Source organism: Theobroma cacao, chromosome 2 (genome assembly GCF_053813885.1).
Source record: "Theobroma cacao isolate CCN51 chromosome 2, ASM5381388v1, whole genome shotgun sequence".
NCBI lineage: Eukaryota > Viridiplantae > Streptophyta > Magnoliopsida > Malvales > Malvaceae > Theobroma > Theobroma cacao.
Window position 1 is genome coordinate 18,545,670 of NC_142640.1, and position 126,342 is coordinate 18,672,011.

At 34.7% G+C, this 126,342-nt stretch overlaps 4 protein-coding genes, 1 long non-coding RNA gene and 1 pseudogene across 5 annotated transcripts; 3 read left to right on the forward strand and 3 right to left on the reverse strand.

Moving 5' to 3' along the window:
* Positions 1-12,457: 12,457 nt before the first annotated feature.
* LOC18609054 (uncharacterized) lies at positions 12,458-14,210 on the reverse strand. Its single transcript, XM_018114574.2, has 3 exons — positions 13,983-14,210; positions 13,707-13,783; positions 12,458-13,167 (listed from the first exon to the last, which is right to left on the reverse strand). The coding sequence occupies exons 1-3, from the start codon at positions 14,127-14,129 to the stop codon at positions 12,561-12,563; spliced, it is 831 nt and encodes a 276-aa protein (XP_017970063.2). The 5' UTR covers positions 14,130-14,210; the 3' UTR covers positions 12,458-12,560.
* A 1,170-nt stretch (positions 14,211-15,380) lies between these two features.
* LOC18609055 (Ubiquitin carboxyl-terminal hydrolase family protein) lies at positions 15,381-17,600 on the reverse strand. The gene has a single exon (XM_007044026.3). The coding sequence runs from the start codon at positions 17,102-17,104 to the stop codon at positions 15,902-15,904; it is 1,203 nt and encodes a 400-aa protein (XP_007044088.3). The 5' UTR covers positions 17,105-17,600; the 3' UTR covers positions 15,381-15,901.
* Positions 17,601-38,863: 21,263 nt separating this feature from the next.
* On the forward strand, positions 38,864-76,310 carry LOC148764130 (DNA-directed RNA polymerase III subunit 2-like; annotated as a pseudogene).
* Positions 71,314-71,961, reverse strand: LOC18609061 (uncharacterized). Its single transcript, XR_016024460.1, has 2 exons — positions 71,773-71,961; positions 71,314-71,699 (listed from the first exon to the last, which is right to left on the reverse strand). It is a non-coding gene; the product is annotated as an uncharacterized LOC18609061 (long non-coding RNA).
* An 8,460-nt stretch (positions 76,311-84,770) lies between the features above and the next one.
* Positions 84,771-89,210, forward strand: FTSH8 (FTSH protease 8). Its single transcript, XM_007044035.3, has 5 exons — positions 84,771-84,913; positions 85,568-86,755; positions 86,832-87,145; positions 88,048-88,288; positions 88,708-89,210. The coding sequence occupies exons 2-5, from the start codon at positions 85,568-85,570 to the stop codon at positions 89,047-89,049; spliced, it is 2,085 nt and encodes a 694-aa protein (XP_007044097.1). The 5' UTR covers positions 84,771-84,913; the 3' UTR covers positions 89,050-89,210.
* Positions 89,211-91,953: 2,743 nt separating this feature from the next.
* LOC18609065 (pentatricopeptide (PPR) repeat protein) lies at positions 91,954-94,160 on the forward strand. Its single transcript, XM_007044037.3, has one exon. It carries the CDS (start codon positions 92,017-92,019, stop codon positions 94,033-94,035), a length of 2,019 nt encoding a protein of 672 aa, XP_007044099.3. The 5' UTR covers positions 91,954-92,016; the 3' UTR covers positions 94,036-94,160.
* Positions 94,161-126,342: the final 32,182 nt, after the last annotated feature.

Sequence of the window (126,342 nt, forward strand, 5' to 3'; positions counted from 1 at the left end):
TAAATTTTTCAAGACTCTCTTAGCATGTAAACATGCTATCCACCACATGTATGTCATCACAAATATTTTTGTAGAGTCGGGCTTGTCATCTTCTCCCCCACTTGGATCAACCATATGATCCTCCTTCTTGATTGACTTCGACATCCGGCTAAATATTAATATTTTAATATTATTTTATTAATAAAATATTATTTTATTCTAAAAATTTTATCTTGTCTCCTTGGTACCAAAAATACCTTATTATGCCTCACTTGACTTCCAAACCGCCTTTTATCTCATAAATTCTCCTCCGATAAAATTATTATTATTTTATTATTATTTTCTCACTTGCGAAACATTTTATCCTAAACTACTCCTTTCGTCTTTTATCACTTCTAAACATTTTAATTGACCTCAATTTGCATTTGATCAACTTTATTTATCACCATATCAAAGTATGGGGTATTTCAGAATTTCTCTAGGCCGAATCTAGCCAATGGTATGTGAGGATGAGGTTGACTTTATTTTAAGAGAATTGGGTGGAAAAATGATGAATTATGAGGTTAGAAATTAGATGAGAATTTTCGGTGTAATAAATTGAAATTTTTACCCACTAGGGGTAAAAGCATAATTTATAGTCCGGACTAATAAATTGGACCAATTCACAGTCATTGAGGTATTGTGGATATAATTGGATAATTGAAATTGAAATGAATGGAATTGGAGTCGAATTAGGGATTTTAAGACTTTACACCGTGTATAGGCGAATTAGGTCGGACATCGCAATTAAACGATTGTCTAAACATTTCAAATCCTATCTAGTGCATACGCATGGATAAGAGCCTGAAATAATTTATGATAAATTGACACAATTTATTGAATTTTGTGTCATAGATTATGGATAGGTGGTGAGTCAATTGTTTCGGGTAAGAGACTGCACCCGAAGGCGGAAGATAGGAGTATTTCTACTCCTAATACTGTGAGTAAACTTATTATCATCTTAATTATCTATAGTAGTTTTATACAATTGTGTGATTTTATAGAAAATGGGTTTAAATGGTAAATTGCTTTGTTTTAAGAGAAATTGTGATTTTATAAATTTTCTGAAAAATCGAATATTGGTTTTGGAAATAGAGTAATTGGAGACTGCCTGCTTGTGTTGTAAATTTATGGCTTTAAATTGAATGGCTTATGACAATATATGAGCATGAATGGCTAAACTGATTTTGGTGTCAGAATTATTTATATTGTGTATTCAGCCTTGAGAGGCTAGATTGCGATAAATTGCCATGCCATGCTAGAATGAATTTTATTGAATTGGTGGAGTATATATTAATTATTTACTGCAGAGGGGGTTTCGTGGACCAGCCTATTAGAGGGGCACGGTAAACTCCATTATATTGTTACCTCGAACGGAAAAGCGCATAGGGTATCTCCTGGGGTAAAGCTTAGGGTTCACTTCACGCCAAACCACCACGTGAAGGGGAACTTAGCCAACACCAAGGAACGGCTGTATTTTTCTCAAACTAAAAATATATTTTAAGTGTATATGAAATTTTAACAGCCTTGGCGGACTCGGTTGGATGCCCTGCGCAAGGTATCACTGAGTATGAGTTTTGGCACGAGCCAAAGTTTTAAGAAATTCATAAGCTAAGTTGATTACTCGATTTATATGGATTGATTTTATTTGGTTGAAATGAACTGAAAGGTAATGAAATTATAGTATGATGACTTATTTTAATTATCTCAATTTACTCGGCTTTAGATAATTTAGATGGTATCTGTTTACTCACTGGGATTATAAAATCTCACCCCTTCTTCCTATACATTTTTCAAGCTCAGGACAGTTTGTAGATAGTCGAGTAGGACGAGAACTAAGCTCGGAACTGCATTATAGAAAGTAAAAGTTCACAGTCTTACATCCTCTTGGTCAATTGGAGCCCACGTGTCATTGCAGATCAAAACTTATATTTTGGTTATCTGTATTTCTATTCATACAATTTTTACTTTACTTTCATGTGCGAAAAATTATTTACGAATATTTCTATAAAAATTTATTTTATGAGAAAATAGAATATTTTATTTATTATTTTTGAATAGTACTAGTTGTCAACAATTTGCTTTCAAATGAACGTTTTAAATACTTAATTTGTTTTTAAATCATTAAATATATATTTTCTGCTTACCTACTACATTTTTAGCAAGTTTTGAGATTTTTGATGAAAAATTACGAAAATACCCCTATGAGCCAAAAAATAATATTTTATTGTTCTTATTTGAAAATGACTTATGATTTTTTTGAAATGTGAGATTTAATAACTGTTGCTCACCGGAGAGATGCGAAAGTTGATGCTAAGCCTTGCGGGGTTTCAATCGGCATTCGGGGTGAAGAATGTCTGTCGAGGCCTCGCGGCGATTGTCATGGACCCGATGGGGAGTTCCGGGTCGTGACAGAATGCCAATAGAAACCTCGTAAGGCTTAATATCAGTTTTCGCACCTCCCCTGTGAGCAATAATTACTAAACATCATATTTTAAAAGATTATAAGCTATTTCCAAATCGAAATAATAAAAAAATAATTTTCATCTCACAGGGGTATTTTGGTCATTTTTCTTCGAAAATTTCGAAACCATCTAAAAATGTAGTATATAAGTGAAAGATACATATTTCATAACCAAAAATAAGTTTAGATGTCTAAAACATTCATTTAAAGTGAAATGATAGCCATTAGAATAAAATAAAAATATTAAATAAAATATTTTATTTTCTTATGAAACATTATTTATAGAGATATCCGTAAATAATTTTTGTAGCGTAAAAGCAAAATAAATTCATACATACAGTAACACAAATAACTAGAGTATGTAATTTAATTTACAATGACGTGTGGACCCCCGAATGATCAAAAGTAACAAAGGCTGTGAACCTACGATTTTTTAAGATGCAAATCCAACTGTAACTCTCGACAAAATCAGCTATCTACTGACTATCTTGAGCCTGAAACGAGTAGAAAGGAGGGTGGTGAGTTTATATAAACTCAGTGAGTAAACAAACATCATCTAAAATATCTAAAGTCGAGTAAATAGAGACAACTTAAAATAGTTCATCATACTATGATTCATAACGTTTCAAACTCATTTCAACTAAATAAAATAAATTTATTTCACTCAAATAATCAACATGGCTTATGAATTTCTTAAAAACTTGGCTCGTGCCAAAACTCATTCTCAGGGATACCTTGATCAGAGGCATCCAACCGAGTTTGCCAAGGCTGTTTAAAAAGTCATATACGCACAAAACACATTTTTACGTTTAAAAGTACAGTCGTTCCTTGGCATTGGCTAAATTCACTTTCACGTGGTGGTTCGGCATGAAGTGAACTCTAAACTTTACCTTAGGAGTTACCCTCCTTGCCTTTTATACCGACGTAAAATAAAATGCAACGGGGTTTACCGTGCCTCTCTAATAGGTTGGCCCATAAAAACCAGCCCACTGCAGTAAGCTAATCGATATCCCACCAAATCAATAAAAGTTTCGACAGCATGACATGGCAATTATATTACTACCTAGCCTGTCAAGGCAAAACAAACAGTTCATACAATTTCAATACAATTTCCAATTTAGCCATTCATACCAATATCACCATAAACCATTCAATTCAAACCATAAATTTACAACACAATCAAACAGTCTCCAATTACTCAATTTCTAAAATCATCATTTAATTTCAAAATGATTTATCAAACTCATTTCATTTAATCACATTTTACTTATAAAACATAAGGATTTACCATTTAAACTCATTTTTTTATAAAATCACAAAAACGAACAAAAACTACTTTAGATAATTAAGACAATAATAAGGTTACTCACAATATTGGGAGTTCGAAATACCCTACTCTTGGTCCTCTGGCACAATGTCTTTACACTTGTTAGAAGACTCACCACCTATACACAATGCACGACAAATAATTCAATATATTGTGTCATGTCATTATAAATCTATTTCAGGCTCTCTATATGAATGCATGAGGTTGTTTGGATAGTCACTTAAAAATGGAATTCACGTTAGTTCAATGGTGATCAGAATGGATCAATTTTCGACCTAATTCGAACTCTTCACCTTTGATTTAACCAAAACATCCAAATTGACTCCAAATAAATTCATTTCACTTCCAATACTCCAAATCATCAAATATGAGCTAGATAACATGAATTATAGCAAAATCATCATCAACATTTTCTCTTGGAAAAATTCGGCCATGGTGGGTGCATAAACACTATGGTTTTTCACACTTGAGTTTTACACCATAAATCATTAATTCTTAACCAAATCACTTGAAATAAAATCAAATCCACCATTCACATACCATAAGGAAGATTTGGCCAATGAGGGTGATGTAAGAATATGAATTTTTCTTGTTTGCTTTTTATGCTACACATCACCAAACAACTAAAAACACTAAATCTAGCTAAATCCAAGATCAAAACTCCTCCCCCCATGTCCGGCCAGAAAAGTTATCCTCATGCAAACTTGATTCTCAACCATGAAAAATGGAAAAGAATGCATAAGAAAGGTAGATCACAAGCTAAAATCAAGAAATTTTACATTTACTTACTTAATTCCTTGAAATCCACCAATTTTCTCTTGAATTTTCTAACTAGGGTTTTGTTCTTTCTTTCTTTCCTCTTTCCCTTGGTGAGGCCGAACATGAAGAATGAATAAGAGAGGTGTGTGCTGGTTTTTAATGTAAATTATAAAGATATGAAAACTTGCCACTTGTCACCATCCCATTGGTCCATTTTTAAACTTGATAATTAAGCATTCTCCCACCACCACATAAAAGATCTCAATTATCCAAAGTATAATAGGTAAAATTCAAGAGCTTGACAAGTGTTGGGTGGTGTAAAATTCCAATTTTACCCTTGGGTGGCAAAATGATCATTTTGCCCCCACGTCATGAAAATTCCAACTTGACTCCAAATCAATCCTCGAACTTCGAATCACCATATTAAGTCATTCTGGGGTTTTAAAATTTTCAATTTCATCTTAAAATCTCTATTTGGACTAGTTCGAGGCTTAAATCAACTTAATTGTACCATTAGGTACAATATCGTCTTTTAACGATTTCTGAGGCATTCAAGTATGCAGACATTCTATCAAGTACCTATACAATATGGTAAATATATTATAGAGCTGGGCTTGACATGAGGAGAAAAAGTATCTATAAACCTGAAGAGAGTCTTGTTTGATTTGAATACTTGGATTGATTGATGTATTTTTGAATTTAAATTTAGATTTCATTTGCATTCAAATTTGAATGTATTAGCTCAAATAACAATATAATTCCAAGTATAGTTTCAAGAAGGGGTGAATTGGAATCTTTGAATTTTTTTGCAAATTTGATAATTGTAAATGTGCAATAAATTAAAAAAGAATGTGCAACTTGAAATTACTCTTGTAAGACCTGATTTTCAATAGATAAAAATTAAGAGTAAGAAGAGAAATTTGCACAAAGAGTTTTATAGAGATTCCGCCTCTTGCTTATGTCCCCTCCTTTAGCAAGTTAAAGAGCTTCAAATCCATTAAAAAATAAATGCCTTTTTAAGTATAACTTACTGGAGTTTATTTAAGTTAAATAGTAAATGCTAAGGTTATCCTGGCAGTAAAGGCTAAGTAGATGGTTCTTTGTTCCAACAATAAAAACTAGATGGGCAATTCGAAATTAATTATCTTTAAGTGTTATCAACTGTAAATTTAATTAAAGTTTAGATGTGTAGAAATTTGAGGTGATATTGTATTGCTCACACAATCCAATCTCTTAGTCAAGAATGTGCCTTATTTTATACCTAAACACTAACCTAAGTCATTTGCATGCATGTATGCTGATGTACATATGCATGGAGTTGCTTTCGTGTTTTATCTTTTGTTTTCCAACCAATTTTTTTCAATTTATTTATTAGGACCATATTCTTATTTGTAAAACATATAATTATTCACTTATAAGACTCGTATATTGATCAAATCTTGCTAATTGGTGAGTGTATCCAAAATTGTTTATTCAAAAAAAATATATGGGCGTGCTTTATAATTAAACATGATGTTTCCTCTTGTTCATGATTTAGCTGCTGCCATTTATCTTGTGCTTAGAGGAACTACAACTCTACAAGAATGAAAACAACTCGACTTTTATGCTGGTTTTATGTTGGTTTTGATGGTAGCTTGCAAGTTTTTTGTCCAAAGCTAGTTGCAGATGATGTCGATGCCTATGGCTCATGACAGGAGTCTCGAGTCCTATAAATTAGGAAAGTATAGGAGTTTTAGTTTAAAATCGTCTAGTGCCAATACCATCAATTTGTAATACCCCGTACCCTCATCTAGAAGCTAATAAGACCTTATCGATAAGATGAAGGGTCAATGAATATAAATTTAAGTGCCAAAGAGCGGTAACATGTAACGACCCCTTTCCGGTCCCAACTGACGTCCGAGACCTTCCGGAAAGACCCGCCAAGTCCCGAACAAGCCTTTCTCGAAATGCCCATTAGTTCACTACATACCATCACCATTCCATATTAATACTTAAAACAATACTTTTATATCGTAACTTGAGCCATAAACATAATAATTGATTCAAGCTTTAAATCATTTAATCACAAGTTTACACATTGAAATCCACAATCTCTAATTATTTACTTATATCAACATCAATATCCGTTTACAACTTAATGAACAAAGAGCTATAACTCAACCTCTAATAGCGGAGCGACTCGAGATAAAATGCTATGAGATGCCTTTACATATCTGCAGTAGATCGAACGTACCGATGATTACACGCTGGCCAATCCCTGTCTGTAAAAGGGGAAATAAGAAGGGTGTGAGTCTCATAGACTCAGTGATCATCATCGACCCCGTGAGTAGGCGAGGAGGGGAAACAAACATAAACATGAAATGTTTATAAATCCAAGAGTAAGTGTAGAAAACACACTCCATTAAACTGAGAGATTTTTTGTTTTTATACCTTGCAATCTTAAAAATAATGAATCACAAGTAACAATATATGAAAATGGTTGTATTTAAGGTACTAGAAAATATTTCAACTTTGATATCCAGTCAACAGTAAATCCAATGGCAAGTGTAGAATGAAAAGACTCAAACATAAAAATGCGAAATCATTGATCACCAATGAATACGTAAATTTCACTTGCCATTCAATAATAAATTTCAAGTGTAAATGCCATGCATTGTGTAATAAAAAAATATGCAAGTGAGCATCATCTTTGGATAGGTTTAATATAGCCCTTAGGCTTACTCTCTCAAACATCATCACCTACTCGTGGGAACTGCCCACGCCACCAAATATAAATCGGGGCTTCAAGTCCCCATTTACTTACTCGTGAGAATTGCCCACGCCACCCAATATGAATCGGGGCTTCAAGTCCTCCTTTATAATCAAATATCGATAATCAATAATCATTATTTTGTGCACAAAGACCACACTTAACCTGGTGTGGTAGAAGGTCCTACCCAAAGTATCTCAATCACGTTAAAATTAAAATCATTGCAATTTAATGCATTTACAAAGCATGACAGATCAAAAGCAATATAATCATAAATTAAATGTTATGCATAATTTATTTCAAAGCATGACATATCCATCAAATCAACATGTTAAGTGAAATCAATAAATTTATTTTATTTTTTTTGTTCAAATCTCATGAATAAAATAATGACCATTGGCCCAAACATCACACAAGCTTGCAAGGTATGATTTTGAAGCGAAAGCCATTGAAAGGTTTGTTTCCCCGTAATTGAAACTTTGTAGATATATACTTATGTATAGTATAAAAAATGAATTTAAAATCCTTTATCGCACTCACAAACAACTTAGGGCTTTCTACCAACTCATGTTTTTCACAATTTCGTCAACCATCAAATGTAACATATATAATATATTTATCAGGATATAGTTTTTGAAATTTAGCACCCACTCACCTCACAATAACGGGACTCTACATCGCTATTTCTACTTGCCGATTGCTCATCACTTCCTTCGACATGCCACTATAGTGCACTATCTTTACTTTAGCGCTTCATATTTGGGCTAGGTTGGCCCAAGCCCAAGTCTTCACCTTTCTTTTCTTTTGGGCTTACCCTTTCTTGTTACCATTGGGCCTTATTTCTTGTTGATATTGGGCCCTTCTCATGGGCTCTTTCCACTTCTCCTTATTGGGTTATGCCCACTATTTGTTTTTTTTTTCATGTCTCTTTTTTTTTCTTTTTTTTTCTTCTCTTTCTTTCTTGGTCGGCAACACCTTCTTCTTTTTTTACTTCTTTTTTCTTTTTTTTTTCTTCTTTCTTCGTCCTCTTTCCCGCCGGCATCGTACCTTTTTTCTCTCCATTTTTCCTTTCTTTTCCTTCCTTCTCTCTCTTTTTCCAACCGATCGACCTTCCCTCTCTCTTTCTTTTCTCCTCCGATCAGCTTTCTCCCTCTCTTTTCCTTCTCCTCCAACCGATATTCATTTTCTCTTTTTCTTTCCTTTCTTCTTTTTCTTTCCCTCATTCTCTATTCTTTCCTTTCTCCTTTCTTCTTTCTTTCTCTTCTCGACTTTTTTTTTGGCTGAATGTTTTTTTTTCTTCGCTCCTTCATAGCCGACTCTTTCTCTTTTTCAGCTCTTCTCTTTTTTTTTTATTCCTTCCTTCTTTTTTATTTCTTCTTTGACCAGCCCCCTACCATTTTTTTTCTTTTCCCTCTTCCCTTTGTTCCATGTGGCCAGCTCCCATTTCATTTTTCCCTTTCTTTTATTTTTGCCTTCAGTCGGGCCCTACCTTTCCTTCCTTCATACGGGGTGTTACATAACGGGTGAAAAAAATATTTTGAAATAAAATAGTATTTTATTAATAAAATAATATTAAAACATTAATATTTTATCTATTGTTGAAATTAGTTATGAAGGAGGACTATATGACTAGTTTAAGTGGGGGAGAACAAGTAAGGAAGAATTTTGAAGAAAAATGGAATGAGTGGGGCTCGCATGTCTTTATTAAATAAAAAAGAAGCGAGTACGTATATATTTAAATATTATAGTGACATCTTAATGAAGTTCAAATTTTATATCTTATTTGTACAAGTGTAAAAGAAAGAAAATAGAAGGAAATTGAAATTAAATAAATGTTGGAAGGACCAAATTGTAAAGGATGAAAAATTTGGAAAGCACATGGTAAATAAGGAAAAGTTCGAGGACTTATGTGTAATTTCAATATTTTGAGTTAAATGGAAATTAACTAACCAAAGAAAGTTAGATTATGCGGCATAATGAGATGTGCATGTGAATTTACTATTACCAGCAAATTATAGCATGCAAAAAGGATAAGTTAGTGGGGAACATGTGGGACCCCCACCATGTGAAGTAAAAATAAGAATAAGACTAAGTTTATTTGCATGTAATGAGATTAGTGCATTAGGTGGCTAAATGAGGAAAGAAAGATGTGGGAAGCATGTGACTTGAATAAATTAATGAATGATCAAATAAAATATAAAGTGAAGCTTGTGCATGAAATGTGATTGGAGGAATAAGGTGGTGCATGAAAGGAAATGCATGTGAAATGAAATGCAAATGAAATAAACCAAAAAGAATACCATGTGAATCAATACATGTGTTAGGTAATTTAATCAAAGGATAAAGGAATGGACAAGAAAAACTTGCATGCACAAGCCACCAATGGAAAGTGGCGTTAATAACAAAGGGAGGAATTGAATGACATGACATGTAAAGAAAAATACCAAAAGTTACCAAGCCTTGAGCAATCCACCCATGAAAGAAAAGGAAAGGAAAAGAAGACTTTCACAAGGCCATTTCAAGTTCGTTCCTTGTTATATCTGTCCACACAAAAGAAATAGCAAACAAGTACTTTTTCTTTAAGAGATCCGCACTTTTGAGAGAAAAGAAAAAGAATCGACCTTGAAAGCAAAAAGAATGAAGGAAAGAGAATGAAGAAAAGAGAAAGAAGGAAGAAGAAAAGGGCTTGGAGGAGGCTCGGTTTTGGGAAAGATTAGAGAAAAATCGAAAAGTTTTCTCTTGCATGTCATTGTTGAAGCTTTAAGAAGGCATGGGAGGTTCTGCCTAGTGATTCCAGGCTAAGGAAAGTAAGAGTTATCATTTTGTTTGAATGCATGCCTTGTGAACCGATTATAATATGGGATTTTGTTTGTGGTAGCAAGAATCTTCAAGGATTCAAGAACCGGATGCATGCATGTAAGTGGATCCTATAATGCATGGTGATTTTGAGCTTGATAAGTAATGGGTAAGTGTTTTAATATCAAAATCACAAGTAGAAAGAAAAAATGAGATGTGTATTAATTACTTATGCTTGTGGCAGCAATGGTGATCGAAGATGTGAGGAAATTGTGAACTGTATGTGGAATTCAAGCTAAAATTAAAAGGTGAGCATGCAATGTGAGTACATTATGTTATGTGGGCTATGGCCGGTTGAAAGTATGTGGATTACATGTTAAATGATTGTGAATAATGTTGATGAAAATTATGAAATTGGGTTAAGGATTCAATGATTGGAGTGTTGCGTACATGTGAATAATTAAGTATATTGAGTTTAAATTGTTGCTAAGAAGTGTGTAAGTGAGGAAGGTTTGTCGTGGTGGTGTACCAAAGGAGATAATGGGTGACCGGCAAGTAGAATTAGCTAGATACTCACCCGAATCGATAACGACGTAGTATCCCGCTATTCTAAGATGAGTAGTGGGTGTCTATTTCAAAATTTTCATAACTACATATCGATATATGATTAATAAACGTGCCAGTTTACTTTAAATGCAATTTGTGGACAGCATGAGTTGGTAGAATGTTAGGCTTGTGAATGCCATGCTTTGAGAAAGGTTTTGTATATATGTATATATTAACTACCTATGTAAAGGGTTTTAGAAATCGAGAAACAAGCTCTTTAACACAGTTTATGTCAATATGTGCTTTATTGTTTGTGTGATGTGCATTCATGAATAAATTACATATTCAACATGCCGATTTGATATTTAAACTACATGCAAAGGTTTTACATTATAAAGTCTTACAAATGAGTTTATCATGTTACCATGATTGGTATTATGGAAATAGTTTTAAAATCAACTTTTGAGAACTCAATTTGCTTTTAAATGGTTTTGTCAAACCAGGAGATTCGAGAGCAGGTCGAATGTCACATCGGGATAGTGTGACCCTTGTGCACAAGTGAACTCTAGTTAGAGAACCTTTAGGTCACTGACGGACTGTTAGACGTGGTTGGAGTCACGGTCTGTGATGTATATATGTGGCTAGGCCACAAGTTATTATACGTGGTTGTGACCACTTGATTTCTTCGATGTCGGCCAACATCATCAAGACTGCCATGGCTATGGGAATCCGGTGGAAGAGGACCTCTCGGATGTTATTACGTGGAAGCAGATCTACGAGTTGATTACTATGATTACCTACTTGATAGTGGTATCTCTTTGGGTTTTCAAACATGTATTCTTTCGCATGGTGAGAATTTTAAGTTTTTCCTCAGCTCCCCTATTTATACTTATACTATGACTTTGTATTTAACTCCTCGAGGATAAGGTGATTTACGAATTTGTGTATAAGCTTTGATAATGCTTGACTTCATGGGAGTATGCATGTTTATGTTGGATTGATTTGAGCAAAGTTGTCAAATAATTTCGAGGGTGGAAATCTTTCACTTACACTGATTTTGACACATTTATTGTTAAAGGATTATGTTGCATTAAAATTCTTGGTTTTCATGTAATGCACAAAACTTCCTTTTGAGTTAAATTATTTATATATGCTCTTATGTTTTAATATTCAAATTTTTTGTCCCTAGCTTGTTTCCCATCTACGCCCTATTCACGGAGTCGATAATCACTGAGTCTGTGAGACTCACCCCCTTATCTTCCTTTTGCAGATAAGTGATCAGCTCAAGTGTATCGCCCCAGCATTTTGATTCACTACGACGTAGGTAATGGCATCTCTTAGACTTCCACTTTGAGTCGCTCCACTGCATAAGGGTCAGATTGTGTAAAATAGTTAGACTTATAAAAATTAGCTATCGAAAATGTATTTGCTAAAACCTTAAGGTTGTGTAATGGATGCTAAGTGTGATGTTGAAACCATCTTAAAGTTAGTCAAACGTGGATTGCTACACCTTAATTATAACTGTTTATTTGGTTTAAATAAACAATGGTATTAATATTGTAAGTCGATTTACTTATGCATTAGAACGTTCGATTTAATTATCTAGAATCTCAACTAAGGCATGTTCGGGATTTGACAGGTTCACTCGCAAGTTTCAGACGTCGATAATGATAGGAGAGAAGGTCGTTACACCATTCTTTTAAATGGGGATACTTTTTTATAATTGTACTATTTATTTGGTGCACAAAACAAGTTTGATGCTATTAAAAGTCTTTTACAAATAATATAGAGACTTCGATTGACATTATGCTAGTGCTAATAAAATCACCTTTCAAAGAAAAAAAAAAACTAAATAGCAGCTATTCCATAGACATTGTCCATCATAGAAAAACATGCATAAATCAATGGGAATTGCCCCATAGGAAAGCCTCCTCCATTGCCCTTATAATCGAGATCAACTCTCCTGCAAATAGGTCAGTTGCAGCTACATTTGAGGCGTTGTTATTGCTTATAGAAGATGCATTCTGTCTAATGCGCTCGCTAAGCACAAATCTGCAGACTGGACATTGGCCATGACTCTTCACCCATGGGACGATGCATTCCTCATGGAACATATGGTCACATGGAGTGAGCATGACTTGCTCTCTAGGCTCAAAATCTTCCAAGCAAATTGCACACCTCTTCCCATCCTCGTCTTTCTCTCTTTCCTTCTCATTATACAAGTTGCTTCTGTTTTGATCCCTGTAGTACATGCTTAACCTCCTTGTCATCTGCTTGGGGATAGGATTGTAAATTTCCTTCTTCAGCTTACTTAAAACATTGCTTTGCTCGTCTCGAGCCGATCTGGAATCTTCTTGTTGGGCAGGGGAAGCTGGGAGCTGTACTTGCTGGACTGTGAACCTTTGAAGGGGTCCTGAGAACCTGGGATTTACCGCCCTTGCTGGGACATTGTCAAGCCATACAATTTGCACTGGAGTACGAGTACGAGTACGTGGAAGATCTGGGAAACTGCAGTATTGTGTTGGCTATGGTAATTACAAATCAACTAAAATTGGAAAAGTTATGCAATAAAAACGATGATTGCATAGAAATTGCATAAATATTTGAGCAAATGCTACTTCTGCCAGTCAAAATTTAGATTAAGTTATCATAATCTTAACACTGGTTCTTTCACAAATCATTTTCACAGACTCTACAACGTATAAAATTTCAGATTGGCAGAAATGAGAGAGGGTTTGCTGAGAATAAGCCGGAAGCTAGCCATACAAGCCTACCATAAGTTCTATTTCCATAAAGGAAATAATTCGTTTAGGTCGTGAAGTACCGTTAAAGTGAGATGACTTGGTAGAAATTATAGCTTTCGACAACGTTTCCAGAATTGCAAAGTTTAGTTCGGTTCCCAATGCATACTTAGAATCTGATTTATCTACTGCTCATCACAATATGAACAGATCCGCCAATTTAACCTTTAGCTATGAGAAACGCATTATGTTTGCCTTTATGTTTCCATTTGTAAGTCGCAAACACGAATGAAAATAAGTGATTACCCTGACAAGCTGAAAGGTCGTGTTGTCACTCTCTCCTCTGGCATCTGCCAAGGGTCCCTTGAACCTCTACTGGCATCCTTAAAAATACACCACAATAAACAACCAGTAACATCAAGAGAAACAAAGAACACTAAAGCAAACCAGTTACATCACAAACATGGAACAAACAATTTTCACATCGAGCCTTAAAATTTCCACAAAATCTTGGTATCGTTCTTTGACTTTTTTTGGTATTTTCAGCCAAACTTTTCTTGGCTGGAGGAGAAAAATACTTACTGCAGTGGCTTGGAAGGGAAGGGAATGACGAAAAATAGGCTCGATGCGGTTCGGATCATTGCTGTTGGTAGGAGCATAGGCACCATAGTCATGTCCAGATCGCCAAGTCGGCCAAAATGGTGTGTTATTATTAGCGCCACTGCTCATGATGTCTTGGCTCCCAGATAATCAGCAAAACTCTGATCTGTTAATTTATTTATTGCGCTGGCTTCAGGACTGTGTGATTTTATAGAATTTATTCATTTCCTGCTCAAAGGACGGACCTTAACCTAATGAATATATCCTTGTTATCGTTTTAGTGGCCGCTTTGCATTTCTTCTTCTTTCTTTGAATCTGATGTAAAGCATGATTCTTCCTCCATTTCGCACAGATGCTTGCCCGCTGGTGATGCTTAAGATTGATGAAAGCTTCAGCAATTATGAAGAGAGGAATCCGATTCCAGCAATCTGACTATATATGTTTGTTTTGACCTCTCTGAACAAGCACCTTTCGAATAAGTGAATACATCTCCATAATATGCCACTAGTGTTTTTTGGCTGCGTTGAACAATATCTTGATGTAACCGGCACTTTAGTCCTTGTTCTTTTAGAAAAGTAAGAAAAATTCTCCTTTTATCTATTTTTATTTTCGAAATGGCTGCATTGCATGGAAAAGATGGCTGTTTTCTCTATCCCACTGAAATCAATGAACATTCCCTCTACCCTTGGTACAAACTACCAAAAAGATTTTATCAACTGTGGTTTAAGCTGTCAGCTTCACCATGGATTTTTTTAAAATTTGTTGAGATGATGTTATTTGCGTACAAAATCAAATGAGTGGAGAGTATATCAGATTTCCACAAGCTAGTAATGTAAGGCAGGATTATTGGGCAGGTTAAGGTTTGATTCTAGTCCTGGGAACCAACCAACTCAAACCGTTGAGAATTCTTAAGAGACAAGTGCGAATCAAATTGTGAGGTTTACACTCTTGGAGCATTGATTGGTATGTTTAATGTCCTGATCATGCATTCTTTTTCATCATACATCCAAGTCGAGCATTACAATTGTTTACTGAGGTTAATCATGGTATATTTTCCTTGATATTGCAAGCAAGCAATTGTGACCATTCCTGGCCCCCTTCTTTGTTATAAGGCTGCCTAAGAGTTGGGAGAACTAGGACGTAGCCTATAAATTTGTAACATTTATCCTACTAGTAATAAAGTAATTTAGCTTGCTTCACTTCAAGCATAAATTTATCCTAGCCTAGAATGCTGTGGGAAGGATAAGAATGAACGTCAATGTTATATTGGCTACCCAAATAAAACAGCTTGATCTAGAATCTTATTCTACAAACTGACACAGACAAGATACAAAAAGTACAATCAGAAACATCAATACTATCAGAATAAGTATCAATAGCTATCAGAAACATTTCTTCATTCACCACTGATAGCCTAAAGCACAATCTCTTAATTCTGCTAGAAATGTCTTACTGCTGCTATACATGAAACCAAATAAACAAAGAGATATAAAACGTTCACTAAATGGGCAGGTGCAACAAAGTAGAGCATCTTAAAAGGGACATAGTGAGACAGAAGTGGTGTTCATCCACATCCAAGCATCATATACAAGTCTCAATAATTTAAAAGTAGCTCAAGAAATTAAAACCTGACAATGAAACTGCAATTCGGAAGAGAAGTATGTGTGCATGTCTAGGAGAGATTCACCACCTTGCTTAAGCAGTTTGAGTTTATTATCAATTTCCACCTCCTTATAGCGGCGGATGCAGGTATGTAAGCAAGGCTCAAAATTAGTCATAAAATCAATGCCTAGTCTGCAAAACAGCTTAGAACCACAATGCAGAGGAAAAAGAGCTACCAGTAATTTACTGCACGCTTGAAGTTGAAAATGAACAAGTCAAAATAATTAGAATTAAAGCCTTTATTCTCTGCTCTCATCTTGCAAGCAAGGCTTCTTGGTCTGCCAAATTTCCACTGATGTTGATACATTATTAAGCATACCTCGGCGTCCCAGCATAACAAGATCTAGAAGCTTTCTCCTCACATTATAAACTGGATTTGGGTCAATTAAATGGCCCCTTTCATATGCTTCTCTTAGAAAAACAGTGTGTCTTTTTCCCTTGGTTGACAAATAAAATATCCCTGGGTGGTCGAGGAACAAATCCCTTATATTCAAATCAATGGCGAAAGATTTCCGGAAATGGCTGATCGTCTCCACCTCCACCATCCTCTCCACTGTCAAACTCAAGAATTCATGAACAATTGCAACTGCCCGTTTCTCTAATCCCATTATTCCTGTCTTAGTCCTCTTCTTTTCTCCGATCTCCTCATAAGGACCCACATATGGCAACCTTTGCCATTCCTTAACCTTAGCCTTAAAAACCTTGCTCAATCTCATGCCCGGTGGATAGCCGTGTTTAAATCCATATTGAATTTCTGTTCTATCAACACTGCAGTCCTCCTTACAACATTCCATAACTCGCCAATTCTCAACAGAGGCCACAAAACTTTTATCATGCATTTCATCAACCAGTTTCAAGATATGAGTATTAGGTTCATCTGCATCAGAGAGCCTAAATATGTGCGAGTTCCTAGCTATCACCGAGTCCTCAAAGTCATCTGGCAGCCCAAGTTCCCTCCAAACTTTAAAAACTGCCCGGAGAGGCAATGATTTAGTTGTCGACATAGACAAAAGCCTAACTAAGTGGTCAACAGCAACAATTAAAGAAGAGCTGATAGCATCTGCCTCTTGGCGGGAAATATCAATAGCAGCATCAGTCAATCTACAGAACGGCTGGGACTTATTGGGATCATAGAAAATGTGGAAAATATGAGGGTACTTACGGAGAAAAGAGACAGCTCCACGGTTTAGATGGAGATTTTGGGAGAGCCTGGATAGAAAATCAAGGGAGACAGAAGGAGGGTTATTAGTGGGATTTGCAAGGATAAGGTCTTGTATTGCAATGACTTTGAGAAGGCTTTTGTACTTGTCCATTAGCTTCTCAAATGTAGGGTCTCTAGCTCTCGATGCCACATACTGGGCAGAGGATGTTTTGGATCGAATACCAATGATTTGGCATGGATTTAGTTGCTTTAATAACGATTTAAAGGTCTGGATTCGCATTTTCAAGCAAGAAATTAGCAACCGTTTATCCTTTTCTTACAGTCTCCTTGTAGTGAAATTGTGACAAACACGTAATAGGCAGAAATAGCCTAGCTGATCAATTACTGATGCTTGTTGCCAATACCGCCAACAATCAAAGAAATTAAGAACGAAACAAAGAATCAGGACTTTTTTTTTTTTTTTCTGGGGACTCAAAGAGATAGATTTCCATCCGTGTTAAGGAAATTATGCAAGCCTACAGACTTGGAATGTGAAAATTGGAAAACGATACTCCTTTGGGTCGGAGGGGTGAACAAGCGATTGCTGCGTACCAAAATTTGCAGTAACATCCAAATTTTCTAAACCAAGCAATATTTGAAAACACACGCCCAAACAAACAAACAAAACAAAATTCTATGACCAGCGCGAGAGATCCAAAAACCTCAACGAGAGGGGAGGCGACCCTACAGAAAGAAAAATTAGGGAAGAAAGATGAATAAGAAGAAGAGGAAATTTCGCTCCCCTTGTAAATTCTGTTTAAAAATGCTTTTTATTATAATTTTAATTATTTTTATTTAACTTTTTTAAATTGATAACAATACCCTTTAAATGATTTTATACAAATTAAATTATCTCACCATTCAGACAAAAATCCAAAAGTAAATCCCAATTTCTCTCTTTTATCAATTTATCTTGCCATATCTCTCTCGCTATTCAAAAAGTGGAGATATTTGGATTCATTGGTTTATATTCATAAAAAAGTATTTTAAAGTTGAAAAATTGAAATTGATTAAAAATATTTGTAAATTAAAATATCGTATGATTTTGGCAGCTTAAATTTAGCTGCGAGCAGACAAATCAATTAGTTATTAAGCATTGTGAGACTGGTTTTTAGACATTACCTCACTAGTTCAACAAAAGTCCAAAAGTAAATTTCCATTTCCCTCTCTTATTGATTTATCTCGCCATTCAGCTCTGTCTCACCATTCCAAAAAGTAGAGATGTTTAGGTTTATTGGTTTATATTCATAGAAAAGAATTCCAAAATTGAAGAGTTGAAATTGATTAGAAATATCTGTAAAGTAAATATCGTATGACTTTGGTAATTTAAACCTGACCACTAGAAAAACAAATCAATTAGTTATTAGGCATTGTAAAACTGGTTTTTAGGTATCGTGTTATTGGTTTTTAGGTATTGTGAGACTAGTTTTAGACATTGTATCTCTAGTTTTTAAGTAATGCGAGACTGATTTTTAGGCATTGCATAACTTAATCATTATGTCTTTAGAACTTAGACATTACATTATTGATTTTAGGTATTTCGTGATTGTTGATAACGTGGCACTACCACGTCAGCATGTTAAGTGACATGGCAATGCCATGTCAACATTAAGGCTCAAGTTGTTGACATAGTAGTGCCATGTCAACATGTGGGAGCCACGTGGCATGTTAAAAAGATGCCATGTGGTATGTTAAAAAGACGCCACGTGGTATGTTAAAAGACTACGACATTTTAGGTATTTCGTGACTATTGATAACATAACAGTGCCACATCAGCATAAAAGCTCAAGTTGTTGACACGGTAATGCCACGTCAACATGTGGGAGCCACATGGCATGTTAAAAGGCTGCCACATGGCATGTTAAGATACTGCTATGAGTGTGCAAACCTCGATTTTTTCAATTTTCGGTTCCATTTTTTCTAAAATCGAACAACAAAATCAAGCATTCTAATTGATCGAACCACCTAGGGGCTGAAGTCGATTTCAATCGATTTTTAAAGGTGGCAGTTCGATCGATTTCGGTTCGGTTTTTATGAGTTTAGTGGACTTCAATTTGGGCTTGGGCTGTGAAGGTTTAATGGGGTTGACTTGGGCTGTGAATGTTGACTTGGGCTATGAAGGATCTATGGAGTTGACTTGGGCTGTGAAGAATCCATGGGCTAATAATGATCTTGCTAATAATGATTAAGGATCCATCATTTATGGGCTAATAATGATTATCAATCCATGAGCAGCAAACAGCCAAACACAATGGCATTAATTTGTTCAAGGACGGAAAGGCCAATAATAGTCTTGCTAAATTGTTTCATGCTCTTATTTTTTCATGAGTGCTAGTAGTAATTCAACTTGAATTATTTAAGGATGGAATATTGTCACTTTATAAAGCAAGGTAAATCAAATTTTGAAACAATGATACTTTTTTTGTATATAGATCAAAAAGATTTCTACTTTTGATATAATTAAATAATTTGGTCCTTTTTTTTTGTTTGACATGAACCTTTTTTATATAATTTCTTACAAAAAGTTATTTTAGGTAATCTTTTTGACCTATTTATTTATTTTTTCAAATGATTAATAATATTAATCTTCATGCAATAAATAAACATTAATCTTTATATGATAAATAAACATTAGTTTCAAAAGTTCTATAATTAAATATGATCATAAAAAAATTAACATTAATCTTCATACAATAAATAAACAAAGAAGAATTCCACAACTTAAAGCTTAATGACATAAATTACTAAATTTCAAAATATAAATCTCCAAGGCTCCAACCTCCAACTTCAATTTTTAATGATTTTGAAAAACATGCTCCTAAAAAGGTTTAAAGTAAATATAAAATTAGTGTAAATTTTTGAGGTAAGATAACCTAAATGAATTATAAATAACATATAAATATTGCATAATACCTAATGATAACATTACCTGAAAATGTTAGTCTGACTCAGGCTCAGACTCAGCTATTGTCTCCAACGCAATAGTAGCCAACTCTAAAAAATAAAATAACAAATATGGTAAATTAATTTTTGACAAATCAAATAAATTAAATTATAAAGAAAATAGTTACCAAAATCAAGTTTATCAAGCTCGTCCAAATCATCTTCAATCAAATCCGAATCACCACGTGCCAATCCACGTAACCAATCTTGAGCACAAATAAGTGCTTGCACGACCTTAGGAGTCAAAAAACTCCTATATGCATCAAGCACACGTCCACCGGTACTAAAAGCAGATTCCAAAGCAACTGTTGATACGGGAACAGCCAAAACATCACGAGCAATAGCGGCAAGTACAGGAAACCTAAACTGATTAAGTTTCCACCACATGAGAACATCAAATTCATCATCATTGAAACCCTCATCATCTACAAGCTTAGATAAATATTTCTCCAATTTCGTTTTCAGTTCTTTTGATCTAGTGTTTAACCGGTGCTTCTTGAACCTATCCAATCTTTTTTTAGTCCGTTCTGTGTCCTTTCCAAACAAAGTCGAAGCAATATTATCACTACAACCACCATTAGTGCCTTGATCCATGGACGTTGGACACTCTTGACCACTTTCACCAACATCACGAGTTGGAGGTTGTAACATATTTCTATAACAACGAAACAACTCATCCATTCTTTGTGTCACCAAAGAAAACATCATTGAAGCTTGAGTTGGAGGATACATGTCTAGCAAAGTGAATTCAACATAAGAAAGTTTTTTCCTCGAATCAAGTATAGCAGCAATAAATAAAACCAATTCATTTTCTCCACATTCTCCCAATATTTATCAAATTTCTCTTTCATCCTAATTGCCATGGACTGTAAATCAGTATCATCACCATTTTGCCATTCAATCAAAGTAGTATACACATCAGAAATGGAATCCAAAAAAGAATTAGCAGTTATGTAAGATGTGCCTGAAACACTCAAAGTCAAATCATAAAATTCTCTCAAAAAACGAGAAATCCTCCTAACATTTGCCCAATCTCTGTCATCGGGCACCCCATCTCCCAACCTTATGAGCTCAAGTATGTAGCTATTATCACATAATTCGAATGATGCAAAAGCCCTCTGAAATTTCAAAGTTGTATCCGACATCAAAAAAAGTAGAATTTCATCTAGTGCTCACATCTAAACACAATAAACATTTGCTCTCAACTCCTGCACTAACAGAACACTCCTTAAACTTGGCTAATCTAGCAGGGGATTGTCTAATATATCTCACTGCCCATCTAACACGAGCAATTGATGTATCATATCCTTCAATCCATCAGAGACCACAAGATTCACAATATGAGCAATGCATCTCACATGAAAAAATCTACCCTTTAAAATACTAATTCTCACAACATTAAATTTTTTTCTTCAAATGCCCTACTGCAACATCATTTGAACTAGCATTATCAACAGTGATAGAAAAAATCTTTTAGATCCCCCAATCTCCCAAACGTTGACTAATTGCCTTACCAATGGTCTCACCTTTGTGACTAGTGATAGGACAAAAATTCAGAATTCTTTTTTGCAACTTCTAATCATTATCAATAAAATGGGCTGTTAGACACATATAATTAATTATTTGAATCGAAGTCCATGTGTCAGTGATGAGACACATTCTACTAGGACATGATCTTAACAATTTTCTCATTCTAGTTTTTTCATCAGTATAAACCTTATAGCAATCCCTAGCAACAATCCATCATGAAGGTATACGAAATCTAGGACATACTTTGTTTATGTGTCTCCTATATCCTTCATTTTTCACAAACTTAGAAGGCAATTCATCTAAAATAATCATCTTAGCTAAACTCCTCATTATTGCCTCTTAATCAAACTTCCAATTACCCAACCCATCCCCTCCTAAAGCAAAAACTAATTCCATCTTCCTTTTCTCCTTACTATCACGCACCAATTTCAACTTAGGACAAACTTTAATATGATTTTTCAAAGAAGATGTTCCATTCTTTTTTGTATCAGCACACAAATCTTTACCACAATAAAAACATTTAGCTTTCTTATTACCTTTCTTATTAACAAATTTGGTGAAGTGATCCCACACAACCGATGTAGATTGAGATGACTCCTTTTACTTCGGCACATTGCTTACAACTTCACACATTTTGTTGGGGTCGGTAGAACTGACAGTAACATGAGGTGTAAATGTTGATGGTGTTGGTGTTGGTGTCTCATTAGTTGTGAAATTTGTTTCCTCATTAGTTGACATCTACAAAAAAAAAAAAAGTAATACCCAAATATTATTTCCAATATTTAATTCTAACATATTGCCAATCATTTTAATTAAAAATCCAAATAATAATTGTAAACATTAATTCTCAAATATAATATTTAATGTTTAATTCCAACATATTACCAATAATTTTAATTAAAAATCTAAACAATAATTCTAAACATTAATTCTCAAATATAATATTTAATATTTAATTCTAACATATTACCAATCATTTTACTTAAAAATCCTAACAATAATTCTAAACATTAATTCTCAAATATAATATTTAATATTTAATTCTAACATATTACCAATCATTTTAATTAAAAATCTAAACAATAATTCTAAACATTAATTCTCAAATATAATTCTTAATGTTTAATTCTAACATATTACCAATTATTTTAATTAAAAATGAACCCAGATTATTTGTTTATTTGTTCATTTATTTTGCCAACCAGCCCAACCTTGTGAAGCACATGCACTTTAACTACCAGTTGCCAGCATCCTTATTTCTTTGATAGTAGTACATAGAAGTAGTAACTTTCTTACTTTTTGGGTTTTATAATAATGTTTAAGCTATTGGATTCGGACCTACCATTAAAGGAACAAGTTGAGAAATTTCAATCAAATGATGTGCCAGATTTTAATTAGTTCAATTACTTGTCAAAGAGAGTTTGTGCAGTGTACAACAAGCAACACTCAAGGAAGCAAGAATCGAAATAGTAAACTTAAAATATAAAAATGGAACAAAATTAATTTTTACAAGCAAAAAACAACATATCATACTCATAATCTCTAACATATTTTCTCTCTAGCATGAATTTTAATAAAAAAATAATATTCATAATCTCTCAAACTTTCTTTCTCTGCTTATTTTCACAAAATAACTAACGAAAAAAAACTATGGTTTACCTTGCAGTGGTAGCAATTTTGACTGAGAAGCACCAATAATTTTGACTGAAAAGCACCAGTAATTTTGGCTGCTGGTTTAGGGTTTAGTATGAGAGGGAGAGCTGGTTTAGGGTCTGCTACTTTTACACCTTTACCTTTATGGGGGGGCGAGGGGGAAGGGGGGGTGTTTAATGAGGGCATTTCTATATTTCCACCCCCATTGAAAACCAAACCACATCACCGGTCGGTTATTCGGTCGGTTCGGGGGGGAATGAGTCCCCCTCGAGGGCTGAGCTAATCAGTCAATGAGGTCGATTGGATCGACTAACGGTTGCGGTCAGTTGCTCAGTTGCAACCAACCGCTGCCCACCCCTAGAGACTGCAACGTTACTCTCTTCCTCCAAAATATGATATGCTCTTGCTAAAGTTGGAATTTATGACCTTTAGTAAGAACACTAAACTCCTTAGTATCATGCTTAAGCCCTTACTTTTAGTAATTGTTACTTTTTTTTTTGTTTCTTATTTTTTTTCTTAAAATTACGTCGTTTTGAAACTTTCTTACACTCTTCAAATCCCTCGCTATAAAAGCATCTTTTTCTTATTTTTTCCTTCCCTTCTGTCTTTCTACCTCTTCTCTCTCTCTCTCTCTCTCTCTCTCTCTCTCTCCTATATTTAGAGTTTTATAATTAGGATTTTTGAGAGTGTAAAAAGATTCTACAAGAACGCAGTTTTAGGAAAGAAAAAGAGAGAAGTTAAAGTATTCTATCTTTTGATTGAGATATAACAAGTGTGAGCATTAAATATTTTGTCACATTTATAACCCTAAACAATTTTAATAAACAAAGAGCTAAAAAACTATAATTTTCAACTTAATAATTCATCAACTAATAAAATAATTTTTCTACAATGTTATTAAATAATTTATTATCATATCTATATGTCATAATTGAATAAAATACCTATTAAAATGTAATAGGTGTGAAACAATAAATCATATAACAATTTATTTATCGAATAAATAAATAATAAAATTAATTTTTAAGAACATATGTTAATAAAAAACCAATTACAGTTGGAAGATGGAACTAATATAACAATTATAAAAGGCTAATATCAATTATATGTATTTTTATCCTTATCTTCATACATTTATGTTAAAATTTAAAAGATATTACTTTACTAATATTAACCTTTTATATTTTTTAGCTAAGAATTATTGCTGGTTAGTTTGATAAGATACGAATTATTTTAAAATCTTTTACAAAAAAATAAATATTAATTTTTTAATGTTATTTTGGTTGATATAACTTTTTATTTATACATGTATGCATTCTCCTAAACACATCTACACTTTCTACAAAGTTATCTTATAAAACTATGGATATGCTTAAGTGTTAAGATGTGTGCATTTAATGTTATTTGATTTGTTATGTTTACCAAAATCAATCATGGTGTTGTAATGTGCAGGTTCAGAAACCTATTCGTTAGACGTGAAAAACTAAGGAGTCGCCATCAATCTTTTTTATTTAGGTGCAATTGGCTATCTGTTAAATTTGTTCTATTCAACGAAATCCTAAATTAATTTTAGGTCTATCTAAAAAACGATGACTTGGTATATAAATTATTAGAGTTGGGTTCAGGAGTACGGTTAGGCACAGAGAAGGATTAGCACCTTGGGACACCTATTCTACGAACAACACCATTTAATCATATGTTATCCTAGTATAACCTAAACCATTGATTTTATTCTTATGTTTTTCTAATTATTGTTTATTTATTTTATTCTTTGTTTTATTAGCAAATTAAAACATTTTATTCGGTTTTATAAGTGTGACGTGAGCATGATACAATTATGGAATGCATGGCATAAAATCCAGATAATGCCAAATGAAAACTTTTTATTAAGAATATTTTCTGAATCCACCCATCATATTGGTGGAATCCAAGGATATTCTCTTACTTAGGAAATTACCTCGGGAAACTCTCATTCGCTAGTTTAACAAATAAATCCCATCATTAGGATAGTCGTTTGTAAGTAAAAACAATATTTTCGTGAATGCAATCCCTAACACGAGCAAAAGCCTTTTATTAAGGATATTCTCCGAGCCTTCCCATCGTACTGATGGAACTCGAAGGTGTCCTTTCATTTAGGAAATATTTTGAAAGAACTTGTCTTCGCAAGCTCTCTCGAAAAGTCCCATCATCAAGACTTCAACTTGTGCATATAATACATTTACATGCAATGACATTTAACGATGCAACAATGATGTGTAATGTGCCTATAATTTTTCATATTCGTTATTACTTAACTTGCTTGCAACTCTTTATTATCTCTTTGAAAATTCTTTATCTTTGTATATATATCATGAAATATTATTTTACATTTATTATTTTCATCTAACTATATTTTATTTTATTATATTTTTTTTATATTTAAGTATTTGTCTATTTTTACGATATATATTTTCCTTTTACCTAAATGCTATTATTTAATCAAATATTTTATTTCAGAATCATTATTACTTATGTATATTTTTTATAACTCAACTTCTTTCCTAAATTTTTATTAACCTATCATATTTTCTTTTTGACTAGCTATTCTATTATTTATATATATTTATTATTATTATTATTTTTATTGAAACTTAAAATTAAAACCCTCTCATCGTACTGGTCAAGCTTTAATCGAAATCCCTTATTTAGAAAAATTCATTCGAGAATGTGATTTCTTGCCTTCTAAATAAATATTCCATCATCGATATAATTTAGTATTCTCTCCATTAGTACTATCATATGTGTACGTATATTAACTACGAACCCTAAATATTACTTCCTTTTCTATTCTATTTCCTACTATTCCTATTTTTTATGACTAAATATTTACCTTTTATATTTTAATTCATTATCATCATTATTTTATAACCAAATATTTATTTACTTTATATAGATATATATTTTTATCTACCTAAATACATTTTTCTTACAACTAAATATTTATAGATTTCTACATTTATTATATTATTCTTCTTTTACCTAAAAGGCATTCTTTAGATATTTCGTTTTCTTCTCTCTCTTTTTTTTTTATATGTCATACACATGCTTAAATCTATTTTTATACAGAAATATATTCTTCTTTATATGTAAACATTTATTCATTCTTGTATATCCTTTTTACCTACCTAAATTTACTCTTTTATAACTAAATATTTATCTATTTTTTTATTTACAGCTTTCTATTTATTATTATTTTTCTTTGATTTTTTCTGCTCTAAAACATTATGTAGTTTTTCATGATATTTTTTATTCTATTTAAGTAGATTTTTAACTAAATAAAATGGGCAAACCCCAATAAATCAGTCCAAATCCACGATCAATGGGATAAGACTTTACTTCACTTGGGTTAGGAACAACCCAAGGAAACCCGCCCATGAAGGAAAAGAAAAGCCTGCTGCACCGGCCTTCCAAGCCTCTTCAAAACGCACCGTTCAGGTTGTTTAGGTGCTCTTCCTTCCACAAGGAGGCCTTAGCAAAGCTGTGCCGTTTTGGCACTTACTCATCCAAAGCCCTAGCGGTAAAAAGAACCTCTTTCCCCATCTTTCTTCATTCTTTCTTTTTCATTTTCTCTCTCTAGCGGCAACTTCTCTCCCCTCTCTCTACCGCCGAAGCTCTCACCTCCACTGTTTCCAAACCTTCTCCCAAAACCTTAGCCACCGCCGACCTTGAAAAAAAAAACCGCTTTCCTCACTAGCCGAAACTTAATGATGCTTCTCTCCCCAAAAGCTTTAAAACTCAAGGCGCTGCTTCCCATTTGTTTTTTAAGTTTTTGGTTTTTTTTTTTTGTGATTGTGGTATTGTGCCGGTTGATAGATCTAGGTTTTTAAATTTTTTCTCCTGTTTTCGTTGAGATCCGGCCTCCCCTTTTGTATTGAAAAATTTCTCTTTTTATTTGTGCAAGGGATTTGTAAATCCCTCTGCCAACCGTTGGCTGATTTCCAGGTCCAGAATGTTCTTTAGATGATTTGGTTTTAATTCTTGATTATTAAATTTGAACCTGATTAATTTGTTTGATCTATTCTGGATCACTCCTTTGTCGGAGTGGAGCACTCCTTTTTGTTCTTTTCTAATAAGCTTGGTTCGTGTTCTGAGCGAGACTCCGCGTGACGTAAACGGTACCTATGAAGTGTGATCTGTCTGTAAGGGGGTTGCGTTCCGAGGGACTAAAAATCTCCACTGGTATTGTCACGCTTGGACATACTCAACACTGATCCAATTAACACTTAATGAAATAAGAATAAATAAGTAAACAAAAGATGAAAGATAAAATAATAATAAAAATAAAATAAAATAAATAAGAAAATGAAAACTCATATAAACCTAAATATTAAGATACCAATAATATTAAAATTTAATAATATCTTAAATTACTAAAATATGAACACAATTACATGGACAAATAAATTAACCACATATCACCAACACTAATTTAGTTTAACTATTGAAAGACCCGATACTGCTGACTACTTGCCAGTGCCTTATATATTAATTATTGAAAAACCCTATATATTAACTATTGAAAAACCCTGCTGACTACTTGGCAGTACCCTATATAACAAACACCACACCTTCATAACTGTTCAACTTATATATATATAACAAAGACCATACCTTCATAACTGTTCAACAAGAAGAAAAACATAGCATGCAGCCTGAACACTAACCCGTACTTACATAACTGATCAGAATACTCCTGGTAGCGGTACTGGGTCATCAACAAGAAGAAAAACATGGCATGCAGCCTGAACACTAACCAGTACTTACATAACTCGTCAGAATACTCTTGGTAGCGGTACTGGGTCATCATCAGGAAAAGCAAGAACCTCCTTAAGATTTGCAGAAATTTTCTCCCAAGTGTCATTCTCATTCAGCGCATTAATAGCTCCATTATTAGCGATCCCTTTCTAAGTCAATGTCCACATTGGCCATGGGTTTTCCATTATAAGATCATGAGATTCAATCTTCTGATTGTTTGGATCCATTTGTACTCATAAGTCGTGTAGAGCATATTCCAAGTCATCCCAAGATTCACAATAATCAAAGTCGATATATCCTGCAGAAATCACATCCCAAAAATCAGCTGAGTCTTGATTATAGAGAACTGGATTTGGAGCACTCCTCGGTCCATTTTCTTCTCTGAGAACCCATATTAGATTACCCACTTCAGGCAGGGGATCAGGTTCTTCTTCTTCTGGGTCCCCATTGTCTTCTTCTTCTTCTTCTTCTTCTTCATCTTGGTTATCATCCACACCTTCTTCTTCTTCCCTTTGCTGGCCAACATTCTGGTCTTCATTGCCGGCCTCTTCGGCAATGTTAATATTGTTAGATCATTTAAAATGTTAGCATCTTCTTCTTCCCAATTAAGAACGGGATTGGCAGCTTCTCTTGCAAAAGCTGTGAGTTAGAAGAGAAATATAATTAAGCTTAGCAGACCCAATAACACGTCAAAAAAGAAAAAGAAAAACAGTAACTAATCCTTCCAATGCAGTTGAAATACTATTATCCATGGCATAATGTTACCCTCATATTCACACTCACGATGATTGTTATCAAAATGGAGAAAGAAAAGATTTGTTTGGCAAAAGGGAAAAGATAAAATAAAAGAATCCTACATGTCCAGTTTTTATTGTTAATTTCTTCAAACATTTCGAATGTAGAAAGAGTATCTCTAGGTTTGTTTGGTTATTTTCAAGAACGTAGAAATATATGGAGAAAGCTTTTCTTTTGTTGCAATGCATTGTTAAGTTTTCGACAGAAATAATCTTTACATAGAAAAGGATCAAATGCATGAGTTTGTTCTGGAAGGGCAAGAAAAGTGTGAAGATTTTATTCTTCGGATAATTTTAGTGAGTACTCTTTACTTTTTGAACAGAATATTTTAGTACTCTTCCATCAAATGTTCAAGCAAATGTTTATGTCTGGTCAAAATAGAAGTGTTATTTGTGAAGAGAGTATAGGAATCAAATCATGGGAGGAACAAATGCAAGAACTGTGATCAGGGTTCCGGTTGGGCTTACCAGTGTCTGGAATGTGGGCACGAGGTGCACCCCAAGTGCTTCAGAGCTGTGGCCCCAGGCTCAATTGAAGGAAGCTGATCATTGTCAGCTGGAGCTACACCTAATGTTTGCTAATTGAAGCTTGCATTCTGCTATAATCAAAGATTTGTCAGACCTCCGTTTGTTAATTTGGCTTTCCCCTGGTGATCCATATACGCTGTGCGGGTTTTCTATTATTGTAGCTAAGCCATGAACATCAACATTTGACAGTAAAAAGAAAAACGTGTTTTCCCAAGCAAGCAAAAAAGAATGGACATGGCCAAAGGGGTTTGTTATCTCTCGTACTTTCTTGCAAGATTGTTGACGGCTCATATGCCATACAATCTCATTGAGAGGAAAATGCGAACTAGCTTGGTTAAGTAGTATTTTGGTAGTTTCACCAAATCAACAAATTACTATCTTTGCTTCTTAGTATACCAAGTAAAGGCTTGCATTGTGATTTATAGATTGGTTGAATCTGTGACTATTCTACATTCAATTCATTCATTCTTTTCCCCTTTCTCTCATCTATGTGAAGCTTCTAGCCATCCCTTTATATCATAAGTAATCGATTTATTTCTTATTCTTCCATCATTGTGATGGACATGTGTGTAAAATGTAAGTCTGGATCTCATTTATGAAAATGTTACTTTAGATTCTTCTTCATATATTAAGGAAAATATTTTACTCCATGGACTTTTTTTTTTTTTTTTGCCTACTTACTATGTTTAAGTGACTTGTTAGTAGTTTCAGGGCACCAATTATTAGTTTAATTTTAATGGCTTAATTGCACCAAGATTTTATTAAAGAAATCTTGAATTTCATCTTTTATTAAGGATCAAGGGTGATTATTGATTTTGATTACTATTGAATCATGCATTCCTCTAAAATAAGCTGAATGTGATTTGTGAATTATGCTAATATAGTTTTATTGATCAAATGATTTTTATTTCCATTATAAGATTATAAGAAAATAAAGGTGAAAGTTTGAATTTGGTTCTCACTATCTCAATATTGCTACTATAATTTCTTGATAATCGATAATGGTGTTAAAGTTTATAATTAAATTCGATTGCATGGGTTATTTATTTATTTATTTGTTCATTTGATGATTAATGCATATTAGTAAAAGAAAACTTATTTCCAATAAAAATACTTAAAATATTTTTTTTAGATTTTTAAAAATAATAATTATTAAATAATTAAAAATAAAACATGATGTGTTTTAAGCTAATATGTGTTATGTAGTAAAAAAATTAATCCATTTTAACGCGCCAAATGTCACATCATTCAAGTTAAAGCATGATTTTAATTACGTTTATCAGTTGTTCTTAAAATCTTTTTTAATAAATAATGTGTTGGAAAATTGCGAAATTGTTTCTAAAGAATTGTTCAAGATCTAACCCAATCAATAGAATAAAGAAAGAAAGAAATCAAGCACACTCACAAGAACACAAGAATTTACGTGGTTCGGTCTTTTGATGACCTACGTCCACGGGCACAACAACAGAGAAAAATCCACTAAGAGAAAATCAGGAGATTACAAGAACAGTCTCAAACTCTTAACCCTTATCCCACGTACACCTAAATCACTCTCTCTAAATCTAGGTAATTATTATTCTTTAACTCATAGGGTCCTTTTATAGTGCTAAATACAATAACCTTATCCTAATATAATTAGGAATCTTATCCTAATAGAATTAGGAATTTTTATTCTAGTCTAACTAGATTTAAAAAGTATTTTATAAGGTATACTAATTTAATTAGAATTAAACAATCCTAATTAAACCACAATTCAAGACTATCCTAACAAATCTCCACCTTAGGCTTGAATTCACCAAGCTTCACCTTACAAACCAATCTTTGTCGACACCGCCACTGCCCCAATGGGCCTCAAGCACTACGAACACTGATCAAGTCCAAGCAATGCTTGAACTTTATCCCAAAAACTGACTTAGTTAGCATATTTACCGAATTTTCATCTGTAGCTATTTTCTTTACTACAATCTCACATCTAGATTCTTGTCCAAAACAAAGATCACTAACCAAGTCTCGAAGCCATAAGGCCTCCTTCACAGTCTCGGTCACAGTCATATATTCAACTTCAGTTGTAAACAAAGCAGCTATTACTTTCCAACTGATTACAGACCTTGAGAGAGTGAGCACATACCCCATTCGAAATCTTTTACTATCTAGATCACTAGCAAAATATGATTTGGAGAAGCCAATCACATTACGACTAATGTTTGCACCTCCTTCACACACTAAGCCAACTTTAATAGTAACTTTAGGTGTTTTCACAAGGTCCCATGTTTGATCCCAATGTAGAGACTCAATCTTCTTAGAAGACTCGGCATATGTAATTTCCTCATGATAAAAGTAAGGCTCATTAATCTCTACTTCCACAAATAAAACATAAGAATCAGAATCACCATCAATACAAGTAATGCTTTGTTGAGACACCAATTCTTGTACCGCTTGCAATTCTTTCTGGATTTCATTATCATCCCGCACTGTCACAAGAACATTGATTTCAAGCTCCACTTGCTTGCCAACTTCTTGGTCTGATGTGTTTGCAATTCTAGACTTTATCTCACAAAGTAATGCAGACTTGTCAAAGGTAACATCCCAACTCACCATAAACTTGGGGAACTTACAATCAGTACACCACAACCGATAACCCTTCACCCCATATGCATAGCCTAGGAATATGCACTTTGTCGCCCTCAACTCAAGTTTACCATCACTCACATGAACATGAACAAGACAACCAAATACTTTCAATATAGAGTAATCAGTGGGCTTACCAGACCAAACTTCCTTGGGAGTCTTAAATTCAATTGCAGTTGATGGAGACCGATTTACCAAGTAGCAAGCCATGTTGATAATTTCTGTCCAGAATACTTTGGTTAGGCCAACATTTGAGAACACGTATTTTGCTCTCTCCAAAAGTGTTTTCTTCATCCATTCTACAATATCGTTTTGATATGGTGTTTTGTCGACAGTGCGATGTCTAACGATTTTCTCATTCTTGTAGAATAGACCAAACTCACCTTTGCAAAATTCCAAACCTTTGTTTGTTCGAAAGCTCTCGATCCTTTTCTTAGTCTACTTCTCGATCAATACCTTCCAATGCAAAAAGCTGGTTAACACTTCACTCATAGCCTTCAGAAGATACGTCCACACCTTTCTTGAAAAATTATCAATAAAGATCCACATGTATAATAATCCACCTTTTGATGCCACTGAAGAAGGACCCCACAAATCTGAATGGATGTAGTTTACTGCACTCTTGGTTCGATGAGTTGTAGTGTTAAATTTCACTATATGTTGCTCACAGAAATCTAGCTTTTCACTCTTTTGACCACATAGCAAACTACGCTTACTCAGTTTTCTAATCTCTCTCTCGCTCATATGACCCAATCTCATATGCCATAAATGTGTTACATCATCTTTAGGATCATTAGATGAGACCATAGAAACAGTTTCAATGACCGTGTTTTTCACTAGACAATAAAGGTCACCGGATAACTTGCCCTTCATGATAGTTAAGGCTCCTTTAGATACATTCAAAACACCATCTTGGCCACTATAGTTGTAGCCCTTCTTATCTAACAAACTCAAGGATATTAAATTCTTTTTCATGTTAGGGACATATTTTACCTCAAGTGTTCTTACCATACCATTAAACATCCTAATTCGAATTGTGCCAATCCCAACAACTGAGAGAGAGAAATCATCTCCTAATTGTACAGTGCCCATATCAACAGATTGACAAGTTGTAAACCAATCACGCCTATGACATATATGAAAGCAACAAGCCGAATCCAAGATTCATGTATCCATCAGGTTACCATTAGTAATTGCAAGAACATTATCAGTTTCCTCACAGGTATCAAGTCATCTCCAACCACGTTTGCAGTATTCTCAAACTTATTGAACCTTTCATCATCCTTAAATTTGGTACAGTCATGACGAAAATGCCCTTTTTGACCACAATTCCAGCAAATTTTTCCTTTTGCTCTAGATTTACCTTTTCTGTCTATACCCTTCTCTCTATCTTTTCCTCTATTCACAACCAAACCTTCTGCTTGATTTTCATTCTGGATACCACCAACTTTCTTCTTCAATTTCTTGGAATTTAAAGATGCTCTTACATCCTCGAAAGTGAGAGTGTCTCGGCCATATAATATAGTATCCACGAAGTTTTCATACGATGGAGGCAAATAACATAAAAGAATTAGGGCTAGGTCTTCATCCTCAATTTTAACATCGATATTTTTTAAATTAAGAATAATTCTATTAAATTCATTAATGTAGGTATTAACAAACGTACCTTCACTCATCTTGAGAGTATACAATCGTTGCTTCATATAAAGCCGATTCGTTAGGGATTTAGTCATATAAATACTTTCGAGTTTAAGCCACACTGCAGCAGCAGATTCTTCATCCGTGACTTTTTTTAGCACCTCATCAGACAAAACTAGGAGAATAGCACTATGTGTTTTCTCCATAAGGTCATCTTTCTCACCATCAGATAAATTCAAAGGAAGATACTATTTTCCCTTCAGTGCCTTCAACAGTCCTTATTGCACTAGCAATGCGCGCATCTTAACACGCCATAGGCTGAAATCGTTTCTTTCATTAAACTTTTCAATCTCATACTTGGTCGACGAAGTTGCCATAGCGAGATTCAGATTGACCCAAGACCTTGAAGCTCTGATACTAGTTTGTTGGAAAATTACGAAATTGTATCTAAAGAATTGCCCAAGATCTAACCCAATCAATAGAATAAAGAAAGAAAGAAATCAAGCACACTCACAAGAACACAAGAATTTACGTGGTTCGGTCTTTTGATGACCTACGTCCACGGGCACAGCAACAGAGAAAAATTCACTAAGAGAAAAATCAGGAGATTACAAGAACAGTCTCAAACTCTTAACCCTTATCCCATGTACACCTAAATCACTCTCTCTAAATCTAGGTGATTATTATTCTTTAACCCATAGGGTCCTTTTATAGTGCCAAATATAATAACCTTATCCTAATATAATTAGGAATCTTATCCTAATAGAATTAGGAATTGTTATTCTAGTCTAACTAGATTTAAATAGTATTTTATAAGGTATACTAATTTAATTAGAATTAAACAATCCTAATTAAATCACAATTCAAGACTATCCTAACATAATGCAAAATTGGAATACAGAGATTAAAACTATAAAATTATGATAGTAAAATGATGAAATTAAAATTTACATTAAAGATAAATATATGTTTGGCCACGAAAGTTTAGTAAGATCTCAAAGATTGTATGCAAAAATCTAAAAGAAAGTAGACATTTAAGATATCCTTTCCTTTTTCTTCTCCTCAAAGAATTAGGGTGGAAGACGTGAGCAACAGGTTGACAAGTAGGCCTAGTAGTTGAAATTGGATGAACCGCTTCGTTAATTGTTTCCTTTTCACTATTGACCAACAAACAAAAGTTTGTAATCTTTCATAACTAGAAACATCACCTACAAACCAATCAAAGTAAAGAAACAACAAAAGGGTTCTCACTTGCATTCAATTGGGCAAAACTTCGATGTGGAGCATCGTAGTTCATAGCCACAGGCTTCACACTTATCACCCTTTCCACCACTATTGTTAATGCGACTCTCATGCCCTTGTCGTCTTTTTCTATTAGTGTGAACTAGCTTAGAAGAATTACAGATATAAGGTTGGATATCTGAATCATCCATCAAATACTTTATTCCACGAATCATAATCCTCGGCTTGCTTGAAGATTTGTACATCTTAAAAACATAACCATCAACTCTCCTATCACACACTGTGTTATGTAATCATCGAAGGATTACTTGAAACAAAAGAAAAACTTATTTGGAGACTTCCATGGCCTTCATGTTTATGAGGGTCATTTTTGCAATCTTCACTGCATGGTGATCCCATGCAATCCCTATAATAAAAATTACACTGCTTTGAGCTCTAACATTCACATGACCTATAAAATTCAGTTTGCAACAATGGTTTTAGCCATGGCAAATCCCTCAGTGACTTTCCTTCCGTATTCTATTGATTTCTCTATGGATGGAATGATCTTTCATTAAAGTTTTTTTACCCGTTGTTTAAGGTTAGACATGTAACGTAGGGTAAGACGCCTCGCACTAATAAATCTAATTTACTTCTTATTTTTACAAATTAAGTATAACCAACCTTGTTAATTGGCCAAAAAAGAGAACAAAAATTATATTTTCCAACTTTTTCCCCCTAAATTATAGTATATTTAGACAACCATCTTGAACCGTCGGATTGAAAGGAAAGACTGTGGCAGTTGGGTCTAATGGGCTATTAAGAAAAAGCCTCCATTCACAAAGCAATTGCTTAAGCGAATAGTTCCCCGGCAGCTTCATTCGCTTTCTTCCTCTCGTGCTTTCTGCTTCTCCTTGCTCCAAGACCCGGCAACCCAGGTAGGTCCTGCCCGATCATCATACGGGTATAAAACCTTTTTGTTCAAGATTTGCGAGTTTTATTTGATAATTTTGATGTTGCTCCCTTTCTTTTTCTTTTGTGCTTCGTTTGATGGTTGATTTTATGTTTGTTATAAAGAAGAATTAAAAATGGTTGCTTTTGTGTTTTTATTTATTGATTTGGCATAAAGGTTTTGCTTTCCATGATTTGGGTTTGCATGGATTTGATTCAGATTGGATTGAATAAACTTTTCATAAGTTATGTTTGCTTTGTGGAATAGAATTGAGTGAGAATGGAATTGATTAGAAATAGATAATTAGGAATAGAATATCTATTTCGTATATATAGTTTAGTTTACGAGAATGAAAGAAGGTAAAAATTACTATTATGAATTATTTTAATATAAAAATTGTTTAAAGGACGAGGAATAAATGATAAAAATATATGTTATTAAAATGTTTAATTTTTAAATTAAAATATTTATTATTTTAATAATTTATTAAATATATTAATAAATATTTAAATTTTAATATGATTATTTATTTTAATTTATAAAATATTAATAATTTATATTTCATTTAAAATATTAATAATTTATAATTAACACATTAATATCATTATCTTATTTTATTTTATTTTTAAAATATTAAAATATTACAAATTTATAATTTAATTTTCAAATTTAAAATATTAAATTTTATTAATTTTGAATTAAAACTTAAAAGTTTTTTATTTTAAATTCATTTTAATTTTTTAATTTTTATTTTCTTGTCTTTTTTCTTGGAGATGTGGCAAAATCGGTGCACGCTTCTTGTAACCGAATCAAGCTGGGGAGTGCCAAATCGGCACTTTCCGCGGTTGGATTTGGTCGTGGAGTGTTAGATCTGGTTGCTGAAATTTGGCAAGGGAGCGCTAGATCCGGCACTTCCTGCGTCTGGATCTGGCCAAGGAGCACTAGATTTGGAGTTTCCGTGGCCGAATCTGACTAGAGTGTGCTAGATCCGATGCTTCTACGGTTAGATGCAACAAAAGGCGCTGGATCTAGTGCTTCCGCGGCCCGATTTGGCTAGGGAGCGTCAGATCGGCAGTTTCGTGGCCAAATCCGATTGCGAAAATACTGGTATTGCCTCTTGCTGCCTCTGCCCTCTGCTGTCCTCCGCGATGGAGGAAATTTAGTGAGAGAAGGAAAGAGGCAGATGCATAGAGAGAAAGAAATTAAGAGAAATGAATAAATTTTATTTTATATAGTATGGTAAGTTTTAAAATTGATGAAGGGCATTTGTCTATTAACACTTTTAGCCTATTCCTTGCAATAACCATATCAGGGGCGGATAATGGCTACTTCCCTTCTTCCTAAATGGCCATTGCTTTCAAGCAAATAAAACTTTTAGAAAGGATTAGGAATGGGGGGAATGGCTATTCCATTCTTCCAACCAAACATGCTTTAATAGTTTTATTGGTCGAATTTGATCCTGGTTGTATTCAAGACTTCATTTTGGAGGATAGTTTTCATTTTTGTGAATTTCTTGTTGTGGTTTCCCTTAGAAAAAAAGGAAGCAGAAATGGAGTGATGTGGGATTGGCTAGGTAATTAGGGTTTAGGGTTTTGTGGGCAGTTTTCAAGGTTTTAATTCATAAGGAAATTGAGGAAATTGATTTTTTTCTCTGAAAAGAAAGGATAGCTGGGATTGATTAGATCGCACAAGAGCAGTAATTCTGGAATTTCATTTGATAATAATTCTGTATCTCTAAAGCGATACACTAAGACTTCTAAAGTTCCTAGTCTGATAAGAACTGAAGCTCCTAGTTCAATGTGGATTTCCATGAATGGTTGGACTTGAACTTGCAACTATGTGAGAACTTGAAATAAGATTCATATTGAGATTTTGCAAATTGCAGCAAATGACAATTAATACCCAGGAAATAGAAACAAAATAAGACCCTACAACTTAAATAAATGTAAAATCATGACTCAAAAAGAACTAATAAAGCTTTTACAAGCATCCCATCATTGGGCATGTGCCTTTTTTTGGTTTGGGTTTAAAACTGAACTCATTTGGAGGCTGCTGCTGGTTTGCTCCGTCATGGTGTAACTCAACTATCTTTCCAAAGATATTGTGATAAAGGAAAAATTGTTGAAGTTAAACAGAATTGGATTGAGAGTTTGTAGTTTACTCTATATCATAGACCCCTTTATGAATTTGAGTTCATGGTTTCGGAAGTTAGGCTTCTAGGGTAGTTGCAATAGCAGTCAGAAATGGTATGCAGAGTCAGTAATGTACAATATTATATTCAGTTTGTTTAAGAGAGACTGAGCATTTGATTCTTGGAGTTGATGTCAATGTTTTTTGGTCAAATAATGTTGTGATATGTTATTTTAGCAGTTCATAGGTAAGGTGGTCCTATTTCTTGGGATGTTCAAAAAAGTTAAAACCTTTTATTGGTCAGTTATGTCAATAAAACTTGGTTAAGCTAGTCAATCTTTAGCTACTACTTGTATTTAAGTCTAAAGGTATTTAAACTAAGAGTTAAGACTGTAATAATGGGAGCCTATAGATGCCTTTTCTTAAACAATCTAGATGGTCCATTATAAGGTTTTTTATTTTTTTGTATTTTTTTATATATATCTGATGGCCTTTTGGGACATAATGGAGAGGATTATCTTTTGCATTGTTTTAGAAGAGAGTAGTTATTGATGAAAAGGAAAAGGCAAAATAAAAAGCCGAGAAGGAGAGTGGGGAGGGGTAGAAAGGTAACTCTAAGACAATCTATACTATTGGAACATAAATAAAGTTCTGAAATCCTGAATAATGCTTTAAATTGTCCATAATTTGATGTATGTTGTTTTTTGAGGTTCTGTTTTGCATATATGATGAGTCTTAAAATATGAATATGATGCATTATTGTTTGTCCTGTAAGAGAATTGAACTTTAACTCTTGAGGCCTTTAGGTGGCATTTGGTATAAGAGAAGCGTCGTGCACCTACCCTTTCCTCAGTTCATCACGACTTTCTTCTTTACCAAGTTTTGAGATAAGGTGCATTACTATTACTTATTTACCAAGTTTTTGTAATATAGGTGTTTATTAAGGATAAAAATTCGTAATTGAACATTAATTTTTCCATTGAAGGTCATCTTTTCCTGTCCTATAATGTTTACACCTCTCATCTCGGGAATTGAGTCTTAAATTTTCAAGTTGTTAAAATGTCAAGTCTTAATCTTTTGGGTTGTTCTCTTTAGACTAACAGTAATTCAATTTTGTTGTATTTTATTTTTATTAAAATGGAATATTCCTTTGATTATTTTGTTGTAGGATAATTATAGGAATTGATCAATGTGTCTAAAGCAAGAAAAATCAAACACCCAAAATTCATTTGAATATGTTGGTGATCAATATCTCAACAAGCAAAAGCTTGCTGCTCCTGTGAAAGTTGCTGTTGATAAGTTCCAACTAATCCCTGAGTTTTTGAAGGTACATTCCTTTAAGATGCTTCTAATGGTAGTTGAACCTCATTTCACATGATTATGATGATTTCTTTTAATTGTTTTCAAATGTGGTGATTTAGATAAGAAGACTGGTGACGCAACAACTGGATTCATTTAATTACTTTGTAAATACTGGTATAAAGAGGATTGTGCAAGCTAATCATCAGATTGTGTCAGGGGTTGATGCAAGTATCTATGTCAGGTAAAAGTCTTTTGTGTCTTTCTTATTTTGGGTGTCTTTTTTTTCCTCCATTGTGTGAATACTTATCTACTTGATTATATTTAGGTTATCATTCAAAAATTTAAAATTAAAAGAGAAAAAAAAACTCTTAACGCTTCAAAATAACTAAATAACATGGTTAGTATTTTTGTATAAAGGATGATCTATCTTGAATAGCTCCATTTAATATAATCACTAACATTTCAAAATAACTAAATAACGTGGTTAGCATTTTTGTATATAGGTTGGTCTATCTTGGATAGCTCCATTTAATATAATCACTTTGAATCTTCAAATACAACATCAACAGCAAATAAAGCTGTTTCCTACTCTTTGTGTCAGCTACATGTATCTTGTAGAGTGCAGTGCTGGATATGATCCATGTATGGTGGGGAATGACTATTTGTTATTCTCTTCTTGCACTTTGAGATTCAAAGTGCTTATAAAAAATGAGCCCATTCAAGAAAAGTCATCTTCTATACATAATGCTTATCATGTAAGTTTAGTTATTTTTGGTTACTTTTTTGTTCATGTTTAAATATGAAGATGGTGTTTGATGATATCTGTCATTCATTGTCTTTGTTTAATGTGGGTATGTTGTCTCTTTTTCTCACACATACACACAATAAAAGTGCATCTTTTAGATATAATTAAATTATGCTTTATTGCAGGTTTAAGGATGTCAGAATAGGTCAACCTTCCATGGTGGTTAATGCAATTATGCAAAAACTTAATCCCCATGCATGCCGGCTATCTAACATGACGTAAGTGTGCATTTATTTTTAGTAAGAGTTTAAAACTTAATTCTATTTTTCATCTCGGCTTAGGTTTTATGTTTAGTGATTTTTCACTTGATATTAGAGCTTTTTTGACTTAGTATGTTGAGGATCAAATTTTGGTGATTGGTTCTTATAATTAAAATTCCTTTGCAACAATTTTTTTCAATATATATTTTCCTTTATTTATTTAAGTGAAGACAATGGTTGAATATGGCGGAAGAAGCAGCCTGTTACTATGCGTAGTGTATGTGCTGAAGTTTTGCATCTTGGTTGTTTAAGGTGTAATTCAGCTTTTGAAAGGAGATGAGTACTTTATTTACTTGGATTTCAGTAGGAAGCCTGTTTTTGTTTTCACTGGAACTTGAGTGCTTGATACAGAGAATGGTGTTGAAGAGATTGTTATATAGTGGATGGCAAAGGGGGTTTCAGGAAAGGTAGTGATAGTGGGTAATCCTTCATTTCCGTCCTATTCCTTTATGAACTTCACACAAAAGGGAGAGGACTTCTTTCTTTTCCTATCCCTCCTTATCCTCCAATTTAAACGTAGCATTAGTTTATGAGAGAAAATATCTATGTTGGTTTATTTGGAGAAAGTTTTCTAGATGTTATTGGAATGAGTTGAGCCTCGTATGTAAATATTGAGCTGAATTTACAATTATATGGACTTTAGTAACATTTTTGAAGTTCCCTTTGTGTTTGGTCCTTTGTGCATTTGTCTTCTATTTCATTCTTTGGAAGTAAGTTTGATGTCCTGTTTTATTGATTTTGTTTGAATCCTTTGTTTGTCATGCAGGAGAAATATTTTTCTTTGATGGTTGCCTCCACTTTCTTAGTTCATTTTTCTCATTTATGCCTTTTCCTCTTTTCTTGTGTTTATGATTATCTAATAGTTATGTTGAGTGAGCTATTTAGATTTGATCTTTTAATATTTAAACAGTTACATGCTATATTTATTGAATTTCGTCAACCTTTGTTGGTTTTATTGTTTTGATGTGTTGTGTAATGTCAATTTTAGATATGCTGCACCAATATTGGTCGATAAGAGTAGATCCATGAAACTGAGCTGGTCAAAAAACTAGAATAGTAAAGGTAATGCAAAGGGTTTTCTATCTTTGTTTTTGGTTATGTTAGTGGAGGTGTATGGTTGGTAGACAACGGACATTTTGGATATAATGTGAACTTTTGGTCTTGCAGAATGATTTTATTATTGGAAGAATGCCTATCATGTTGCGGAGTTGTTGCTGCGAGTTATATGGCTTAAGACTTGGTTTGTTTGCTTAAAGTTGAAATATTTGGCTGCTTATTTTCTTGTCAATTATTGTTGATGAATTCGGAATCTTTTGTAAATATTGATTTTTGTTTTCTCCTTCTTTCTTTTTGTTTTATGTCAGGTGAGTGCCCACTTGATCCTGGAGGATGTTTTATTATCAAAGGAACGGAAAAGGTGATTTTCACTGCTAAAATTTTTGCTCTTTGGCATCAATTAGTGGACATGACATTAATCATTTTGGATTACATATTCATGCGTCTATATATATCTCCTCTTATTGAGTTTGCATATATTCTCTTTTATGCTTGTTAGCTATTTGATGCAACAATACTCAAAATTCAGTTGACAAGGACATATTGCATCCTGCTCATGTATGAATTTTCATCATAAACTTACATTTCCATAGTGGTTTATTAATACCCTTATGCTTTTTTGCATCATGTTACGAGGACATTTGGAAGGAAAATATTTTGACAAGGGAAAACTTTTTAAAGTTTATTTTATTTGACTTAAGAGTTTTAGAGGGAAGGTTGCTGTGAGAAATTTTGTTTGTTCAAATTGTGGGCTGAGTTTTATTAAAAGGTACTTGGTTAAATGTCGTATGGTAAAGGCTTAGACTTTTATCAACCTTTCTAGTTAACTTCTTGACCTTCTTTTTTTTTTTTTTTGGTTTTGTTTTGCTCATATAGTTTGAGAATGATATATTAGAAGACTCTCCACATTTTGTAGCCCTTTTTCTAAGGACAGGACAATGGTTGTCCTTTGTTGATGTGTAAATTTCCTACAGTGTGGTCACAAAATCATGCAAAGCAATCGAGTAAAGAGGATTTTGATTGTTATAATTTATCAAAAATGAAAGAAATTGTTATTTTGCGATAGTGTAATAATTTGTCATGCTCCATATTTAGTTGCATAATTCTAATTCTATCAAGTGGTCATAGATATATGCAAAAGGTGTCCATAAGATTTCAGTGACTTTTCTCTTTTCCCTTTTGATCTTTTTAGATTTCAAGAAAATATCAATAAACACACAATAATAATAATAATAATATCATAGTGGCATGAATATTGTGACGCTTATTATATCATTTTTTAAGCTTTATAAGAATGGATAAATATATGGACTTCCTTTTTCTATTTTTTTTTAAATTTTTAAATTACTTTCTTTGTTAGTTGGCTTTTTTTTTTTTTTGCATTCATTTTTACTTTCTTTTCACCATCATATAATAATGTTCTCATTCTCTTCAGGTGATTTTAATACAAGATCAACTTTCAAAGAATAGAATAATTATTGATACAGACAAAAAGGGGAAGTGAGTTTTTTTTATTTAATTTTAATAGATCTTTTCTTATCTATCTATCTATGATTTTCTCCAGTTATTGGTTTTTCGTTTTGCTTGTCATTTGTCATCTTAGATCTTTTATTTAGTTTGTTGCTAAAGGTTCATTCCATTTGGATATTATCATAGAAGGTTTATGCTAGTATTACAAACTAGAAACATTTACTAAAGATGTGGTTCTGCAAACTATTGAAAAAAGTAGAAATATATCCAAAAATGAAGTTCAAGTATGTACCTAATTTCTTGTTTTATTTATGTGATGATCTAAGAGCATTTCATGAGAAGATTTGCGAATATGCAAGTGTAATCATTGAGCTTTTTCTTAATTAATATTTAGCTCTAACAGAGGTGATGCATCTATTCTTCATAACTAATAATATTCGTTGGAAACAATTTAGGACTTCATAAGCATGTGAATACTTATCTTTTTTATGTTTAGATACATAAATGTTCTCAATTGAAATGACTTGCATCGAAAAGTTAATATTACTAGTTGAAATTTTTATGTATAATTTTTATTTCAATTGAGTTAATAAATGTTTCAGTTGAGTTTATGAAATATGTCTCAAAGTAATACAGATTATGTAGTCAAATATGAACATTGTACAACTTGTGGTGCTTACATTTTTATATCATATATAAAGCTATTCATTTTTGTATTGTTATCACTAAGTTGAGTCATATTTCTCTGTTTGATATGTCTTTGCTTACATGGTAATTATTTTAATTGCTACTCTGTAGGAAGGGAGTGTAGTTGTATTAATTTTATATCACTTTTTAAAATTCTTCGAATTTGTAGTGTTGGTGGTTATGGTCCCTTCATGTATATTTATGAAGCATTTGTTTCTTCATTCTGTCTTCAGTATAAATGCATCTGTAACTGTCGTAACGTGCGGGTCCGGGAACCCGACCGCTAGGTGGGGTGAATGTGAAAACTCACTAAAAAAATTAAACTAGGAGTCGCCACCAATCCTTTTTTTATTAGGTGTGATTGGCCACCTATTGACTCGATTCTAATCGATGCAAACTTAAATTAATTTTAAGCCCACCGAAAAGAATCTTAAATCGGTCTACAATTTTTTAGATCTAGGTTCGGGAGTATGGTTACGCCCGGGGAAGGATTAGCACCCCTCGGACGCCCGTTCCATGAACGGTACCATTTTTAGATTATCCTATTGGGCTTTAATTTTTAATTTCACTAGATTTCCTTAATTATTACTTTTATTATTTATCTCCTATTTAATCTAAAATGGAATGCAAATGGGTGGTGAGATGAAATGCATGGCGTGAGATAAAAATGCCGGACAAATAACCTTTTATCGAGGATATTTTCTGAATCCGCCCATCATACTGGTGGGACTCGGGATATTCTCTCACCTAGGGAATTATCCGAGAAACTCGCCTTCGCAAATTCGACGAATAATTCCCGTCATCGGGGTCATCGTACGTTTTCTTTTTAAAATAATATTTTTTTGTGCATAATGAACCTAATTCGGGCAAAAGCATTTTATTAAAGATGGTTCTCGAGCGCTCCCATCATACTGGTGGGACCCGAGGACATCTTTTCACCTAAGAAACTTTTCGACAAATACCCGCCTTCGTAGGATCCCCGAAAGATCCCATCATCGGGGCTTATACTCGAAAACAAAAATATTTATGTGCAATGATATGTATGATGCAATACATATATGCTATGCAATTATCTATATTTTTTGTTATTATTAATTGTTTTTATTTTATTATATATTTTATTATCATATTTCCTATTATTATTTCTTATTATTATTATTATTATTATTTTTATACTTTACGTTTTTTGTTCTAAGTTCTTTGTTTTTCACTCATAGTTAGACAAATTATTTATAATTCTATGTTATTTTAATGAGTAAAAATTATATATATATATTTTTTTATCGTACGATTTTTATGTATTTTTATATTTTTATTATTATTATATTTTTCATAAGCGATTTTTATTCAAACCTAATGCTTAAGATCTTATTTTATATATATATATATATTTATTATTATTATATTTTTTTATCTTTATTTTTACATTTCTTATAGTTTATGCCACTTAATGCTCAATATTTAATTTTGAATTAGTTATTTTTTTACTATTGTATATTTATTTATTTTTATTTATTTAATGTCATATATATTGTATTTTTACGAATTAATTATTATATATATTTGAATTGTTATCACTTTATCATTATTTTATTACTTATTATTTATTTTTTTATCAAGTAATTTCATCAAGTAATAATTTTTGTTGTATAATCAAGCTCTTTATTTATTAAGGATTTCGGAATCTTAAAAACGAGACCCTCCCATCATACTGGTGGGGCCTTGATTCGGATTCTGAACCTAAGGAACATCGGCCCGGGATTGCGACTTCTCGCATCCCGATCGATTATCCCATCATCGGCTATTATTTTATTAATCATATATATTTTTAAAAGAGTTAACTTTCTAATATTGATTCTCATACCTATTTTATTATTTTAACGCTTAACCTAATAATTTTTAATTTCTTAATTTAATCTTGTAGCCTACCATTTGTTTCATTCATTTATATTATTATTTTATTATTATTGTTTTTGTTATCTACCTATTTTTTATGTCTTCTATTTTAATGATTTTAATTGATTTTGATTTTTGATTTTTTTATTTTATATTTACATAATCATGTTTATTATACTATGTTCCCATTATCTTACTAACAAAAGGCTACATATATAAAAAATAATCATAACCAACACCAACAAAAGCCCAATATTTAAAACTTACCCAATATTCAAGCCTGACTTAGCCCAGTACGCATCAGTCCGGCAGAAAGCCCGTGAGTATGCCCCAAGTATTCAGCCTTCCCGAGCCAAAACGCAGTCGTTTTGAATGTCCTCGAGCTGCCTAAAAATATTCCCCAAAACGACACCGTTTAGCTTTAAGCACTAACTATAAAACCCCCCTATTCTTCCTTTTCTTCCCATTTCTCCCTTTCACTTTCTCTCTCTACCTATAAACTCTCTGACTTCTCTCTACACTTTTCCTCTGTCGGATTTCCCCTCCTCACGCCGACGAACTCCCCCTTGGCTGTCAACCTGCAGGAAATCTCACGCAGGCGAACTCTTACGGTCGGCTTCCCTAACCGGCGACGTCGCAGCTGTTCTGGATCGGCACTTCCTTCCAGCTGCAGATCTGGCGGCGTCGATGGTCTGGTTCCTTCTCCGCCGGCGAGCTCCTCCTTGCGGCGTGGGTCAAGTCCGCTCTCCCCCAACCGGTGGCATCGCAGCTGTCCTGGGTCGGCTCTTCCTTCCAGCGGCAGATCTGGCGGCGTCGATGGTCTGGTTCCTTCTCCGCAAGCAAGCTCCTCCTTGCGGCGTGGGTCAAGTCGGCTATCCCCCAATCGGCGACAGATCTGGTGGCGCGATGGTCTGGTTCCTTCTCCGCCGGCGAGCTCCTCCTTGCGGCGTCGCTAAAGCCGGCTCTCCCTGAACACGTTTTCTCCTTTTTGGTTCTTTTTGGATATCTCACTTCGATTTCTTTTTGGTGTGGCTGCTGGGATCTTTTGTTGCCGGTTCTTGATTGTGGGTTTTTTGTTTTGGCTGTTAGACTAGGGATTTTCTTTTCAGGTGATCCTTCCCCGAAATGCTACAGTGCCCCCTCTCCTTTATACCCGATCTCGGGTTCTGGAGGGGGCACGCCCCCTTGCCTTGTCCCTGGGCACCCGGGGGCAAGTTCCACTATCCTGCCAGACGTGAATTTTTCGCGTCTGGCAGGTGAGAGAGGTGCCTGGCAGGGTGCGTCTGCACCCTGCCAGTCGTACCTCTCTCCTTTCTTTTTCATCATTTTTTGTTTATTATATTTTTATAATTTAGTGTCTACAGCTGCCCCTCTTTAAGCTTTTCGAAAATTCGAAATAGTGCAAAGACGTAGACACTGTATTTGACTAAATTCTTTAATTCTCTTATCAAATTTTATTATATATATATATTTATTATTATCATTATTATATTTATATTCATATATATATTTTTTAATAAATTCCTCAAAACTGAGGTCACAAGACTTTTAAGATGAACTCCTCAAAACTGAGGCAATGAAAATTTTTAAAAGTGAGCTCCTCAAAGCTGAGGCAACGAAACTTTAAAAACGAACTCCTCAAAACTGAGGCGACGAGACTTTAAAAATGAACTCCTCAAAAATGAGGCAACGAAACTTTTAAAATGAACCTCTCCAAACTGAGGCACTGAAACCTTAATATGAACTCCTCAAAACTGAGGCAACGAAACTTTTATATGAACTTCTCAAAACTGAGGCAACGAAACTTTTTCATTTTTCCGAAATGGTGAAAAATAACCAATTCCTCATCTGAAATTCTTATGATTTTAGAGATAAATTTCCCTCTTTTTCAATTGTTTTAAAATTTTGAACATGTCAATTCATCTTCATTAGTTTCCCTTTTTTGGTGTTTTTAGAGCCTTTTCTTTGATCAATGGGGGATGAATCGATCACATTTCTGATCTCTCGTCTTCCTCGATTCATTGCTCATAACTGTTTTCTCCTTCTATCATATGCATGGTCCAATCACTCTTCACATTTTTACTGTGCTCCATTCTATTGCTAATTCCATTCCTTTCTTTCTCTTCTTAGACTCCATCTCATTCCCTGTCAATTACAATCTCTTTTTTTTTTTTTTCAAAATATTGCAAACATTTCTTACTTTATCATGCTCTTTATTAAGTATCATTCTAATTTTATGGCAAATGCAATGCAATGTATTCATATCTCCTATTTTGGCAGAATGGAAATGAGGGCATTGTTGGGAGTGAAAGGCTATTTTTCATTAGAAAAAAAAAGTGAAGTTTCTACAATCAAGTATAATGACAAGGAACAAGGGAAAATTGATTAATACAAACGGGATACAGTCCTTTCTTAATGACTATTTCGATAGATATTAACAGTAGTCTCAAAATTTTATCCCGAAATAGGCACATTTGTCAGCTCCCTTGTCTTTTGCATGAACATCTCGGATCATGATCTTCACCCTTTCTGCGTTAAGCTTTTGTAGTATTTGGACCTTTTTCGTGTCTAGACCGCCCTTTCGGGTTTTCGCCCTAAACACATCTCCCAAATTCAAGCTGCCTTTTCAGGTTTTCAACTTGAAAATTTTCTTCTCTTTTTTTCTTTTTCTTCTTTTTTTTTCTTTTTTTTTCTTTTTTTTTTATGCAAAATATTTCTTGACAGCATCGGCATTCACCGGGTTGGAAAACTCCCTTCCATCCATCTCCGCCAAAATTAGTGCTCCTCCTGAAAAAGCTTTCTTTACCACGAATGGTCCTTCCCAATTCGGTGTCCATTTCCCGCGAGGATCATGCTGGTTCGGGAGAATTCTTTTCAATACTAATTCTCCTTCTCGGAATTGTCGAGAGTGTGCCTTCTTGTCATACGCCCTCATCATTCTCTTTTGATATAACTGCCCATGGCAAAGTGCTGTCAACCTTTTTTCTTCTATGAGATTCAATTGCTCATAACGAGCATTAACCCATTCGGCTTCTTCCAACTGTACTTCTTTAAGGACCCGAAGGGAAGGAATTTTCACTTCAATTGGCAAAACTGCTTCCATCCCATACACCAAAGAGAACGGTGTAGCTCCCGTGGAAGTTCGGACTGTTGTGCGATAAGCATGCAAAGCAAAATGTAACTTCTCATGCCAATCTTTGTATATATCTGTCATCTTTTCAATTATCCTTTTGATGTTCTTGTTGGCTGCTTCCACTGCTCCATTCATCTTTGGGTGATAAGGTGTTGAATTGTGATGCTTGATCTTGAACTTGGCACAAACCTCTTTCATCATCGAACCATTAAGGTTACTAGCGTTATCCGTGATGATCCTTTCCGGGAGACCATAGCGACATATTATTTCCTTTCGGATGAACTTACATACCACTTTCTGGGTCACATTGGCATAAGATGCTGCTTCTACCCACTTAGTGAAGTAGTCAATTGCCACCAGAATAAATCGATGCCCATTCGATGCCTTTGGGGTTATCAACCCAATCACATCCATGCCCCACATTGAGAATGGCCATGGTGATGCCAATACATGCAGTGAATTAGCAGGGGTGTGGATTCTGTCCGCATATATCTGACACTTGTGACACTTTCGAGCGAAGTCTATACAATCTTTTTCCAACATGAGCCAGTAATACCCTGCCCTCATGACCTGTCTCGCCAACTTATGTCCACTTGCATGTGCTCCACAAACTCCTTCGTGAACTTCTTCGACTATTCTCCGAGCTTCGGTTGAATCCACGCATCTCAAAAGTGTTTGATCCCTACTTCTCTTGTATAAGATGTTCCCATCCAAGAAGAAATTCATTGCCAACCTTCTAATGGTTTTCTTATCATTTTCTGAGCTTTGATCCGGGTACTGCTGAAATTTGAGATAGTGCACAATATCATGGTATTACGGTTTCCCGTCTATTTCTTCTTCTACACTAGAGCAGTGCGCGGGACACTCTCGAAGATTAATCATGATGGGTTGGATCTTGACATTGGTACCAACTTTGAACATTGCCGCCAGCGTGGCTAATGCATTGGCCATTTGGTTCTCCTCTCGGGGCAAATGATTGAAGCAAATTTCATCAAAATTTTCAATCAGCTTTGATACATACTTGTGATACCGAACTAACTTTGAGTCACGTGTCTCCCATTCTCCTCGCAACTGATAAATAACCAAAGCAGAGTCCCCATACACTTCCAAAATGTGAATTTTCCTCTCGATTGCTGCTTGAATGCCCATGACACAAGCTTCATATTCAGCCACATTATTGGTGCAATAGAAGTTGAGTTTAGCTATAACGGGATAATGATCTCTTTCTGGTGATACTAACACGACCCCTATGCCATGCCCCAAGGCATTCGAAGCTCCGTCGAAAAACATCTTCCAATTCTCTTTCTCTGATTCCTCCCCACTTGTTTGACATATTGACATCAAGTCCTCATCTGGAAACTCAAACTCCATTGGTTCATAATCCTCTTCCACCCTTTCTACAAGAAAATCTGCGATTGCACTTCCTTTGATAGCTTTCTGGGACACATATACAATATCATATTCAGACAATAACACTTGCCATCTTGCCACTCGACCTGATAAGGAAGGTTTCTCGAAGATGTATTTAATCGGGTCCAACTTTGCAATGAGCCAAGTGGTATGATATAGCATGTACTGCCTGAGTCGATGCGCCGTCCATGCTAAAGCACAACACATCTTTTCCAACGAGGAATACTTGGACTCGTATTCAGTGAACTTCTTGCTCAAGTAGTAAACTGCCCTTTCTTTCTTACCAGTTTCATCATGTTGCCCTAACACACATCCCATGGATCCTTCATTTACCGTTAAGTATAAGAGGAGGGGTCTCCCGACCACAGGTGGTGCCAATACTGGCGGACTCAACAAATATTCTTTAACTTTGTTAAAAGCAACTTGGCACTCCTCATTCCATGCCCCCGAATTGTGTTTGCGAAGGAGTTTGAAGATCGGGTCACATTTGAGTGTGAGTTGTGATATGAACCGGGCTATATAATTTAATCTCCCCAAAAATCCTCTAACTTCTTTTTGCGTCTTGGGAGGGGGCAAATCACGGATTGCTTGAACCTTATCTGGGTCAACTTCTATTCCTCTTTCACTGACGATGAAACCCAGTAGCTTTCCTGAAGTGACTCCAAAAGTGCACTTTGCTGGATTTAATCTGAGCTGAAATTTTCGTAACCTCTTAAATAATCTTTCAAGATTAGTCGCATGGTCCTCTGTTTTGCGAGCTTTTACAATCATATCATCCACATACACCTCAACCTCTTTGTGCATCATATCATGGAAGAGAGTCACCATAGCTCGCTGATAAGTTGCCCCGGCATTCTTCAAACCAAATGGCATTACCTTATAACAAAAGGTCCCCCACACAGTTATGAAGGTGGTTTTCTCTCTATCCTCTGGTGCCATCTTAATTTGGTTATACCCTGAAAAGCCATCCATAAAGGAAAACATGGAGTGGCGGGCAGTATTGTCAACAAGGGTGTCAATGTGGGGAAGAGAAAAATTATCTTTTGGGCTAGCTCTATTCAAGTCTCGATAATCCACACACATTCTCACCTTCCCGTCTTTCTTAGGAACTGGGACAATATTTGCAACCCATTCAAGGTACTTAGCTACTTCCAAGAATCCTGCATCGAACTGCTTTTTCACTTCTTCTTTAATTTTCAACAACATTTCAGGTTTCATTCTTCTCAACTTTTGCTTAATCGGTTTGCATTCAGGTTTCAAAGGCAGTTTATGAGCTACTATGTCTGTGTTGAGTCCTGGCATATCTTGATAAGACCATGCGAACACATCTACATATTCATGAAGTAGCTTTATTAGTTTTTCTTTTTCCATTAGCACCAACGTCACACCAATTCTAACTTCTTTCTTATTTTCTTCATTTCCCAAATTAATTGTTTCAAGTGTCTCTTGATGTGGGACAATTTGTCTCCCCTCCTGTTCTACTAGTCTTAATAAGTCCGGAGTTAAATCATAATCCTCCACGTTTTCTATATTGTCAAGTTCACTGACACTTGTACCTTTTTCAAAATCAACTTCAAAACCACTGTCATTATCATCTTCGCATTCATTATTTGGAATCCTGGAAGGTAAAGGGAATTGAAATATGTAGAGCTATTGTATAGGTAAATAGTTAAAATAAAGGGATGAAACGACACTAATGGAAATGATTAATTATGAGAGGAGATATGAGAAATGCACTACGCATGTCAATTTATTAAAATGATAAATGATAAAAAAACCGATACATAAAATTGAATCACAAGTGACTGGTAAACTCATGGTGATCCAGTTGCTCAGCTTTAGATTCGGTGGCCCAAGGTATGTAGTAGGAATCTCATCCACATTTCCTGGCTGTTCTTCACCTTCCTCCGTTGCACATATTGATAAATCAGAAAAGGTCCCTCCTAAAGCTGACACTGATTCTTGGTTCCCAATGGTGAGTGATTCAGGAAAGATGCAAGCTCCAGATCGGAATGTCTTGTAAAGATGAGGATATGTCATTCCTCGAACTTCCAACTCATGCCCCTTAAAGCGAGCCAGTCTTTCTTTTCTTCTTTCGGCTATCATTTCTTCTTTTTCCTTCTTAGTTGGCTTGTACCCCAGGCCAAACCTTTCTTCATTTCTGGTAGTACGTATGGGACTTCTAATGCCTTGTAGTTCTTTTCCCAATCCTGCCCCCGCTCGGTATCCTTTTCCTAATATCTGACTGACAATCATCTTGGTGGTCTTGGAAAGTCTTGGAATAGGCGGTGTGGTTCCTTCTCCCACATACGTGGTGTTAACGAACTCGAAGGATCGAAAGGAACATTCAGGCACTTCTTCCGCTGCTTCCACGTAAGGCGTATCTGCTGGCTTGCTTATGAGTAAGTCCTCTTCTCCGTTAACACAGACAATCTTCCCTTCCACGATGAACTTAACCTTCTGATGAAGAGATGAAGGTATGGCCCCAGCCATGTGTATCCAAGGTCTTCCCAACAAATAATTGTATGAAGGAGCAATATCCATAACCTGAAATTCAATGGTAAAGGTACACGGGCCAATTTCTACCGGTATCTCAATGTCCCCTACTACTTCTCTCCTCGTTCCATCGAAAGCTCTTACGATCATCTGACTCTTTCGCATGTGGGACATGTTGATGGGTAAATGGGCCAAGGTCCTCATGGGCATCACATTTAAGGACGATCCGTTGTCAAGCAGTACCTTTGCGACGGTACAACCTTTACACTTGGTGGTGATGTGCAAGGCTTTGTAATTTCCTCTACCTCCAGAAGGGATTTCTTCATCGCTAAAGGATATTATGTTACCCACCGAAATGTTCCCAACAATGTAGTCCAAATTTTCAACTGAGATATCATGATCCACATATGCTTGGTTCAGAATCTTCATCAGAGAATTCCTATGCGGTTCTGAGCTGAGGAGCAAAGATAGTAGTGAAATGCGAGCGGGCATCCGGTTCAATTGCTCAACTACATTGTACTCACTATGTTTGATGAACTTGAGGAACTCGGCAGCTTCTTTTTCTGTCACCGATCTTTTTGAGTCATCTGTCGATTCCGGAGGTTGTACCTTTTCTTCTCTAGGACTTTGCTCTTTTTCCTTTCCCTTCTCATTCTTGAGATTCTCGAATGCTTCCGGTGAATAGCAGCGTCCGCTGCGAGTAATCCCTCCAACGCCAGTTATATTGGCAGCATCATCTTGAGATTCAGCTATCCATTTCTTCGCTTCCGAAACTTGTACATTGCAGTTGTAGTTCCATGGGACAGCTTTGTTGTCTTTGTAAGGGAAGGGTTTAGGGACTTCGATGATCATCTTGGCATGGTTTTTGTCCTCCACAAACTCTCCTTTTGGTTCGTAGAAAATGGTCAAAGGTTTTATCTTCATTGGGTGAGTGGACTCCTTGGATATCATGTTTACTGCTGACTCTGAAGCTTCCGTATAAAATTCGATCTTTGATTCGTCCATCATTCTTTGCACTTCCTTCCGGAAAGAACCACAATCCTGGATTGAATGCCCCACACATCCTTTGTGGTACAAGCAACATAGTCTTTGGATATCTCGTGAGTCATTCACATTAGGACATTCAGGCCACACCTCGAGCATATCGGCTTTTACCAAGGCTTCAAATATTTTCTCCATGGAGGTTTCCACTTCCTGAATGTTCCTTTTAACATACACCTCCCTTTCAATTGCATTTACCCCTGCCCCAGCATGATTTGGCAGTGGGTTGTTGTTAACATTCTGTTCTGGCTTTTTTTCAAAGTTCAGGATTCCTGCCTTGATCAACCCTTGCACCTTATGCTTGAATGCCGTGCAATTCTCAATCGAGTGACCTTCGATTCCATAATGATAATCACAATGGGCGGAAGTGTCATACCATCTCGGGAACGGAGGTTTTAATGGCTCTATGTATAAGGGTGCTACTAGATGGTTTGCAACTAACTGAGTGAAGAGTTCAGCATAAGGGATTGGGATTGGGTCAAACTGCACTTTCTCTTGCTTGTTTCGCCATCCTCTTGATTCACCGGTAGTATGGTTGTTTGAAGGTGTTGTTTGTTGTGTGGTTGAAGCTGTAACAGGTGTGGAAGCAGGTGGGTAAGGTGTCCGTTGGATGGGATTATATGGGTACGGGTTAGGGAAGGCATTTGGCATAGGCGGGTATGGGTATGGGTTTTGTGAAGTGTTGTGCACAGCTGGGTAGTAGGGGTATGGTAGGTATGGCTGGTAAGGGTTGTATGTTCCTCCTTGGTGTTGTCCTGAAGTGATGGCTTGGGCTTCTCCTTCTTTCCTCTTGAAAGTTCCCCCTTTCCTTGTGTTTGCCATATCACCTCCTTCTATCTTCCCTTGCTTAATGGCAGTTTCTATCATTTCTCCCAAAATCACCATATCAGCAAAGTTCTTTGTGGCACTACCAACCAATCGTTCATAGTAAGGGGCTCGCAAGGTGTTAACAAACATTACAGTGGTTTCTTTCTCAGTCAATGGTGGTTGAACTTGAGAGGCCACATTCCTCCATCTTTGAGCGTATTCTTTGAAGCTTTCAGTGGTTTTCTTCTCCATATTTTGTAAAGAAAGGCCATATCTGTAACGTGCTTATACTGAGCTACAAACGCCCGAGCAAGGTCTTTCCACGTGTGGATTCGATTGTGGTCCAGTTGGACGTACCATTTTGCTGCAGCACCAGTAAGGCTATCCTGGAAGCAATGTATCAAGAGTTTGTCATCATGAGCATATGCGGCCATCCTTCTACAATACATGGTTATATGTGTGACCGGGCACTTGGTTCCATCATACTTCTCAAAGTCTGGAACTTTGAACTTTGGGGGTATAACCACATCTGGAACCAAACAAAGCTCAATTGCATCCATAGAACAATACATTCCCATTCCTTCTACCATGCGCAGTCTTTCCTCAAAAAGGTCAAATTTTTGATGAGTATCAGGATTATCTTTCGATTCAACGGATCCACATTTGAGCTTCTCTTGTTCCTTTGGATCATCCAAATCAGGTACAGAGATGGGATCTGAGGGACTTGCCCCTCCAATTGGCCTTTGTTGAGCATAAGTCGGTGGTGGTCCTATTGGCATCCCAAAAAATGGATATTGACCCACGGATGGCATGGGAATAGAAGCATTCCTTGCAGATGGAGGTGTAAATCCTGGTGGATACACGGGGTCTGTATTGGTTTCTGTCTGTTGAACGTCTTCTGGTGTACCAGAACTCCCTGCCGCTTTCTTTCCTTTATCTGTAGATATTAACTCCAAAATTTTTGATAACTGACCCATGATTTCTTCTTGCTTCTTCTCAATCTTATCCATCCTCTCTGAATGCTCGTCCCCCATGATCTTAGAACGGGCTCTTGTATTGTATCTGTGGAGAATTTGTTTTTCTGGAATTTTGTTCTATTAGTTCAAGGAATAAGTTAGAATTTTATATTGAGTGCATTACTATTTATTATTTTTATCTGAATCATGCATTATGATGCAAATGAAATGTATTGGAATAGGAAAAGTATTGGCCATCCAACATTTACCATAAGAAAATCCGCATCCATAAAACTTAAATATCCAATTACATCATTGTCTAAAACCATATATAACTATCAAAAAGAAAAATCGACTTTGTCATATTGGTCCCTAACCATCCTGAGGTGACTGATCAACCGCTCACTCAATTCATCCTTGGGAAGGATCTCTCGCCTGAGTTCTTCGGTCTTGTCTGCCATCACTCGAGCTCTAAATGCCACTTCTCTCATCTGTCTCAGTATCCATTGCATTTCAGCTTCTTTCCTTTGAAGACTTTGTGTGCATGAATTGTTTCTTTCCCTCATTTGGAAATATTCTTGCCTTATTGCTTCATACTGTGCCTTATAGCCCTCCATGGCAGTTTCCAACATGCTGCAATCATTTTTCAACTCTTGGGTGGTTTGTCCTTGTCTTCGTACCTCGTGCTGCAAAGCGTTGTTGGCACTTTGGAGTTCTTGTATTCTGGCTAACAGAGAAGAATTTGCCACGCTCACTTCCTCAAACTTGCTTTGCCACTCATCCCGTTCTTTCAAAGCCACCCGTACCTTTCTTGCAGTCTCTTTCTTCACTTCTTCTAGCTCATCCTCATGTCTTCGCTTCATATTCATCATCTCCTTTTCAAGTCTTTTTCTCGTTAACTCATTCTCCAGCAGGACATCTTGAGGTTTTGGATTTACGGGATGTTTTGATGGACTCTTCGGGGGGTGTATGACATTTTTCACCCTTTGGTCATGCCAAGTATGATATCCTGTGGTGACTTCATCGGTAACCCTTCCCTGATCTACTCGGCAATTTTTCTTCCAGTCCTGAGCAATTTCCTCAATTTTCTTTAGCGTTTCTGGCTCTCCATATGTAAACTCTAACTGGTCGAGCTGGTGAGTCATGGGCACGAATTGCTCAGATCCGAACTGTCTCCGCACCATTATTGGGGCATAGCTGATGGCTCCCCAAGGTCCCATCAGTGGTACCCATGGCTTGTCCCCACATTTATACATCACTTGCATTCGTGGCATCCATGGAGCTCTCCAAGTCACTTCAATGCTCATTAACCCCCGGAGCCTTGCGACCCACTCTTCTTTCCTTTTGTAGTCGGGCCATTCACTTTCGCAGAACTCAAGGATAGGACAACTCGCAGACAGATAAAGCTTTCGAAATTTGCTCTCTTTGCATTCGAAATGGCTTTTGATCCATATGGTTAGGAGTTGAGCACATCCGATGAATCGTCCCTCACCTTTGCGTCGACAGAAATTCAAGGATCTGAAGGTTTCAGCTAAGATGGACGGGGCCGGGTTGATGCTCCTTGTCACCTGATCAAAGAAGTCTATGACTGACACCTCCACATGACCTAGAACCTTCGGGAAGACCACTAAGCCGTAAATTGCCATCGCAAAAGCCAAGAGACCTTGTTCATCCTCCATGTGTTTTTTAATATATCCGTTCAAGAAGCTCCACGGAAGGCATTCTGTGTCTCCTTTCTTCTTCAAATGCTGATCCACTTCCACCGTAGTCATTCCTAACAACTTGGCCAACTTTCGTCGGTGTCCGGTCTTCTGGGCCCTCCAATAGATCTTGTCAGGCTGCATATGGTCTATCCGAAGCAGAGAGGAGTATTCTTCTATGGTAGGGGTCATGTCCACCTTGTTAAAGACAAAGCAACGATATGAGGGATCCCAAAACTGGACAATGGCTCGGAGCATCTGGTCATCGACTGGTACATATAGGAGCCATGCAATGTGTCCATACTTGTTCTGAAAATTATCTCGGTGAGCACGTCTCCATTGTTCCCAAATTCCTACCATCTCTGTAAAGTCATTCTGCTGAAGATCCAAGTGAACTCTCTCGGGTAAAATTGAGATATGTCCTTGGGTCAAACAGTCTCCTTTTTCCTGTTGAATCTGCCTCATCTGTAACTCTATCTCATAGTCATTTCTGTATATGTTGAGCGGGCCTGCTAATGACGATGCCATGGATATAACTGGGATCTCTTAGGTTGAATGTTGTGTAGCCAATATTCCTCCTATATGCAATTACGATGTATGCAAATGAACATGTAACATGCGCATGACAAGCAAAATAAACTTAAGTTAGTATTAGAAATAATGAGAGAATAACAAGCAATATCATGGGTATTATTGTCTACTCCACGATACTTTATTATCTCGGGGCATAATTTAAAATAGAGGGAGTGGAAGAAATTCCTTCATGTGTACCTATTTATGAGGTATATTCTCACGGGTATGGCTCTTTTTAAGGTTAAGCTGCTCTCTGTACTCTATATGCTGAGCGGGGTTTATGAACAGAGCTAAGGTTCCCAAATCGTTCCTCACTGTCGTCCGCACGGACTAGTAAGGCACCCCGGTCCTCACCCATTACAGGCTTCAAACGGACTAGGTTCGATTTGAGTGGGAGTCTTCACTAGCCCGTGCGGAGGTTATCACCTCACGAGAGCGTAACTACTAAACTCCCTCCTAAAAGGACATAACCCGGGTGGAGGGTTTATGCATGAATGTAAAATGTGCTGTGTGTGTGAAGGAAATCATGCGTTCAAAGTAACAATCTCACATCTTTTTACCCTAAATCCTCACAAGTATTAGAAACAATAAAGTAATAAATACGAAATAAACTAATGTACCAAACAAAATATGCAGTACAAATCATTAATATTAAGGAAACAGTGAATTATTTAAAGCCTTGGATAACCTATTATTTTTTTAATGGCTCGACTCTCGACGGTCCCCAGTGGAGTCGCCAGCTGTCGTAACGTGCGGGTCCGGGAACCCGACCGCTAGGTGGGGTGAATGTGAAAACTCACTAAAAAAATTAAATTAGGAGTCGCCACCAATCCTTTTTTTATTAGGTGTGATTGGCCACCTATTGACTCGATTCTAATCGATGCAAACTTAAATTAATTTTAAGCCCACCGAAAAGAATCTTAAACCGGTCTACAATTTTCTGGATCTAGGTTCGGGAGTACGGTTACGCCCGGGGAAGGATTAGCACCCCTCGGACGCCCGTTTCATGAACGGTACCATTTTTAGATTATCCTATTGGGCTTTAATTTTTAATTTCACTAGATTTCCTTAATTATTACTTTTATTATTTATCTCCTATTTAACCTAAAATGGAATGCAAATGGGTGGTGAGATGAAATGCATGGCGTGAGATAAAAATATCGGACAAATAACCTTTTATCGAGGATATTTTCCGAATCCGCCCATCATACTGGTGGGACTCGGGATATTCTCTCACCTAGGGAATTATCCGAGAAACTCGCCTTCGCAAATTCGACGAATAATTCCCGTCATCGGGGTCATCGTACGTTTTCTTTTTAAAATAATATTTTTTTGTGCATAATGAACCTAATTCGGGCAAAAGCATTTTATTAAATATGGTTCTCGAGCCCTCCCATCATACTGGTGGGACCCGAGGATATCTTTTCACCTAAGGAACTTTTCGACAAATACCCGCCTTCGCAGGATCCCCGAAAGATCCCATCATCGGGGCTTATACTCGAAAACAGAAATATTTATGTGCAATGATATGTATGATGCAATACATATATGCTATGCAATTATCTATATTTTTTGTTATTATTAATTGTTTTTATTTTATTATATATTTTATTATCATATTTCCTATTATTATTTCTTATTATTATTATTATTATTATTTTTATACTTTACGTTTTTTGTTCTAAGTTCTTTGTTTTTCACTCATAGTTAGACAAATTATTTATAATTCTATGTTATTTTAATGAGTAAAAATTATATATATATATATATATATTTTTTTTTATCGTACGATTTTTATGTATTTTTATATTTTTATTATTATTATATTTTTCATAAGCGATTTTTATTCAAACCTAATGCTTAAGATCTTATTTTATATATATATATATATATATATATATATATATTATTATATTTTTTTATCTTTATTTTTACATTTCTTATAGTTTATGCCACTTAATGCTCAATATTTAATTTTGAATTAGTTATTTTTTTACTATTGTATATTTATTTATTTTTATTTATTTAATGTCATATATATTGTATTTTTACGAATTAATTATTATATATATTTGAATTGTTATCACTTTATCATTATTTTATTACTTATTATTTATTTTTTTATCAAGTAATTTCATCAAGTAATAATTTTTGTTGTATAATCAAGCTCTTTATTTATTAAGGATTTCGGAATCTTAAAAACGAGACCCTCCCATCATACTGGTGGGGCCTTGATTCGGATTCTGAACCTAAGGAATATCGGCCCGGGATTGCGACTTCTCGCATCCCGATCGATTATCCCATCATCGGCTATTATTTTATTAATCATATATATTTTTAAAAGAGTTAACTTTCTAATATTGATTCTCATACCTATTTTATTATTTTAACGCTTAACCTAATAATTTTTAATTTCTTAATTTAATCTTGTAGCCTACCATTTGTTTCATTCATTTATATTATTATTTTATTATTATTGTTTTTGTTATCTACCTATTTTTTATGTCTTCTATTTTAATGATTTTAATTGATTTTGATTTTTGATTTTTTTATTTTATATTTACATAATCATGTTTATTATACTATGTTCCCATTATCTTACTAACAAAAGGCTACATATATAAAAAATAATCATAACCAACACCAACAAAAGCCCAATATTTAAAACTTACCCAATATTCAAGCCCGACTTAGCCCAGTACGCATCAGTCCGGCAGAAAGCCCGTGAGTATGCCCCAAGTATTCAGCCTTCCCGAGCCAAAACGCAGTCGTTTTGAATGTCCTCGAGCTGCCTAAAAATATTCCCCAAAACGACACCGTTTAGCTTTAAGCACTAACTATAAAACCCCCCTATTCTTCCTTTTCTTCCCATTTCTCCCTTTCACTTTCTCTCTCTACCTATAAACTCTCTGACTTCTCTCTACACTTTTCCTCTGTCGGATTTCCCCTCCTCACGCCGGCGAACTCCCCCTTGGCTGTCAACCTGCAGGAAATCTCACGCCGGCGAACTCTTACGGTCGGCTTCCCCAACCGGCGACGTCGCAGCTGTTCTGGATCGGCTCTTCCTTCCAGCTGCAGATCTGGCGGCGTCGATGGTCTGGTTCCTTCTCCGCCGGCGAGCTCCTCCTTGCGACGTGGGTCAAGTCGGCTATCCCCCAACCGGTGGCATCGCAGCTGTCCTGGGTCGGCTCTTCCTTCCAGCGGCAGATCTGGCGGCGTCGATGGTCTGGTTCCTTCTCCGCCGGCGAGCTCCTCTTTTCGGCGTGGGTCAAGTCGGCTATCCCCCAATCGGCGACAGATCTGGTGGCGCGACGGTCTGGTTCCTTCTCCGCCTGCGAGCTCCTCCTTGCGGCGTCGCTAAAGCCGGCTCTCCCTGAACACGTTTTCTCCTTTTTGGTTCTTTTTGGATATCTCACTTCGATTTCTTTTTGGTGTGGCTGCTGGGATCTTTTGTTGCCGGTTCTTGATTGTGGGTTTTTTGTTTTGGCTGTTAAACTAGGGATTTTCTTTGCAGGTGATCCTTCCCCGAAATGCTACAGTGCCCCCTCTCCTTTATACCCGATTCTCGGGTTCTGGAGGGGGCACGCCCCCTTGCCTTGTCCCTGGGCACCCGGGGGCAAGTTCCACTATCCTGCCAGACGCGAATTTTTCGCGTCTGGCAGGTGAGAGAGGTGCCTGGCAGGGTGCGTCTGCACCCTGCCAGTCGTACCTCTCTCCTTTCTTTTTCATCATTTTTTGTTTATTATATTTTTATAATTTAGTGTCTACAGTAACAAGCGGCACAGAGGTAATAAAAAGCAAAACAGTTATTCAAATGGAGAAAGGGAAGATATATTTATGTCTCAATCAATTTGTGAAAAAGGCTGTTTTCTTGCACCTTATGTCTTTTCCCTATTTAGTTTTTCATGTATATTGTTTTTCCTCTTCTATGACTTGTTGGCTGGGATTTATTTCTGTTTTCTACAGGTTCCAATTATGGTAGTCATGAAAGCAATGGGGCTGGAGAGTGATCAGGAGGTTGTGCGGATGGTTGGAAGAGATCCTCGATTGAGTGCCATGCTTTTACCTTCTATTGAGGTAATTTATGTGGTCAAGGATTCAAAGTCTATCATAATCTTTGTCTTAAAAGAAAGAATGTAAAAGACTTTAGAAAGGATTTAGTTATAGATTGCTTGATTACTTGGGAATGAAACGTGAGATTTCACTTATTGATCATACTTCATGGTACTTAGTGTTGAGTGGTTGGTAAACACCATGTGCATGATATGTTTGTGGCTGAGATGAATATGGAATTTTTTTTTTATTGGTAAAAGGTGAGGTAGCAGCAAATGCAAATTTGTTGATGGGAAGGTGTCTTAAATGACTTGTTCCTGTGCAATAGGAACATATTAGTAAAAAAGAGAGGTGTTTAAGTGGAAGGGGAAAGATGTGTTCATGTTGCAAATATGTGTCAATGAGAGTGATCAGTGTTCACACTGTATTGATTGGAGCTTGCTTTGGGATTTGACCTATACATTTTAAATGTAACTACTCTGAATACATAATTACAAAGATATACAATTTTGATATTCAAACTATGAAGACGTTTAATTGTTAAAATTTACCTCCAACCAACTTTATTTTTCTACTTCTAGGCTATAGCACATTTTTTTTTGAAATACAAATATTTTAATGTTAAATATAATACTCAACCAGGTTTTTCTTTTTTAGTTTATTATTTATTCTATTTTATTCTATTAATCTCGGAATTGAAACCAAATGGAGGTTTAAAAGGGAAGAGTTACCAAAATGCCAAATTGGACTTAAAATCATAGTCTTGTTGGGTTTAGAGTTTTAATTGAATCAACGATTGCCCTTTTGTACATTTGCATTTAATGGACGTATGTGTCTTAGCATCTATATTGAATCAGTCATTGAACATTTAATTTCATTTCAACTTTATGATTATTTTGGCAATGTGGTCAAGTTTACAACATCTAAGAGTTTTTTGGGATCCAAAGATAATTTTTTTTGGCTAGTTTTTTTCAGCTTGTTTATTTTTTTTCTTCATTAATAGGAAGTCCTAATTATTTTCATTTAGGAAAATATGTGGAAAATCAAGAAATTTAAAGTGTTAAATTGTAAAAAGTTACTTTATTTTGGCACTGCAAAAAAAAAAAAAAATTTTGATGTGTAAATATTCTAATTATGAGCTCAAGCTTTGTGCAACAGGGATTAAGCTATCAGTCTAGGCAAGTGTCCATGGGATCTTTATCTTTTTTTAGGTTTTGGTTAATGAATTGTACCAATTAGTTGGTTTATTGACATCTTTCATTCTAATTGTTTTTCTCTAATTACTGCACGTAGTATGTTCTTTATTCTCTGTACCTACTGTCTTTTCTAAATTTAATCACAAAGAAGCTAATTGAAGATTAAAATCTACCTTCTTGAAAGAATGGTTGGCCCATGGGCATCATTGAACATATAACTGTTGTTAAGAGAATGGTCTATATCTCCTGGTTGCAATTTTAGCATTGTTTTCTTAATTACATCATTACTCATTGGTCTAGTTCCTCACATTCTCTTGAAAGCAACCTTCAGATAGAATTATTTCAATGACTAATGAGGTTGAAATTATGGTGACTCTTTAATCTCCAAATAACAGCTACTTGTCTTTGTTTTCCAGTTTCTTTTTTTTTTTTATATATTTAAAAAAAAATTCTATCTTTCCATCCATACAGCCTGAAGGCCTTTATCCAAAATTCAATCCCAAAAAATCTCTTGTTTTTAAAGCTATGTTCAACATGAGCCATCTAGGCGCTTTTCACACAACTTGTTCTGCATCAGCATGATTATTCATAGTTTCCAAAGGTTAGGATACTTGAACTTAACCCAAAATGATTCAAATGGAGATGGGCACATCTTGGTTTCCTATTTTTAGATCTTATTTTCTTCGGTCTCTGAACAATGGATACAAGGATCTCTAGTATTGTTGTTATTGTTGTTGTTTTGCCACTTAACCTACTGAAAAACATGGAAATATGTTGCTAACGGTTGTTTATCATTTGAGTTAAAGCTTCTAAATGAGAGAATCTCAAAATCAGTCCATGTAGGATTGTGTTGGTTTCTACACATGAGTATAAATACCCATGTCCTCTCTTTCTCATTCATTGGCTCTGTCCGTTTAATGTTTGACACTTTAATCAAACAAGTAATCTTTTTCTCTATAGATAATTCTTGCTTTCTTATTAGCGATAGCTTGTGCTGCTGCTATCCTTATCATTGTTATCATGGTTTTTTTGCTGTTTTTGACTTAGATTTTAGACCAGTATAATGTCTTGTCAAATTGGCACTGGTGTTTTAGTTTTAGCTGCCAATGCTTTCTAATATTAATACTTTTGAAATCATGTGGTTGGATGTTGCAATTATGAAGTTAGTTTCTTTAGACTTTGTGGAGACCGTGGCCTTTGACTTTGCAGATTGAAAAGGCATTTGACATAGCTTGCTGTTACTACTTTAATCTAAGGGTTGCTTGAATTTATATGGGTATTGGAAGTCACATTAAAAAAAAAAAAAAATCAATTTTAGTGGTAATGCATTCATAGAATGAAATATGCGTGTTTGTTTATTCTTTTCGGTTGTAGCTGGGTTTTGGCATCTTGATTTTTGGCAAGATCCTATTAGCTAACTCAGTGTTCTTTCCTTAGATTAGTTATTGCACACAAAGCCCTCATAAAACAAACATTTTCATATTTTGTCTATGCTTTTATAGTACCCTGTTCGACAACTTTCTGAACTGTTTCAAATTTGAACTATTTCTATTTTAAATCATATAACTTGTTTCAAAATCAACTTTAAAATTTTCATGCAGATGATATTTGATAATATCAAAGTGTGAACTATATGAAACTCCAAGTAGTTGGGAATGATTTATTCAAGGTTTGATACTGAACTAGTTCAAATTAGAACCACTTAAGAGGGTTCCAAAACAGGCCCATGAAGTGGTCTGTTATTTATTTGCTAAGCATTGGCACTGTAGTTGCTCTTCCCACATAAATTGTGCACTTTGGGCTGTTACCTCATCTCTTTTTTGTCCTTTTTACCCAAAACTCTAACCTAATTTTTATCATAGTATTATAATTATTGTAGCACTTTTTTTTTTTTTTTTTATTTCAGGAATGTGCAAGTTATGGGATACATACCCAACAGCAAGCTTTGGAGTATCTTGACGGAAAGGTAGAGTGGTTTTGCCAACATTTTACTCATAGGTTTCATTAATTTTAATGTAAATGATCAAACCAGCTTCTTGATCTGGGAATGTCCTGGAACATTACTACAGTACTGATTGATTGAGCTGACTAATAAAAGAAATTATTGTAGTTGGTGTCAGTAAAGGGAATGGTGGAAGCTGATGTTAAGTGACATGCAAAGTGATCTACTTACTGGCTTTCTAATTTATATCATTTGTAAGCATATAAAGTAAAAACAATAAATAAAACTATAAGACTCAAAGAATGTATTAAACTGGTGAAAAAAGAAATCCAAGATCAGTTAAGTTTGGGGTATCTTGAGCATATACATATTAGAGGGCCTCTTCACCTATTGCCAATTGGTTTTAAGTTGGATGTTTATTATGGCATCAGAGCAAGGTTTGTTTGTGTTCTTGTTGCTTGTTGCTCTTTATGTGTTTGTCCACTTGGTAGGCCTGTGTGTTCCAACTTTGTTAGTAGTAGGCCTACGCATGAGGTGGAGTATTAAGTGGTGTTATCCCACGTCAGTTAAGTCCTGGGTTTCCTGTTTTCTTATATTCAAGTTGAATCTCTCTACCCATTGTTAATTGGTTCTAGGTTGGATGCCTGTCTTAAAACATTTAACACTACACCACTCAAGTTTAAAATAACTACTGTGGATGCTTTAACTCAACATGGATTTTGGACTTCTTTAAAATGTTTTCTTTTGTGTTTCGACATTGACTACACCCTTTTCATTGTTTGATAGGCATTTGGACTGTTTTAGTGTCTAAATTCTGGGCCGGTTTTCTATCTTTGTGGTTGAGCTATTTGTTGAATTTTTGCTACATTTAGGTTTGCCCACTGAAAGATCCTTGGAGTGTAATATCAGTTTTCGATTTATAATTGCAACAGGTTAAACCACCCTCTATTAAGGGCAATAGAAGCCCAAGAATTCGTGGTCATTGCTGGTGTTTTGCACTTTAACTTCAGATAACCCAGTTAATAGCATTCCTTCAATTTGTTAGTTTCTTATTTACACTAGTGAATATGGTTTACATATTGGAGTACTTGTAGATTTTGGATAAATTTTTATCTGGATGGGAAACTTCATATTTATTTTTGAGGTTTGATCAGTTGCTCTATTCCATTAAATCTGCTTTGTGCTTGTATGTTGCTTTTTTGTCCTCCAATCCTAAGTAAGCTGTGCAATTGTAGATATTGTTATTATACTTTTGAGCATTATTCCTTAATGATACCCTTAGAAATTTGGTTCATTTTTCATGCCCATTCCTTCCTATTGCAGGTGAAAAAGACTCTATATTTTAGTCCATCTGTAAAGGTTTTCTTTTCTGTTCCCCTCTTTCTTTATTTAAATTTGTCGGCTATGAGTGTCTGTTTTTGCTTTTGATGATAATTAGAATCCAACTTTTTTGATATTGTTTATAGGAAGTGAGAGCTTTGGCCATTCTCCGTGATGTCTTTCTTGCTAATGTTCCTGTAAGTTATGTTTCAGCATTTAAAATTATGGGAAAGTTTTGGCAATGATGTTCATGATTTCTCCTATGTTAGGTGCATTCCAATAATTTTCGCCCGAAATGTTTGTATGTTGCTGTGATGTTGAGAAGGATGATGGAAGCATTGGTAAATAAGGATGCAATGGATGACAAGGTAATTGGTTCAAATTTATATATATATGAACTTTTTTTTTCTTACTGTTAAATATTAATAAATCGCAAAGGAATTTGTCCTCATTGTAAGGTTGGAGAAATTGAAAATCTCATCAAGTGCTTTCCTAGAGAATAATAGGGCTGAGTGTGGGAGTTCTGACATATTATCTCCGGCCATAAATGATCCCATAATTGATCCAGGGAGGAAGTCCTTAAAATGTAGCACAAGAAGTTCTATACTGTTGAATTTGTGGTGACAACTCACATTCCACTAATAATCCTTAAGCTTGACAAAATTTCTTTTTCAATCAAATGCGCCTACCGTCCAAATCTTCAATTTTGCTCAGTCGTGTAATCTTGGCAGCATTCTGGTATGAAAAAGGTGTTTGACATGGGTGCAACACTTTGGACATGGATTTTTGCTTGACAGACAGGACACTTGATTAAAAAAATCAATGATAGATCTTGGGATTCAAAACAGTTGGGGACTGTAAATTAATAAAAGAGGATGAGAGTGAAATTTGTAGGAGGTTAATGTAATACATAAAGAAGAAGAACAAGAGGGAGAAGAGGATGAGAGTGAAATTGTGGAAGAAAGGAAGAAGAGAAAGAGGGGGGGAGGCGAGAGTCAAAGATAAATGATCGTTGAAAAATTGAAGTCCAATGACTTTTCAATTAATTATGATAATGCTTGCGATGGAGTGAATGAAACTCTTTAGTGTTTGACAAAATCATCTATACTTGTATATAATGCTTCTAACTGAGTTTGATGTCATGAGTCAAGGTGACATCAACTCAGTTAGGGCAATGAGTGAAAGGCCAAAAGAAAATAACAATATAATATTAGGGGTATTTATGTCCTTCCCTTTTTTACTAAAACACTTTTTTGTGTTTCACATGCTTTTGAAAAAAAACTACCCATTCTTTACAGGCAACTTTGTTTTTCTTTTCTTTCAAAATGCAATTTATATTTTTTTTCTGAAATCACCATTTTTTATCTTTCCTTCAGTTTTTTTTTTTTTTTCTGAAAAGACCATTTTATTTCTATAAATCACCATTTTTTTACCCATGTAGTGAGTGTTCAAAATGTAGTAGATTAATTTTATTATATACAATAATAATTGGAATTTTCTGTTTTACTTATACACTAATAATTTTTAGAAATTAGTGCCTGGGCTTAGTTCAATCAGACAAGCGCCTTTTGTACATTGTGTCTTGGGTGATATAAGGGTCATCTGCACTTCATGCCACAAGCTGCACAAAGAAACAACTTAAGGAAAACAAGAAATCAACAAATCTAGATAGTTGGCAAAGTTATCTATTTGGGAAAATCTAGTTTACAAATTGGGAAAAATAATTATAATGATTTCTATAGATATGTATCTGTATCTCACTTTTGGATCCTTTTTAGCTGACAAGTATAATAGTTGGAGAATGTGTGTCAAATACTTGGACACATCAATATGCCAGACATTTATATCCAAGTTTGGGTGACTTCTTTTGATTAGAAGCTTGCATTGTGTCTTTATCCATAGACGTAGACTTATCTCTTTGGGAACTAGATCCTTTATTGGAGTAGGTAGTCAGTTTTGATGCTTTAACCCTTTTTTTTCATGTCTACATTCACAAGATTAAGCAGGTTGGCTGATGCCTTAGACAACCAAGTACTTAGTAGAACATCTGGAGGCATGGAAGCTGATTAATGTTGTTTATGTTGATAGTATGCATAGACTTCTTAATGGTGTGTGCTACTTTATGTAGATGTAAATAAATGATGTTTTTATGTTTTATAGGATTATTTGGGGAACAAGCGTTTTGAGTTGTCAGGCCAATTAATTTCTCTGCTTTTTGAGGTTTGTTCAAGATTTTACAAGTAGCTCAAAATATTTGTACATCCTCAGTTAATGGGTCCCAATAATTCTGTCTCCTTTGTGGACTTTTTGTTGTAGGACTTGTTCAAGACTATGATTGGTGAGGTTAAGAAACGGATAGACATTATCCTATCTAAGCCTGCAAGATCTAGCTCATTGGATCCTTCTCTTGTAAGTGCTGGATTTCTCTTCACATGAAACTGTTTTTCTGAATGCTTCAGGAATTTAATCAGGCTTATGTATGTATGTTAACATAAATACATACAATTGATCCTCTAATAAGTGATATTCAGCAGTTTCATGCTTGTTGGGTTTTTGAGCCACAAACTTTATCTAATGTTAACAATTAAATAGTTCCTATAGATGGTAATTATAATTTAAATATATATAATTTACTAGATTAGATTTGTTAAGAATTAAATAGTTCCTATAGTTGGTAATTATAACTTAAAACATATATTAATACAATTTACTAGATTAGATTATGTATACAATAGTTTATATGTCACCTAAGACTCAATATTATTTGTAGTTTAACAATAAGTAGCTAGGTATTAAGTCTAGACAGGAAGAGCCAAGGTTAGACACATAACATGGTGTCATCTCTTAATAGATAAGAGAAAGTCTGAGTAAGTTTATGTCGGGGATTTATTTAATTTTTCCTCTGTGGTGAATATATACATTGTAATTTTTTTGTTGTTGATAATTATGATATATCATTGATGAAAAAACACAAATTATACTAAGAGTTATACAATGATAAAAGGGAACCTTATGACTTTCTTTGTGACTTTAAGAGCAATAAGTGAAAAGAAAAACAATGGTTCTTGTTTCATTTTCTTTTATGTCCTTTTAAAGGTGATTGACTTTTCTATCTAATTTTATCTTTTCTCTTCCTTGCTATCAATTTTGTTCCTTTATCTTTTATAACCCCTAAAATTATTTATAGTATCTAGTCAAACAAAGAAAAGTGTAATTTGGAAAAAAAACGGAGCTTAATAGGTATGGGTTTTGCCAAGAGATTTTAAAAAAAGTTGAATTGTTTAAACACCAACCATGACTGTTAAATCAAAGAGGTCTTCCATGAGCAAGGAAATCAAAATGGAACTTGTTTCAGTATTGTTGGAAAGGGTCTTTTATCAAACTTCTTTATACAAAGAAACAAGTTACTATACTTGTGCCATTCAAGAAATAATTTTAATTTACTAGTGCCCTAAATATGATTTGTTCCCATGATATTAAAGATTTTTATTTATGGTTTGGTGAAGCTTGTTCACAAAAGATATTAATTGTCGTTAGCCCAATGCATGTAATTAAAATTAGATCCTCAAGCTCAGTGATTTAACTGAACAACCATGACCTATATAAAACAGCTCACTGCAATTTCTCCTAACTGTCACCTAACATTTCTCTATATCTTCAAAATAGGGACTTGATTGCAAACAAGAGTAACAAAACATACACTAAGATGCATGCTTCTTGTTACCATCACTTTTGCATCTGGTGCTGGGTGAGAAGCCACAATTTTTCACAGCCCCCTTCCTAGGATCCGCTTTGAACAACCGTGACCTATATTAAACAGCTCACAGCAATTTCTCCTTCCTGTGTCCTAACATTTGTGTATATCTTTAAAATAGGGACCTTATTGCAAACAAGAGTGACAAAACATACACTAAGTTTCATTCTTGTTCCCATCACTTTGACATCTGGTGCTGGGTGAGAAACTATAATTTTTCGCAGCCCCCTTCCTAGGATCTGCTTTTGTTTGTTACAAAATGTGTTCGAAACTTGCATTGATTGAATACAGATATGAAATCAATGCACTTTGCTTTATTGGTAATTTGCTCATTGAATGTTTGTTTTCAATAAGGTGCTGGACTTTATATAGTTAATGGATTTAGCTTTTATCTTGGGTAGTTCGTTCTATTATTCTATTTTTGCCCCTTTTCTAGTGATCTTTTCATGGATTTAGCTTTTATCATGGGCAATTCATTACGTTACACTTTGTAAGTTTCATTTATTAGATATGGAAGTTTTAATTATCTTATCTTCATCAATTATTGGAAGTCATATTGTAAAGGAAGAAGATCTATCGTATATGAAAAAGTTTAGCTTTTCTCAGTTTGTTTATTTTTTTGTTTGTATATCTTTTATTTGCTATTCATATGCACGTACATCATACATGTAAGCTAGGATGTGAATTACTTGTAATTTCCTTACATGGTTATTCCCACGGGAACAGTTTGCGGCCTAATACTACACTGCATTGCTTTTTCTTTTTCATGTATGTAAATTTCAACTGCTGCAGTAGCTGGAATCTTGTAATCAAGTGGGTTCTTACTGACTTTGACTTTTTGTAATATTTTTTGGTTGGTTGGACCTACACTTGAAATAGATATAACTCTGTAGTGAGTGGAGACAAGGTGATTTCAACTTATCTTATGGAATGCTGTTCCTTGGCTTTGATCTAGTAGGTTGTGTTGTGCTTGATCTTCATTGTTTATGCCATTTTGTTGATAAAGTTTCTTACCATACCATGCTACTGTTTCGATCCTCTTCCAAAAGAACCTGCCCCAAGCATAAGGGAATGATATGTGATAGCTTTAAGTTTACTGGTAGGATTTGAGAAAGCTAGGGTTCTGGATGCAATCCATCACTTTCTTTATATAGTGTTCTTATCCTTGTCAACTTGAAGTAAAAGGAAAGCAGTTGTATATTTGTCACATTAGAAAGGTCATTTGCATTTTTCCCCCATCGTTTCATATTTTGGCATCTCTACTGGCTTTTGGCAACTGATGTCATGCTCCCTAGTCATCTATAAAATCTATTAGAGCAAGTCATCATGAACATGAGGCTTAGCTAGTTGTTTTATGAATTCGTTTTCCCATGTAATGGTCCTAAGTCTTTCATTTGTCCAGTTCAAGTGGGCCTTTTGTAAATCTGTTTGATTAGGTTGTCATAAACATAAGACACTTCCATCAATTGAAGCACTCAGCTTTTACTTTGCTAATAAAAGACATAAGGAAGTTCTTTCAAACGGAAGGAAGACATAAACCAGCAGGGAGTTTTTAACCAAGAAAGACATGGGAGTTGATAGCTAATTGTTTTGTGTATGATATCTGAAGATTTTTGTAGGAAAATGAAATTGCTTATTAGATTATATAGTCAAATGGAAATATATTTTTTTTGAAAAGTGGAATTTATTAGCCCTTAACCGATATACCATTGACAGTCTCGAACTGGAGCTGCCAGAGACTCTCATTGGTATGAAATGAAAACCGGCATGGCAAGAAAAGCCTGGACAAAAAGGTTCACCACTGCTTACATAAACCAGCAGCATGCCCTCACCAATCAGTAACCTCACAAAATAAACTCGATCCTGCCTAAGATAAAAAACAACAGCAGGAAACAAGGAGGCTATACAACAAAGACATAATTCCTAAAAATCAACCTCAAACAGTGACAGCAATGCCCTAAGACCACAAAACAAATATGATCCAAAAACAGAGTAGAGACTTCAAGATCCCTTGAAGCCCTTGATCATCAAAGCCAAGATCCAATTGGAGTAGAAAAAGTTGACAGCACGTTGACAGATCCGAGCAAATAAGGATCAACATAATCAACTCGAGATGCACCACAGGCAAAGGAACCAAGACACGGCTACATCTCCTTGGAGAACATGACCTGAAGCCAGGCACAAAAAGGAAGGTCAGCAACTGTCACATGATGCCTCAAATGCAGAAGAAAGCTGCTTCACCTTGAAGAGGAAGCGGCATCCGGAACACAACTCAAGCAAAGAAATCCTCTGGAAAGCTGAAGCAAGAGAGAATCAAAGCACCATCCAAAAGGAGGACACAAGAGCACATCAACTCCCAGAGAAAATCCACAAAAAACCAGCAAAAGAACCACCCAAAAAGACAAGGTTCCCCCACCCTGAAAAAGGAATATCCCCTCTCCCCGAAAATCCCCCCATCCTAAAGCATCCCGGTTGATACCCTTAAACCATTGATATATAACCTTTATTCCAATTGACATTTATTTTAATCCAGATTTTTGTTTATGATTGGATCTATTTATTTAGTCTTTTATTTCATATTAAGCTTCTTACTTCTTCTATATTGATTTCTTCTTTTTGTTGGTAATTTATAGATTTTAAGACTTGTGGATATTATTACTGTGGGGCTAGAAAGGACCCTTTCTACAGGCAATTTTGACATTAAGCGGTTCAAAATGCACAGGAAAGGTATGACACAGGTTTACTTTGCATCTTCTCTGTCTATGTTTCACTATGCTTTTGTATGTAGTCTTTCAGTTTTCTTTGTGGTATGACTTATGCCGGTGGAAAATCCTTTACTTCCAGGTGCTAGCCAGGCTATCATTTATAGGGACCTTGGGCCACATGACAAAAATATCGTCTCAATTTGAGAAATCGAGGAAAGTTAGTGGACCTAGGGCATTGCAACCGAGCCAGGTGAGAGTGATTTCCTAGTACTGCAATTGATATGCTTTCTGATTTGAATTATTGTTAGATGGTTACTTAAACCCTTTGAGCTGTACTTTTGATTTTAATATTACTCAAATTTTTTTCTTCAATACTTTGTCCCAGTGGGGAATGCTTTGCCCTAGTGATACTCCAGAAGGTGAAGCTTGTGGACTGGTGAAAAACTTGGCACTAATGACTCATGTCACAACTGATGATGAGGAGGGTCCGTTGATTTCTCTGGTACATCTTTATTCACCAAAAATTTCTTTTGTTTTAATGTTAAAAGTGCATTTCATGTAGTAATTTTAAGGTGATGGTATTTGAAGGTAGTATGCACGTGTGCATTATATAAGTAAATGTATGTCTCAGTGAACTATATGCAATTAAATAGCATATGAAGTTAATTCTTTATCTGTTCAGTTACATGTGCTTGTAATTGCAATTGATCAGACAAAGATGTTAAAACATGCTTTAGTGGTTTATGATATGGATATTTGCAGATAAATGTGCAAATACGAATTAAATCTAATTATCTATGTACAAAATGTCCTTCAATTTTAGGGGTTAGATGGGATAGAAATGATATAATTATGACTTGGTCTTTACAAGGTAACATTAGATTCTTATGCATATGTGTAAATTGTGTACGTGGGCATGCATGAAGCATTTGCATCTGCATGCCATATACTCAAATACATGTTTGCGTGTCTTGCATATGAATTTGTATTAACCTATTCATGTGATCCCTCTTCTTTGCTACAAAAAGTCCAGATATCATGTTAACTAAGCACTAAGAAGTACTAAGTCTTAGAATTTTTACCAAGTAGCCTTGTTACTGTCTATTTAGTTCCACTGTTTTGGTAAGGAGATCTTTTTTAGTGTTTATGTTTGTTGACATTCCTTTTATAGTACTGATCAGCATTACTAGAGTTGATTCTTGCTACTGGAATCTAGCATAAAAAATTTAACCATAATCAGATTAATACCTTGAGCTTTATTCTGTAATAAATTGAATGCTGCTTTTCTTGCATCGAGATATGTATGTTCATCTTTATTATTTATGGACATGCAATTTCTGCTGGAATAGTGCTATAGTTTGGGAGTTGAAGACTTGGAATTACTATCAGGAGATGATCTTCACGCACAAAGTTCATTTCTAATTATATGAAATGGGCTGATTCTTGGCAAGCATAGAAGACCACAGGTGTTGACAATGTTCTGTTGTATTCTGCTGGTATTAATACTTTAATAAAAGAAATGCATTTATGGTAACTCTATTTTCACTTTCTCAATAATCCTTCTTCTTTTGTAGCATTTTGCTGATGATATTAGAAAGCTGCGTAGAGCTGGCAAAGTTGGTGAGTTTGTAAGTGTCTTTATAAATGAGAAGCAGGTAAAATCTTTTTTCCCTGGGCTTTCATTTTTTTCACTGTGGTTCTTCATGCCTCAGATGTCATACTATTTTTCAATTTTTTTATACAACTTTACGTGAGTAATTATCCTGTCTAAAATCATAAACGTTGATTGTTCTTGCAAACTTGACATCTCCTTTAAGGAATCTGATTTTGTTGTATGAGGATGATTGAAGGACAATTGATGCCTGATGCCAAGAAATGTACTTGATAGGGTTAACCTGATGATGATGATAGAAAAATCAAATCTCATGATCGACCTAATTGCCAGGGAGTTTTCCTGAACTTATATTTCCGAAAAAAAAAGTGATTCTTTTTTTTTTTTGTGAATGTCTAATGGTTCTCATGTATCTTTAGTTTTGAAAATTGTAACCATTTTTCTTGTCTAATACGCAAGTGATAGATTGTTGCAAAATAGTTTCATTATAATGAGAATCAGACATCATTAATTTGACTTTGGAAAGGAAGGGCTCAAGTGGTTTTAGGTAGTGAAAGCCCATTTTATCCTATAGCTGTATCCATGTAGTAATGAATACTTATTAACTTACTACTTATCACTAATAGGAACCGCTTGCTTCCCTGGGAACTACTTCAACATTCCCTGTTCATCCTTCCAAATTGGAACTGCAATAAGATAGAGATTGAGGAGCCTTTTTGCCATTTTGCCCTAAATGAAATGATAAACTCTCACAATATCTCAAAATATTACTTGATCTTTCCATTTATAGATGTCTCGATTTGTTAGTGGAACTATCAAATATAATATAAACTTTGGCCTAAAATTTCTATTATATCCTTTAGTAAACAATAAATTACCATTGCAACAGGCAATGGTTATTATTGTTGGGCACAAACATGTAAAATCATCAAAGTAAATACACTTTTCTTAAACTTTGTGCTTTTCAAATATGAACGAATAAATGGAGAAACGAGAAGTAATACGAGTGAAATGGCTAATATATTCCACGCGGCATGGGTGAGATATGATTAAAACGTGCCTGCCCTTTATCTGAGCCATGGAGTGAAATCGGCCTAATCCTACCTTTGTGTCCATGAAGATCAACACTGCTTTGCAACATTCTGATGGGACTTCACCGTTACCCTGACTTGGTATTGAAAATTGCTAAGAGGCAGCAGAATAAGAGGCAAGTAGATGACATGAGAGCCTTTGGAACTGTAATTTGCATTTGTACACTAAAGGCATAACAGTATGCACTAAACTTTAAGCTACTGGTCAACATGAATTGGATTGAGAACTTGCACTGGTTTCAGTGTTTTGGGAGTAAACCCTAGTTCTTGGTAAATAGTAAAAAGGACTAATTAATATAGAAATAACTTAAATACCCTAAAATAACTAGAAGTAATTAGAGCCAATAGAATATAACTAAGTAATACATAAATCCTAAATTATTTAACTCTACAATCTTCTTTTGGTGCTGCATCGTATATGGTGGCTCTTCAAAATGGAAATCAAGTCTTTTACAAACCCTAATGAATTGGAGAATCATCTCAGGTCTTCTGTGAAAACCAGAGGACTGTACCAAGCTGGTGTGCATTTTCCTCTGAACCTGCTTTTGTTTCGGAGATTGTATGGGACATGAGCCATCTACCATCTTCCAAGAAAGTTTGATTGTTATGTATTCCTCTTCTTATATATGATTTTTTTTTTAAAATAAAGTTGGGTTGCCAGTTGATCATGTACTATACACACACACACACATAAATATATGTTGTACTTTGTTCTATAATGCTTTTGCTACATATTTGTTAGTTTTTATAATCATAAGTGAATTGCTGTTTCTGAGGAGAAAATAAAAAATGTTCAACAGCTTTGTGTCTATATTGCTTCTGATGGAGGTCGAGTTTGTCGTCCGCTGGTTATAGCTGACAAGGGAATTTCAAGGATCAAAGAAAGCCATATGAAGGAGTTGGTGGTAATTGTAATGTGCAAATCTTTTTCCACATGGAAATGTTATTAAAGTATTGATTCATTCTTTCGTGTGTATTTAGGATGGAATTCATACTTTCCAAGACTTTGTTCGTGGAGGGTTGATTGAGTATCTTGATGTTAATGAACAAAACAATGCTCTGGTCTGTTTCCATCTATTATTTGTAAAGTTATAATAGACTGGTGGTGAATCTCAAGGCATGATTATCCCCTTTTCTCATATTTAGATTGCATTATATGAGGGAGAGGCCACATCTGAAACAACCCATATTGAGATAGAGCCTTTAACCATCTTAGGCGTCTGTGCGGGGTTAATTCCATATCCTCATCATAATCAGTCACCAAGAAATACCTATCGGGTTTTGTCTATCGTTTTAATATCCAATTCATTGATTTTCTCTTTTATGGCATTTAAGTGTTATGGCATTTTCTCTTTTAATTTAATGGGTTAAGTCGTCAACCTAGAGCCTGAAATTATTTACAAGTTTTTGTCTGAGTTTTTGATAAAAATATATATCTCAATTAATTTACTATATGTCTATGCAAATTAAATTGAAGAAAGATTCATTAAATTTGTGTTCTAATATTAGTTACATATGGCTTATAGGTGTATATTTACCCTATATGAAAATCAAACCACCTAATCAACTAAGTACATTCGATCATACGTTATTCGATTCAAGGTCTATCTAAATCTCCTTTGTCAAGTTTTAGTCTAGGTTTCCAAATCAATATAATTGGTGGCCAATTAATAAGAAGTGTTAAGAACAGAATAAAATAAACAACTTAAACCCATCAAATATAAGCAAAAAAGAGATAAATAAGTTAGAACTATTGAATTCAATAATAATCTATGATAAATTAATTTCTCATCAAGTCACACGTCATCAACAAATTAAGTTCAAATAATAAAATCAAAATAAGAAAATAAAAAAATAACAAAAAGTTGATAGAACCTAAGAACTGTAATTTTGATCTTCCAAATCTTTCAAATTCTTTTCAGCTTCAACACTTTTGTAGCTTCATTCTTTAACTTTCAATCTGATGTTTCGTTTTTGTAAAAGTCCTCTGAAAAGTTATATTTATAAGATTTTGAAGTTAGGCCAACTTAGATGAACAAGGAAGTCAATTTCAATTAGGATTTTCTCATCAAACTACATGAGTTGCGGCTTACCTCTACCAAGGCCGTAGCCTTTACCAATTAATTAGCAGAAATCATAATTGCTCTAGGACTATTGCAGTGCTTTAATTTCGACTAGACTTTTAACCTCCTTCCAGCCCGAACTAGGCAAAGTGATAAACATAAAAGTTGTATTTTTTTCTCTTAACTTTCCAATGGTCTAAGAATAATCTCATTTGAAGTTTTTTAGAGAGAGTTATAGTTGAAATACCGAGACATATGCAGTGGAAGTCTGCATCTTGAATTGCTTCTCCATCTTCCATTAAAATTCTTCTTTCATTAAACACTTACAAAAACATATATAAATCAGTAACAACCTCTCTTAATCATATTAATACCAAATTAAGTATAAAATTAACTAAGATTAGATGCATGTTTTGTCTTAATTAAAGACAATAGTTGTTTTAAATTAAGATAATGTTAGGAGAATTCTTACAAAATGAATATAGACATCCATGTTGATAAAAGGAAACTTCATGTTTGACTATCTTTTTAAATAAAGATGGATAATAATAAAATAAGATTTATTATTCAATAAGGAGTTTTATTTTATTAAGAACTCTAAATGATAATTAAAGAATTGAATTATTTATTTTTTAATTTTAATTTTGATAATTGTGGAGCATGTTTGATGTATCCATAACTTTAAATAAATGGTCAATATAGATTCAAAGGTATTTGATTTTGATTAAACCTTTGAGTTAAGAGTTTTAATAAAAAAAGAAGAAATTGGAAGAAAAGAAATGTATGTATCTCTTTTGAGAAAGTCTCTACCACTACTTCTCTCCTTCTCTTTCTAACTTTGCTGCACCTTTCTTCCTTTCTCCCATTCTTGGCCGATTACTTGAAAGAAAAATAGCTATTAATTTTTAAGAAGAAAAGAGAGACAAAGTTAGTTGTCATCTTGTAGTCTAGCAGTCCACACCTTGTCCACTCAAGGTTTAAGTTGAAAGCATTATTGAAGAATAAGTGACAAGTTTGTTTGGTTGAGGATCAATCGTTAGTGTGGTGGTGAATTTACCACAATTCACTAGGTGTCCAAAAATAAAAATCTCGAAATAAAAGGTACATTTTATCTTATTTTAATAGACTCTTATTTTTTAAGATGTGATTATATTACTTGCAATATGAATGATGTGTTATTCTGCTTATGTAATTAGATGGCTTCTTTCCTTTATAATAGAAAATTTTTGAAATCCATACTTTACACAAATACATCAATTCACTTAGGTCTAACTCTATCAATGAGAAGTTAAGAGATTGTTCTTTTTGAAACAAAAATTGAAAAGACCATTTGAAAACTTCAGAAAGAAATTTTACAAGCTTTAACTCAATTCAAAACAATGACTGATCAACAAGAAGAAAACAAGTTCTTACGAGAATATGTTATACTTCGCATTCAAGGCCTTCATTCTAGCATCCATAGACCTACCATTCAAGCCAATAACTTTGAGATTAAGCTAGAAATCATTCAGATGATTTAGACTTCAGTTCAGTTTAGAGAATTGTCGAATAATGATCTTAATGCACATATTGTGAATTTCTTGGAGATTTGTGATACATGCAAAACCAATGGTGTTTTTTATGATGCCATTAAATTGAGGATTTTCTCGTTTTCACTAAGAGATAAGGAAAAGAGTTGGTTTAATTTGCTTTCAGCTAGTTCCATTAGTACTTGGATGATTCGGCTCAAAAATTCTTGGCTAATTCTTTTCACCAGCTAAGACAGCTAAGCGGAATGACATCACCTCTTTTACATAATTTGATTCTAAATAATTGTATGAGGCTTGGTAGAGGTATAAGGATCTACTTAGGAGATGTCTTCACCATGGGTTGCTTAAATGGCTACAAGTTTAGACTTTCTATAATAGTTTGCTAGAACCAATTAAAACCGCCATTGATGTCGCAGTTGGAGGAGCACTAATGAGTAAATCTATTGAGGAAGCTTATGATTGGTTAGAGGTGATGGCTTCCAACAATTATCAATGACCATCTAAGAGATTGGGTTCAAGGAAAGTTGTTGGTATTTATGAGCTTGATGCAATTAATGCCTTGATTGCACATTGGTTGTTTTCATTAAGAAAATTGATACATCGAGTGTCAACATTGTTCAAAGTCCTTTTTTGACATGTGAGTTTTGTGGAGATAGGCATCCTAGTGATCAATGTCCTATTACTGCTGAATCTGCACAGTTTATTGGAAATTTTAATAAGTAGCAGAATAATCCATATTCCAACACTTACAATCCTGGTTAGAGGAATCATTCTAACTTCTAATAAAGTAACAGCCAAGGATCGTTTTAAACAACAAAACCAAATTTTCCTCCTAGCTTTCCACTGCAAGCTAAAGTTCAAATTGGACAATACTGACTTGAAATTTAGGACATACTTGGATAGTTCAAATTGGTTAAATTTGAGAATGATAAGAATTGACTACTTGAATTGATACATTATAAGAAAAATGCTTGCCATCCTAGAGCTTATAGTCATTTATGATGTGAACAAGTTTATTTTATGATGAAAATACTTTTAACTTATTCTTATTGGATGTGCATGTTGCTTGCAATCTTAAATTATCATAAGGGCATTTTTGGTATATGATAATAAGATTTTTTAAAATGAATTTTGACAAGTATAAACATGAATCATTATGCTCATTACACATTTCATAAATCATTTAGAGCATAATTAAACAAGATTGAATGACATTAAGTTCATGATTTTGCACAAAGTATGTCTAACTCAAATCTTTTATGTTTTATGTGCAAACTTTTGCAAAGAAAAACTAAGTTTTTATCTAATGAATTTCTTACAAAATCCTTTTACTTCATTTGATTGATATTGTTCATAAATGCTTTAATTTCTTGAATCTATCATTTCGTATGTGCTTACATTGAAAAATCATTTATTGAAAATTTGAATATTCAAATGCCTAATCTATAATCAATTTTTGAAATACGTCTTATGTTTGTGTTTAATTAAATGTTTCAAAATTGATTGCTTCATTATGCATATAAATGTGTTTAAGATGAACTCATTGAGCTTTATGAAATTTTCTTGGTTCGTTCATTATTTTGGTCAAGTCACATGCTTACATGATATTTAATCTTGCTTGACCTCAATGATTGAAGTCTAAAACTTGACTTGAGTTATACATTTGAATATGAATTTAATTGTCAAGTTTGATCATGGATTATATCATGATGACATAGTTGAAAGATTTTTGAACATGTATTTAAATGTTAACTATACCTTCCATGAGCTTAAATGATTACATGATTTGGAGACTTTGTGTGCATTCAACTTGAGCTTATAGGTTACCAAGTGAATGATTATTTCTTGAATCTTAACTATTGATATCCATTGATGCTTGGATGCTTACATTAGATATATTCATGAGTTGAGTGCTTCATTCTCAATATTTCATAACAATTGGTATCACTCATGAACCATGGATCATTAAGAAATAGCAAACATAAATGAAATTCAATGCTTAAATATTCTTGATAAATATATGCTCATGTTTTTTTTATTAAAATCATGCATGCATTTTGTGGAACAAATTAGAATCATGTTTAGTGAAGATAGAAAATTCTTTTGTAACCATGCTTATGCTTGTTTGATCATAATATTCTCTTATATAATTACAACAAGTGCAAAATGCCTTGACAATGCTTCATTGATAATGATATTGTCTTGATGAGAAAACTTCTCCTTGAAGTAATAGTCTTATACATATCTTGGAGAACACTTATTGAAATGCTTGTGTGAAAATATAGTGGAAAAGAGATTACCAAAAAGGGCTAAATGCTGACATTATCATGATGGCATGCTATTGTTGAGATAATCCTCTCTTAAATTGTTATTCTTATATAATTTAGAGAATTTCTTCGAAATGTTGATTGATAGTACTTGGACAAAGCATGATGACTATTGAAAAAGATGCTTAATGTAAAATGATATCTTGGACATGCATTGGAGCTAATGTGCATATATTTTTTGAAATTATGAGTATTTGAAGTATATACTAAATATTTATTTAAATACTCATGCCTTACTAGTTCTTTGAATATATGAATATGAGATTGACATGTTCAACATTCTATTTAAATACTCATCTATCATAAGATCATTATTTATCCCCATATTTACTTCATGATCCATCTAAGAGAAGGTAAGATTATGCTTTAATATGATTAACCACTTGATCTCTTCTTCTTCCTTGAAAAGAATCGAATGAATGTTTAAGGAGGAGTAGATCATTGACATTGTCCTATAATTCTTGAGCACTTGAAATCTTCAACAATGAGTTTGGTAAAATCTCAACAAGTGGTGTTCATCTCTATTGGTAATATCTCTTAAGCACCATATTAAACTTGTACTTAATAATGTCTCACATTTGTGCTTGAATAATAATTGTCATATCCCTTGATATACTTGGTTATGCATACACTTGTGAATATATTAGCATAATCGGTTGTGCACTTAATCTGTTACTTAATTATTTGTTCAAATCAATATGTGAACATATTAGTATGTAAAGTTGCACACACATCACTAAATCATGCTCACATTATAAAAAGACTTATGAATGTTTCATACTTAATTATGCATATCCAACTTTGTGAACTTAAAAAATGTAATGCCCACATCATTTTGATTATGTGTGTGTGTGTGTGTGTGTGTGTGGCATTCTTGATTGATTAATGATATATTCCATAATGCCTTGATTGAATATCTTACATGGAAATATATTTTGGTTGAAAATATATATATTGATTTGCTGCTCCTTGGAATATGCTAAATGAATATATTTCCTTATGCTTTGCTTGAATATATATTAATTGGAAATATATCTTGATTTAATGCTCTCATACTATGATGAATAGATATATTTTTTGATCTTTAATTGAATATCTTTGCATAGGAATATATCTCATTGTTTTGATTTGATGATTAAAGATCATTCTTGGAGTTGATGGTTATTTATACTTCATGATTATTACTAACTATTGATTCTTGAGTTTAAGTGCCTAAAGCTCACACATCTTAACCTTTTTTATATAACAAAAAGGGAGAAAAGGTTTATGAACACATTGAAAGGCTTTTATATTAGTTAAATTTTTCTTGAAAACATTTTTCAACTCCATGCATAAATTGAGGGAAAGAATTTTCAAAGTTCATATTAATTTCTTATACCATTTTTTCTTACACTTAAATGTTTTCAACAAAGGCATAGAGAGTAAGTAAGTTAGGAGGAGGTTTCAAGAAATTTCAAGTGCAATATGCTAATGTTTTTGTCATATCAAAAAAAGGGAGATTGTTAGCTGTAGTTTACATTATGTTTTGATTTGACAAAAATTATATAGTATCTTAAACTTAATGTCAAGCATTTGAAATTGTTTCAAACATATTTTTAGTCCCCTAAGATCATATAATTGTTTGAAAAGCTATGTATCATCAAAAATTATCATAAAAGCTTTCAAACAATGCATATTCAGTTAAGAAAACAAAAAGCAAACATGCATTGAATTATTATTTGATTGTAAGAACAAGGCAAGGAAGAAATAGCTGAAGAGAGGCACCAAAAACTAAAAAAACCTCAAGACACGAGTCAAGAGTCGACCCTAGAGAAGCTCAAGTCGATCCAAAGGCAAAAAAAGTGCAAAACTTGAAAAGTATAGAGCCATAGTCGACCTTGTTCTAGAAAGGTAAAGAAAATGGAGAATTGAACAAACATAGTCTACCTTAGCTTGAGTATCGTTGACCTTGACAAGCCAAAAGTGTGAGAATGAGGACTTTACATAGCCATTGTCTACTATAGCAAAGGGGTAGTTAACTAGCATAGCCCAGACTTGCAAAAACCATGCTCTCGGGAGTTAAATTGAATAGAGGAAGGTTATACTTGACTATGGAGCCCGAATTTGAGAAATTTAAAGAAAATAGTTGACCCTAAGAGCATTATGGTCAATGCTTATGCTCCAGCAACGGTCAGATTTGATTCAAACTTGTATTTAACAGTTTCAAACTTTACACCAGCTATAAATAGCGACCTTTTAACTATTTAGAAGTAGGAGAAGATTTGAGATAAAATTTCAAACCCTAGAGAGACCACCAAAAACTCATCCGCACTCTCTAGCTTCATTTTAGTCTTCCATCAAGCTTATAAAAGTTGACTTGCTTCATTCAAGCTGATTTTTTTCTCTTCACACACTTAAGCTTAAACTCTAGCATCTAGTCTTTGTAGAGGCATTTTCTTATTAAATTTTGTACTCCATTGTAAATGTTCTAACTTAACTTTGAAAAGTTATTTGTGAAGGTTTGTGGTTGAGACTGTGAAAATCATTGTTGGTGAGTTTCGCTTTATCTCGTGAAAAAGCTTGTAAGGGTTTTGCTTGGTCGCGTAAAAAACATTGTGGGGGTTTCACTTGATCCCATTAAAAGCTATTATGAAGGTTTCGCTTGATCTCGTAAAAAGCACATTTCTTTTCGTGGATTTGAAATTCCTTAGTGTTCCAAAGGAGTGGATGTAGACACTAAAGAAAGCCAAATCACAATAAAATCTTGTGTCTTACTTTTTAATCTTTCCGCATTTTTATTTATTACTTGCATTTAGTTTACGAAAATATTTTGCCTTAATTCAATATTTATGCTTTGGTTGCATTTAACTTAGGAAAAATATTTTACTTTATTTGTTACTTGATATTTTCATTTCATTATAGAAAACTTGTTTAAGAAAATCATACACTTTGTTTTTTGACACAAGAAGAAATTTTGGATTGCAAAAGTTTGATTTTTATATTTAGTTTTTTTTAAAAAATTTAAATACCAATTCACCACTTCTTGTTATATTGCTTATTAAAAGCTTATTAAGGCTTCTACACTAACATAGATTTTAGTTTGGATGCTTACAGAAGAATAAGAAAGGAGGTGGAAGAGGTTTGGGAAAAAGTAAAATATTTTAATTTTTAATTTTAATAGAAGAAGAAGGGGAGAACATGAAGTGAAAGAGAGATAAAAAGAAAAAAAAACAATAATCAAACGTTGTGAAAGAGTTGGAGAGAGAAAAAAGGAGATTTTTTTATTTATCTAATTATTAACAACTTTTTAATATTTAAGTTTAAGCCTTTAGAGAATTTTAGTTTTACTTCATTAATGAGGTAATAGTATTTCGTGAGTTGACAGTGCATAGTTTTTATTCATTATTAACACATCAAATATAAATCTATATAAAAAACCTGAGAAAGTTATACAAATAGAAATAAATAAATTTAAATGTGGATTTTTGGTGAAATAATAAACCAAATATGAAAACATTAAAAATAGTTCTTAATTAAGCTCAAATTTTGAACGAAAAGTTGAGAAGCATTTTAATGTTTTTTTAATAAATTTGCAGCCATTGAAATTCTTTTAAAAAAGAACAAATAATAAATTAATGAAGTTGAAAGGCCTAAAAAGACAGAGAGGAAACTTAATTTCGTCAGCGCAAGCAAACTGATGGCTCGCAACTTGCAGCCGCCCAGGATGTGATAAAATTCAGAGTTTCACACGCATAAGAAAATCTGGGCCAGTCCTCACAAAACAGCAAAAAAATATCTCCCATCACAGCCGATTAAGCAGTGCAAGAAACACAAGAAAAAAAAAGGAAACCAAATTGAGACACGGAGCCATACCAAAAACGCCACGTATACTCTTCCCAAACCACATCCATTCTCTCTAAAACTCCCCCCCCCCCCCTCGGAGCTCAGCATTTACCAATTCCTGTTCCTGGCTTTGCCCATTTCTCTTCGCCACAGCGGCCCAGAGCTTGCCTTTAGTCATCTCATTTTGTTTCTCACTTTTCCTCTAATATTCATCCAAAGCCTCTACGTCGAAGGTAATTTTCTGCTTTGTGTGCTTGATTGTACTCAATTTCTGAGAAAAATGTAGTGTTTGATTGAGAATTAGGATGCATTATCTTGAGACTTTTTTTGATATAATAGTTAGTACAATATTCTGAATGAGTATTTTTAGTGATTGACTTGGTGGGTCTATCTTTTACTTTGTTGCTATGACTGTAACTCGTTTTCTGAATTACATTTTCTTTGTGAAAAGCTGGCTGAGTGACAAGTCAATCAAATGGGTTTTCTATGATTCAAGTTTTGGGAAGAAAGCCCCATTTTCTTTTCTTTTTCTGGTTGTTACGTGAATTTGCTGGCCACAAGGTTGATAATGAGTTGAAAGAAAGGTGACTTATATGATGGTACAAATACATTCCAAACACATATCAGTGTTGTTTTCTTTAGCTTATCCTCTGGATAGTTGAACTGAGCCTGTTCAATTTTCAGAAGATAACAATATATTTGCTTTTTCCCTTTATTTTGCTCATATTGAACCTATGCTTTCATAGACACTTGTGGACTTGAATAGTTAACGTAATGACATTTTTCCTTTTTGTGGATACAAGTGCTTTTGTTCCAACTGCCTTAAAGTATTAGTTATGTTCACTTATTCACACTGCCATTGCATGTTCTTTTCTTTTGCTGTGTAGATGGCAGCATCACCAGCATGCCTGCTAGGGCATGGTCTGTCTACTCACACAACAAAGCCAAAGTTGAGCAAAGAATTCAGTGGTCGGAATATTTTCTTTACCTCCGGCCTCACATCATTGGGTAGGACATCAAAAGCTGTCCTTGTAAAGGCATCTTTAGAACAGAAACAGCATGAAGGAAGAAGAGGGTTCTTAAAGTTGCTGCTTGGAAGTGGGGGAATCGGAGTTCCTGCTTTATTAGGAAGTGGTAGAGCATATGCTGATGAGCAAGGAGTTTCTTCCTCAAGAATGTCCTATTCTAGGTTCTTGGAGTATTTGGACAAGGATAGGGTTAAAAAAGTGGATTCGTTTGAAAATGGAACGATAGCTATTGTGGAGGCTGTCTCTCCTGAATTGGGAAACCGTGTTCAACGAGTTCGTGTGCAGTTACCAGGACTCAGCCAGGAGCTTCTTCAGAAGTTTAGGGAGAAGAACATTGACTTTGCTGCCCATAATGCTCAAGAAGACTCTGGTTCTCTGTTATTTAACTTGATTGGCAATCTGGCATTCCCCCTAATCTTGATTGGAGGGTTGTTCCTTCTTTCAAGGAGATCATCTGGAGGAATGGGTGGTCCTGGTGGGCCTGGCTTTCCTCTTGCCTTCGGTCAATCAAAAGCAAAGTTTCAGATGGAACCTAACACTGGTGTGACGTTTGATGATGTTGCTGGAGTTGATGAAGCAAAGCAGGATTTCATGGAGGTTGTGGAGTTCCTAAAGAAGCCAGAGAGATTTACTGCAGTTGGGGCTCGCATCCCTAAAGGTGTTCTTCTTGTTGGCCCTCCTGGAACTGGAAAGACTCTTCTGGCCAAGGCAATTGCTGGTGAAGCTGGTGTGCCATTCTTCTCCATTTCAGGTTCTGAGTTTGTTGAAATGTTTGTTGGTGTTGGCGCCTCTCGAGTTCGTGATCTCTTCAAGAAGGCCAAGGAGAATGCCCCCTGTATTGTCTTTGTGGATGAAATTGATGCTGTTGGACGGCAAAGAGGAACTGGTATTGGTGGTGGGAATGATGAAAGGGAGCAGACTCTTAACCAGCTTTTGACTGAAATGGATGGTTTTGAGGGTAACACAGGTATCATTGTAATAGCAGCAACTAACCGGGCAGATATTCTTGATTCTGCCTTGTTGAGGCCAGGACGGTTTGATAGACAGGTGAGAATAGATAATCGTGTTGTTATCAGTCTTATAATCTAGACAAAGACATACTCAACATGATGCGTTATTGCAGGTAACTGTTGATGTTCCAGATATCAGAGGAAGAACAGAGATACTAAAGGTTCATGGCAGCAATAAGAAGTTTGATGCTGATGTATCACTTGATGTTATAGCCATGAGAACACCTGGTTTTAGTGGAGCAGATCTTGCAAATCTGTTAAATGAGGCTGCTATATTGGCTGGCCGACGTGGCAAGACTGCGATTTCATCTAAAGAGATTGATGATTCAATAGATAGGATTGTGGCCGGAATGGAAGGAACGGTTATGACAGATGGGAAGAGCAAAAGCTTGGTTGCATACCATGAGGTTGGCCATGCCATTTGTGGGTGAGTGAGATAAGAGCTTCTTAATTTTCTTTTGGTGTTTCTATTTCTAAATCTTTTTCTATGTTGAAGCATTGGATTTCCAAAGTCTTGTTCCTTCTAAGATTAAATTTCATTTTCTTTGGTACTATAGTCTGTTTTATAACTAATGGACCTTATCATGTAAGATTCTCATCAGAGGTATGTGGGGCCTAGTGCAACTGTACACAATATAATAATGCAGAGAAATTGTTTTAATAGTCTATTGAAAATTTTCATTTGTAAATAAAGAAACATAGATCATGTTTTGTCACAAAAATGGGAAAACATTCTAAAATCACACAAAGTACTATGATCTTTTGAACTTGTGTAACTTTTACATTGTCACATTATTTGGATACCAGAGTGTGTAGTTTGACTTCTGTGTAAAACTCTCCTGTTCATAGTTGGGTTGTTATCATGCTTAGGACTAATATTACTGAAAGCATTATTATGTTATTGGGTTAAAAGGCATGACCATTTGATTGTGAACATTTAAGTTTCGGGCCCTATGATGTTTTTGGTGGGACAATAATGAAATCCTGCGGTGCTCCTAGACCATTAATTGCCTATCTGAGATATTCAGGAAACTGAAATTGGTGTCGTGATTATGGTTGGTGCTAGTTATATTCCCAAATTTCCAATGATTTAATTGTTGTCAAGTTTGTTGGTAATAATATTTTTTTATTATATATGAACATTGCCCATGTTTTTCTGCTTGCTAGTGCTTTTCTGATCCTCACTGTTTGTCCATCATCTACCCTCCAGTGACTTTTTTCTGCTCTCATTATGCATGCTTGTTAATATTATCTGTTAATAATATGTGCTCTAGTGTAGTATGACTATTTGAGAAACTTATAGATTGCGATGTCTTCTTCATGTCACAGAACTTTGACACCAGGTCATGATCCTGTTCAAAAAGTCACCCTGATTCCACGTGGCCAGGCCCGTGGTCTTACCTGGTTCATTCCTTCAGATGACCCCACCTTAATCTCCAAGCAACAACTCTTTGCAAGAATTGTTGGTGGACTCGGTGGCAGGGCTGCAGAGGAAGTCATCTTTGGTGAGCCTGAGGTGACAACAGGTGCAGTTGGTGATTTGCAGCAGATTACTGGTTTGGCTAAACAGGTGATTTGACATTCATGATTATCCACTTCAAGCAGAATTTCTAACATCCGTCAAATTCACTCATAGTTCAGTGCCTCTTACGGGTTCTTATTAGAAATTCAGCTTGCTGACTAGATAACTGCATGTCTAAATTTTCTTAAGATAGTGTATTCTGTTATTTATAAGAACAATGGTCAATCATCACTGAGCCAGTGGCTTAGTGGTTGGTGCTTGTGTCAAGCTTATAGTTTAGGCAGCTTTTGTTGGATTACCTGCATATTTTTATATCCTGTGTGGCCCTCTCTGGCAGCCATTTCATTCGGTTGGGGGAAACATATATGCTTAATCTCCCCAGTTAAAATTGTCTTGCGATTAAAATCGTATTGCGTACATTCCTTGCCAATGTAGTTTGCTGACATTGTGAATTCATCTCTCTGCAGATGGTGGTGACTTTTGGAATGTCTGAAATTGGCCCATGGTCCCTTATGGACTCATCAGCCCAAAGTGCAGATGTCATCATGAGAATGATGGCAAGGAATTCAATGTCAGAAAAACTGGCTGAAGATATCGATGCTGCTGTCAAGAGGTTATCGGACAGAGCTTATGAAATTGCATTGAGTCATATAAGGAGCAACCGTGAGGCAATTGACAAGATCGTAGAAGTCCTTCTTGAGAAGGAAACAATGACCGGGGATGAATTCAGGGCAATCCTTTCAGAGTTTGTCGAAATCCCATCTGAGAATCGGGCCCCTCCTTCAGTACCCTCTCCGGTCTCTGTTTAAGCAGAGCATAACAAGTTGTACACGTAGTTCTCTCTTTATCCTACACCCTGAATCGTAGAAATGTATGTGTAATTAGGAATGTACAATAATTTGAATTAAAGAATGAGAAAGTGGTATAGTTTTTTAGCCTCTATAAATGGCGTAAATTTGGCATTTTTTAACACTTTTGGCCATGAACCATGCTGTCTTGCTCTTTTACCGGCCCCATGTTGGGATTCGATTTCATGCTTAAAAATAAAAATAATCAATAAATTAAAATTATAATGCAATGAAATAATAAACTAATATTAAATAAGAGAAACGGTCGAATCTTACAGTATCAATGTATTTTTTATGTAATTTTTAAATTAATTATAAACACTCATAAGTTTAAGAGTTACATACATTGCTATAGATATCGTAATCAAGAGTCAATTAAATCAAAATTTTTGCTTCTTCACTTTTAAGATTTGTCAAATCTTCAGCCACTCAAGTGTTTGGCTTCTAACAGTAATCCATACAGTGACTGAATAAGACCTTCTCAAAGATAAGATTTTACTTGTATTAGCAAATTTTGTTTCTAAAACAAAAAGATCAAAAATTCTTGCCGAATCTTATTTTTGTTAAATAAAGAAAACTATTTTTCTTTTCTTATTTTATGAAATAGCTGAGAAGTGGTTTTTGAGGCTTAGAGTTTTTAGTTTGCTAATATAACATATTTATATAGCCAAATTAAGTTGTAATTCTAAATATAACAGTTGTATTTTAATTTAATTAAGTCTCTGAAAACTTAATTAATTTTTCACTTTATTTTTGTCTCTTTTAATTAAATCCAACTTAATTAATTATCCTTATTTAATCCTAATCATGTCACTTAATGTGTGTGACCCATTGAGCTTCTAACATGTTGGCAATAAATATAAATCATAATCAAATATCAATTTGATAATTAATTTATATTTATAGATCATGAGCAACATTTAGTAATACATAATGACCATCAAAATGTTAGAAAGTCAATTAAAAAATTTGACAAAGCTCTTCAGTGATAAGCCTCTCAATGCAATACGGTCCTTTCATCAAATATCTAAGATATGAGCATGGCTTAATGTCTAATTATAACATTTCATATTAATTCTCATAATTCATTACTAACCTTATGAATTTAGAAAACTAACTTTCCTCAAATACATCATGCTTTGACCAAAGACTTTATACAAGTTAATCAAGAATTGAGAACAAGTGAGATACATCTCCTCATATCACTGAGGGTGGTGAATCTTTTCTCGACCACTCATTCATTTTCGCATGCTTCATGGCATATCCAAAAACACCTTGTTTAGGCATCTGGTCACCTCCAGACCTGTAGGGGTGAAATCAAAATATGTCATTCCTCATATAAGATGCCCTGGTGTCTCAAGTCCAAGGACTAGTTGCATGACTATCACATGAGAATATTTTTCATAGACACTTGAGTGAAATACCAAATGAAGTTTTCATAGCGGGTCATGTTCAATGAACTTATTCTTTAATAAGCACCTACACGTTAACCTCAAGTATCTCATATGCTTTAATCTATGAGATCGATTGCTTACTTTATAAGTAAGAAAGCTTAACATGTACTAGTCTTTGAGCATTATCAATGCCTTGTCTTGACAATACAATGACTAGGAACAATTTTAAGAATATAGTTTTGATGCGTAGTGATCTCATAATTGTAACAGCTTTACAATTCTCTTATAAGGCTTTTATGTTTCATAGATTTCATCGAATTAGTATTTAATAACTCCTTATTATGACACTAATATGAAAGAAAACCTCTATCACATATAGTTATGTGATTAACTATGCATTAAATGACAATATATATATATTTCTTGATCAATCCAATTGGTTTAAGGGCATATACCAATACCGCAAGTATCGTAAGAGGAGATGGACTTGTTGGAAATGCGTTGCCTCACTCATATTTACAAAAAAAAAAAAAAAAAACTAAGATTAAATTCTTTTATTGAAGAAAGGATATCAGATTGCTTAGAGAGGAAAATGACTTAAAAGAGGAAAGGATAACATTGTTTGGAGAGTGAAATGACTTGTAGAGGAAGTGATTCGATTGCATTGAGAGGATAATTTCTCTTTATAAGGTTTCTTTTGCCATGCTCGTCGAGTTTCGGTTATTGGTAAATATGTTTTTTCATGCTCTGATAGTTGTAAATTTGATTTTTCTCCCATGTTTAATGCTCAGAAATTTTTTTTTTCATTTTTAATTAACTTGTCTTCAATTTAATTTCACTTCTTTCCCTTTATGTCATTTTCATAGTAGATTGAGATTAGGTGGGTACTAATCTTTTAGTTTTTATATTAAAATTTGAATTTGTATTGATTATATATATATATATATATATATATATATATATTTGGATATTTTCTTAAAGTTTGATGATGATTTTTTGAATTTAAAAATTTACAATATTGATAGATTTTTTGAAGTTTAGTTGTTATGGACCCGTTGATTCTTGGTTTTTATAAATGTAATTTGTATGTTTATTTTTATAGTAAATAAGTGTTGGGTGAATATTAATGTTTTGGTTTTATATTGGAATTTATATTTTGTTTTGGAGTTTTAAAATTTGGTATTTTTAAAAAAGTTTATAATAATTATTGAATTAAAAAACTTTTGTATTTGTCTTGGGAGCTACAAAATTTGGTATTTTATAGTAAAATATTTTTTGTTACATATAACTTATAAATTTTCTTTTACATATAAAATGTGTTTAGATCTCAAATATCTCAAAACTAATCAACTATATTTTTTATGTCTAAAATTCATTAATACACAAAAATTCACCTATGAAATTAAAAAGAAAAAAACGTTGAATTCAACGTTGGGTGTAATATCCTTGTTTTAAGAGGAAGCCCGGTTAGATATATGGATTCCCTTGAAAAATTAGACTTTAATATATAACCGGTCGGGGTATTTGGGTGGTGATGAAAGTAAGAGTCAGAAATTGTATGGGTTGGTATTGTCCTGGCAGTTTCTTAAGTTTCTCTTCTTCCTCCCGTTTTCTGTCGGCAATTGCTGCCTGTGAATCTGCTTCTAACTTCACCTCAGAACTCACCCATCTCTGCTCCAAAGGACTCGCTAAACAAGCCTTTGATAGGTTCCATCCTCAAATATGGGCAGACCCATCCCTCTTTTCCCACCTCATCCAATCTTGCATACCCCAAAACTCGCTTTCTCTTGGAAAACAGCTTCATTCTTTAGTTATCACATCTGGGTCTTCAAAGGACAGGTTTATATCAAATCACTTACTAAACATGTACTCCAAATTCGGAAACTTACGGACAGCTGTTTCCTTGTATGGTGTTATGCTTAGGAAGAATATCATGTCTTGTAACATTTTGATCAATGGACATGTCCAAGTTGGTGACCTGGAAGGTGCCAGAAAGTTGTTTGGTGAAATGCCTCTTAGAAATCTTGCCACGTGGAATGCGATGGTCGGAGGGTTTATCGAGTTCGAGTTTAATGAGGAGGGCCTTCGTTTGTTCAAAGAAATGCATTTTTTGGGGTTCATGCCTGATGACTTCACTCTTTCTACTGTTCTTAGAGGGTGTGCTGGTCTGAAAGCTTTGCTTGAAGGGAGGCAAGTTCATTGTTATGTGATGAAATGCGGGTTTGAGTTTCATTTGGTCGTTGGGAATTCTTTGGCTCATATGTATATGAAGAGTGGACGTCTGGGGGAAGGGGAAAGGGTAATGAAATCATTGCCGATTCAGAATGTGGTTGCTTGGAACACTCTCATTGCAGGAAACGCTCACAATGGCTACTCTGAGAGTGTGTTAAATCTTTATTGTATGATGAATATGGCTGGTGTTAGACCTGATAAGATTACATTTGTTAGCGTGATTAGTTCATGTTCAGAGTTGGCAACATTAGGACAAGGCCAGCAGATTCATGCTGATGTGGTTAAAACTGGTGCTAGTTCTGTTGTTGGTGTGATAAGTTCATTAATTAGCATGTATTCAAGGTGTGGTTGCTTGGGAGATTCTATTAAAATTTTCTTGGAATGTGAAGAACCAGATCTTGTGGTATGGAGCTCAATGATTGCTGCATATGGGTTTCATGGACGAGGAGTGGAAGCTGTTGAGTTGTTTGAGCAGATTGAGCAGGAAGAATTGGGGCCAAATGATGTCACTTTCTTGAGCTTGCTTTATGCTTGCAGTCACTGTGGGTTTAAAGATAAAGGACTCGAGTTCTTTAACTTGATGACAGAGAAGTATGGAGTAAAGCCTAGGCTAGAGCACTATACATGCGTTGTTGACTTACTCGGTCGCTTTGGCGGTTTGGATGAAGCCGAGGCTATGATAAGATCAATTCCTATGAAAGCCGATGCTATCATATGGAAAACTTTGTTATCTGCATGTAAGATCCACAAGAATGCAGACATGGCAAGAAGAATAGCTGAAGAAGTGCTTAAGCTTGATCCTCAGGATTCAGCATCCTATGTACTCCTTTCAAACATTCATGCCTCTGCAGAAAGGTGGCAGGATGTTTCTGAGGTAAGAAAAGCCATGAGAGATAAGGGAGTGAAGAAAGAGCCCGGTATAAGTTGGTTGGAAATCAAGAATCAAGTTCATCAGTTTTCCATGGGTGATAAATCGCATCCACAATCGGAGGAGATTGACATATATTTGAAAGAGCTAACTGCAGAGATGAAGTTGCACGGTTATGTGCCTGACACTGGGTCTGTTCTGCATGACATGGCTAATGAGGAAAAAGAATACAACTTGACTCACCATAGCGAGAAGATGGCTATTGCTTTCGCTCTAAAGAATACTCCTGCTGGTGCTCCAATAAGGGTGATGAAGAACTTGCGGGTCTGCAGTGATTGCCATGTTGCTATTAAGATCATATCAGAGATCAAAAACAGAGAAATTATTGTACGAGATGCAAGTAGATTTCATCATTTCAAAAATGGGAAATGTTCTTGCTCAGATTATTGGTAAGAGGGGTTCTCCTATTTAATATTAGTACTATATAAGGTGGTCGCAAGTTTCTGGAAGCAAATTAGTTAATCAGTAATCGATTAATTTGAGCAAATAATTTATGAGAATATGAGTTAATCAATCAACTTTGGAAGGTAATTGATTAATCGGGAACAAATTTGTATTTCTTGAATTTTTGAAACTGGCTTTTAATTTTTAAAGGTTGCGTAACTTTAGAGAGAGAGAGAGAGAGAGAGAGAGAGAGAGAGAGAGAGAGATTCCTTCGTGAATGGGTGTCTAAAGCAAAGGCTTGTAAATACTCCCTAGTAGCCTTCAAGACATAACATTGTAATCAATCATTCCAAAACTCTTATCGTTCTTCATGTTGCATACAATTTTCTGAATTGGTTTAAGTATGTTCAAGTGAATCTCAGAAGTGCAGTCTTTGATTCCCTTTTCCGAGTCATCGTATCCTGGGGATAATGTTTCCATGAGTCCATTTACATCTTATCAGGGAAACTATTACCCTTAAGAAAGCTTGTTGGAAGTGCCTTGTCTAAGTTTATTCTCTATATTTTGGTTGCACACATACATGCACACATGCCTACATACACATACATACATATAGATGTATATACACACATACATACAAGACAAAACAATTTAAGGCTAATATACTTCTCCAATGGCGTTTTGTTGCAATCAAAACTCATGCTCATGATGTGCAGAAATATTTATGACTAGGCATGGAAGAATGCTCTTCATAATGTAGTTGACTCCAATTCTTATTCTTGGTTCGGGCTAGGAAAAGATCACTTTTTCCGGTTTCTTGCTTTAACAATTGCTTTCTAACAAGTTTAAGTAAGTTAAAAGAATAAACAATTGGGTAAGTGCCATCAAAAGGTAATTAGATTTGTTTGATGCACAGGTAAGCAATTAATTCTTTGCACTACATGATGTGATCTATTTCATTGAATGTTTGATTGATTGTTGGTGACCTAATATCTACTGTAAAAGAATCATAGGTTGAAGTTTTTTCAAGGAATGGAAAGATATATACCGTACTAATTTGTCATGGAATTTCATTTTGCTATGAATCTGATATCCGATCAGATAATCATGTTTAAGCAAAAGGGTAAAATATACTAACACTTTTAAATTTTGCCAATAATTCCACACGGGTCCATGGATTGATATGCGCACTATTTAAGATTGTAACGTCGCATGAGTTCACTAGTTATTTTAAAGCAATAAATTGTGCTCAAAGATTGGAGCTTAAAGACCTAGAGAGTTGTGCATATGGACCTAGGCCTAAGAAAGTCGAGACTGGAGGCCACAAGGGCCATAAGAATTCCTTAAGCCGTTAGGGCCAATAGAGAGGTACACAAACATCCCATCAAGAATGTCACATCCCATTTCTAGAGGAATCATAATTGACGGATGGATCCAAACGAGCATAATCCGTTAGGCCCAAGCAAGACCTACTGAATGCCAATTATGTGTCTGCCCAATTGATAACACTTGCCACGTAACCCCATAGCTTTTCTTATCTGTACATTGTATAACAAAGAGGTGAGTCATCTAATACTCAGTGGGGGGATGCTATTATAGTTAGACTTGTCAATATGGGTTGGCCCAGCCCAGCCTGGCCCTGGCCCTTGTGGGCTGAAAAAATATGGACTGGGCTGGGCTAGCCCATATTTTATATGGGTTGACAAATCCCTAGCCTAGCCCAACCCTTGCTAGCCCAAGGGTCGGATTGGGCCAGCCGATATTTTCTAAATTTTTTTAACTTTTTATTAATAAAATTGTGCAATAATTTAATACATAAATTGAAGAATAAAAATATGTTAGAAACAAATAATTTACACCAAACATAAATAAGCAATTACACTACATCAAATATAAATAAAATTTCAATGTTTAACACAATTAAATAAACTACAATTCCATTAACATAACTACATAAGTACATAATCAAATATATATAAACTTCAAGACAAATTTATGTTTTTTTCAATCTTTATCCTCAATCAAAACATTTGAGTCTTGTTTGGACAGCAATGATGTCTCCAACTCTAAATCATCATCATCTAATATTCATTATCATGGAAAAAAAAGATATAGTGAGTTTCGATTTTAGCTAAAATTATTAATCTAACAAATAAAGATTAAAGACATTGAAATATATAAAATAAACATTACCATCGGCAGCTAAAGAAAAGCCATGCAACCAATTTTTTGTGCAAACAAGCATTTGAACATTTTCATGGTGGAGGGAACTTCTAAACTTGGTGAGAACATGACCACTAACACTAAAAGCAGACTCTGATGCTACCGTAGTAATCAGAATGCTCAATACATCTCGTGCCATAATAGAAAGATCAGGAAAGCGCTTAGCATTATCCTTCCAATAATTAAGCACATCCAAATCTTCAAACACCTCATAATCAAGCTTTGCCTCATCTAAATAAACATCAAACTCAAACTTTCCAGCAATTGAAATTGTTTCATTTTGAAACATCTTGAACTCCTACAATTTTTAAATATATAGACAAAAAAAAAATTATCATAACATAAATAAAGTAACATAAATTCTCATGTAATAAGATGAAGGAAAGACACAAACTTACACTAAAAATCTTCGATCCTTTCGGTTTAGTTCCTCCTCCAGCTTGCTTAGGCAAATTACTCGTTGAACGAGAAGATGTACTTGATGCACAAGTGTTGCTTGCATATTGTTCAAAGAGTTTGTACAACTTTGTCTTCACATTTTCTAACTTTTCATCACAAGTAGAAGCATCAATCTTAGAATAGCAAAATTTTAAGAAATCAAGCTTCATGCTCGGGTCAAGAACAGCTCCAAATGCAAGCACTACACTATAATCTTTCCAATACTTATCAAATTTCATTTTCATCCTTTGACACATATCCTTGATAAGCTCATCTTCATTATACAAATTCTCATTTAAAATTGATTCAATTTTCCAAACTTGCATGAAATATAAATTGGAAGTTGGATAAGATGAACTGGATATCAAATTTGTGGTATCATAAAAGGGCTCCAAGAATTCACAAATTATCATTGCTCTCCCCCATTTCTCATCAGATGGATTATATTTATAAGTTCTATCAACAAATTGGAGGCTAGCAAAAGCCTTTTGATATTCGATTGCACTTTCAAGCATCAAATATGTTGAATTCCATCTAGTTGACACATCCAAACGCAACCCAACACCTGCATCAATACCAACGTGTTGAATACATTCTTGAAATTTTTTCATCCTCCCATCCGATGCCTTTACATATTTCACACTTTCCCTAATTTTAAGCAATGCTTCATTGACTGCTTTCAAGCCCTCTTGAACAATCAAATTCAATATATGAGCACAAAAATGTACATGAAAAAATTCACCATCACAAATCAAGCTACTTTGCAAATGAAGATAACCTTTCAAGATACTTTGCATGTTATCATTAGCAGAAGCATTATCTAAAGTAAGAGAGAAAACTTTTCTATCTATTCCCCATTTTTTCAAACAATCAAATACAGTAGTAGCTAATTCAACTCCAGTATGTAGAGGAGGCACACGATAAAAGTTGAGCAACTTGATACATAACTTCCAATTTTCATTGACAAAGTGAGCAGTCAAACAAATATAGGCTTCAGAAGTAGATGCTGTCAATACATCAGAAGTCAAACAAATTCTATTAGGTATCTTGGCCATAGCTTGTTTAAGTTTCTCTTTCTCTCTCAAATGAATTCTTTGAACATCAGATACAATAGTGTTTCTAGAAGGCATCACCACATCTGGATTTACATACTTAGCCCAAGCTTTAATCTTATCATATTCAACAAAAGTATAAGGCAAGTCATGCTTAATTATGGCTTTAGCAAGCATGTCACGTGAAATCTTAGGATCAAACTTTCTAGCCTTTACTTTCCCTTCATAATCCATTAGCATTTGATGTGGATTAAAATAGGAAATGAATTTACAAGTGTTAATGTGACGACGCAAATGTGAAGTGCCATAATTAGAGCCACCAGGTTTAGGGCCAACCTTATACTCCGTTTTACAACCGTTACAAGTTGCCCTTTTTACTTCATCTTGCTTTTTGCCTATTTTAGTAAAATAATTCCAAACATTTGAAGTTTCTTTTTTGGCCCTCTTATTCAATTGTTCAGATTCAAATATATGAGATTGAGAAGGAATTTCATCCTCATTCAAAATGTTCACATCATCATCCTCATTTATATGGTTTTCAACTGATTGATCCATCACCGTTACCTTCACATAACATAAATATGAATAAAAATTATTACAAATTTACATAAACTATCATATTCATCTTGTAGATTTAATTTTATTCATTCTCTAGTAAAATTATAAAGCTAATATAATTTGTAGGAATTGCAAGCAGAGATAAGCATTTAAAACTAAAATCTCATTGTGTTTTTTATAGTATGCAAAAAGAAATTTACCAGAATACGAGGGCTAGTTTCCCCAAGGTTTCACTTCACCCTAAAAAATCAGAGAAGACTGTGTATAAATCCTATAGCTTGTTTTGTGACAACAAAATTTACAGATTAAAACAATATTTACAAAGAACTTCAAGCAATAAAATAGAGAATTCATTTATGAGTATTATATATTGCAAGGTTCCATTGCAATATGTTGGGCATTCCATTTGAATTTTCAAACAAGGAAAGTTACATGTCCCAAAACATCTCTCCTAGACTAGACATGATTTAGTCGTCCGATGTTAAAGTCGATATTGAATTCTGACCAAATAAATTGGAATTTTCTATACGTGAGAAACGTGCAGTAATCAATGCATTAGATCGACCAAATCCAATTCTAAGCCCCCATCAACTCGAATTCAAATTTACTTTTACTTCATAGTTTTGCTTTTCAATTTCATCAGCTACCATTCTTAACTCACTTCATAAACGGCTTGCAAATTGTATTCATAATCTCATCTCGGGTAAATAAGTATAATGGTTTTCTACCTCTCTCATTTTTCCTAGCTACAGTCAATAAAAATTTTGATTAATGAGGACGGGTGCTTCAATTGAGTTTGATTTAGACCGAATCTAATAGTAGTACAAATGTGGGAAACGTAGATGCTGGATCGATCTAACACAAATCACTATCACAACTACTATATAAATAAACAATGGCAGAAGAACAGGCATTATTTCAAGCACAGATCTGGATCCACTCAAATCACCCCAACTACTATATACTCAAATCACAATGATACTAAACAAATTCATTGAAAATGAAAACTACTATATACTCTCAAGTGATGCCGGATGGAAGAAAAGATTATCTAAATTGATCCGACAAGTGAGAAGGCGAGAACCGTGAAGTGACTCACTTGGGTTGCTGGGCCTGGGTGATGCGCCGTCGATGCCGATGGCCAATGGGTGATGGCCGGATGCTAGATGGGAGCAATGAAACTAACAAGCGACACCGCGAAAGGTGAGAAGGAGAGATGGCGGATGCTAGATGGTCGGATGTCGGATGGAAGGAAAACGTCGGATGGGATGATGGGATGCCGGATGGGATGAGAGGAAGGACTCCGGTCGGATGTCGGATGCAGAGGGTCGGGACTCGAGCTGGTGTTAGGCTTAGGTAGCAGCAGTAGGTGGTTAGTACTTAGGAGAACCCAGATCAGATCCTACCCTTTACCCACAACCTGTGGCCCCGTGCCCCATAAGGGTTTTTTTTTTTTTGTGGCCTGCCCCAACCCGGGTCAGCCCCTTAAGCAACCGGGCTAGCCCATTTAGGCCCAGTTTAAATATGGGCTAAAATTTTTTCAACCCAACCCACCCCATATTTAATGAAACATGGGCCGACCCAATGGGCCAGGCCCATATTGAAGGTCTAATTATAGTGTAATATTTAACATACAAAATATATTTAGACTTATATAACCATAAGACTTTCATATTCAAACATCTCTAATTCAAAGGTGCGAGGATCATCCTAATATCATACATGCACAATTCATCATATCAAGTCTTGTCAGATGTCATAAGCCAACCTTGTCTCGGACTATGCTAGGCTAAAGTTGTATAGGGATTAAGTCTTTTGCATTTGTGAGGGAAATGTCCCCCTTTCAAACATTGTAACGGCTTGTGGTGATACCACTAGAAATACTTGTTAAGTCTTTAGAGGGAAAGACCTTGTAGGAAAGGAATGCCCTAATTTCAAGACTTGTAATGGCTATTGGTAGAATATTTGTAAAATCTCGTAAACTCTTTATAGGGGCTGAGTAGTTAATGGATTGTTTGGTTGCCTCACTGGTAAAGATATATAGAAGTTATTGGCTAGCTTGCGTGGAAGCATTCATTCAAGCACCGCATGGACTATCGCATACTTAAGCGAAGTAGCGTAGCTCATGACAATTGGTATCAGAGCACGGGGTGAGATGTGTTGAGCTAAGAGTAAACATGGTGATCACGCAGAGTTCACCAAAGGACCATCAAAGGATTGATGAGTTAGAGTCCGTGGTGGCCGTAGTAAAAGTTTTGATGGTCCAGTACGAGCGAATAGATGAAATTGAGATAGTCCAGCGGGACATGTTCGAGATGATTAATACCCTGAGTGTTGAGACCAGGGATACGTTGAGCACTCTTCAAGGTGAGATTAGAGAAATGAAGGCTCAAGTGAATTTTTTGGTTATTGTTGCATGTAATGCTAGTGCAAACTCAGGAGATCGAGGTAAAAAGACCAAAGTGCCAAAGCCTAAGTGATACGAAGGGGCCAGAAATGCTAAAGAATTGGAAAACTTCCTTTTTGATATGGAGTTGTATTTTTGAGCTGTGCGAATAGAGTCGGAGGAAGACAAAGTGAAGATGGTTTCAATGTATCTTACTAAGGATACGAAGTTATAGTGGCGTTCAAAATTCATTGATGGTAAGTGCCGCATCGACACTTAGGCAGACTTCAAGCAAGAATTGAAAAACTAATTTTTTCCTAAGAATGTTAAGTATATGGCACGACGAAAGTTGCAGGAGTTGTCACAAATGGGGATCAGTGCGGGAGTTCTTAATGAACTTATTTACTTTAATGCTAGATATCAGGGTTATGACTGAAAAATATAGACTGTTTTATTTCTTTGAAGGTTTGAAACCATGGGAGAGGACGGAGTTACAATGACAAAAGGTACAAGATGTGACTTCGGCAATGGCGGTTGTCAAGCGCTTTACTAATTATAGTGAAAACTCTAATAAAAGAGAAGACCCTTCATTCAGGATCAACAACTTTAGCTTAAATAGTGGGGTAAAATTTTTGAGAGTTAGTAGACCCTCAATTGAGGGAGGCGATAGGAGACCACTTGTTAGAGACTCACCCCAACTGAGAATAAATAAACCATGGAACTTCAAGCCACAACTTTTAATATTGTGTTTCTTATGCAAAAAACCACATCGAGTAGTTGATTGTCCTTACTGAGCAGTTCTTAGTGCAATATGCATTGCCAACATTGAGACACCACCACTTCACAACATAGTCGAAGAAGCCGAGAGAGAGCCAACACAAATGGGTTCCATTTGTTTCCTAAGTGCCTTACAAATGCAATTAGGAAAGGTGGAGAAAGAGCCCTAACGAGGTTTAATGTATGTAGAAATGTTGTTGAATGAGAAAAGAACCAAAGCTATGCTCAACACTGGAGCCTTAAACACTTTCATCGCCACGGGAGAGGTAAAGAGATGTGGTATTAAAGTTGAGAAAGACTTTGGACAAATAAAAGTAGTTAAGTCGCCAGTTTTAGCTATTATGGGGAACTCCAAAGACTTAAAGGTTAAGGTTGGCTTCGGGAAAGGGAAGGTGAACATGACTGTTGTGAAACCTCGACCTTCATAGTCATGTAACTCGAGGTGAAACTTATGTTTAAAGGTTTAATTTGATCTAATGATGCTAGTTTTACGTTACTTATAATTATTTTATGTCATTATAGAAGTAGGATTCAAAAAAAATTTCAATTGGTGAAGAAAGGTGCATAATGAGCTGTTGCTCTATTTGCATATGTTTCGGTTTTTTAAGCATATATCCCACTACAAAAGTTTAAATGACATGATTTTTAAGTCATTAGAAAGCTAAGAGGCAGGGCTACAACTTTGATGTTTACCACTTTGCCCAGTTTTAAAGGGAACGTGGTCAAAATCTTTGTCGAAATGGAAGTATTGTGCTAGAAAAACAGATTCAAACAGTACATTTGAGTCCGTGGCACTGAAAATTGAGAGCTGCGACCCTCACCATAATTTTCACAAATAACAAGTTTAGGGGAGTTTTGAAGCTAGGACTTTTGAGGGCTACTTAAAGGACCTCTTTCAGAGGATTTTGGACCTTTTCCCAATGTGAAAAGAGTAGAAAGATTGCACAAGAAAAGGAAGAAGATAAGTAGCCTTGTTAAGGGCATTATTGTAATTGCATGAGAAATTGGATAAGCTTTAACTATAAAGATCTCATCTTTTCTAGCAGCTTCTACATTTCCCCAGCAACTTCTTTTTCCTCATGCCATCTCACATTTCTCTCATCTTCCATGAAAGCTTCTCTCAAGCTTCCATCACTTTCTCAAACTAACCTCAATTTTCGTGCTTTACACACCCAGTTGTAGGTTTTTCCATATTCTTTTACTCCTTCACCTTAAACAAACCCTTAAAAGTCTTTCTGCAATACTTTCTCTCACCAGCTAAACTTTGTAGAGAGAGAAAGAGAGGTTTCATGATAGCTTGAGGACTCTTGGGAAGAAATTTCATTACAATCCTCCAAGGTGAGTGATGAATTAGGATTGGTTTTAAGTTGTTGATGATGGCTAGTAATTAGAGTTATGAGTTGTGTTATTTGCTAAAATTGTTTATCTATTTCTAGTGTTACTAAAGTAGAGAAATGGAATAGCCAATCAAATGGTAATTGGAAGGTAAATAGGAAGAGCTATTGAAGCTTGAATTGGGAAATAGCTTTTGGAGTGATATTAATGTAAATTGGATTGGCTGTGATGCTTTTGTGCGTGATAGGTTTCAACAAGGCCCCTCAGCTGCATTTGGACCACTAGGGAAGTTAGAGTCGATTAAAGGTTCAATAAGTATCGGTGAGTGAACTTGCATTAAAAAGGTTTTGGGATATACACATGTATGTTTAATTGAATCCTTTAAAGCATTTTATTGGTTTTATCTTCAAAACTCACATGGGAACAAGCCCTTATGAAATGTTTTTATGTTATGAAATGGATAGTGTGATGAACCAATATGTTTCTGTATAATGTTGATATATGTATATACTATGCCATAAATGGTACCATTGTGTGACGAATGCAACCGTTTTATTGGTTGAGTATGCACTTGTCGATGATGATGGTGGCGAGGGAGATGGATGGTGATACTGCCCGTGTGCACGATGTCGGGGGAGGTACACGATGGCATTAACTGTGCATGATGTGGGGGGATGCACACAATGACTTTGGCTATGTGCACGACGTAGGAGGATGCACACGAGCTGGGTGAGATGGGATGTCTGGCTATGTGCACAATGTGGGGGGATGCACATGAGCTGGATGAGATGTGGTGGTATACTAATTGATATATGCTTAACTGGATGTATATGCAATAGAAAGATCATTATTATAATATGTGATTTCATGGCATGATGAATCTTAAAAATTTCCCATTTACTTGTAAATTGATTTTATTGCAATGAGTAACATTCTGTTTATACTGCCTTGCTTGGATGATTGCTGGAAATTTCCTCTCTTTCCAATTTCATGCTGAATATGGTTCCTTCATCATTAAATGATTTAATAACTAGGGGTTTAATGGAGGGATTTTTAATAAGAACTTGAACTAAGTTGCATTATTTTCAAATAAGTGCATCATGATTATCAACTTTCCTTATCGTTGCTTGTTCCCTTCTTATGTTCACTCACTATTTTCAACTTCATGTTTTCAGATTAGGAGGCAATTGGAACCGAAGTCGAGGTGTCCACGTTGTTTCGTCTTTTTGGTAGGTATGTTGGCATTCAGTAGCCGTCCCTTCACCTTGGTCATTCCGCTGGAAGCCCAGAGTTATTTTTGTTTGTAAATACGTACATGTGATGTAAAGTACTAAGATGCATGCCTTAGACCCTATATGTATATTTTGATTGGTCAATCATCATGAGTGGCAATGGTTAATATTAATTTAGGTTAAAATAAATGCAGTTTTGATTGCTATAGTTTATTAGTAAACTACTTGAAGGGTAAAATTGTGAGATGTAACTTTCAGAATAATTGATGGGATGATGAGCAGGATTACATAAATAGGCTTGCTTGGGCTTAGTGGAAAATGTCCATTGAATCCATACGCCGGTCACGGCTCAAAAATCGAGTTGTGACAACTGTGGCCATTATAGATGACTTTAATTTTATCTTGGGCTTGGATTTTATGACGAAAGTAGAAGCCATCCCTTTCCTTGTTACGAGTTGTCTAATATTTTTTGGAAAACAACCATGTGTGGTACCGACCGCAATTCTACCCAAAAGTGGGAAAAGGATTATATCAGTTATATAGTTTAAGAAAGGGATCAAGAAAGGTAAGCCCTCTTACATGGCCATGCTTATCTACAAAGGCAAAGATAACATGAAACCAATACTCGAAGAAGTGAAACTGGTTTTGAAAGAATTTCAGGATATGATGCCAAAACAACTACCCAAGGTCCTACCACCTCCACGAGTTTTCAATCACAAGATAAAATTACTCCCAAGAGTCAAGCCACTTACAAAAAGGCCATACAAGATGTCTCCGCTAGGAACTGTATGATTAGAGTATCAATGTAGTGGAATAAAAAAAATTGAAATAAAATAAAAACCATGTCTCCTACCTTTGGATCACCTTGGTTGTTTAATGCAAAGTTAAGCACCACATAAAATAAAAAAAAAATGTACCTTTCCAAGTGATATCGTAATCAAATGGATTCCTTTTGGTGACAAAACATGAACACCTTTGGTGTGAAAGAATCCTAGCCACTCAATCGCTTGGCCTTCGATGATGCACACACGATTGCAACGGATCCTTCTCAAAGAGAGAGCTTTATGCCACGGGCTTGTGCTAGCAAGTGGACAACGATTTGTCCTCTTTTCTTCATTGATTTCCAGCAAAGAATCAAAGGAGAAGTTTTTCAAAATAAAAAAATAAACTTTTCAAGAGTGGCAACACTCAAGAGAAAATCCTTTCTTTTTTGTTGTTTCCTTCTCCTTAAAAAAAAAGGTGGCTATAATGTGATATTTATATCTAGGTTTAAATTATTGAAATTTGCAAAATAAGTCCTTAATATTATAACAATTAGAATATTTAACCAATACCTAATTAAACTCTTTTAATTAGGTCCTTAGTAGTTAAAATCTAGAATTTGATTTAAGTCTAACTTAAATTATCACACTCTCAATTTAATCCAAATTGCAACCTTTTTGTGTGACCCATTAGGTTCCTAACATGTTGGCAATGGAATTGAATTATAATATTATAAATTAATTAATTTAAATGATTCATATTCAATTTTAAATTAACTAATTCAATTCCATAGACCATGATTGGCATCTAGCAATGCATCATGGCCACCCAATTGTTAGGAGAGTCAAAGGATTCTTTGACAACCTTTAAGTGTACAGTTTTTCAGTGTAATTCATTCCCTCATCATATGTCCCGAAGATGATAAGAGCTTGGTGCAGTGCTTACTCTTATTGATCTCCATATTTGTTCTTGCAGTTAGATCATTAGCTTTATGGAGACTTATGAAACTCATTTCATAATCTCCTAATCATCTTGGCTAAGGATTTGATTAAACTAATATCAGCCAAGAACTAATGAGATATTTCCCTTTGAATCACTTGGGGTGATGATTCCTATCTTGACCACTCATTTGCCTTCACATGCTTCATGCTATACCCAAAAGCATCCTATTTTGGCATCCTGTGTTAGGCACCCATAGGGATGAAATCAAAGCATAGTATTCCACATACAAGACAACCTAGTGTCTCAAGTCTAAGGAGTAGTTACACAACTGACACATGAGAAGTATTACATAAACACTTGAGTGAGGTACCAAATGCACTTCTCATGGCTAGTCATGTTCAGTGAACTCGCTCTCCCATGGCAAGCACCCACATGCTACTTCCAAGTATCTCTATACTTCAACCTATGAAAATGATTGCTTACTTTACAAGTAAGGAACATAACATGTGCCAATCTTTGAGCATTATTGATGCCCTGTCTCAATAATACAATGATCAGAAACTTTTAGGAACAATGCTTTAATACATAAGGATCTCATAATTGTATCCCAATACAATTCCTTTGCAAGGCATATATAGTTCCATGGACTATATCTACATAAGTACCAAAAGTAATTAAATTACAAACTTATGGATAAAGAACTACCTCAATGTTATTACGAATAACAAAATGTCATACATGAATATCTAAAAGTTGCAACTCCCATACAACCACAGATTGGCTTGTAGGGCTTATACTAACAATCTCCCACTAGCACTAAAGTTAATGGTCTATGTATCTAAAACCAATGTTCTTAACATGACGATTATGCTTTTGCTGGGACAGTGGTTTAGTGAGAGGATCAGCAATATTATCCTTAGTGGGTATACGCTCTATGCAAATGTCTCTTCTTCCAATGATCTCTTTGATCACATGGTAATGCAACAATACATTGTTGGATTTCTAATGAGACCTTGGTTCCTTTGCTTGTGCAATGGCTCCATTGTTATCACAATACAAAGGTATTGGATCAACAATGCTAAGAACCACATCTAGTTTAGTAATGAACTTTTTAATCAAGCTGCCTCTTTCGTTGCCTCAAATGCAGATATGTATTCTGCCTCGATTGTAGAATCTGCTGTCGTCTCTTTTTTGGAACTTTTCCAACTCACTGCACCTTCATTGAGTGTAAACACATATCCACTTTGCGACTTGCTATCATTTTTGTCAGTTTGAAAGCTTGCATCCGTATAACCCCTAACTTGGAGTTCACCTCCTCCATAAACCATAAATACATCCTTAGTTCTTTGTAAGTACTTCAAGATGTTTTTCATAGCTATCCAATGACTTTCACCAAGATTAGCTTGGTATCTACTCGTGACACTCAGAGCGTAAGATACATCTGGTTTAGTGAAAAGCATCGCATACATGATAAATCTTATTGCTGAAGCATATGGGATCTTATCCATGCGATCTCTCTCTTCTTGATTCTTTAGACACATGTCCTTGGAGAGATAAATGCCTTGCGACATAGGCAAGTGTCCCTTCTTGGACTCCATCATGCTAAACCTCATTAGCACTTTATGTATGTATGTGGATTGGGAAAGACCTAGCAACCTTTTAGATCTATCTCTATAGATCCTTATTCCTAGAATGTAAGTTGCTTCTCTCAAATCCTTCATGGAGAATTGTTTGGACGGCCAAATCTTTGTAGATTGCAGCAATGGTATATCATTTCCTATGAGCAATATGTCATCAACATATAACACTAGGAAAATTATGGCACTCCCACTAACCTTTTTATAGACACATGGTTCATCCTCATTTTTGATGAAGTCAAACCCTTTTACAACTTCATCAAAACGGATGTTCCAACTTCAAGAAGCTTGCTTAAGTCCATAAATGGACTTTTGATGCTTGCACACCTTATTAGCACTGGATATAAAACCTTCAGGTTGTGTCATGTACACTTCCTGTTGTAAGTTTCCATTAAGGAATGCAGTTTTTACATCCATTTGCCATATTTTCTAATCATGGTATGCAGCAATCGCAAGCAAAATCCTAATGGATTTAAGCATAACAACTGGTGAAAAGGTTTCTTCAAAGTCAATACCTTGTCTTTGTTTGTAACCTTTTACTACCAGTATAGCTTTAAAGGTTTGCACCTTGCCATCTACATCGATCTTTCTCTTAAAGACCCACTTGCACCCAATGGGTTTTATCCCTTTAGGTGGATCCACCAAAGTCCATACTTGGTTGGTATCCATGGCATCCATTTCAGATTTCATGGCTTCTAGCCATTTCTCAGAATCGATGTCCAACATCGCCTCCTCATAGGTTGTGGGCTAATCATTTATGGGCAATGTGTCCCTTTCCAAGAGAAATCCATATCTCTTTGGAGCTTGATGTATTCTACTAGACCTTTTGAGTGGTTGTGCCTCTTGAGATTATGGTTGTACATCAGATGTCATAATCTTGGGTTCAAGTTCTAATGGGATGTCAATTTGTGGGTCTTGAACTTCTTCGACTATAACTTTACTTCCACTAACCCTTTCATTTAAGAACTCTTTCTCAAGGAAAGTGGCATGCCTTGAGACAAACACCTTTTGCTCAATGGGATTATAGAAATAATATCTGTGTGTTTCTTTAGGATATCCCATAAATTTACATTTTTCTGATCTCGTTTTTAGCTTATCAGACATTGTACGCTTCACATAAGCAGTACATCCCCAAATCCTAGCATAAGATAAGTTGGGCATTTTTCCCACTCCATATCTCATATAGTGTCTTATCAATTGATTTGGTAAGAACCTGGTTCAATATTTTCTAGGGCATATCCCCAGAAAGATATAGGAAGATCTACATGACTCATCATGGATCGAATCATGTCCAATAATGTTCAATTCCTTCTCTCATACACCCCATGGTGCTATGGAGTCCCTAGAGGAGTCCATTGTGCGAGAATCCCATTCTCTTTCAGATAATCCTAAAACTCTTGGCTAAGATATTCTCCTTTTCAATCAAATCTAAGAGTGAGAATACTCTTCCTAGTTTGTTTCTTAACCTCCGCTCTGTATTCTTTGAACTTGTCAAAGGATTCAGATTTATATTTCATCAAATATACATAACCATAGCGAGAATGGTCATCTGTGAAGGTGATGAAGTAGGAGTATCCTCCTCTAGCACTAGTATTCATAGGACCACATACATTCGAATGTACAAGTCCTAGTAACATCCCAACTCGTTCACTCTTTTAGTGAAAGGCGACTTGGTCATCTTACCAAGGAGACAACACTCACATGTTCCATAAGATTCATAATTAAATGGATCGATGTAACCTTGTTTGTGCAATTGGTTAAGCGAGTCTCATTGATGTGTCTAAGCCTACAGTGCCAGATGTAAGATAGTTTTGGATCATCTTTCTTTGCTTTCTTGACCTCTATATTGAGTATGGGTCTCTTAGGATCAAGAATATAGAGACCGTTTGAATGTGTCCTTGCACCATAATGCATCTCTCCCTTCGAGAAAGAATAACAGTTGCCCTTAATGCAAAATTCCATATCATCATATAATGCCAAGTATGACATAGATATGATATTTAGAGATATGGAAGGAACATAGTAACAGTCTCTTAATTCCAAGATCAACCCAGAAGGTAAAGGTATGGTAACTGTCCCCACAGTCGATGCAACAACCTTTGCTTCATTTCCTACTCTTAGGACCACCTCTCCCTTCGTTAATCTTCTACTCTTTTCTAACACCTTTATGTCATTACATAAGTGTGACCCACATCCATTATCAAATACCCATGATGACGGATCAGTAGTAGACAGATTTACTTCAATCGTATACATGGTCAAAGGTGAAACTTCTACAAGTTTCTCATTCTTTGACCTTGTCAAGAAGGCAAGGATATCTTCCTTAATGACATCTATTTTAAATAGATATTTGAGAACATTTCTCAACTTGATATACCAGTCCAAACATTGTGGCCCGAATTTCATGATGACATCAAGTATGCTGCGCAAAGTAATATGTATTCTCATTCTAACAACCTAGACATTTAAAAAATGTTTATGAGTGATCATGTATTATAATCAATTCAAATGAGATAGTAAATCTTAAATTGATTGCTCCCACTATTTTCTTCAAGATGATAACCCTCCATATCACCTCGAGAGATCTCTACAAGGATTCTCTTAGTGGGCTAGGATCCTTATCCATTCTAATCATAACCTTGACTGTGCTCAACAAACCATGATATGTGGATTAGGTAGGTAACTAAGCTTACCAATTGTATCTCTATACAACTCCTAGATCAGCTAGGTGACAACACATTGCCTAAACATATCATATATGTTTTGCCTAGCCATTGCCTCTAGTTTCCATAATAATCAAGTTTCCAAGCATTCGAATTTTATGAAACTAGTTGAGTAAGACCCACCAATAACTCAAACATACTAGTGTAAAAGTGTGACCTTGAGTGTGCTCAACAAGTCTCTGATTAAAAGAGTAGCCGGCTTATCTTGCTATATGGTGGAAGGCAACTTAATCATACGTGGCATGTGACTCAATATTTACCGGGGGATTTTCTTATTTTTGACTTAGTTAAGGTCCCATCTTTGCCTGCATAACATTTATTAATTGAATAAATAAATCTATCTCATGCATACTACTTTGGATGATTATGGACTTTATCTATACTAATTTCCTTGAGCCATTGAAGGAAATTAGCTTGGTCAAACCTAGGGGATAACATACAATATATTGTAATCTTCCTCCTTGTATCTTCATGGTCCTTTAGGTCTTCATCTTCTAATTGTAAAATAACTCCTAAACTAATCCTAATTCTACACTTATATGTAACTAATTACATTTTAGTAAAGAAACCTCGTGGTACATCCGAGGGGAGTTAGGTGAGGAAAGAATTTTACAATCCCTGAAAATCAAGAGAAAGGCAGGGTGCGCAGACCCTATTTAATAAATAAATACCATGATACAATTTAACCATACATCCACAATCATATTGGGCCTAGTCCATAATCATCCACATTCATCCATCCACATGAATATAAAATTAAAATATGTCTTATTCTAATTGTTAATCATATGAGGCATCCGAAATTAGTGTACAACTAATTTCAAGTTCATTTTTTTAATTCCATGTATGGAAACGGTTTTCCATATATGGAAAGTCTTTACTAATCAGTATTAATAATGTTATCCATTCCTAATCTCATTAGGATTAGAATTAAAATATTATTACAAATTAAAACATTTTTAATTTGTAATCTTTAAACGTTTTAAGTAACTTTTACTAATCCTTTTAAATTAATGATTATGTGTCTTCAATTATCTAATCTCATTAGACAATTTAAATATAATATTTAAGACAACATTATCTTTAATTATATTTAAGTGTTCTATTCGAATTTCACTTCTTAAAAGAAAGAAATTAATTCATGATATTTATCTTGTCCATATTTATCACACTCCCATATTTGTAGGAATCAAATTCCTAAATTTATGGATGTGATTAATTAAATCCTGATATCCTTATTTTAAGGAATCAAATTCCCTAATTTAAATATAGCAAAATTTATTTTTCTGGAACTTTTCCATAAGATATTGTTTAGTAAATTAGAGTTTTTAATTGCACCAATTTAGGCTGCAAATATGGACACTAAAATCCAAAAAACCATGACTTTACAAAATTCTGGCAGCAGTGTACCAGTCACAGTTTTATGGCTTGATGTGGCATCAAATCAGGGAATTTAATTCCCAAATTTTAACCATGGTCAGCTAACATATGGAACCTTTCCATGGTAGAATTTCATAATTTTTGGACTTGATTTAGCTGGTCAAAATCCCCAAAAAACGCAGCCTATGTATCCTGTACATAGCTGCAGTTTTTGGGTTGCATATGTGGCATTATGATGGCATAAATCAAGGGATTAAATCCCTTAATTTTAGTGATATTTCCAGGAATATTTTGAACATATTCAAACTTCAAAATTTATCCAAAAAGGTACAACAATTGCACAATTTTAGGACTCTTTGAAGATGACTTTTTCAGCAAAATCATGACCTGAAAGTACTGCTGGCAGCAATGGTTTCAGCCATGATTTCACTGCCTTTCCTTCACCATCTTCAGCTGGTAATTAATAATATTGAAACAATTTCAATGTAGATTACTTCCAATTTTTTTCAGAATTTTTGGAGGCTTTTAGACCTCTGTTAAAAACTGAAAATCAAACCACATGCAAATCTGGACAGAATCGAATTCGATCACCAAACTGCATCTTGTTTCCCATGAATTCGAATCCTTTTCTAGCTAAACTCTTTTGTGCATCTCATGCACATATTGTTCTGCAAAATTGAGACACTTAAAAAAGATTAGTTGCTGAATCAAATAAGTAGTAAAAATCAAAACTCGAATATGTGATAAACTACTTTAAAACATAATCGGAATTTAACACTTACTTTCTCTCTTCCAAATACCTCACATCCAATCAGAATTGAAATTAAACAATAGTAAGACATACCTTTGCATTAAAATGAGCCAAGGGAGGCTCTGATACCACCGATAGGAACGGCATGATTAGACCATCAATGCAGCGGAATAAAAAAATTTGAAATAAAATAAAAACCATGCCTCCTACCTTTGGATCACCTTGGTTGTTTAATGCAAAGTGAAGCACCACATAAAATAAAAACAATGTACCTTTCCAAGTGATATCGTAATCAAATGGATTCCTTTTGGTGACAAGACATGAACACCTTCGGTGTGAAAGAATCCCAGCCACTCAATAGCTTGGCCTCCAATGATGCACACACGATTGCAACGGATCCTTCTCAAAGAGAGAGTTTTATGCCACGAGCTTGTGCTAGCAAGTGGACAACAATTTGTCCTCTATTCTTCTTTGATTTCCAACAAAGAATCAAAGGAGAAGTTTTTCAAAATAAAAAAATAAACTTCTCAAGAGTGGTAGCACTCAAGAGAAAATCTCTTTTTTTTGTTGTTGTTTTCTTCTCCTAAAAAAAAAGAGTGGCTATAATGTGATATTTATATCTAGGTTTAACTTATTGAAATTTGCAAAATAAGTCCTTAAAATCATAACAATTATAATATTTAACCAATACCTAATTAAACTATTTTAATTAGGTCCTTAGTAGTTAAAACCTTGAATTTGATTTAAGTCTAACTTAAATCATCACACTCTCAATTTAATCCAAATTGCAACCTTTTTGTGTGACCCATTAGGATCCTAACATGTTGGCAATGGAATTGAATTATAATATTATAAATTAATTAATTTAAATGAATCATATTCAATTTTAAATTAACTAATTCAATTCCATAGACCATGATTGGCATTTAGCAATGCATCATGGCCACCCAATTGTTAGGAGAGTCAAAGGATTCTTTGACAACCTTTAAGTGTACAGTTTTTCAGTGTGATTCATTCCCTCATCATATGTCCCGAAGATGATAAGAGCTTGGTGCAGTGCCTACTCTTATTGATCTCCATATTTGTTTTTGCAGTTAGATCATTAGTTTTATGGAGACTTATGAAACTCATTTCATAATCTCCTAATCACCTTGGCCAAGGATTTGATTAAGCTAATATCAACCAAGAACTAATGAGATATTTCCCCTTGAATCACTTGGGGTGATGATTCCTATCTTGATCACTCATATGCCTTCACATGCTTCATGCTATACCCAAAAGCATCTTGTTTTGGCATCCTTGGTTAGGCACCCATAGGGATGAAATCAAAGCATAGTAGTCCACATACAAGACAACCTGGTGTCTCAAGTCTAGGGAGTAGTTACACAACTGACACATGAGAAGTATTGCATAGACACTTGAGTGAGGTACCAAATGCACTTCTCATGGCTGGTCATGTTCAGTGAACTCGCTTTCCCATGGCAAATATCCACATGCTAGTTCCAAGTATCTCTATACTTCAACCTATGAGAACGATTGCTTACTTCACAAGTAAGGAACATAACATGTGCCAATCTTTGAGCATTGTTGATGCCCTGTCTCTATAATACAATGATCCGAAACTTTTAGGAACAATGCTTTAATGCATAAGGATCTCATAATTGTATCCCAATACAATTCCTTTGCAAGGCATATATAGTTCCATGAGCTTTATCTACATAAGTACAAAAAGTAATTAAATTACAAACTTATGGATAAAGAACTACCTCAATGTTATTATGAATAACAAAATGTCATACATGAATATCTCAAAATTGCAATTCCCATACAACCATAGATGGCCTTGTAGGGCTTATACTAACAGTCTCTCCCAAAGTTAGCGGAGCTGAGAAAATAATTAGATGTATTGATTCAAGTTGGATTTATCCAACCATCAAAGGCACTTTTTGGGGCTTCAGTACTATTTCAGAAAAAACAGGATGAGAGTTTATGATTGTGAGTGGATTACCGGGCTTTAAACAAAGTTATAGTTACCAATAAATAACTCATTCCTCTTATATCAGATCTCTTTGACTTATTGAGTGGTGCAAAGTACTTCTCCAAATTAGATTTAAGATCGGGATACAATGAAGTAAGAGTGGCTAAGGGAGATGAATTGAAAACCACCTGTGTAACGCAGTATGGCACATTTGAATTTCTTGTTATGTCTTTTGGACTAATCAATGTTCTTTCTGCCTTTTGCACATTAATGAATCAAGTGTTCCATGATTATCTAGACAAATTCGTGATAATCTACTTGGACAATGTCGGGGTGTATAGCTCAACCTTAGAAGAGCATCAATGGCACTTGCGATAGGTATTCCAAAGGCTACGTGACAACTAGTTGTATGTGAAAAGGGAAAAATGTGCATTCTCGCAAACTCAAATTTAGTTCATTGGGTAGATAATTTAAGAAGGACACATTTGGATAGACATGTAGAAGGTAAAGGTAATCAAAGAGTGGTCCATCCTTAACAATACAACTGAGCTTCGTTTGTTTTTAGGGCAAGCCAATTGTTATAAAAAATTCATGGAAGGATATTCAAGAAGGATGGTAACATTGGCAAAATTGCTAAAAAAGGGACAAAAGTAGAGTTGGATGTGGCAATGCTAAGAAGCCTTTGAAGGCTTGAAAGAAGTGATGATGATAGATCTTGTTTTATCATTCCCCGATATTGCAAAACCCTTTGAGGTATAAACAGATGCATCAGACTTTAACCTTGGAGGAGTGTTGTTACAAGAAAGACACTCGATTGCTTTTGAAAGTCAGAAGTTGAATGAAGCTAAAAGGAAATACATGGCACAGTAGAAAGAACTACTAGTAATGATTCACTATTTACGGGCTTGGCGACATTACTTGCTAGGATCACAATTCGTGGTTAAGACTGACAACATAGTCGTAAGTCGCTTCTTCACACAACCAAAACTTACAACTAAGCAAACGAGATTGCAAGAGTTCTTAGTCGAGTTTGATTTCTCCTTTGAATACAAAGATGGAAAGGTGGATCGTGTGGTAGACTCTTTCATCAAGAAGGTCGAATTTACAACTTTAAGGGTGATCACACCAATGATAACTAGCAAAGTGACCACAGATATCTGTAATCTTAATGAGGAAAACTTGCACCGAAATCCCCAAGCAATGGCCATTATGAAATTGGTGGAGAGTGGAAAGTCGAAATACTTTTTTGTGGAAAATGGATTCCTACTAACGAAAGGACCACGCATATTTGTTCCAAGAATGAGAAAGCTTAGGTAGAAACTAATGCAGGAATGTCACAACACTCTTTGGGCAGGACATCCGGGTTGGCAGTGGACTGTTGCACTACTGAAATAGGGTTATTATTGGCCTCATATGTGGCAGGATGTGATGGATTATATGAAAATGTGCCTCATTTGCTAGCAGGACAAAGTAGACAGACAAAGAAAAGCAGGAATGCTCGAACCTTTACCAGTCCCGACCAAACCTTAAGAAAGCATTTCTCTAGATTTTATAGTAAGACTTTTTAAAGTAAGAGATATGACAGCGATCTTGGTAGTGGTGGACCGTTTCTCAAAGAACACGACGTTCATTCTGATGCAAAAGTTTTGCTCTGCATAAGAAACAGTTTGTATAGTTTTTAAACATGTGGTAAAATATTAGGGTGTTTGTAACGACCTTTTCCCTGATCATTACCGACAACCGAGACTTGCGAGTTAACTCGCCAAATCCCGAACAAGCCTTAGTTCAGATTTCGAATAATTAAAATTGACTTGCAATTTTAATGCTAGCAATTACTTAAACTAAATAAACAGTTGTGATTAAAGTGTAACAGCCAGACACAATATCCACGTTTAATCAACTTCTGGATAGTTTCAACCTCACACTTAGCATCCACTACACAACCTTAAAGTTTTAGCAAATACATTTATGATAGACTAATAATTTTTATAAGTCTAACACTTTTACACAACATAACCTCTATGCAGCAGAGTGACTCGAAGTTGAAATCTAAAAGATGCCATTACCTACATTGTAACAAGTCTCGATGTGCTAAGTAATACACTTAAGCTGATTACTTATCTGTAAAAGGAAGATAAGGGGGTGAGTCTCACAGACTCAGTGATCATCAACTCCGTGAGCAGGGTATAGATGGGAAACAAGTTAAGGCCAAAAGATTTGAACATAAAAAACATGGGAGCATATGTAAACAATTTAAAATCAAATGGAGCATTGTGCCTTATATGTAAACTTAAAGTTGTGTTGTAAAATAATCGCTTCAAGCAATATAATAAAAACCAGTGCAAATAAAAGATTTCTACCATCAAAATCATGTAACAACTTGCTCAAATCAGTTCAACGTAAACATTCTCGCTCTCGTAAAGTCAAGCAATATTGATGCTTATACACAAGTTTATAAACAATCTCATCCATGAGATATTAAACACAAATCCATCGTATAAATAGGGGAGTTGCAAGAAATCACGTATTTCCCACCATGTGAAAGAATACATGTTTGAAAACTCAAAGAGATATCACTTTCGAGTAGGAAATCGTAATATCAACCCGTGGACCCACTTCCATGTAATAACAACCTGGAAGTACTGCTCCACCGAATTCCCATAGCCATGGCAGTCTCGACAATGTTGGCCGACATCAAAGACATCAAGCGTTCGCAACCACGTATATCAACTTGTGGCCTAGCCACATATAACAACCCATGGCCTTGCCACGTATAATCATAGACCGTGACCCCCGCCACATCTAATAGCCCGTCGAAGAACCAAAGATTCTCTAGCTAGAGCTCACTTGTGCTCAAAGGTCACATTATCCCGATGTGACATTCGGCTTACTCTCGAATCTCCCAGTTTGATAAAACCATTTAAAAATCAAGTTGGGTTCTCAAAAGCTATTTTCAAACCATTTCCAAATGCCAATCATGGTAGCATACTAAAACCCTTTTTTCTAAGACTTTGCAATGTAAAACCTTTGCATGAGATTTAGATGTCAAATCAGCATGGTGAAAATGAAATTCATTCATGAATGCACATCGCATAATCAATAAGGCACATTTTGACATAAATCGTATCAAAAAGCTTGTTTCCCAGTTTTAAAATCCTTTACGTATATAACTTATATATATATAGTTAAAACAATTTCAAATGTTATGGCATCCACAATTACCTAGCCTTTCTACTAGCTCATGCTTTCCATAATAACAGTTTATAAATCTATCACGAGTAGTGGTATACAAAACAACATTCTATATATAATACGGAATCGTTTTGAAATAGACACCCCCTACTCACCTTACAATAGCTAGACACTACGTCGCTATTGACTCGAATGCGTATCTAGCTAATTCTACTTGCTAGTCACCTGTTACCTCCTCCGGCATGCCACCACAGCACATTTTCCTTACTTATACACTTCTTAGAAAATATTCAAACCCAATTCGCTTAATTATATTCATATAAGGGCAGCACATCAATCAATAAATCCTTAACCTAATTTCATAGTTTTCATCAACATCGTTCACAATCATTTAACATACAACCCACATACTTTCAACCAATCAAAGCCAACAAAACACAATGTAGTCACATTGCATGCATACCTTTTGGTTTTAGCTTGAATTCCAAATATGGTTCACAACTTTCTCACACCTTTGGTCACCATTGCTGCCACAAACATAGACAATCAATAAACATCTTATTTTTCCTTTCTACTTGTGATTTCAAGATTAAAACACTTACCCATTGCTTATCTAGCTTAAAATCACCATGCATTCCAAGATCTACCTACATGAATGCATCGGGTTCTTGAATCCTTGAAGATTCTTCTACCACAAGTAAAATCTCACATTATAATTGATTCAAAGAGCATGCATTCAAACAAAAGGATAATTTTTACCTTTCTTACATTGGAATCTCTAAGTTGACCCACTAAACTCTCTTAAAACTTCCAACAATGGCGTGTGGGTGAGAGGAAAACCTCTCGATTTTTCTCTAGCTCCTCCGAACCGAACCTTTTTTTTTCTTTTTCTTCTTTCTCCTTTCTTCCTTTCTCTTCTTCTTCTTTCTCCTTTCTTCCTTTCTCTTTTTACTTTGTTATGGGTGGACCTCTTAAGGCAAAAGCCTTGATGTCAAGACCCGGAACCTCCCTCGGGCCCATGATAATCGTCGCGACGTCCCGATTGACACTCATTACCCGGAATGCCAACCGGAACCCCGTAAGGCTTACATATTAGTTTATTTCCTTTCCTGTGAGCAATCGTTGTTAAATATTCCATTTTAAACAATTATCGATCGTTTTCGGCTCAAATAAATCAAAAGACAATTTTTTTTAAAAGGATTTATAGACAAATATCACTATTCAAAATATTGATTAAAATATAGTATTTTTATATAAAACAAGATTTATAGAAACACGTGTAAGAAATCTTTTGTAACGTGTATGTAAAATAAATTCATACATACAAAAATTTACAAAGTTATAATGTACAATAATGGTTAGAATGACAAGTGGCCCAAAATACACACAGTGTTGGTGCTAGAAACCTACTGTCTGTGTGGCAGAGATGTCAACTGGAATCCTCGACAAAATAGGGTATCTACAAGCTACCACAGACCTGAAATGTTTGGAAAGGAGGTGAGTGAGATTTTGCAATCCCAATGAGTAAATAGACATTCTCATAAATATCTAAAGGCGAGTAACAAGGAGGCAAGTTTAAACAACAAATCAAAAACCATTTCATAATGTTTTCAATTTATTTCTTAAACCATAAAATATTTGTAATTTACCAAAACAGTTGTTAAGGCTTATGTCTTTTATAAAAGAAAATAAGGCTCAAGCCAAAACTAATCCTCGGGGATACCTTGGCCGAGGCATCTAACCGAGTCTGCCAAGGTTGTTATAACATTTACATGTAAAACACATTTTTATTTTTAAAACAAGCCGTTCCTTGGCGTTGGCTAAGTTACACATTCACGTGGGGGTTCGACGTGAAGTGAGCTCTAATACTACCCCGGGAGTTACCCTCATCGCTTCTACAACCAGAGTAACTATATAACCGGGTTTACCGTGCCCCTCTAATAGGTAGTCCACGGAAACCCATCACTGTAGTGACTAACCCACCAATTTTAATAAAATTTCGACAGTATAACGTGGCTTTTATTTATTTATCCAGCCTGCATAGTAAAAACAGCTTACATAAATTTCCCAATGCACTTGCAAAATATAGCCACATATACTTATATCTCATAAGCCATTCATAGGAAAATATATAATTTTCAAGACAGTTAACAGCCTCAAATTACTCAATTTCATAATCAACACAATATATATATATATATATATATATATATATTTTTGTCACATTTATTTCTAAAACATCAAAAATCCTGTTTTAATCTCATTTTCGTTTCATAAAATACATAAAGAGCATTTTTAAAATAACTCTAGATAATTCACAATAATAATAGGTTTACTCACCGTTTGTACAAACTAATTGCTTTTTAGGTGCTCCCATAACTATTCGTCGGGTACGATTTCTTTGCCTTTACCGGAAGGCTCTCCTCCTAGACACATTGCAAAAATTTACTCAATTCATCACATTAATGCTAAATCACTATATATTTGACTTAAATCCTATACTAATGTATGGTATGAAATGCAATAGCCAAAAATGGCTTAAACGCGGTATTAACCTACTTTTGGCACTTTACCCGATAAATTGCTAACGCTCTCCATTTTAGCTCTAAATCATCCCATTTTCTCTCCAACATTTCTAACCATTAAATATCAACCAATAACCTTCTAAAATCACCAAAATCATTTCACTTTCCTCCTTGGAAAATTCAGCCAAAAATGGGACATTAACTCGGTAAATTTTCTACTTTGTTTTTCTATCACATTTAACCATTTTTCATCATTTTCTCTTCATTTCTCTTAGAATAAAAATCAGATCATCATCATTGTACCTCATTGCAGATTCGGCCAAGGGTGGGTATTGTGAAAATTTAATGCTTTCTTGCCCAATTTAATTTCTAAACACATTTAACTAACTAAAACTACCAATTTAACTAAAAATCAAAACCTAAAAATTTCAAAATCTCTGCCCTAGAATTTCGTCCAGCCCTTGATGTCACTTTTAGATCTCTCTCCTCAAGCATGCTAAATGGAAACAAAGGCATAAGAAAGGTAGAAATCAAGCTAAAGTCGAAAAATCTTACCGTTAGACGCGTAAACGGGCGAAAAACGCGAATTCCCCTTTGAATTTTTCTAGTTTCCCTTTGTTTTCTTTGTTTTCTTCCTTTCCTCTCTATTTCCTCTCTTGTTCTTCCTTATGGCTGGCCAGCACTTAAAATGGGGTTTAAATGGGCTGACTTTTCATTAAAATAATATTATATCATTAAAAAAATGCCACGTGTCACTTTTCCATTGGTCTATTTTTAAAATTCCATCCATTTGTTTCCAAATTTTCACCATACACTTGTCCCACATATCCATAGCTTAGATAAAATTCTCAGACTTATCCAAAGTCTCGATGGAGTAATTTTTGAAATTTACACTTTTGCCCCCGCAAAAGTGAAAAATTACATTTTTGCCCAAAAAAATTGAAAAATTGCCCATAGACATATTTTTCATCCCTTATACTCATACCATTCTCCAATTTGTCAAATTTGATCTAAATTCTCTCAAAATCTCAAATTTTGTCCGCGGGTGGTAAACTTATGATTTTGCCCCTACACTCCAAAAATCACCAGAATTAAACTTTTTCACTTCCTATCATTAAATTATACTCCAAATAGTTAATCTTGGTCAAAAATTTCACTCCATTATCAAATTATGATCTTAGGTGGCAAAATGACTATTTTACCCCTGAACATCAAAATTTTTAATTTTACCCCTAATGAACCCTCGAACTCCGAACAGTCATTTTTAGTCATTCCTTGACTATAAAATGTTAAATTTCATCCTACGATTCCTATTTGAACTAGTTCGAGGTTAAATCAATTCAAGTGTACCGTTAGGTACAATACCGGGTTTCGTCTATTCTTAGGGACTTTCCTAGCATAATAACATGCTACTCAGTGCATGTATGTCATGACATGTGTTTATAGGGTCGGGTTTTACACTTGAAAATGGCTTTCACTTTCTCATTTTGCTCATACATGGGCGAATTGCCCAAAGTCACTTTCTTTTTCTATTATTTTCTTTTCTTTTCTCTTTACATGTCATGCCATTCAACTTCTCTCTTTGTTATTAACGCCACTTTTCATTGGTGGCTTGTGCATGCAAGGTTTTCCTTGTCCATTCCTTTATCCTTTGGCTAAATTACTTTACACATGCATTGATTCACATGGTATTCTTTTTGGTTTATTTTATTTGCCACTTTATTTCTCCAATCACAGTTCATGCACAAGCTTCACTTTGTATTTTAATTGGTCATTTATTAGACCATTCAAGTCACATGCATCCCACATTTTACTTTCTTCATTTGGCCACTGTTTTTGAATTTTCTACTCACGCAAGTGTACGTATCAAAAAAATAATATAAAGATGAGTAGAGTGTTGATCCCACAGAGAATTGAATTAATTCTTACAGTTAACTACTAAAATTAACACACTTTAATTTTATCTAAACAAATTAAAATTAAAAAAAAATTAATAAACTAAAAACTAAAACTAAAACTACTATATTAGCAAATTTTACTTTATTAAATGTGAATGATTACCAGACCTAAGATTATGATATCTCTCAATATTTTATCTTAATATTGTCTCTCTCTTTTAACTTAGTTTAATGGATCAATTTGCTAACCTAGAGTCCTAAATTATTTATAAGTCTCTGTCAAATTTCTTATAAAAATACCTCACCTAATTAATTTACTATATGTCTATGCAAATTAAATTGAAGAAAGATTCATTAAGTTTATGCTCTAATCTTGGCTACGTATGGCTTATAGGTATTTGTTTACCCTATATGCAAATCAAATCACCTAATTAACTAAGTGTATTCGATCATACGCTATTTTATTCAAGGTCTACCTAAGTATCCTTCGTCAAGGTTTAGCTTAGGTTTCCAATTCAATCTAATTGGTGGCCAGTCAACTAGAAGCATTAAGAACAGAATAAAATAAACAACTTAAATCCATCAAACATAGGTAAAATAGAGATAAATAATTCAGACTATATATTGAGTTCAATCATAATCTTAGATTAAAAATTTAGTTCCCTATCAAGTCATACATCATCATTGAATAAAATATAAACATTAAAACCAAAAGAATAAAAGAATAACAAAAAGATAGAAAAAACCAAGGAATGAATTCTTGATCTCCAAATCTCTTTGAATTTTTCAAATTCTTTCAATGACTTTGTAGCTTGACTCTCAACTGCTAATCTGGTATTTTTCTTCTCCTCTTACGTCTTTTGAAAGGTTGTTTTTATAGGCTTTTGAGTGAGGCCAAGTTGGGTGAAGAAAGAAGTCAATTGTAGCTAGGATTTCCTTATCAAACTATGTAAGTCGCAGTTTTGCCAAATTAATTAACAGAAATCGTAATTGCTCTAGGACTGTTGCAGTATGTCAATTTTGACAAGATTTTTGACCATTCTACATGCCAAAATGGGTAAAGTAGTAAACATATAAGTTGTATATCTTTCTCTTAGATTTCCAATGGTTCAAGAATTACTTCATTTGAAGCTCTGTAGAGAAATTTATGGCTAAAATACGAAAACATGTGTAGTGAAAGTCTGCACCTTAAAATTGCTCTCCTTCTTCCATTAAAATTCTTCTTTTAAACACCTACAAAAGCACAAGAAAATCAATAACAACCTATCTTAATTATATTAACACCAAATTAAGCATAAAATTAACCAAAATTAGAATGACTCACCTAAAATAACTAATTTAAAATAATTAAATAAAACTTACTAATTTCTATGCATTACTACAAAAACCTAGCCAAATTATTATCGAAATTAAGCTCAAATAACTCTATATCATAGAGTTATCACACCCCCAAACTTAAGATTTTACTAGTCCTCGAGCAAAACATAGAAAAGAACCTAACTTACGAAAATCAAATTCAGTTGAAGAAAACTAAAATAAATATAATTACTCCTACTACTACTACTATTACTAATACTACTACTAGAGATAAAGTGTACCGACTCAATGATTCTTTAAAATTTCCTCAAAAGTATGTCTATAAATCATTAATCTAAGGAAAAGTCTCATTCAAATTCGTGTTTCAATTTTAATGCAAGCACATTCTTGAATGGATTTCTGTGTGTGTGTGAAATCTTTTACCAAGAATATCATGACCTTCGGATGAGTTTATGTCAACATAAATTTCAAATTAGTACTAGATTTCCATAGGTTTACTTTTCATCTCTTTCTCCACTAATGTAGACCAATACAAAGCTAGGGATCAATAGGACTTTATAAAGCTTGTAATGTATTGCTAGGGTTAGGGTATGATAAAGGATATTAATGTGACTCAAATCACCCTAAGCACATAATTATTCTAGGGCCTATATATAGAGCTCTATTTTCCTTCTCCTAGTACACCTTTTCTTCCATATTTGAACTTTTCTTTCTTTCAACACACTTTTTTTTTTCACAATTTCACACCACCAAACTTATTTTCTTTGTATTGTGGGTAGTGGGGTTATTTTTCATATTTTGAACTTTTTTTTCTTTTTTTTTTACATCAACGTCACCTTTCTACCTTTTTCAACATTTAGCTCAATTTATATTCCCTAAAACAATATACATGCTTAGGAATGAGGGTTGCAAAATTGAAAATTTAATTTTAAGGCTAAGCTCAATTATTATGTAGTTAAAAAAAGAAAAGGAAATTAGGCTCAAAAGGGGAATACTAGGGATAAAGTTTAACTAGGTTGGCTTTTTAGGCTCAAACGGTCGAAAGATGGCCTAGATCATCTCCCTAACTAAGTATTGCCTAGGATTTCACCTCGAGAGAAAATCAAGTAAATTCTAGAATTCATGACATAATTTAAAATTCATATCAATATAAACCTTCTCTAGATATTCAGAATAATTCAAAGCAAAAGATATTGTGCTCAAAATTGTGGAAATCACATCTTAACAATGATACTTAACAAAAAATTTAGCATGAATCCAAACAAAATCTTTATTCACCAAAGGCTAAAAATTCAAGACAACTAGTTATCATCATTGAATAAAAAAAATCATTAAAAGAAATTGGCACAACTTTACTTTTAGATTCCTAAAATTCAAACAAAAATTAAATTCTTTTACTAACTAATCCTAAATTATTTATAAATACGCATGCAAATAAAATTAGATCTAAAACTTTCACGGAATATTCATCACCAGAAAAATAAATTCACCCCCCAAACTTAAAGTAAACATTGTCCTTAATGTTAGAAAAAAAGAAAGGAAAGGTAAAGAATACTCCCTTGATGGTTGAATAAATCTGGAGAAGCTTTAATCTGCCTTTTCATCACCATTATTCTCTGCATCATTGTCCTCATTGTCCTCCACCTCATTAGTACCCCTAGGAGGATTAGGTGCTGGTGGTAGAGTAGACATATCCATTCCCATAAAAGCACCATAAGCTCGAAACATGTGATCCATATGTTGATTGCATTGGATTTGATAAGTCATGTGTTGCTCAAATTGTTGCTCAAGATTCTCAACTAGGTGCTCAAGGTTCTCAATTCTCTGATTGATTATTGTTGGTGTCTTGGTCGAGGGGGTGGAGGATGATGTGTAGAAGAAGAACTACCCCCAGTAGAAGTTTGAGATTGTTTGAGGATGAGATTAAGATCAATTGGAAGTTTATGGTGCAACAACTCCTCACTAGCATCCCAATATACACCAGCTTGTTTGCAAATAGCTGTAATCAGAGAAGGGAACCATAAGCCTTCACGCTTTGATTGTGCAGTGTGAGTCATGGCTTTGTAAATTATGCGACCAGTCATGATTGATTAAATGAGGATGGCTCGATCTTTTGTGACATCACTAGTATGTGTGGTAGGAAGTAATTTGGAAGCCACAAAATATAACCATATCTTAGAAGTTGATTTCATCATAGTCATCTTGAATGAAATTGGTGCATTATTGAAAAATCACCATTGAGCACCCTCCTCATAAAGTATATTAATGATATTATCCCAATTTTCATGCTCAGGCACATATTGATCATAACCATCGTTTGCAATATCAGGAGTTTCATAAAATTCATTAATGGCATGGCTCGAGAATGGAATTAATTTTCCTCGCACAAAAACAAAATTATTAGTAGCTTTTATAGCATTAGCATAAAATTCTCTTACCAGAGGGATACTTGTAGTTGCTGATGAAGCACAAAATTTTTGCCAGTGGCAGCCATCAATCATTGGTTGAAGGTCAAGGTGTGTAATCAACTCTTAATCCAATCCTCGTTGGAGTATTGCAATTTTGTTTGCAAGATAGCTTGCGTGTCTAGCCACAGCATCGACTGACATAAATCTAGTATGATCAAACGAACCATTGGAATTTTGTCTTGATTGTTTGGGTGCCATTCTCAAATATCTTACAATTAATTCTTAACCAAAAGAAAAGAAAAGTACCAACAAAACAAAACACAATAGACTATCAACAATAGTAATTCATATGTTCCCTTATCAGAAAATAATGCCCATAGTATCAAGTAAAAATCCTACAATTAAAATATTATGATATTATTAGGCATAAAAAAAATTCAAAATCAAGAAACTTACCCATATTCTCCACTTTCAACTTATGTTTGAAATTTAAAACATAAATCTAAACAATCTACCATACCCATAAAATAATAAAGCACAATATCTCCAGATTCATCAATATTCATCACAAATTTTTAAAAAAATGAAGTAAGTCATCAATATTAAAAATAAAAGAAGAAAAGAAAAGAAAGAGAAAAAAAATTAAAAGAAATATTGAAACTTACCTAATATTTAGTGCATAAGTGACGAAAATCAATGGGGGAGAATATAATGAGTGTGGGTACTTGATCTTGGAGAAAGAACTATGAAAGGGAAAGCGGAAGAGGAGAGGAAAGACGGGAGAAATGGTTGAAAAGAGAGG

What these genes read in the sequence shown, in the direction of transcription:
- LOC18609065 (XM_007044037.3), top strand. Translation starts at nt 92,017, where the DNA reads ATGAAAGTAAGAGTCAGAAATTGTATGGGTTGGTATTGTCCTGGCAGT.
- LOC18609054 (XM_018114574.2), bottom strand. Translation starts at nt 14,129, where the DNA reads ATGAGCAGTGGCGCTAATAATAACACACCATTTTGGCCGACTTGGCGA. An exon ending in TTCCCTTCCAAGCCACTGCA is followed by an intron (nt 13,784 to 13,982) that starts GTAAGTATTTTT and finishes TGTATTTTTAAG; the next exon opens with GATGCCAGTAGAGGTTCAAG. An exon ending in CGACCTTTCAGCTTGTCAGG is followed by an intron (nt 13,168 to 13,706) that starts GTAATCACTTAT and finishes ACAATACTGCAG; the next exon opens with TTTCCCAGATCTTCCACGTA.
- LOC18609055 (XM_007044026.3), bottom strand. Translation starts at nt 17,104, where the DNA reads ATGCGAATCCAGACCTTTAAATCGTTATTAAAGCAACTAAATCCATGC.
- FTSH8 (XM_007044035.3), top strand. Translation starts at nt 85,568, where the DNA reads ATGGCAGCATCACCAGCATGCCTGCTAGGGCATGGTCTGTCTACTCAC. An exon ending in CAGGACGGTTTGATAGACAG is followed by an intron (nt 86,756 to 86,831) that starts GTGAGAATAGAT and finishes GCGTTATTGCAG; the next exon opens with GTAACTGTTGATGTTCCAGA. An exon ending in TTACTGGTTTGGCTAAACAG is followed by an intron (nt 88,289 to 88,707) that starts GTGATTTGACAT and finishes ATCTCTCTGCAG; the next exon opens with ATGGTGGTGACTTTTGGAAT.